Genomic DNA, 144179 nt, shown 5'->3' with positions numbered 1-144179 from the left:
CCCACAGTGTGGATCCACTCCCGCAGGCGCTGCTCCCAGTCGCTGGACCAGCTGCCGCTCCGCTCCAGGTTCTGGCAACGGGTACGCAGCTTGTCCAACGCCTTCACCGCCTCCGGGGGGTCAAAGGTCAGGCCCGCCTTCTGCACCGCTGTCTCAAACTTGGCTGGAGATGCTGTTGCTATATAACATCTGGAATAAATGGGTTCATTCATTTCGAGAGCTTCGATGTCATTGAAGACACATTTGAATCGTTTCCGATCAAATAGAACTAACAAAGACTTTTGTTGTCCTTATTGAACGATTCTCTGAAGGTGGTCTGACGTTTGTGTGAATCTTTCTTCATGGGTGATGATTAAGGTTTGATAAGATCAGGATATGAAACGCTTCCACTTCTATGGAGACAAATTCTATGGAGACAAATAAATGTGATTTAAAAAAATAAAATTCTAAACTAAAAGTTATGAAAGAAATTAAAAACACTATTAAAAATAAGAATAAGGATAGGAAAGTTTTTTTTCCCAATTTAAATGCAATTTTGAATTCTTTTGATAAAATCATTTATTTTTATTTTTCACTCAAATACATTTTTACGGTAGTATTTTTCAGTTGCAGGTTTAACGTTTTCAGATTAAGAGTCAGATTCTTTTTCACATTCAAATCATGTCTGTAAAAAGTTGCGTTTTTTCTTTTTCACTTCCAACACTTTTTTTTTTCAGTTTCAGAGTTGTGGCCGTGCTGCGGCGTGGGGGGGGTGGGTGGCTTCGACTGAGACGGGCTGGCATTGAGTGACAGCATCCTGACACCACAACACTGAAAAAATAAGATCTGAAAGTGAAAAAAGAATTTAAAAAGTATATTCAAGAGTGAAAAATTAAAAAAAAAATTATTTCAGCAAAAGAATACTAGAGTTGAATTATAAAATTATAATAAAGTTGAATGAACCTTTGATAAACGTATTTGTATTCCGAATACAGTGGTTTTAATCCTTTAAAATTCAAGATCAAACCTTGAACTTTCCATTTCAAATTTTATCTTTTCAATCACTTTTTATTTTTTTCAAATGAACAAACCTTTTGGCTGGATTTATCTCTATAGACTTCTATTGACCACCCTTCCAAATCAATCATCAAAACACACGGAGCAAATGGAAAAAATATGAAAAACTATAAGTTTAAAGACGTTAATGTGATGCAGTAAAATTTAAATGATAGATAAGTTACAATATCAGACCACCAGGTGAAAAAAGTCTGACAGTCGCAGGTTGAATGTAAAGACCAACCATAACTTTCACAATTAAAGTGGAAAAAAAAAAAAAGAAACTTTTACTGGCACGACTAACCAAATCACATTTCTTTCAACTTTAATGTGAAAATACAGGAAGTCCAGCCTTCAGCCAACATGCGCAACATGAGTGTGACTTTAGATTAAATTTCATCTTGTTTCAACTCCGGATTACTTTCTATTTAAAATACTTTTATCTTCTGATGAAGAATCTTTAATTCTTACAAATAAATATGATCCTTCGGGCGATAAAAATGGAGAAGAAAAAAAAAAAAAAAGGACCGATACCGATACCGATACCGATACCGATCAGAGGGTCAGCATATCCACCCCATCCCACCTGGAACCAGCTGCAGAACCAAGGAGCTGAAAGCATTTGCAGGTTTGATTGAAGCGTGCGACTGACCTGGGGAGCCGGGCGAGGTGCGCACAGTGGTAGTGATGCCAAACGGCCACAGCTGTGTGAGGACACAGCACATACTGGTTGTCCTCCCAGCACCTCCCCATCGTCTCCAGGATCCCGTCGTCCGTCACCGAGCCGCTCGACATGACCTGCGAGAGCTGCGGGTCAAACGCAGAAGCTTTTAAAGTCCCGGCGGCGTCTCGCGGAGGGGGATTTCCATCGCGCCGCGCGGCTCTACCAGTTTATGGTGTTTCCCAGAGAGCGCGTGTCTCTGTGAATGCTGGAAGTCCTCCATCATTGCTTTCACTGACGCTCCGTCTCTGTTCAGCAGCAGCCAGAACACCCGCTCCATGTTGTACGGGTCCTGAAGGCAAAGAAACCTGGAATATTTAACCAATTCAACCTGCTGCGTCAGTAAAAAAAAACGCAACATGCTCTTCTAGGAGCTGCTGATCACAGCTTCACATCGGCTCAGACGGGATTCGTTGGATTTCTGCTGTGAAAGTCTTTCTTGGTTTTTACACAAGCTTTTATTTCATAATCCACAAATTCAGTCGTGAAAATGTGTTTTAGCCAAAACTATTTAGAGTTTTACCTTCATTTACTTCTCCAAAACCTGTCGTGTCATCTTGTTCAGGCAGGTTTCGTGTTAAACTGTGTGAGACACATGTTATGGACACGGTGCAGTGCGCCGAGTACGTTTAAGTACGACTTAAGAAAATCTCTGCGTTTCACATGAGAAGTAATTATAGCTGGAAGAGCAGCACGCGATGATTTCAGCTAATCGATCCAAGAGACTGACAATGGTCTGCTGCGAGGTTGGCCACCTCTGGTCTATTCCATATTTTCTGGACTATAAGTTACACTTTTGGCCGGTCATGTGACTTATACAGTATCATGAAGAAACTTCTACATCAAAATCTACTGGTAAACACCATATGTGGCCACAAGGTGTCACTGTGTGACAAAAGAATGCTGATAGAGTACTACAGCAAAAACGTCCATTACTTCAGTGTTTGACTGACTCCAGAAAGAAAAACCTCCACGGCAGTATTTAATGTGAGACATGTCGGTAAACTGCTCTGAAGTCGGATCAGAGACCGTGACAGTAACATTCCTGCTCAACATCTCAGATGAGGACTGAGCGTCAGACCGCCAGGCGTGTACCTGGATGTCGATGGCAGGCGCCAAAGTTTGTGTGACACAAGCTGCCATGGAAAAGTCCCCGGTGGTCACCGTCCGGTGGACGATGTCATTAGAATTCACCATGGCAACCAGTTTCAGGGGCAATCCCATCAGCTTCACGACGGTGCCCGCTGAGAAAGAACCAAGACAAACAGGACAGAACAGTCTTTACAGGACGACCCTCCAGCTAACAGGACGGCACGAACAACACAAGATACCAGTCGACTTCCTGCACACGTCCTGAGCTGCAGTCTCGCTGCTCGCTCAGATTTAAGGTGGAATTTTTCGTTAGAGACAAAAGTTTTCTTCCCAGGCAGAGTGCACAGCGGTCGCTAAGGTTTTTTTACTGAGTCGAACTCAAAGTAATGTCGGTATTTTCACACACTGAACGCTGCCGGTCCTGCTCTCTGCTGCTCTCTGCTGCTCTCTGCTGCTCTCTGCTGCTCTCTGCTGCTCTCTGCTGCTCTGTGTGTCGTCTCCTGTTGTTTACACCGACGTCGTGCTGCTCAAAAGACAGGCTCACAAAACAAAATCATGGTTTAGTGACACAGTACCTCAACCTGCTGGCGGTAAAATAACGGTAATCTAATGACTGTAATCCCTTACTTTATTGGTTACTTGAAAAAGTAATCAGACTACATGCAATGCGACGTTGCCCCTCAGTGCACATGAGGGTAGACATTTCAAGCAGTAGTGAAAGCGAGCAACAGCTCGGGAGTGAGGCAAGCTGCCGTGTAACAAACGACTTCTCTGGTGGTTCCTGAACCTTCTCTCCTCTGTGACGCTGCTCACTGCGATCCTCAACCGAGAAAAGTGTCCTCAATCCGTCCCCAAAGAGAAACTTTCGCCTTCCTGTTTTACGCCTGGTTATTTACTCCGTAATCAACCCACCTGCGATGTTTCCTGCCCCGCCTGTAGGAACCACCACCTCCAGCTCAGGAAGCTCCACGTCCGCCCCGGCAGCCGGGTCCATGCCACTGAGCTCCAGGTAGGCATAGATGAAGTGGGCCAGCTGCACCATGACCCGCGACCAGTTGACTGAGTTGAGACTCATGAGACCATAAGACTTGACCAGGTCTTGGTCGGCGAACAGGCGGCGCAGAGGCTGGTCGATGTCGTCGGAGCTGCCGTCCGCTGCAGAAAAAGAAATTCCCCTTTCAAATCTTACAGGGTCGCTGAGTTTGGTTTGAGAAGGACGCGCTTCTGAAGAGAACCTGCAAACACGTGGACGTTATCCTCCAGGCAGGAGATCATGTGCTTCTCCTGCACCGCGGTGACGCGTCCTCGGGGGTAAACCACCACCACGTCCAGCCCGGGGAGACCTTTGGCGCTCTGTATGGCCGAACCGCCGGTGTCACCTGACGTACCTGAAGAGCAGAACATTCAACAGAAACAATAATGGTGAAATTACCACAATAGAGACTTGACATTTTCTTATTTCAACCGTATTCTTGTTGCATCTTCATGCTTCCTACTCTGTTTTAAATCTCATGCTTCATTCTGAATGCTGCCACTATGGCACACTAATAGAGAAGTAATAACGAGGAAAAAAAATCTCTTATTTCAAAAGGCAGTCCAGGAAACTCTGTCAAAAAAGGACCCATTTACTCCAACACAGAGCTTTTCTCAAAGCACCTGACAAAACTCACGTTGTCATAATTTAGCACATTTTAAAATGTGAAAATGTAATTAAGCATGACAACGTATTGTTGTCATGCTTTACCTGACACTAAACTTGACTTTACTTTATACTAAATCATGACTGTAATGTGTTATTTATTAACACATCAAAATAATGTTTTTCAGATGAAGCTGGACACCAGTCCGTCAAACTCCCGAAGCTCTGGGACGACACCACCTATTTCCCCCTCCTGCCCCCCTCTGGCAAAAGGCTCCAGTCCACCAGGACCAGGACCAGGACCAGGACCAGGACCAGGACCAGGACCTAACGCCACCAGAACAGCTTATTCCCAGTCAGACTGATGAACAGTGGCTCAGTTGACTCCCCTCCACCCACTAACACATATTATTATTACTCACAATACTTTTTGAGTGCACATACTCAATGTTGGTTGTTTGGTGTTTTGCACCACGACACCAAAAGAAATTGCTCGTGCAGTGGAAATGTACATTTTCTAGAGTACCTGGAAATAAAACCTTTCTGATTCTGATCATCTGGAAAGATGACGCCCTCACATGTGTTATCTATCTGTCTGTCTGTCTGTCTGTCTATCTGTCTGTCTATCTATCTATCTATCTATCTATCTATCTATCTATCTATCTAGCTATAATCTATATATCGATTGATCTATCTATCTATCTATCTATCTATCTGTCTGTCTGTCTGTCTGTCTGTCTGTCTGTCTGTCTGTCTGTCTGTCTGTCTGTCTGTCTATCTATCTATCTATCTATCTATCTATCTATCTATCTATATATCGATTGATCCATCCATCCATCCATCCATCCATCCATCTATCTCTACACTGTATTAGACAGGCTGTTTATTCCTTTTTGTCCCTGGCTGCCGTCTCCTGTGCTTCGGGTCACGTCTCCGGCCTCACCCCACAGACCCCCCGACTGGGTCCCTGGTTTGAAACCACGCGCTGCACGTCGTTGGCGTTCTCACCTACGATCACGGTGGCCCGGCCGCTCTCTTTCTGCAGGAAGTAGTTGAGGAAGCGCACGGTGCAGGTCATGGCCAGGTCTTTAAACGCCAACGTGTCTCCATGGAAGAGCTCCAGCACCGACAGGCCGTCCTTCAGCCGGGCGACCCGGACCACCTCCGGCACAGAGAACCCAGACAGGGCTTCGCTCACAAGGGCTGAAAAAACACACACAGACACAGGCAGTACGTCGTTTATGTGCTCGTCTAACGTATGTACTCATGGTAATTCTGTTCATTGTGGTCCGAGCGTCAGGCAGTGCCCTGACCCTATTACAATGCAAGGAACTATTATCATTATCTTCAGCTACTATTTTAGTTTTTAATCATACAGAAATGTAGATTTATATTAATTACTGTACCGATTTAAAGTCACTGTGTGTCCTGTACATACTGTCTGGATGAATTTACAATAAAGCTGGATTTGACTTGATAAAGAGGGGTTTAGTCTATGAAATGGGAGACGTCTGACACAATCATCTTTTTACCTCAAGAAGATCTCTGAGCCATTGATTGACAGTTAAACATCATTTTCTTCAGCTCTCAGCCAAATCCTGTGGACAGTATTACTCTGAATTGTAGAATTTAGTATGTGCAGAGAGATCCTGCCCACGCGTTTCCAAAAATGAGTAAATCCTATCATGTTGCAGGCGATTAAAGAACAAACTTCAGCTCTTCTTGACTTTTATATGGGAGAAGGTGCTTATAATGATGAGGAGCTTGTGTTGCATATGAACCTTTAAAGACTTTAAACCATGTTGTGCCTCTAAAGCAGGGATGTCACACATCAGGCCCGTGGATCAGAACTGGAGGCTCCAAACAGATTGTAATAATTTCAAAGAAAACAGATTTTTTTTAAAAACACGTTTTTGTTAATATTTCCCTCCAAAAGGTTTCATTTAAATTGGTTTCATGTAGAGATTGTAGTAATTCTGGTTAGTAATTGTTCAGATTTGGAATAATATAAAACATTTTGATCATGTATACTCTGTACCACAACAATAGAAAATGCTCAAAGTTTAAATTTAAAGGGTTAAGGTGTCACTATTTTATCATGTCTGTCCACTCAAGGTGACATTGTGCTGCATGTGGCCTCTAAACTAAATAAAACGTGTTTGACTCCCCTGATCTAGAACATTTCTCATGCTGGTTCCAGGGTTCTCACTCTGACAGCTCTTTCTTTATAGTTTGTCACTGTCACTGTTTTTGAGCATGCTTTAATTTAATTCAGTTCTAAAAATGAAAGGTATGTCTCATTTAGACTTTAGTTTGGGAAATTATTGGGGGGGGGGAAAAACTCCTGCAGGGCAAAGAAATCCCCTGAAACCTGGATTATAGTGGATTTTTAAATACATAAATGAGAAAATATGCAGAAATGAATGTTAGTAAAGGAGACGAAATGGTTAGATGATGATGAAGGAGTGTGGACTGCACGTTTTTTTCCCCCACAGTTAATCTGGCTCGACTTTACAAAGAACCCAAGAGAATCGAGTCAAAACTTTAATGCTGTGGAGGGATGTTTTATTCTTGAAATGGGAACAGGAAGTTGTTTTAACGTAACTTCCTCCTTTTGCAGCTTGAGTGTGGAGAACTGTTGCTGCCTTGGCGCCTTCGTTGTAACTGGTAGTGATGGTGTTGGTGGTTGTGGCACCGCTCACCCTCCAGGTCCGCTCTGGGGATCAGCGCAGTGGGGATGAAGAGCGAGGCCACCTCCACCACCAGTCTGGGGTAGGGCAGCCCCTTCCAGCCCCTCAGGGTGTCGGGGCTCAGCAGCGGCAGCGTCTCCGGCATGAACATCCCGCCGTCTGGAGCGTAGCCCGAAAACAGGACGTCCCTGAAGCTCCAGCCACCGACCCCACCGCGAGTACTGCAGTACTGCATCCTGCTACCCTGCCAACAGGCACACAATATGCTCACAACACACAATACACACAACATACAATACACACACAATACTTACAATACACACACAACACACAATACACTAACAACACGCAATAAACACACAACACACACAACATACAATACACACACAATACACACAATACACACACAACACACAATACACTAACAACACGCAATAAACACACAACACACACAACATACAATACACACACACAATACTCACAATACACACACAATACACACAACACACTAACAACACGCAATACACACACAACACACAATATACACACACAACACACAATACACACACAACACACAATACACCCACAACACACAATACATAAACAACACGCAATACACCCACAACACACAACACACAATACACTAACAACACGCAATACACACACAACACACAATACACACACAACATACAATACGCACACAATACTCACAATACACACAACACACAATACACTCACAACACACAATACACACACAACCCACAATCACAACACACAATACACATACAATACACAATATGCTCACAATACACACACAACAGACAATAGACACACAATACGCTCACAATGCACAATACACTCACAACACACATTACACACACAACACACAATACGCTCACAATGCACAATACACACAACACACAATATGCTCACAACACACAATACACTCACAACACACAATACACTCACAACACACAATAAACACACAATACACTCACAACTCACAATACACACACAATACACACACAACACACAATACGCTCACAACACACAATACACACACAACACACAATACGCTCACAATGCACAATACACACAACACACAATACACACACAACACACAATACGCTCACAACACACATTACACACACAACACACAATACGCTCACAATGCACAATACACACAACACACAATACACACACAACACACAATACGCTCACAACACACAATACACTCACAACACACAATAAACACACAATACACTCACAACTCACAATACACACACAATACACACACAACACACAATACGCTCACAACACACAATACACACACACAACACACAATACACTCACAACACACAATACACACACAACACACAATACACACACAACACACAATACGCTCACAACACACAATACACTCACAACACACAACACACAATACACACACAACACACAATACACTCACAACACACAATACACACACAACACACAATATGCTCACAACACACAATACACTCACAACACACAATACACACACAACACACAATATGCTCACAACACACAATACGCTCACAACACACAATACGCTCACAACACACAATACACTCACAACACACTCACAACACACAATAAACTCACAACACACAATACACACATTTCATTTAACCTCGGAGTCTGCAGGTTTCTCCCTGTAAAAAAATATTTTTTTTCCTTTCCTCTGTCTCTTTTATTTGATGAACAGAACAGAACAGAACAGAACAGAATAGAATAGAATAGAATAGAATAGAATAGAATAGAATAGAATAGAACAGAACAGAACAGAACAGAATAGAATAGAATAGAACAGAACAGAACAACAGAATATAATAGAATAGAATGCCTGATAAAACCACGTCAGCTGAGGCTCTGAGGAGGTTTTAACAGTTTAAATGAAGGAAGGCCTGTATCCTAAAGTTGAAAATGTTCTGTGTTCCTCGTCCAAACAGCCACGAGCTTTCAGTCTGAAGTTTACTTCAAGTTTTACGACGTCTCTTTGTTTCAAATGTCTCTGCGAACTCCGTTTGTTTCAGTCCCAGTAGTAACTTATGGATGTATTTATACATCAGAATAGCTCGGAGCTAACAGCGAGTGATGTTTGACGTCACCTCAATACAATACCGACCATTTGTACAAGAAAGGAACTTTATGTGGTAAAAGAAAATAGTTAAATGCATCTCTTTCATGTTGTAGCCTCTCACATGAAGATCTGAGGTTTCTGGCACATTTACTCAGTGTGGAAGAGCAAAGAAGTTAATCCAACAAGCAGGAAAAGGACCTAAATCACATCATAACTAATTAACTTAACAGTACAGAGCATGAACAATACTTACATATGAGCGTGAAGTGAAAAGGAGTTCGGAAGAACGTTTTCAAAAAGACACGTGTTCGCAGGCTGCAGGGAACTCAAGAGTCAGACCTTTGGAACCCAAGAAAGTAAAGAGAGTAAAGGAAGCTCTACTGCTGATGTTGGATAATCTGGACGTCACTCAGCTTACACTTAATATTTTATTTCTAAATCACCAGTGAGCTATATTGTCATTACATATTATTTTTCTACTGCAAAATCACCAGATTGATTATGATAATAATGGATGATAATGATAATGAGTGATGATGCTTATGATAATGATTGAAGATAATGATTAGGATTATGATAATGAGTGATGATTATAATGATTATGATAATGATGGAAGATAATGAGTGATGAAAGTGATTATGATAATGAGTGATGATTATGATAATGAGTGATGATAGTGATGGAAGATAATGATTATGATGAGTGATGATACGTATGATAATGAGTGATGATAGTGATCATGATTATGATGATTGATAATGCTGCATTAACCTTTTATAGAGAAAGTTACCATACTTATTAACTTGTGAATATTTGTTTTCTTGTTAACTAACGATGTTAAGTTCAATGGAGTATAATATAATAAGTAGTTGACAGCTGATGATGGTGTTTTTAAAAGGTATTTCCTAGAATAACTTGCAGCTGCTTTGCAGGAACAGTTTGTCTCGGTTTACAGATATTATCAGTCCATACAGAGGAGGTTTACCTTAAAGTCTCATCAACAGTTGTGTCAGGGCTGGAGTCTGAGCTGAACCTTTCCTCTGCGTCATATTATCTCCCCCTGCAGGTGTGGGTTTGACTCCTGTCGGCCTGAAGCACGAAGCCCTTAAAGCCGGCGGGGGGGTTAAACTCCAACCTGCTGCTTCTTCCTGCAGAGGAGCCTGAACAGAAAAGCCTGTTCGGCTCACTTGTCCTCACCAATCACTCTTTTTCACTCAACTCGTTAGGAAGCTAACTTTAGCAGCGGTGAGTGCACCCCCTCCTCCTGCTGCTGCCCGGACAGAACAGACCGTGACGCCGCAATGACCGGCGTAGACGTACCACACGGCCGCCATCTTGGATGGGTCCCCCGTGCACCCCTAGTGCATTTATTTCTACTTAGAACACACACACAGACACGGGCAGACACGCACACTATGAGTTGACCCCCCCCCCCCCCCCTCATAAATACTCAAAGATGAATACACATGTCAACAGGTTGTATTCGGTGTGTGTGTGTGTGTGTGAAATGAGTTGTTTATGGATTCACGTTTTTAAAATTTTTATAACATGTAAAAAAGTGTACATGTGAGTATGTGTGAAAAGAGTTGCAGAAACAAGGGGGATATTTTAATCTGAGCAGACTCACGATGCTCGCAGCTGTATGAGACATATATCAAATATAAATACGTCATCGGACTGAGGTTCACGTTGAGGGAAATGTTGAGAAAGGTCCACTGGTTGGCTCCCTTCAGCTTCATTCAAGTGTTTCAAAACAAAATACGGACATAGTTATTCACTCTAAATTGACTGGTGGATTCTGGCTCTACAGAGCGTGAGTAGACCCATCCAACATGGCGGCGCCGCTGGACTACTATTTAGGCGTCTATGTATATGCGTCTATGAGCTGACCGGAAGCGCTCCACCAACACGCAATCCCACTGGACGAAGAGCAAAAGTGGGCGGGGCTTGAGTCATGACTCGATCATTTGTACCGACTCTCGCTGAGGAGTCAACTCTAAAGACTCGGTTAACTAAAAGAGTCAACTCTTTCGGCTCTTCGCAATAATTAGTGTATTAACAAAGCTATTACAGATGCAATAACAAAAAATAAACACCTGATTTTCCAAAAATCAATAAAATGAATTTGTTATATAGCGGAATAATTAACGAGTGCTACATAAAATTTAATACTGCCTTAAATAATTGATGAATTTATTGAATACAGATCCTCTGAATGTGTTTGACGGGACATTTTACAGAGTATTTTCACTGCCAGCTGCACAGAAAATCATCAATCACAACACTTCATTTATTCAATCATTTAATGCACGTCTGTAAACAAGTAAAAACATATATACACAAGTCTTAACACTGAAGACTTTACAAAAATGAGCTTACAAAATTGAAATCATGCAAATATTTGACATAAGACCAAGAATAGTGAACAAACCCCCAAATGTGCATAAAGCGTACTTTCCTGGTATAAACATAAATTAACATTGGTTTTGTTACTCAGGTCAAGGGATTTAAGAATAAAAACAAATCACAATGAGATTTCTTTGACATTTCTGGAACAGTCATATGAAATTGGCAGGCAGGACTAACTTTTCTTTTGAGAGTTAAAGGAAAACCACCATTTACCATGATATATATATATATAATTTTAGAAGTGTTCCTCTTGCTGTTGTGGTTGGAGTTCAGAGACATGTGCATGGAAGGTTCAGCCAATGGCCAATAGTCCAATCAAAAGTACCTGAACAACACCTGGAGCGAAATTAAATGCATTATTAAGAAATAAAAGGAGTTTTGGTCAAAGTGAAAAAGTGTCCCGAGCAGGCCGTCCATACAGACATAGTCAATACACATACACTGACGAAACTGTCGTCAACAATCTTTCCTTGTTCTGCCTGCGGTGCTTTTTACTGCCATCAACATGTGTGTGAAGGCTGATATTTGAATTTCTAGGAAGGTTAACAGACCATTCAGCAACATGTCTTTTTAATGATATTGTAGGGAAATAATTTGTCACATACAAGAGACCTTTATGTTAATAAACATACAATTTGTTTGAATCTTGTGCTTCCTTGGTTTTCTTTCACGTCTTAAAATATAGTTACTCGCTGTTGGGATCCAGTCAATCTGCTCAACACTCGGTAGATGCTTTTAGTTTCACTTACAAGGTAAATTAATTCATGACTCAAATGTCCAAGGATATATTTCCGATTATTAATGTTGTTTTTCCAAACATAAGATAATTGAAGCATTAAAGTACATCAATTCAAAGGGAATGAAATGTATCATTCTTCCAGGAAAAGCCAGGGAATCCTATCGAATATGCTGATGCTTTTCAAAATCTCCAACTGACTGAACAAATAACCAAAACACAGCTACAAACAAATCAAATTCTCAAAATAGATCAGGATTTATTGGTGGCAACGTGCTTGTCAGCTTTAAAACACAAGCTTCTGTCCTTCTCAAAGAAACGTATCAATCTTATAGAAGTGGGATTCTGAGCTTTAATTTGGCCAAAATAAGGCAGGATGTGTTAGAAACTTCAACAACCAAGAGTTCAACATTTTCACCAGAGTCCCGTTTGAATTAATCCCATCTGTTATTGGAAGATCTTTGTTGACTGTGCTTAAGCATCATTTTACATTTCAGCACTTAAACCTTCTTTATTAGTGTTACAAGATACAGAGAACACCAACATACAGCTCATACATTACAAGGAGGTTCAAGGTGGCCCTCACTGCTACAAACTGCACAGGTGGTCTCCCAGAATCTATACACACTGTGGCTGTGTGCACCAGTCCAAACATTCTGGCAAAGAATCTGTGAAGACCCGTCATTAAGCCTGGGCCGAGGTATTCCTGTCTCACTTGCACTTTGCCTGTTAGGTGATGTCACAGATTAAAACAGAGAACAATGAATCCTGTATGCTCCTGGTCTCCCTAAGCGGGGCAAAAAAAAAAAAAGACTTGACCCTCATGAACTGGAAATCCAAAGTTAATCTAAATATAAACTTATAGAAAAACCTGCTCTGGGACCACGTCACTGTGCTTAGGTCCTGCCTGGCTGGGAAGCCTTGGGGTGGGCATATATGGGGGTCTGCCCAGGGCCAGATGGTAATGAGGGCTCCCTATCCAGGTCTACTTCCAGTGCCCTGTCGGAGGGGGCGTGGCCCTGAATCTCGACATCGGGCCACCCGGCGACAAGGTGGGGCAGTGTGTTTGTGTGTGTGTGTGGGGGGGGGGGGCACCTCTGTCCATCTCCCCCTCAACCTCCTGCTGGAGTGTAAAAGTACCCCCTTTTTTTTAACAGAGTACGTGTTGTCACATGAAAGGTTGTGTGTGTGTGTGTGTGTGTGTGTTGTGGCGGCTACGGCCTTGCCTTGGCCGGGATGAGTGCAGCTAAAGCGCAGGGAGAAATCCCCCCTCCCACCTGTGTGCAGTTGGATCGGTGGAGGGTGGGACCTTGAGGTGGCCTGTTGGGTGCCCGGCTGGTGGCCTGAGGTGACTTCCTCCCCAGGTGATGGGAAAGTGTGTGTTAGTGTGAGGATGTGTGCAGATGTGTGGGCATGTGTATGTGTGGGGGTGTTGGTGGTGGTGGAGGGTTTTGATGGGGTCATGGGGGAGCGGGTGGATGGGGGCAATGGTGCAGGTGGCAGGGATGCAGGGCGACTGAGCGATTACTGTCCTCCAACCTTCTGGGGGGGTGTGGCGGGATCCGCAATTCAGGTCTGGGTGGGGTCACAGCCTGCTCGGCCCAGGGACTCTGCTCTGTCTGGTCTTGGGAGTGGTAGCTTGGGGGGGGCCCGGGGGCCCTGAGTGCCTCCTCCTGGCTGGAGGGAGGGGGGTCTTCTCTGGTTCCTACCTCTGGAAGTCACTGGAGGACTTGCTGGGGCCTCCTCGGGTCTGGTGGGGTTCTGAGTGCCCAGGTTGTCACTGTAGACCTTATCACATCAAGTTCCAGCCACACCTAGTGAGCAAACCTCAGTCATGAGACGTACTGCTGAAATCACTTGCTTTCTGCCGCCATTCTTCAAAATGTCAAAAACATTTCCGTCTGTATAGGTCTTGTTCTTTTTCTTACTTGTGTATTTCTTTGATAGTTTATGTGAAAGCAAAAATAATTTAATAAAATAGTTACAAGATACAGAAGCGAGTACTTTAACTGTGTGTACCAAAACTCAGTGGTTCCATGTAACACTAGTGTTGTTAAATGTTCATCAGCAGAATTGGACTTGAAACGTTGCAGTGAAACAGACGCACTGTTAGATTATCTCCTCATTGTAACATTGCTTCTTGGCAAGAATTGTTGGTATGCCGGTTTTATTTTCCTTTTAAATGGTATAAGTGCATACTGCATACATCTGTGGGATGAGAAGAGCCGAGAATGGTTTGTACATGTGGAAATGAGTTAAATTATCTCCACCAAAGATTAAAAACCCGACATGGACTCAATCAACGCTTTTCCTCAACTACTGAGGCCAAGTTTGTGAAAGAAATGAATTTGACATCACTGAAAACATCTTGGAATAAACCTCAGTAAAAGCTTTGAACAGCAGAGAATATTTAGCATGTAAATCATGGCTGTAAATTCACATCCCACAATTGCATGTTGTTTACAGATCATTGAAAAAGAGGAAGAAAAACAGAACTTGCTACAGAATTTGTTGTCAAGAAGCATCATTACAACCAGGAATAACGTGCATTACATTACAGAAGGATGCCTACGGCCTCGCCTTTCAGTACCCCCATTGCTTAAAGCAGTGGTTCCCAACCTGCGGTCTGGTACCAGAAACCAAACTGCACCTGCCACAAGGTGGTCAATAGATGAAGGAACGATTCGGACAATTTCTAGAACGTATGACTAGAACCCGCTCCGCTGGTGAGAGTGGGCATGTCCTCGGGGCTTGGCTTCACTGTGATGTTTTGGCAAGCAGAGATTTTAATGTATTGTTGTTGTGGGGATTGTTTGTTGTTGTTTATTTTGGGGGGTGGGACACAGCCTTTATTTAGACAATATGGACGGCGCAACGCATTCATAGGGAAAAAAAAGGTTGGGAACCACCAATATAAAGTAATTTGATTACACTCACATGTAAACTCTAAACTTTAAAAGTAAAAAGAATGCCCTTCATTCAAGAGTCGCTTTCTTTGCAACAGGACCGAGACAAATGAAAGCATTCAGAAGTATTGTTGACTGTTGCCCATGACTTCATAATTCAGACTGAGAAGATCCCAAAAATATTGTTGTCCTGCGTCACATGGTTGAACAGATAAGGCATACATGTTACAGAGTAAAAAATGAAAAAGTTAAAAACGAAATCCGGTCACAGGGTGAACAAACATGCACTGCTGCTCGACAGCTCACTCCAACTCTGTACAGGCTGCAGTGGGGTTTCTGCTCAAGTCTTGGCTGTGCCGTTTTCCTGGAGCAGTATGAGCGACAGCGGTGGCTCTGTCCCTCTGAGATGGTGAGTGCAGACGCTGCACCGAAGCGTCTCCAGAGGGAGCGATGGCTGGTGCCGGCTGGCCACGCTCTTCACTGATCAAGTCCACCGACAACACACGTCTGACATGACAAGGCTTGCAAAGTTTAAACTCCCACCTACCACGTGTGGGTGGAGAGGCAGGAGGCCCGCAGGGAGCAGGTTAGGAGTTATCCTGCAGCTCTTTGGCCTTGGTGAGGATGGTGTGGACGTCTGAGATGGGGTAATCCTGAAGAGACAAAAATACTCCAGGATAAAAAAAAAAAAAAGCGAGTTCACAAAATCCAGCATTTATGTTCCAGATGAACAGGACAGAAAGCCTACCTGCAGGGATCTCATGTTAACTGTGAAGTCTCCAACCAGCAAGTTATCACGAATAAGTCTGTGAACAGACGGAGAGATTATGAGTCACAGGCTCAGTAGGACGTGTTTACATGATCACTTATTTACCAAAATGATGGAATTCTCTCCAAATGAGATCAGATTGTCCCGATTACATGAACACTGAATAGAATGATCAGCTTGCTGTACAGAATAGGTTATTGTACTGCAACACATGAGTGAAGTGGCAGTGCAAATGGCCACCAATCAGAATGAGGATCAGCATAAACCACCTCTTTCTCTCTGAATGGACCTTATCAGATCAGAATGTTTTAATAGATGCGTTTACATGAAGCGTTTTTACTCCTGTCAGACTTTGCTTCACATGATCTGTGTCCATGTAAACACATCGGGAGCTGGAGGGGAAAATGGGAGCGTGACTGTTCAGGCTCACATGAGCATGGCGCAGCAGACCAGGATGAGGAAGTGGAATCGGTCCTGGTCGGAGAACAGGGTGTCCCAGATGCGGATGACATCCGGGAGCAGGAATTCTTGAGATAGCAACAGGGTGAGCCAGCGGAATGTGAAATACTGAGGCTTGATGTTCTGCTCTTCCTGTGTCGATGGAGCAGACGAAAAGGGTCAGTTATTGTCCTGGCGCTCTTTCAGCGTCAACAAAGATGAGCTTTGAGGTGACTCGCAGGTTGCCGCGGAGTCGGGCGTTAGTGTCTAATGTGACGAGAAGAGTAGAGCGAGCTCACCAGTTTGAGATAGAGCTCCATGTCCTTTTGTTTGAGCATGGAGTAAACGCTCTCCATCTTGTAGGTGATGCCGCACTGCGAGTCGTCCAGGCTCTTGATGAAGTTATCCCTGTTCTCCGACATCAGGTTGGTAAAACAGAAGAAGGTATCGGCTTCTGCGTGCTCTGTGCAAGCAGAGTCAATAGGGAAAAAAGAACATGTAGTCCATGTGTCCTTCTCACATACAAACAATGTCTCAGACAAGACTGGAGCTCCAAGCTATGACCCACAAACTTCCTGAAACTGACTTTATTTAACCAAACAGCACTAAGCTTTAACCATACACCGACTCTATTTGAAGACGAGTAACACTGACCATTCCATTGGCTGTTAGGGTCTGTGGCAAAAGTGTAGTAGATTGGCCCGACGATCTCATTCATGCCTTGGACGTAGGCGATCCCCGGGTTGAGTTTGGCGTAGATGAAGAGGATCCTCTCCACCACCTCCCAGTGAGCTTCACTGCCATTTGGGAGCACTTCATATTCATTGGAGGGATAAAGGTTCAAAGACTTTCCAGGAGAGCTGACCTGGTGGAACACGACACATTTGTTATTGTCAGAGCGTCTGAGGTGTGTCGCACTCCAAGGGGGCCTCATTTATAAAACATTGGTAGGATTCCTACTAAAAATGTTTGTGCGGTCAAAAGCTGAAAATGGCGTGCCCCCAAAAAGTTTTGGGATTGGTTAAACCATGCACACACTTTCCTTTTATAGATCTCAGTCCCCCTGGAAGGTTGACAGTTCATATCCCTCCTCAACACAACCACATTCTACCATAAATGGCCAAATCAAAGTTCCTCGTCAATATTTCTGCATCTCAATCAGCCTGCTGATCGCCGGCATTTGACGCTAAATCCTGACAGGAAGGACGAAGAAAACAAAATTTTAACGGAGCGAGAAATAGTCATGGAGGAGGTGGAGGTCAGTAGATGATATTATTTGGTGTCACAGTAGTGGAATCACTAACAAAAGTGATCAGCAGCACGTCGTCACCGCTGTAAATAGTGTGAGAGCCACAGAGAGATCAGTGACTGTAGAGGTGGAGAAGAAGAGTCTGATCTGAAGGTGGAGGTCAGAGGAGAGTGACATCATGGACAATAAAACAGCCTCCATGGTTGTGACGGTCAGCGTGTAGCAGAGCGAACAGGTACTTGTAAGAAGGACCTGTTCTGTGTGTCAGCAACCCCTGAACCTATGTGAAAGAACAAATTCTTTGAGACTACTTTACTGCATTCCTCCAGAATAATTCAGCGTTTCAAATCATCAGAAATATGTTGCTGCTGGCAAACAGCAAGTCCAAGGCTGGAAACGTGATTTTAAACACACCGACAGAGACTCATGGACAAGATTCTAATTCTGTATTATCAGGATATCTAAAAACTAGAAACTTATTTCAGCATTTGTGCATATTGAGAAGCTCTGAAGCAAACAAACGAGTGAGCATTCTGAGGACGATTCATCCGGGATAATAAAAAGGAGGAGGATCACCATTTTGTAAAGGAAAAAGCACACACAGGTCATGACTCACGTTGGTGACTCCACTGCGGTTACGGTTTACGGTTTGTGCTTTCAGGGTCGTTTGTTCCACTCGTCGACGCAGCGTCTCGTAATCATTCTGAGGGTCCAGGATCAACTGGCAGGGGTATTCTGTGGGTCGCTGGAAGAACGCCATGTCTGGATAGAGCCGCCTGCAAACACACAATGCTGTTATTTTCTTCTCCGTGAGCAACTCAAATACCTTTAAATTACAAAACAAGGTTTGTTTTGTCCCCTCACACAATGACAGGTTGTTATCATGAACATGCACGGACCACCAGGCTCATGCACGGAACATCATGGGGAATGTTTTCCAAGAACTGATATGGGCTCATTAAAAGTAAGTCGAAGAGTTGGAAACTTCATTTCTTTATAACAGAATTTAATTCAATCATTTTTATAAAGTAATGATGAATAAATGTACATATGCAATTGTACTGTATAGTTCACTCACTAGGAATGTTTCTCAATACCCGACAAAGTTTAAAGATAACGGTGGACCCTAAGGCCACGTTCAGAGCAGCACTGTTGGTCCGGACCAGAGTTCATTTAAGGGAAAGTCTGCTTCGTTTGGTAAGGTGTGAACGCTCCCCGGAATCTGATCTGGATCAAAGAAGTGAACTCCGGTTCACAGTGTGAACGTGATTCAGGAAACATTATTTATCGCCATGGGGCAATTTAAAAGCAGCACACTAAGCCGCCGTCCACATGAGAACAACCGATCATCCATACGAGGCTGCGTTTGAGGAGCCTGAAAACGTTTATTTATTTTTAACATGGGTCCCAGAGAGGGGAAATTCTAAAACGCCAAGACTCAAAGATGATTCACATCTGCGGAAAACGATGATGTCATCGCCACCCTCTCCCCCCACAGCGGTCCGCGATGTCACCTAATAACCAAACAGACTACATACTCCAGATGGCGCTGCAGAAACTACTGATACTATCAAGAGGAGGAGCAGGAGCATAGGCCTATATAACTCAGAGTTATAGAGGTCGATAAGCAGGAGTCAGCTTCTATATTTCTATGTCATCTGTCGTCTTTTGCATTTTTGGTGAGTCATAGCACCCCTGAAGGCCTGGCATATGTACTACATGTCCTTAGCCATCGTGTTGAGCTGTGTTCATAGTGGCATGTGGACCAAATTTTTTGGGGGGAACAAAAAGATTAGTTTTGGTTTGTGTGGACGAGGCCTGAGTAGTTCATGTGAAGGCAAGCATATAAACTTAAGAACACCATAAAGCATAGAAAAAAAACATAAGAAACATCATAAATATCATAGTCAGGCAATGTCTGGAATTATCAGCAGACTGTCCAGCGGATAGAGCGAGAGTATGTGACGTATAGAGCATTGCATTCTGGGTAGTAAACAAACAAAGGGAACAGCGCGATTCCGAAGAAGCAGATGCAATCAAACCGAGTCCTCAAACGATCCTGATGCCTCACATCAGACTCAGAATCCAGAGACTCTACATATGACAGAATACATTACTGTATTTATCCAGACGTTTGATTATGCCAAGGAGAAAAAAAGAAAAAAGAATGGAGTTGCATCTCTCAGAAAATAAATAAAACTGGTATTTAGAAGAACAATTCCTAAAGCTTAAATGTGTCAACATCATATAAATAAGTATCCGTTTGCTTACTGCAAGTCATATTGTTTTACTAAAATCATGCAGCCCTGTTCTAAGATAGTGTTTTTTTTTTCTAAAGTCTTACCTCACATCCTTGTCAATCTGCAGAAGAATCTCATTATCTTTGAAATACGTGTTCCACCTGCTGTCTGGGTTTGGATTCAGGGGCTGAAAAGAAAAGAATAAACAACAAATGCATATTCAATTCACTCTTCCTGATGTGTTTTTGCACCAGATAAACTTTGAGACTGAACATGTCATCTTTGGAGACAGGGATAGTAACAGTCAAACCCACATTGAAATGAATGGTAAACAAATTGAACAAGTGCGTGTGAATACATTTCTAGGAATTACTTTTGACGAAAAGCTCAGTTGGAAGCTGCATGTAAATATCCTGAGGTCAATATTAGCTGAAAATATTGGCATAATGTGTAGAATCAGATCAGTACTAACCATATATCACTTGGCTTATTACAGGTACATCTCAAAAAATTTGAATATCATGAAAATGTTCAATATATTTTGTCACTCATTTCAGAAAGTCAAACCCATATATGATATAGGCTCATGACTCAAGAGTGAAACATTTCAAGCCTTTATTTCTTGAAATGTTGGTGATTATGACTTACAGATAATGAAAACACCAAAATTCAGTGTCACTCAGTGTATTTGGTTGATCGAATAATTAACTATTACTACTGTTTTCAGGGACTTAAGGCGGCCTCCAAAACACAAGAAGAGTTTACTGTTGTCACTTTAAAATGTTGTTGTGTAAACTTGGCTAAAGCTGTGGAGGGATTGTAGTTTCCCATCAAAAAGTCCCAACAAAGGATTCAGAGAGAAACACGAGACATAAGTACAGCTGTGGAAGGTTCTTGAATAGATGTTGAGCAAAACAAAGTCAGGATTCATACACCTGTTCACCTATGACCTTTTCATAACTTTTCAACAAATATCTGTGACCAAACTTCACTGAAATCAGTATTCAAACATAAGGTGCTCCTCAATAAGGAAATATTTGCTGTATCAAAATATAAATAACTGCAGTGCATTTCCATCTGCTCATTTTTGACCAAAATAATAAAACAACTGATATTCAAAAATTTTCAGCAGAATAATTAATCACAAAAATAATACTGGGATCATGCACCTTTTCACCTTATTTGTTGTTGACAATTCTCCGTAACTAGGAAGTGCGAATATGCATCACTTCATGTGAAAAAAACTTAAACACTCCCACAGCTGTAAACCTGAGTAACAAAACTCACAGTAAATTTGATTATTGATGTGCGCTGCGGCGTTTTTCCTCTTTACGTGGCCAACAAGCGCAGCCTCGTCCATGTTGGAAGTGTCGAATGTTTGACAGAACAACTGGCACTGAGCATCATGTCTTTGAAACAATAACTGGTATTTTAAAAGCCGCCTCCCTGGCACAGACACAGCACAGCACAGCACAGCACAGCACAGCACAGCACAGCACAGCACAGCTGCTCCCAGCGTTGGTGTAGCGAGGCTCCCGGTGTCGTGGAAAATACGGTCCGAGCCCAACTTGGGTCCGATTTCAACGACTGCACATGAGCCAGATTCGCTGCGGTGCGGTTGGGAAACGTATCACATGTCAAATAATAAACCTCGGCTTGAACTTTGAAGCACTATAAAGTGAATGCGCAAAATTAAACTTTTGCACTGCAACCGAAATAAACCAAATTCATGTAAGAAAAAATGCAATACAAAGTAACTGTTTTTATCATGATTATTCCTAGTATGTTTACTGCATCTAAGTTTTATGTTGGCTGCAGCGCATGCAGAGAAGTTAAAACGCCATGACACCAGAGGCGGAAATCACTGAATGTGCTTCTTGTACACCAGTGAAATATCACAATCGGTAATTAATAATGTTTGAAAATAATAATTAGGATTATATCTACCCTAGGTAGCTATCATGCCATCTGCATTTCCATAACTTTTCCAAAACTATAAACAAAAAATACAAATTAATAACCTTTCCAGGGCCTGGAAATTACATTTCCATAACATTTCAAGGTTTCCCATGACCGTGTGAACCCTGCGAAGTGAAAGGCTGATTCCTGACTGATCCCTGTGGACTTCAGGTTGGGTTTGGAGCTCGCTGCTGCACTCACGTGGTCCTCCATTGTTACGTCCTCTCTGGAAAGCCCCAGGTTGGCTTTGGCAATCCCAGGCTGGATGATCATTTCTTTGAGGAACTGCGAGTACACCTCCCTGTGACAAATGACGAAGGAAAGTATTCAACCTTATAAATGGACAGTAAACAAAACTGTAACTGACTTCATCTCCTAAGACTCGAGGATCTGCTGCTTTTTCTTGACAGTAATGAACACTTGATATTTTCAACGTACTTCCTCTAATATCTTACATTTTTCATCAAAACTATCAGTGTCAGTGTTTGGTTTGCTTTTGGCAACATTTTTTTCTCTCTTATTTAGTTTTAGCGGAGCACCGGGGTGTACTTACCTCTGCTTTTTGAGGAATGACTCCCATAACGTCTGATCAAGGGGTAAATAATTAAGAAGGATCTGTTGAAAAAAAAAAAAACTATAAACAAACTAACAATTTAGAAACACAATATGTTTGGTTGTCTTCTTTAGTCACATTTAATTTGTGATCCTATTAAAGCGCACGCACGCACGCACGCACGCACACGCACACGCACACGCGCGCACACACACACACACACACACACACACACACACACACACACACACACACACACACACACACACACACACACACACACACACACACACACACACACACACACACACACACACACACACACACACACACACACACACACACACACACACACACACACACACACACACACACACACACACACACACACACACACACACACACACACAGACATGTGAGTGGCATCACCCTTCACTTATGTAACTCTCCACACTGCTTTATGTGGACTCGTCCGACAGTCCCTCCTTTATTACCTTGGTTAACAGTGTTATCCACCAGAGCAGATGTGGCAGTGACTGTGCAGTAGAGTTGGTTCGTATGCACAGTTTGACACTGTTAAACCTTCCCCACATGTTCCCATATACAGTATTACCCCAACTAATTAAAAATCCCTTTGGGTCCACACCGCTTCCTCATTCAAACACACGTCTCTTGGAATAATGACACAAGTCATGACGTTAATAGGTGAAACGTTTCACCACATAACACAATAAATATTATATTGTTATTTATTTATGAAATGTCCAACGTGAAAAATAGTCTCCGTTTTCTTCCTTTGGAGCTGAAATGTATTTGTAAACGTTTATTCTGAACGAGTCGTCAGTCCTGAAGCGTCTCCGAGCGCAGCAGCAAGATGGTCCGCCGTTCGGCTTTCAGGACAATAAGTTGTCTGGAGGCATTTAGATTCAAGTTTCCACTCAGGTGTAATGGTGTGATCGGTCAGCGGCATAAATGGTGTCACATTAACTGACAACCACATGTCAGTAGTGAGAGAATAACTGTCTTTAATCTCTTTTCAAACTTTAATATATAACTCTGGCTGTTTCTGAAATTTTTTTTCCATCCAGGCAGGTCGTACTGGACATCAAGCGTTTCTTTTGAGACCAGCTGGCATGGTGTGCGGCAGGCCGTCTTTCTCGCTTCGGAGCCCTCACGTGACGGCGTCGCATCCAATAACTTTATCAATTGCCATCTCCCCAAACAAGTTAAGTGAAACATAATATCGTACTATTAATCCCCATTTCCACTGCACAAAATACGGTGGTATGGTTCGGGGTTTTCGTGCGTCCCCACTTCAAAAGTTGTGGATGGTACAGAAAGAACTCTACTAAAGGGTTAAGATTTTTCGTCACCCTTCCGTTAGGATACCCGACACTACAGAACGGGTCCAATAAGCCGTCTGCTGATTGGTCAATGATTTATGTCACTCTTAACACGCCAGCAATATCTAAATGTCTCACTGGCTGTATGAATCTTCCGTTGTTGCTCACATACTTTGCTGTGCACTGGTTGTTTTGTTAACCTGTTTTTTTTTCTTTTTGCTGCCGCCGTAACGTCCGTGTTGGTCCCGAAAGAGCGGATGCGACAGGTGCAGGCACTGCGGCTGTAACCGGACCGGCCAGGCCAGGACTGGAGCTTGGAGGCGGCCCGCCACCAGCTAAGACTACCGTTGCGTAATAACGATATCAGCGGCGCTCACAATCCCACATACATTCTAACCGTACCCTCTGCGGTGGAAATGCGCAACAGATTTGGGTCTGGGTCAGCTTTGCCATACCGTACTGTTCAGTCCTGTCACACTTTGTTCAGTGGAAATGGGGCTTTAATTTCAAATTGTGATTGTATCAAAAGGACAACCCAACAACACAAGTGCAGGACCAACACATTATTTAAGCATTAAAGCTTACATGCACAGCATTATTTTTTTATGATGTAATGAAACTGATCCTGTTGAATGGCATTAGCATCAACCAGAAAACCACCCGTTCAGATCAGATGACAATTTGCACTATTGATCAATAAAAAAGAAAAATTGTGTAAGACAAGGATTTGGTTGTTTTAGGAGTGTGTGATCAGGGACAAAGTATTGCAAGTGAGCTCTTCATGTACCAATCATCTCTTAGCTGTTCTTAGCTGCGCATCAGCCTCGTACTTGAGCAGCACTTAAAGATGCACTTTGGGATTAAAGGCTTCAAATGCGTTTTAATACATACAATATATTCCAGAGAAATGTCTACAATAATTGTGCTTGATTGGGACTGTTTTCTAATGGATTTCTTCATTTTCTTTAATAGTGTTCAACCAGTTTTTCCGTTCAGCGAAAGTAGTCTCGCGGTTCATGACTAGTAAGATCCAGTCTACACAAAGAGGAAGCTCCCAACTCTTGCCGAGAGTTTTACCAAAACTCAGGAGCCGATAATGCCATCAGTATTTCCTCTGAGTTTATCACATACCTCAAACAAGATCTTAGGGTCCGTCTCTAAAGATAGGCAGTGGTAACGTCATTATGTAGTTATTCTTCACACGAGGACAGGTTGTGTCAGCGTTTGAGAACAAATTTTACTCTCTGTCACATTGACACTATTAGCTGAAGAGAGACTGTCTTCAGTCTTTTGAAGTGTTGTTAACAGATTGTTGCTTCAAAGCATTTAAAATGACATTCATCCTGCAACTGCTTGAGAAAATTATAGTTTATTAATTTTTGTAAATTGACACCAGTGGGCCAGTCTTTGGAGTGTGAACAACATGCGTCACAAAAGCGTCCCGGGACAGTGGGCTCACAAGAAAATGTGTCATATATAATACATAAACATCAGCAGTGCACGCCGTGTTTTCCTTGAGGAGAATGTGCCAGTCTGAGCTGTACTGTCTTTCCAACATGAACTTGGATCTGGAAGTCTGTGTCTGGAGGTCTGCAGAGACACTGAGCCTTATAACGGTCTGGGCAGAGGATCCGTCCAAAGCAAGCTGGATGACCCATAACTGTACGCCGTGCCATTTAGTGGAAGTGACGTAGAGGTACCAACACGATCCCAACTCAAGTGGTTAGCTCGAAACGCACAATACAAACAAGTGTAAACCCTCAGTTTGATGTCTGACTGTGTTTTGATGAAAGAGAGGAGCCTTGAAGCAGATATTTCCTAACAGAGGAAGGATGACTTACTTTCCAGCAAAGTGCACGTATGCCTCCTTCAAAGGGTATTCCTGAAATGAGTGAAGAAGAAGAAGCATGGTCAAAGAAATTATATCAAAAAAGCAGTACAACGCAGCAGCACTGCAAACTAAAAAAGAAGAACCTGTGAAAGAGAGATTTACCGTTGAAGCACAGGTCTCTCAGCGTCTTCAGGTTAATGGTTTCCTCACTTAAGGCCACTTTGAACTCCTGTATTCTAAAGAAAAGAAGGAAGTCTTACAACTAAAATCATTTGTCATCATTGCATTTCTATTAACACCAACCTTCAAGATAACAAATGCTATCTGAAATCATGTAATGCTTCACTTTTTTCAGACTTTTGGTGCGTTTCAGTTGCCCAATTAATAATTTGTTTTACTTGTGACGTGTATTTTTTTGGGGGGGGCCCTTTCCACCTGTGCCACGGTGTTGCCTGTGTGTATAAACCTTCAGTGAATGAAATGTACTCTCAAGTTTGTGTTTCACACAGAAACCACAGAAAATACTTTATATTGAGGAATCCTCAATCCTTGCAGATTTGAAATCAACTCAAAAGTTACAGTCCAAGGTTTTCCAATGAAGGATTATTCCGAGTTTTGAACGTGTGTGCAAAGCACCATTACACTGAATTGGACACACAAAACATGCACTTTCAGCACAAAGAGACAAGAACTGCACGACACACACACTTCTTTTAAATCAGGACTTGAAACATTCCTATATGCACAGGCTTTTGAATAAAAAAAAAGACCCTACTTACTTAGTAAACTAATCTTAATAAATCTCTTACCTTTTTATTATACTTTTCTTCATTATTTGTTTTAATGTAGGTCTTTCATTTCTTCTAAAGCTTTGATGTATTTCTTTATTCTATATTTCTTTAATTTCTTTGTAAAGCACTGTGAATTGCCTAGTGTTTGAATGATGCTCTATAAAAGAATTTGCCTCGCCTTGCAAAAGGGGTGTGACACTGAGGTGCCTCTGCAGACCTTCATCATACTGTGGTGGCATCAGCTGAAGTTTATGGCCGTGGATCGTTTTTTTTTTGTTTTTTTTTACTTTGGAGCTTTCCATATTTCCTCTAATAGCCTGTTTCCACCAAGAAGAACCAGGTGCAAGTTTGGTGCCGGTTCTAGTGCTTAGTTGGTGCCAAGAACCGGTTGCTTTTCCATCGACAAGGAGCCAAGTGAGAGCCGCGTCACTGCACCGCTGTAAAACGTCAGCACGCCATTGCATCTATTATATATAACCCTAAAAGCCTTCTAAGAATCTACATTACATATGAAGCCATTGTGGCTCACTGATAAAATCCTGCCTCCTACCCAGGCGACCCAGAACAAGACCTGGTCATGTCAACAAACATTTCAAAAAAATGTATAGTTCATTTTGAAGACACAATTTCAGTTATTCTTTTCATCTGCTCACGTACATAGCCGTTCACGCAACAATAACCTATAGTCCCGTTTTTAACTTCAGAATTTTGTTTGAAGAGCTGGCAGAACTTCCGCTGGTAAACTGCTGCAGCCATCTCATGCTGTATTTCCTGGAACACAGGCTTGGTTCGAGAGGCTAACTCCAACATCTGATGGACCTCGGTTGCAGAACAGAGCGAGGAAGTTCTAGGTCTCAGCCTCAGTCCACTGCAGCTTTAATTATGTGTCCACTGCGTTTTAAAAAAAAAAAAAATTAATCAAGGCTGTTGTGAGAAAGATGGGATTTCCTTCGGTCTTGATAACTCCGCTGACGCATCAGTGCTTCGCTCTGGACCAGTACAGACTTATGCAGTGGAAACAAAAAGAACTGGTGGTGCCTTGCAAAAGTATTCACCCCCCTTGGCTTTTTTCCTGTTTTGTTGTCTCACAACCTGGAATTAAAATAGATTGTTTGAGGATTTGCATAATTTAATTTACAACTTTGCTTCTCAATGTAAAAAAAACAACAACACAGCTTCAAACAACAATTCGGACAAAATAACAGAAAATGTCAATATGCATAACTATTCACCCTCCTAACGTCAGTACTTCGCAGAGCCACCTTTTGTAACAATCACAGCTGCACGTGTTTTTTGATAAGTCTCTATGAGCTGCCACATCTTGCCTCTGGGATTTTAGCCCATTCCTCAAGAGAAACCTGCTCCAGCTCATTCAATTTTGATGGTTCGTGCTTGTGAGCAGCAATCTCTCACTCTGACCACAGATTCTCAATTGGATTGAGGTCTGGGCTGTGACTACACATTTATATGTTTCCCCTTAAACCAGTAACGTGTTGATTCAGCAGTATGCTTGCAGTCGTTGTCTTGCTGGAACGTGAGCCTCCGTCTTGGTCTCAAACCACTCACAGACTGGTGCAGGTTTTGCTCAAGAAAATCCCTGTATTTAGAACCACCCATGCTTCCCTCAACTTGGACCAGTTTCCCAGTCCCTGCTGCTGAAAAACCACCACCGCCACCGGTGTAGGACCAGTGCGGGTCCTATGACTGCAGGTCCTTACACTGCTGTCTCCGGGCCTGCAGACACATAGCATTGCCTCAATCAGGCTTCAGGCTGGGAACCACTGTGTCAAGGAGAAGTGGATCCATAATCTGATTAGAAGATACAGCTCTGTCCCAACATGCTCCCGGGACTCAGTGGAGGTATGAGAGAGGTTGAAGATGAGGAGGATGGTGATGCTGGTAATGGTGGCGAAGCATTTGTCTGTGTTAGGGAATGACTCAGGCCCTGTTTACATGACAACATTTCACGTGACAACACTTTATCCGCTAAAAAAAAAAGGAGTGCGTTTACACTGCAGCAGCGGACACAGAAAACAACGATGTAGTTAGTATGCCGGGCCACAGGAAGGCGCTGTTGCTTGATTTTGTAATGATTTTGTACACAGACGTGTGTGCAGAGAAGAATATACCATAAAGGTGAAGAAAATGGAGAGAACCTGACATCCGTATGGACTGATGACGCATCGGATGCTATCAGGGGTGAGTCTCAACTACAAAACTACTGATATGAACGATAAAACTAGAATACGGACCGTGAGTCATACCACTACGGCGCCGCCATCTCGCCGCCGCCATCGCGCTGGAAGATGGAGGAATTAAAACTGTAATCTTTTAATCACAGGGGGACACAGACAGACTGAACATCTCAACTGGATTATCACCAAACCAGCATCACTTTGATATTTTATCCCCGGACGGAACTATTTTCTGTGAACCCTGTTTGTCAGAAGGAGTCCTCGCGACAGCATAACTGTTCCATGATATTAAACCAATGGTTAAAACCATCTCTAATGTATATGGAGATCTGTTATTCTTTTTATCAATAGCTGGACTCGACAAATCTAGGCTTAGATGGGAGAAAGATTTAGGCCCAGTGATTGACTCAGGACTGTGAAAGGAACCTTTGCAGCAATGCTGCTACATGTACTCTTCATTCAAGTTGCAGGTTAATTCAGTTAAAATTGTTGCATCAGACTTTTTCCACCCCCTCCAAGCTGCATGGGTTTAATACAACACTTCTCCCCATGAGCTTCAGGTGTGGCCTTGCTGAGGGCCCTTTTGTCCAACGTCAACTGGTTATGCAGCAAACTGCAAAGTGTTTGGCAGATCTGCGACGCTTTATATCTAATACATGGGGTTGCTTTTCTATTGGTTCCCGAGGTGTGTCGTTTTGGGAAACCTCACACAAAGGCACTCAATCAAGCTGACAGAAATCTTACGAGTGAAAAAGTGTATTGCACTGAAATGGAAGTCAGACCTTGCAATACCAGTTGGATTGCTGTTCTCAGAAGTGAGCAGTCGCATACCTTTAGAAAAGATAACAAGCTAACATTGAAGTAAGATACAATTATTCTATAAATGATGGCAACCTTTTATCAATTACACAGAGAATCCCCCATCTCTTAGGATTTAACTGATGATCTGATTGGCCTCTTCATTTTTATCGCGCGAGTGTGACCATTATATTGAAGCTCCTCTGGCTAAAGTCAAAATATCTCTCCTTTTTTTGTGTTTGTTTGTTTGTTTATTATTGTAGGTGTAGTGTGTTAACTTGTTTTTATTTTCTGCTTACGGCTCATTTTTGTAATGTTATTGTGTGATTGTTGCATTTGTATTATATTTGACCCGTTACACATTAGTTAAGCCCCGAATATTTGACAAATAAAAACAACGGAAAACTCCTAAAAACAGTGTATAAGTTGAATCTATGTAACCTCATCTGTCTGAGCTGTGCTTGTTAAATTCTTTCCTCCATCCATCCATCTTCCATCCTGTTATCCAGTTCAAGGTCGAGGGGGTGCTGGAGGCGACCCCAGCCTACAGTGGGCGAGGGCAAACAACCACACACCCTCACGTTCACGTCTTGGGGCAATTCACCAATTGACCTCACATGCATGTGTCTGGACTGTGGGAGGAAACCAGAGAGCACGGAGGAAACCCACGCACACGCCGGGAGAACATGCAAACTCCACACAGAGAAAGCCCCACGTCACACTTGAACCCACACAGGAGAGCACTAACCACTGCACCACTTTTATCTGTTAGTGATATAGATTAATTGTGTATAATCATTAGGGCTGCACAGCAGATCACACGTTTATGGCAACAGGAACAATGACAATATACATATTGCAAGACATAAGCAATCAGGTTCCGCAAATTCAAAACGACTGAATCTGAAGTGTGAAACGTGTGAGGATCGGTAGTTCATTCTCAAAACACTGTGCAACTATCTAAATCAATAGTTTGAGGGCTTTAAGAAGCATAAAATTCAAGAAAAATAAATAACCGAATAGAATAAAGTCACAGCACTAGATATAATTCTGAATTCAGTTGTGTATGAAAGGAATCCCGTGTACCGTGTTAAAGAAATGTTGTGTTATGAGTGGAAAACTGTGGAAGGGAGCAGGCAGTTGGGCTGAGCTGTTTACATGCCGACTGTATTTGCATAGCCGCTGCGAGCAGACGAAAGGCGTTTGCATGGTATTTAAAACAGTTTTCCAAGCGATGACTGTTAACAGCTGGGCGACTGGGGGTTGACGCAGCCTCGAAGGGGGAATAAGTCCTGAGCTGTGTGGTTTGTTTGCTCCGTGCTGACAGCGGCACATCCTGCAGCTGGAAGCTAAGCTAAGCTAAGCTACCAGGGGGAAGTGCGGGTCAGCTGACGTGCTAACGGGTAGCTCGCGCGGCTAATTACAAGAGGACAACTTATAATACGAGCCATTATTCAATAAATGTCACACTAAATGGGGACGTTTTCGGGCGTGGAGGAGAAAATCATCCTCCGTGCCGTCAGTGTTTCGGAGCCTGAAGTGAGCTTGTGTTTGGTTAGCTGGGTGCTGCTAGCTGCATGTTGACTATTTTGCAGATCCGATGCTAACAGCAACACAGAATAGATAAAAATAGATAAAAAAAAATAGAAAACTGAAACATTTCGTGTTTAGATGCTTCTCACCTGTTTCTGTACGCAGTAGACATGTCTGGGCGGCCGGTGGGTTTTCCTCCAACTCTCCTTCCAGAAAGGAATAAATGAGAGAGAGAGGGGGGGGGGGGGAGAGAGAGAGAGAGAGAGACAGAGAGAGAGAGAGAGAGAGAGAGAGAGAGAGAGAGAGAGAGAGAGAGAGAGAGAGAGATAATCTGCAAGGATCTACAGGCTGCCCGCCTCCCCACTTCAACCGAGTCTCACCACATCCACCAGGGGGCAGTACTGCCTCAAATCCAAGTCCTGCCCCAGCCACATGGGGATGTCGTGCCAAAGTAATCTCTCCTGCTGAAGGAAGAGTGGAGCTACACTCCCATGTTGGATATCAGCTGAACTTATTAATATCACAGATTGTGGAATGTTACAATCACAAGGTTGATTGTCAAAGTTGGCTGCCACCTTTTTCTGATTTTCCTTCCTGCAGGTGTAAAGCGTGACATTTCTGGCTAAATAAATACTTTTGCTATACTGTAAGTTACCCCTTTCCAAAGTTAGTAGTATTCTTATCGCTGCCTGGTAATGGTCCAATCCTTCTCCTTTTTCTAATAAAGTGTAATATTACTCTTCGATCAGCCTGCTCACCAAACGCAGGCTGAATACTTAGATACTAGAGAATTACACGCTGTAGGAGAAGCAGAAGCCCCAGCAGCAGCAGCACTACTGAGGACTCTGGGGTTGAAAGATTTAACCGTTCATCAAGAACTGGAATGTGGAGATATTTTACAGCTCACAACACGAGACGTTTCCTCGAGGTCTTGCAAGATTTAGTGAAAATCTACAAGTAGTTATCACAGTATAAAAATGTCTCCTATGGATGTGACTTCTGAATATACCACACGACCGGTATGGTACACACACACCATGTGTGTGTGTGCGTGTGTGTGTGTGTGTGTGTGTGTGTGTGTGTGTCAAGTCAAGTCAGCTTTATTTATACAGCACTTTAAAACAGTTGTGGCTGAGGCCAAAGTGCTTTCCAATAAAAGAGTAAAATAAAAAAGTACAGTAAAGAGTAAAGAGTAAAAACAGTGAAATACAATAAACAAACAATAGATTGGCAACAATAAAACCAGGGACAGAGTCTCAAACATGGTTAAAAGCCAAGGAGTGTGAAAGAGATGGAAGGAAGTTAATTATGTTATTTACTTTGGGACAAGGGGTGAGAATAAATAAGTTTTACTTCTTCTCACTCCTTTTCGAATACTCATCTGACGATGTTTTTCTTGATTTATTTTATATTATTATTACTGTTATTCATTTATTTATTTGTTTGAGAGGAAAACTTTGTTGTTAATTTTCTTTTTTTTTCCTTATTTGTTTTCGTACCTTATTCGAAATAAACATTTCAATCAATCAGTCAATAAATCGTCCTTATTAATTCTATTACCTGGATTATGAAAATTCATAATTGATATTTAATTCCTCTCTGTCCATATTTTTGTATTTATTAACTCATATTCCTGACTTACTTTCTCCATTTTAGAATTAATCCCCTTCTTTACAAACGTGGCTCCCGCTCCTCCCATTCTATTGTCCCGATCATTTCTTAGTCCAACATAATCATCTATTTTAAAGTCCCACTGTGGTTTGAACCAAGTTTCCTGGATACATAGAACATGTGGCTTTTCTGATATTTCTGATACAAATTTTTTGAATTCTTGTCCATTCACTAGAAAAGTTGGAGCATTCCATTGTGGTATGCTTAAGGTCAAGGTCACGGTAACCCTGTCTTCACAATGATCTTAATGTTCTCAGTCTTGCCTTTTGTTTGAGCTGTCCAGTTTCTCACTTCTACCACAAATAGGATGAAGTCATTCTTGCTCACTGTTGACATCTCATCCTTCCTTCTAGTTCATCCTTTACACGGTCCGTTATTCTTTTCAATGTTTACATTAGTTGCTGGATCTGGTCTGATCGTCCCCACCGTCTTCACTGCTTCTGCGTACGATATTCCCTGTGCTACTTTTGATTCTCTGCACTTCCTCAGCTCTCTTCCTGCCTCACAGCCTCGATAAGCCGGCGGATGCTCCCCTCCACAGTTGCAACACTTTAGTTTTGCTCCTTCTTCACACATCCTGTATTCATGTAGACCTGCACACCGTCCACATCTCTGCCTACCTTTGCATACTGTCGCTATGTGCCCCTATGTCTGGCATTTAAAACACCTCAGTGGTGGTGGAATATACGGTCTCACTCCATGGCTCATGAACCCGATGTGTATTCTGTCTGGCAGCACCTGTTCTTTAAATCTCATCATTATTGATAAACTGTGGAGTTTTTCACCATTTCTGTTCCTCTTCAGTCTGTTTACATCCAGAATCTTTGCACCTCCTATGTTTTGTTTAATCTCATCATTTGTCACTCCTGTAGGAATACTGGACCCGTGATGACTCCTAAAGCTGCTCTGTTATCTTCAGGAGGAGAACAAGTCACTCCTTTCCCTTCCATCTTATTTATTGGTAATGCTTTGCCTTGCTGCGCTCCGTCTTTACAAAAGATCAGCAGTGATCCATTTCTTAACACTTTTACATCTTTAACTTCTCCGATTGTATTTTTTATTACTTTTGTCAGTTTGATTGGATTCCAATCTCAGACTGACGCTTCTTGCTGATTTAGCTTTATAATTACTTTGTATTCATCTTTTTGCTTTGTTCTGTCTTCTTCCATTTCACTATTTGAATTCCAGTAATTATCCTCACTTCTTCTGTCTTTGGTCGCCTCTTCTTTTCTACGTTTTGTCCGAATTAATCTCTTTCCACCTACCGTCCTCCAATCCTTCCCCTCACATTCAAACATCCTTCCCCCTTCCTCCATCTCACTTCCTCGTTCGTCACGTCCCTCTGCCATCTCTCGAACCAACCCGTGGCGTCCGGCCTCAGAGCGCCGATTATAAAACTGTACAAACGTCAGGTAAGCCAGTAATGAGCTGCTTATTACCCCAAACAACAACAACAACAACATAATACATTGTCAATCTGAAATAAAGCATGGGTGTAGCATCATTCCAATTCTGGGGTCACATTCAGCCCCACATTGAATTGAAATGTGCCAGACCACTAAAAACAAAGCATAATAACATATATAGAAACATCCATCCATTCATCCTCTATGCTGCTTTTTTCTGTGGAGGCGCACAGGGCGATCTATGAATGAGGGCAGAGTACACCCAGGTCTCCAGTCCGGTAGTTTAGGGTTACCAACTAACCTCACAGGGACGTTTTGGGACAGTGGGAAGAAATCTCAAATTGACTGTATAATGAATAAAATAGCACATTATTCACACATCTTTAAATATGGTTGAATTAAACCTGATTGAAACCAGCAGTAGTTTGACAAGTAAACACACTGTTACATCAATTCCAGATCTTCAAAAAAATCTCACTGGAGCAGAAGTGTGAAGGATCTTCAAGGTTACTGAGTTCATGCAACAGAGAAACATTTAAAAAAGCAGCTGCATTGTCAGAAACAAACATGTTTACATATTGAGATTTAGAATAGTGTCACACCAACTCTTCATTGGTGGAATGTCATGCATTTCCAGGAAATTACGGAAAACAAGGGACCACGTTTTCATGCAAGCTTCTATTTTGATGAGAGAGAGTGATATAACAAGTCAAGAGAAGAAAAACGACTTGAGTGTGCGAAGCAGGAACTAAGTGAACTTCCAAAAAAGATGAAAATACCAACAGCAGTAGGTCAGTGTACGTTTCTGACAGCAAGTGCTCCTCCTTCCCAGACTTATGGAGCATTTCTCTCACATATATGCACAACTGATGAGGGCAATATCAGTATTTGATTTAGTAATTTTGATTAAAAAAATTTAAAAATCTACATTTAGGAATGCCAAAACGTTCCCACCCATCCTTTAGCAGTGATTTGCTCACACAGGAGGCAGACTTCATATAGATTCAGTCACATGGAACCCTCCTGTACCCCACAATTTGAAACAGATCAAGTTTATAATTCAGTCCTTGCAGCTCTGCTTAAAAGTGAGACACAAGCTTGGAGTTATAACAAAACTCTCCCATCCACATGCTGCTTTCATAATGAGCCACTTGAAGAAACAATCACCGACTGTTTGCTCAGCCAGCGAGAGGTCCTCGCCGTGCTGACTATTATTCTACTCTCTACATGGGCCGTCTCCATGGAGGTGTCAAATGATCACCTATTCTGTTTTCCCTTGAGTGGAGGTAGTGGTCACACCATCAATGAGCCACTGTGGAGGTGTAGGCCGCTGTCAAGCAACCAAGAAGGGAAGCTGTCAGTCATTAAAAAGCTTTAGACCCCTCAATGATGCTTTGTCTTCTGTTAAAGCCTATTCAGTACAAATGATCAGTCCATGTAATTGCAGGCTATTTCAAAAGAGATTACATGTAAGCATGTCACTGATGAGGTGATTTTACTGTGTATGCTGAGTTTGTTGACACCAAACGAGCTCCGGGTCGGCCTTGGAGCCTTTGTGTTCAACATGTTTTCCCTGTGTGTAAGAGTTTCCTCTCATTCTGCAAACATGCAGGTTGGATCCAATAACATTTGGATTCAATAATTGATTACTTTCAAGTGCCTGGAGATGTGAATGGGAGTGTGTGCCACTCTTCAATAGTCGGCATGTATTCGTCACTTAAATGCTGGTACCGTTGAAACATGTGGAGTGAGCGCAGAGGAAAAATATAAAATTCAACAATCTCACAAGCATGACGATGCTGAGAGTTACCAAACATCACTGGAAACATAGCTGTGGCGTGTCACTGAGTTCAGAAGACTATGAAGTCTGTACATATTGTCATTGGTCCAGGCAGGAGGCGTCTCCAAGCTCATTTAATCAGGTTAACTGGACATGGTCATTGGTTCTGGAAGATGTTTTCCCTCTTATTCAGGTGGCTTCATCACCTCATACTGTTCTCTTGTCTAGACTGTTTCTCATTTGTCATTCAACAAGTCTCTTTGGACGCACACAAAATGTTTCTGAAATGCATGTGCGCTCTTGCTGTTTTCTTTTGAAACCGTAGAAATGATGTAATTCATAACATGCGATGCTCAGAAAGGCGCCTCTTGGTTGGAAAATGATGTGTTTTTGTTGTGTGAATAGGAAAACAAAGTAAAACTGTTCTACAATGTGTAGAGGGTCATAAACTTTGTAATTTTCACCTGCATTGAATTGGAACAAAACATTTGTTTGAATTGATTTGCAGTTAAACTTTTATTGTTTTTAAACAAGTATGAACACATCTCATTAGTATCTAATCACAGGTTGGAATAAGTTCAAATTGTAGAGTGACTGGAATGTCAAACTATCAATTACATCCTTGATGAAGTTCTTTGTTAAGCTTTGAGCTTCCCAGTTCTTTAAATTCTAACTTTCAATGAAACTTATTGATCTTAAATTGGTGCCACAACTAGATAAAACATGTTTTATTTTATTGTGTGTTGGACCTTTGGCCTTTAAGCCTCCCAGAGATTATTCCTCTTCCTGGTCAGTTCAAATAGGACATGGATTTTCATGCTATGGTCAACATGCACACTCAATCCAACTATCTGGAGAAGTTTGGGGTAAAATGTCTTGCTCAAGGGCACTTCGACATATAAAGAGGGGGAGATGGGAGTGAACCTGCAACCTTGCAATTATAAGACAAACTGTTCTTCTACCTTCTCAGTCCTCCATAAATACTCACGGTACATACTATATGATCTGTACTTGGTCTGTTAAAAAGGAATCGTGGTATTTTGGGTGCTCTGAACAATTGTTATGGAAAATTATTATCTGCCACTGAAGAATTCAGCTTTTTCTCAGGATCCTGAAATGTTTCTTGTACCTGTGCTGTCCTTGTACAAACCTTATCTACAGTCTATTATCTATGCTCCCTTGTGTTTTCCATAAAATGCTCAGAGCAAACGCTGCACACTCTAAGGCAGACTCAGCTGTGACTGTGTTGTTGGTGTGTCTTGAGGCCTCAATAAAATACTCCTGACAGAAAGACTTTGTTTAAAGGCTTTATTCCAAAGCATCACGCTCATGGTGGCATTAGAGGACCTCGGTGAAGGCAGGTGCTGGAGCACGCACTCTGCCCCAGTTCTTGGTCCTCAACATTACCAGCTCCAGAAGGATCCGTTTCACGTCACTGAGGAGAAAAACAAAAAACAGACGTTCAATTTGTGACCAACCTGCTGGTTTTTATGACCACTTTCAGTGGATATATTAAATAGAATCCTCATTTCTATTTAAACTCTTTGAAATATGTTATGGTGTTTTTTGATGATAAACGATCATCTAAAGATGTTTTGATGTTCATGTCTCAAATTGACTTATTGTGAAGACAATATAAAAGATTAATGATGAGCTTCGGCATACAATCCACACAGATGACCATAGTGTCATACACACCTTCTGCAATCAGCCTCCACGAGGAGATCTTCCATGTTTTGGAAAAGCTCATCCATGTGCGGCTTTCTGGCCGCCGTCCAGGCATCTTCAAGAACTGCCCCTGTCAACTATAAGTTTCAAACACATTGTGTTTTACTGCATGAATTCCAGCCCAAACTTCAACAGTCATACAAACATTTTAAAGACACATTTGAATCAGTTTTCGCACCTGGAGCAGTTCTGCAGCACAGCTGACATTGGATCGCACCGGGTGGGATAATAGGCTGATCACAATGTTTTTAAAACCTTTCCAAAAGATGTTGGCTTTGGTTACCGGTCCTTTGGCACTCATAACCTTAAAATAACATCAAAACATGTGTTTATTATGGTGAAGAAAAAAAACAATCTTTTTGTGACTTTTTCCTCTAATATGTATAAATGTAATGGGAACGGCTATGTATTTAGAGTGGTGGAAAAAGTTTTTAGACACTCTTAAGATTTTACCCAATCTCAAATATTATCATGAAACATTTGTAGAAGCGTGTGTTTTGTATTTCAAGCAATGCTCTAATGCAGCCACACCTCTTGTAGAGGTGAAAGATGATGACAAAAATACTGAGAGCATTTCAAAAGAGAACCTCACAGACACGGGGCAACACAGGTGTATTATTACCTCCAGGTGCAGGTACAGTTGGGCAAAGAACTGCACAAAAGAGTGGAACGAATTCCGGGTGTCTGCGTCTCCTCGGACGGCCGCATCCCTTTTATCATACTCCAGACGGCATCTATATCAAAACAATAAAAAGATGGCGATCTAAATTTAAACATGTCACGCTGATGAGGGGTGTCATCAGTCAAAAGCTTTTCTCTGAATTCAAGATAAGCACAGATCAAATCATTAAATTGAACGTACCTTTTCAGGAGCAGCTGGCGGAATGAGCCGCTGGAGGGCCTGATGTCCAGGTGATGGGCCAGGTGATCGCACACCCTGGCTGCAGTGGTGGAGAATTTGGGGATTTCGATTGACTGCAATTACAAAAAAAAACTTTAATAAATAACTATGGCACCTCATATAGTTACGTGTTTCTGTCGGAGGTGATAGTGGTCAAAAATTGTTTTAAATGAGGAGTAAGTGTCTCCCAACCTGTGTGAAGAGCTGGTCCACCAGCTCCTCTAGCAGCTCCTCCGTGGTGACCCAGGTGTTGAGCGCGGTGGTTAAGCGCTTCACCTCGGACTCAAACGATCTTGGGGAGGCGTTCAGCTTCCCCAGGAAGTGGAGCAGAATGTTTGCGAGCATCGCCTTGCTGTGTTCCTCATCCACATGAGGCGATTTCTAACACACAAGAAGGACAAGATCATACAAATTAAAGATAAAAATAAATTGGCCTGCTGCACATCAACAAATAAACAAGGACAAAATGCTGGATTAAGCAGAAACAAGGAGCCCAGTGAGGTGTGGTCAGATAGAGAGGACAGCAATGGAGGAGACGACTGGAGGAAACAAGCAGAGGATGGAGGATCAATGTGAAAGTAAATGAAGGAAGAGGAATGGAAAGGCTCAGGACGATGCAGTGAAAGGTCAGAGAAAGGGAGAGTAAATAAATCAAGAAATTAATACAATATGGAACAAAGAGACAGAGAAAGAGAGGAAAGACACTGTTAATGTCCACAGAAGGACACAGGGAGGAAGAAGTCACAGCGCTCTTCTTCAAAATCAAGAAAACTTCTACTTTAGACTTCTTTTGTTTCATTTTTTTTTGTAAGGTTCGAATTAATGCAGCAGATTTTGGCTTCAATTTCTTTCACAAAATCAATGCACTTTACTTTATAGACACAATCCCAGTATTACTATTTCTGGACTAAAGTCTCAGGCCACATTTCCATACTTATTATCAGAAGCGCACCAAATTAATCTTATTTATTTTGTTAAGCCTAATCAGAGGATGAATTCAGGATACTGTAGAAGGAGTAGAGGTATGTAAAATGTACATATGCAACCTACTGTAAAAGACAGTGCTATAGTGGATGGCACTGTTCCAGCAGGAGTTCAGAAATACCCCATCATTTATTTTAGGTGGTATGAAATGTTAATTTAAGCATTAATAATACTGGTCTAAATTCTGCCTAGACCTAACGTACTTGTCATAAGTTGTATTTCCAGGTAATTATTCAAATTCTAAATGCCACTTACTCAGTGCTGAGCGGAAAACATCACTGAAAACATATCTGTGGCGTGTCACTGAGTTCAGAAGACTATGAAGTCTATACATATTGTCATTGGTCCAGGCAGGAGGCGTCTCCAAGCTCATTTAATCAGGTTAACTGGACATGGTCATTGGTTCTGGAAGATGTTTTCCCTCTTATTCAGGTGGCTTCATCAGTTCATACTGTTCTCTTGTCTAGACTGTTTGTCATTTGTCATTCAACAAGTCCCTTTGGACGCACACAAAAAGTTTCTGAAATGCATGTGAGCTGGGCAGAAGAAGAAGGCAGAAAAAGACGCAGTGAACCAAAGTTGACACTGACCCTGGAGCAGTTGGAGTCCTTGTCTGGCGTGGTGTTGCTGGCAGCAGCACAGACTCTGCCCCAGTCTTTGGCTCTTAACTTCACCACCTCAAGAAGGATCCGTTTCACGTCACTGAGGAGAAAAACAAAAAACAGACATTCAATTTGTGACCAACCTGCTGGTTTTTATGACCACTTTCAGTGGATATATTAAATAGAATCCTCATTTCTATTTAAACTCTTTGAAATATGTTATGGTGTTTTTTGATGATAAACGATCATCTAAAGATGTTTTTATGTTCATGTCTCAAATTGACTTATTGTGAAGACAATATAAAAGATTAATGATGAGCTTCGGCATACAATCCACACAGATGACCATAGTGTCATACACACCTGCTGCAATCGGCATCCAGGAGGATGTTCTCAATGCGCTGGACGAGCTGGTCCATGTGTGGTTTTCCGGCCGCCGTCCAGGCATCTTCAAGAACTGCTCCTGTCAACTATAAGTTTCAAACACATTGTGTTTTACTGCATGAATTCCAGCCAAAACTTCAACAGTCATACAAACATTTTAAAGACATATTTGAATCAGTTTTCGCACCTGGAGCAGTTCCGCAGCACAGCTGACATTAGATCTCTCTGGGTTTGATAAAAGGCTCTCCACGAGATCCTTAAGAGCGCCGAGCAGAATATTTGCTCGGGTCACAGTCCCTTTGGCGCTCTTAACCTTAAAATAACATCAATACATGTGTTTATTATATTGAAAAAACCCCAATCTTTTTGTGACTTTTTCCTCTAATATGAATAAATGTAATGGGAACGGCTATGTATTTACAGTGGTGGAAAAACGTTTTAGACACTCATAAGATTTTATACAATCTCAAATATTATCATGAAACATTTGTAGAAACATGTGTTTTGTATTTCAAGCAATGCTCTAATGCAGCCACACCTCTTGTAGAGGTGAAAGATGATGACAAAAATCCTGAGAGCATTTCAAAAGAGAACCTCACATACACGGGGCAACACAGGTGTATTATTACCTCCAGGTGCAGGTACAGTTTTCCAAGGAACTGCACAAAAGAGTGGAACGAATTCCGGGTGTCTGCGTCTCCTCGGACGGCCGCATCCCTGTGTTCATACTCCTTTTGGCACCTATATCAAAACAATAAAAAGATGGCGATCTAAGTTTAAACATATCATGCTGATGAGGGGTGTCATCAGTCAAAAGCTTTTCTCTGAATTCAAGATAAGCACAGATCAAATCATTAAATTGAACGTACCTTTTCAGGAGCAGCTGGCGGAATGAGCCGCTGGATGGCCTGATGTCCAGGTGATGGGACAGGTGATTACTCACCCTGGCTCCAGTGGTGGTGAACTTGGAATTGGCAATTGACTGCAATTACAAAAAAAACAACTTTAATAAACAACTATGGCACCTCATATAGTTACGTGTTTCTGTATAGTGGTCAAAAATTGTTTTAAACGAGGAGCAAGTGTCTCCCAACCTGTGTGTAGAGTTGCTCCACCAGCTCCTGCAACAGCTCCTCCGTGGTGACCCAGCAGTTGAGCACAGATGTCATGCACTCAACTGCTGAGTCAAAGGTGTCTGTTGAGGAGCTCAGCTCCCTCAGGGAGTGTTTGACCAGCCCAGCGAGTGTTGTCTTATCATAGTCTTCTTCGACATGATGAGACGATTCCTAACACACAAGAACAACAACATTCAAATTAAAAATAAAAATAAAAATACGGCATTAACAACAGAAATGACTTCTGTGCAAGTGTAAAAGAAAAAAATATATAAAAACAGTATATATATATAAATATTAGGGATGTCCCGATCACACATTTTGGCCCCCGATACCGATCTGATTTTTCAGAAATGAGTATCGCCCGATACTTTCCCGATCCGATACTTACATTGCTATTGCAAATATACTCAATAGTCTATTTTTGGAGCAACTAAGATGTCTGAAGCTAAACGCACTAATGGCAGAAGCTTCGTTTAGCTAGAACTTATTGTAAAACTCACTTATTGAATCAAAAGTCTTCTCAGAATGACTTAAGAACTTATTTAAACTATATTCAGTCATTACAAAAACAAAAAAACAATTACACTCTGCACTCTTGTATCTCTTATTTGTGTTAACTTAAACAACTTCACCTGGATTTTGTGGCAAAAAAAAAAAATTAACAATGAAACCCAGTAAATCAGTTTGACTAACATAGAAACTATAAAAAAAACAAAAAAAAAGTGCAAATACAATAACAAAAATAAATAAATAAATCTTAAACATAAATGCTCTTAGGCTCTAATGTAACTTCTTTGTGTATTACATTTCAGTTTCCCTTAAAGCAGTATGAGACGTTTGACCTGAATTGTCACAAAACATTTACATTTCAATGTGAATTATAAACACTTAATTTCGCTTCAAAGTGGTAAAACCTGTTTGAAAAAAGTTGTCTGATCATAGTTCTCTCAAAAACTTAATCAGAATATGATCTTTTTTCTCCCTGGCCTTCTCCCAAAAAACTCCCGTCCACACCTCACTATGAACACGGCTCAACACGAGGCTTCAGGTCATGTAGTACATATGCCTCGCCTTTAGGGGCGCTGTGACTCACCAAACAACATAAAACCAGAAGAAGAGAGACCACATAGAAATGTAGAAGTCGACTTCTAGACAGAACCACATAAACCACATATATAACTCTACTTTTATAGGTCTATGGCCCCGCTCCGCCTGCTTCTAGCTTCTGCAGCTCGTTTTTTTTTTTTGTTTGTTTTTTTTGATCGGCGGGGCTGATCGGCTGGATTTGCTGATCCCGATCACTCACAAATCACCAACATCCCTAATATATATTCTTACATTATTCAGACTCTCTCCTGAGGGGACAAGCTCTGGCTGCTCCTCGGCCGGCTGGTCCTCGGCCGTCGGCTGCTCCTCGGACGGCGGCTGCTGCTCGGCCGGCCGCTCGTACGGCGGCTGCACGGCCGGCTGCTCGGACGTCGGCTGCTCCGCGGACGTCGGCTGCTCGGCCAGCTGCTCCTCGGCCGACTGCTCGGACAGCGGCTGCACGGCCAGCTGCTCGGACGTCGGCTGCTCCGCGGACGTCGGCTGCACCTCGGACGGCGGCTGCTCCTCGGCCGACTGCTCGGACAGCGGCTGCACGGCCAGCTGCTCGGACGTCGGCTGCTCCGCGGACGTCGGCTGCACCTCGGACGGCGGCTGTTCCTCGGACGGCGGCTGTTCCTCGGACGGCCGCTCGGACGGCGGCTGCTCCTCGGACGGCGGCTGCTCCTCGGACGGCGGCTGCTGCTCGGCCAGCTGCTCGGACGGCGGCTGCACCTCGGACGGCGGCTGCACGACCGGCTGCTCGGACGGCGGCTGCCCCTCGGACGGCGGCTGCTGCTCGGCCGGCTGCACGGACGGCGGCTGCTCCTCGGATGGCGGCTGCTGCTCGGCTGGCTGCTCGGACGGCGGCTCCTCCTCGGACGGCGGCTGCACGACCGGCTGCTCGGACGGCGGCCGCTCCTCGGACGGCGGCTGCTGCTCTGCCGGCTGCTCCTCGGACGGCGGCTGCTGCTCTGCCGGCTGCTCATCGGACGGCGGCTGCACGGCCGGCTGCTCGGCCTGCTGCTCCTCGGCCGGCTGCTCGGACGGCGGCGGCACGGCCGGCTCGGACTGTGGCTCAGCCTGTTGCTCTGGCTGCTGCTCAGCCTGATGCACATCAACAAATAAACAAGGACAAAATGCTGGATTAAGCAGAAACAAGAGGCCCAGTGAGCACGTGTAAAAGAAAAGAAAATATATAAAAACAGTACGTATATATATATATATATATATATATATATATATATTATACATATATTCTTACATCATTCAGACTCTTTCCAGAGGGGACAAACTCTGGAGCTGTCGCAGAGAGAGTCGACTTGCCCAGAACATCCAGATGATTGGACACTCCAGGCGACTCGGCCTGCTGCTCCAGGTGTTGCTCGGCCTGCCGTCGATGGCACAAAGAGACAGAGAAAGAGAGGAAAGACACTGTTAATGTCCACAGAAGGATACAGCGCTAGGTGGTATGAAATGTTCATTTAAGCATCAATAATACTGGTCTAAATTCTGCCTAGACCTAACGTACTTGTCATAAGTTGTATTTCCAGGTAATTATTCAAATTCTAAACGCCACTTACCCAGTGCTGAGCTGGTTGTTGGTTAGAGTCTTGATGCTGTGGTGCCCAGTAGTGGGTGCCCCAGTCCGGAGTAGGGTGGGGTGCCCAGTAGTGGGTGCCCCAGGCCGGAGTAGGGTGGGGTGCCCAGTAGTGGGTGCCCCAGTCCGGAGTAGGGTGGGGTGCCCAGTAGTAGTGTGGGACACATACTTGAGGACCCCAATACTCATTCCCCCAGTGGTGAAGCTGCTGGACAAAGTCCTGCGAGTTCAAGCCTGACTGTGGGTAGTAGAAAGACATGGTTGTTTTACTTGGGTTCAATGCACGAAACAAGAACGAAGAAAAACACCAGGAGTGACTAATGTGAGAAACGGCTGAGGACATACAATTTTCCATCAAAGACAAAACTTCTCTTTGTGATGTCATCAGCCTTTCAACTAAGGATTTCAGCCTTTGGTATGTCATATAAAATTGGGCACCTTTGTGATGTCATATGCAAATTACACCACGCCCCCAATTCAATTCAATTCAACTTTATTTATATAGCACCAAATACAACACAGTCATTTCTAGGTGCTTTTAACAGAAAAAAGAGAAAAACCCAACAAATCCACATAAGCAAGCACATTTATTTGTGACTGTGGAAAGGGAAAACTCCCGCGAACAGGAAAAAACCTTTGCAGAAACTAGACCCAGCAAGAACATCATATTATTGTCGCCTCCTTTTCAGGCTCTTTACAGACATTTTACACAGAATTGTTTGAATGCTGAAATAAATCGCACAATTACTTTCCAGTTTTCTGTGTGTGTCTTTGGCTCACTTCTCCTCACAGTTTTAAACAGCGAGCCGTCCAGCCGTCATTTGGACGGTCGTTTTCCGGAAAAGACGACTGAAAATATAGTGGACGGGTTGCTCAAAGCCGTCTGAAACATGTGTATAATGTCCATCACTACTATCGCCAAATTATAGCGAATTATCAGCTCGAATAGACAACTTGCGAATGAGTTCCGGTTTGTGTTACGCGCAGTAACGAGCAACCTGATTGGTCGACCGCATGCATTTACTTGAATGAGCAGTGGCGCCGACAGCTGGTGACCCCAGTCTGAGAGTTAAAGTGCCGTCATGTTAATGAGACAGTGGCTGCTTATGGGGGTCTTGCATAATCTCCCTTCAGAAAGGGAAAAAAAAAAGTGCCAGCTTCTCTCAAAAGCATCTTCATGTATGTGCATTAACACACCAAGAGTAACTGTTAGACATACCCCAAAACCACAAACTCAACCAATTTATCATTCAGCCTGACAGTCGACACAAGAGAGCATGTCCTTATTTGTTTCCATTAATAGCAATTTACTGCATTCCTCACTTCTGTGGTTGCAGGCAAAATATCTGCCTGGTTCAAACAGAGCAAGGTGAAAGACAGTGGAGGTTTATGGAGAAGAGGCTAAAACAGAGCTGCAGCACCATCTACCTGCTGGAAAAGGCTTTTCTCAGTTCAGCATATCAGTGGTAAGAAACTAGACCTTCACAGAAAATCTCACAACAGTGTCAGAGAGAGGCCAAGCATTGCACATGATTTGGAACTTAAAGAATGTATCCTGACTTCTATTAAAAACTAAATCAAGAAATGTCTAAACTGTGGCCCCAAGTTCATCTTAAAACGGCCCGACTGAAGTTTTAAAAATATGAAATATATGAAAACTTGCTGTTGACTCAACTATAGCACTGAATTTTAACAAGTTTCAGCAAGGTCGCTCTGACGTCATCAATCTTTAAAAAAGGGGAGTTATTCGAGGTTACAGAGGTTACAAAGTAAAGTGAAGAACTACTTGAGTACAAACTTGATGAATAATAGAGTTTCAGATCACATTGTTGACACTGGTGACTTTTGTCAGAAGCTGCTCTGATGGCTGAGTGAAGTTCTCAACAAAACAAGGCTGATCAAAGGAAGCAAGTTCAAAAAATGATTCACCTCGATTCAGTTATTCTGTCCATTCTATAGTTTTCTGTATGTGGCCATCAGTCAGGAAACTTTGGACCAAAAGGTCAAAAGGTCTCATGTCGGTTTTGATACTTACATTAATGGTGTTGAGAAAACACTGGATTATTCCATAATGCGTCATCTCCTTCAGGGTTGCTTGAGGCTGGGAGTTCATCTCAGCTGATTTAAGGTGACACAGCCTGAACATCCATCACACTCTCATTCATCCTTCCAGGTCATTTGGAGTCACCATAAATCTGAAATGAATGTCACTGGACTGTGGAGGAAACCCACATTAGCACAAAGAGAACATGCAAACTCTGCACAGAAAGTGGATTATCCTGCTGTGAAGTGACTTCCACATCACCGTGCTGCACCGACGTGCAAAGCCAGATCCAGAAAAGTTCAGAAATGACCTGCATACCGATGTAGTTTCTCTTCAGCAGCTCCTTTAACTGCAGTCGTCACAGAAGGTCATTACAACCTGCACTTTGCCCGTTTTAATTCATTTTTAAAGACAGTATTGTGGAAAATTGACTTTCTTTTTAAGTGCATTTTTAGCATTTCAGCAGTCTCAACTAAAAATATATATAACCAAGTAAAACAACTGTTACAGCTTTAACAACTACTTCACTACTCCAGATTATCAAGCTTTTAACTGCCTCCAATGAAAAATGTTAAAAGGATGTATTCAAATCTAATTTCTCAAAGTATATAGAATGACTCAATGGTAATTGGAGTTTAAACAAATTTAGATAAAATGCTGAAGATTTCTGTGGGAAACAAAAACAACCTCTGGCTATAAAATTAATTGTGGTCATAAGGAGTTATGATTTGTAACAAAAATGTATGTTTATCAAAATTACTTTCTTTGGGAAAAAGAGGATTAAAAGCACCCAAAAATATTACTTGATCACAATCATGTATTTGTAATCATTTCCACACAACACAAACCTTGACTCACTTGAACAATCAGCCCAGAAAACCCATTTCACTCACAAGCAGAACCTCCAAACAAAGAACAATCCGCATCAGAGCCACAGTCACCACATGTAGAAATCATCACATCAGAGACACAAATAATGAGGCAGAAGAATCAATAACAAATGTATTTAATGATGAATGAGGGGAGCGGAGAACCACTACAGTTTGGCTCAGTAGAAGTACTCCAACCCAAACTCCAGAGAAGAAAAAAAGAAAAGGCTAAACACCACAGAGGATTAGGTCTCCTACTTTCCAAACAAGGTCAATGTTTATATCTACAGTCTACCTGTACTAATGGAAAACCTTTTCAAACTACATTTACAAGGAAACAAAACATTTCTCAAAGTACTGCGAGCACTTGGTGATCAATACTATCAACAGGTCAATACATCAGGTGCCAGATGGAGATGAGTAATAATCTTAATGACATAAGTTCTGCCTGTTTTCTTCTTGTTGTTCTGTATTTTTTTACAGAAGTTCACTTTTTTCCAGGGAAAAGAAAGATCACCTGCATTTTTGCAAAACATTCTTGAGAATAAATAATAAAATGTCAAGTTGCATGACTGCTTTAAGAAAAGTAAAAACACAAAAGAGTTTGATGCAAATGTTATCAATGTGCATAGGATCACGTTTCATTGGAGAAAAATGCAAGAAAACTATTCTGTATTTCCTTTTTGTATTTATAAGTGCAAATTAACGATGAAGCTCAAAAAGCTGGAACCATAATCCTGGTTCCATTTGGTAAACAGAGTCAGAGTCCATGGACTAACACTGGGCTTAATGCGCTTCAGGGAATCCTCAGAGTCTTTCTTCTTGATGTTACACATCTGTGAAGATACAAAGAGAGAGAACAAGACTCTTATGTAATAGAAATGAGCAAAAAGGAGAAAAGCAGTGTGCTGAAAAAAACAACAAGAAAACATGACCCATTTTCTATAATGTAGATAAAAACAATATTACATTGTTATATCATTCACTGCCTTTTCTCTTTTATAGGTTTTGATTTATATTGATAAACCCGATTCCAGAAAAAGATCGTCGCGTCCGACTGGGGGCTCGCGCACTACTGTCATCCATGCGCGCTCGTCTGTCTGTGTGAATGACCACAGACATAATAAAGAGTATATAGTGTCTATGTATCGTGGCGGGCTGTATGGGAAACACCACTTTACATAAAAAAAAAAAAAAAAGCACCAAATGCCAACAGCAGCGCCAATCTAATCTAGAGAAAGTTAAAAAGTAAAAATAAAACTAGCACTCACCCATCACTTGTAGATGATGATAGAAAACTGAAACATTTCGTGTTTCGATGCTTCTCACCTGTTTCTGTATGCAGTAGACATGTCTGGGGGACCGGTGGGTTTACCTCCAACTCTCCTTCCAGAAAGAAATAAATGAGAGAGAGAGAGAGAGAGAGAGAGAGAGAGAGAGAGAGAGAGAGAGAGAGAGAGAGAGAGAGAGAGAGAGAGAGAGAGAGAGAGAATCTGCAAGGATCTACAGGCTGCCCGCCTCCATACTCAAACCGAGTCTCACCACCAGTTCTCACACATAGGATAGAGAGAAAAACACAACTAAAAGGTGTACGTGGAAAATAAGTCAGGATTAACAGCACTACAGGTTGGTTAACAGAGCAGATATTATAGCAAAAAAGCATTTGTTACGATACATAGTTCTGAGAATTTAACTGAAAGAGCAAGGATGAGTTAACAAGAAATGATGAAATACGAATATGAATAATATAATATATAATATAATATGAATAAAAGACAAAAGACAAGATTCAGACCAAGAAATGGACGTACCATCCAGCTTATATGAATTTAGGAGAGCAATCGGGAGTGCAAAACAGACAACACCTGGAAATGATAGTGTGTTATAGTATGTTAGCCCAAATCAGTGATGGAGCATTAGGGGTGGTGTTAAAACTATTCAATAAAATATGGGATATGGGGGAAATTCCAGATCAGTGCAAGGAAGCAATAGCAATACCAACAGCAAAGCCGGGGAAGGATCCATCAAATCCAGCAAACTATAGACCCATAGCATTGACATCGCAGTTGGGGAAAACTATTGAGAAAATGGTGATGGAAAGATTGAACTATTTCTTAGAAAGGAAGAATCTAATATCTGAATGTCAAAGTGGTTTTCGGAACAATGGATAACATCCTGAGCTTGGAATCGGAGATTAGGAAAGCACAAGTTAATAAAGAAATGGTGATTGCAATTCTTTTTGACATAGAGAAAGCATATCATATGTTATGGAAAGAGGGTCTCCTAATCAAACTGGATCAATTAGGTATAAAAGGAAAAATGTATAATTGGATAATGAGCTTTTCATTTGAAAGAAGAATAAATATCAGGGTTGGTCTGGACTATTCAAACTATATCACAGACAATGGAGCACCCCAGGGGAGTGTGTAGTGCTACATTATTCAATATCATGATAAATGATATGTTTAATTATATTGATTCAAGTGTAGGAAAATCATTATTTGCAGATGATGGAGCTTTATGGGTAAGAGGGCGTAATATTAAATATTTACAGAAAAAGTTACAGGGGGCAATTGAGAAAGTGGAGCAGTAAGCAGAGAGCTGGGGGGTCAGATTTTCTGTGAGTAAGACTCAAACAATGTGTTTTTATGGAAGGCATAAGGACATAACATTGAAACTGTATGGTCAAGAAGATGAACAGGTTAGAAGAGTAAGATTTCTGGGCATGTGGCTCGATGAAAAACTAACATGGAAACATCCTATTGATAAAATGACAGAAAAATGTAAAACAGTGACTAATCTATTGAGATGCCTTTCAGGAAGAGACTGGGGAGCATCGAGAGCATCACTCTTTAATATCTATCAGATTGTGTGTTTACTGTAGGACATAATGTGCTGCTGCATTGGCAGTATTGGCATAGGCAACTATACTTTTTTTGGAGGCCGGGGGGCATTTTGTTACTGCTGGCCCTGACTGAAACACCACCACACGCTACTGGATATATTGAATATACACTGTATATCTATATGTCTAAATATATGCCCATATGACTCCTTATACGTATGTGTCTTGGTGTCTGATACACGATGAACCTAGTCTACTTGTGTATGAATACCTAACTACCTCCATATATCTATGTCCGCAGCTCATAGAGTTGACTGTTGAGTTGTGTGTTGCTAAGAAACGTCAGCGGATGATCAGTGTGGTCCAATCGCTGTCCGAGAAAGAGGACACGTGTTTCAAACCAGCCAATCAGAGTTTAGCCAGTGTCTCCGCTTCCTGGACTTTACGGGAGTTTTTCTAAGACTACAACAGATTTTATTCAGCTCTTAAACTACAAGCATCGCTTTTCCAATGAGGCTTTCAACTCCATCTTGAAGACTTTATCCGAGCATTTCTTATGGTAAGATGCATAATGTGGTAATTTATGTCAGAGAGGCTAAAAACCCGCTGTTATCGCTTGTTCTTAAACCTAATGTCAGACGACCGTGTGTGTGTGTGTGTGTGTGTGTGTGTGTGTGTGTGTGTGTGTGTGTGTGTGTGTGTGTGTGTGTGTGTGTGTGTGTGTGTGTGTGTGTGTGTGTGTGTGTGTGTGTTATTTGATGGTGAATGAATGAAACTGTCCACCACATTTAAAAACTTCAGAGAATCTGATGACTTTTGTAGCTGAATCTTTTTTTCTTCCCACTGATTTCCTTGTATTATTATTATTATTATTATTATTATTATTATTATTATTATTATTATTATTATTATTATTATTATTATTATCTCTTAGAACAAGCCAAGTTTATTGGCAACAAGTCAGATACACGACTGCATATAAAAAGGAGCTTTTAAGAGCCTTACAGAGGTAATTATATCATGAGCTTCCCAGTCTACTTGAAACTCTACTGAAAATGTGAAATGTCGACGTCGAGAAGTGTCTGTGCTTTCAGTCATTGCTTTATTTAGAAACCAGCATTATTCTGTACTTAAAACCGGTCTGTGAACACACTGCACTGTGTCATGTAAATTAAAGATGCAGAAAAGAAGCCAGGTGTAGGAACAATCTAGAAACGCCACCATCTTCTCTGATCTGATCTTCTGTTCTAAGTTGGGATTTTAAATATTTGTTTTAGTCGGCTATTTCAAACCTGAGAAAGCTGCCTCCTCCACATTAAATCCTGTCAAAACCTGTATGCGTCCCGTTTTATTAAAATCACATTTCTCGAGTTTAGGTTGTAGAACAATTTAAGAATACATGAACTGTTTAGACCAAATGTTTTGTGTGTTATGAAAATAATCCCATTTCTACATCCTATTGCATTGATGAATCTCACTCGTTTTTTTTCCTGTAATCTAGTGGTTCACGTCTCTGTTCCTCTATGAACGGCTGCAGACGTCCTCTCTGATCTCTGATAGTGAAGCCAATCACCGCTTGACTTGAACACACCCACTCTCACCGACATACAAAAGGAGAGCGCTTGGTAGTTTTCAAGGTTTATTCTTCAGTCCACCAAAGTGGCCTGATCTGGTTTTGTTTTGATCTGTACTCTTAAGCACTTCAGAGCAGGTGAAGCTTCATGGATCAATCCCAACACATTCACACTCATTTTAATCCCCTTTTTTCACAAACCTGTTGCTCATTCTGAACCTCAGTGGTTCATTTTCATCACCTCGCCTGACAGATCGGCTGATTATAAATTGATAAACCGTTGTAGTTGCTGGTGATGGGATATGGTGTTTCTAGGCTGCAGTAATGAGTAAACGTGTCCAATTTACAGGAAAGGATAATGAAAAGCGGCAGGTATTAGTCATATTTGGTGTGATGCTTTTTTTCCCATACACACTCACACACATCATGAACAGTTCTACCAGAAACCTTTTTTCTTGCCGATGTTTCACAGAGGAGAACAATGAGAACCCGGTCCAGTTCCCCTCCGATCCACCTCCATGTTGACGAGGCCACACCAGTCCACGTCCACGTGAAGACTTTTAAGAGGCAGAGTCCTGTCAGGACCCCTCAGGTCAGTCAGCGTCTCATTATCCACTGCTTCAGCGGATGTTTTTATCATGTTTTATCATCATGAGACGCTGAGAAGTGAAGCTGCATTCTGGTTGGTCAGTTTCTAGTAACATAATCTGTTACCAGCTTTAAAATGCAACTTAAAACCCTTTAATTTGGATTGGAATTCAATATTTGTTCATCTACTTTCCATATTGTGTTTTTATTAAATTAAATTTAAACTTGACTATAATTGTGATCCTTCTCTCGTGATATTTATCTGCATAACTGTTATTGTACACTATTTTCATTTCAGTTATTTCACTACAATTACAATTGAAATTTCCTCTTTTTTTATTATTGAACTAATCATCAATGTTTTTCACTCCTTTTAAAATTGCAAATCACTAAAATGAAATAATAGAATTTCAGAAGTTGTGAAATCTGCACCACTTACCAGTGGTTTTAGCTTTTCTGTTCCCAGCAGCAGAGTTCACCGGCAGTTTAAATGACTTTGTGGGTCTTTTGAAGGGGCAAACGAAGGCGAACACGGTGAACATTCGCCCGACAGCTCAGGTCAGAACTCGGGTTCCGTGGATCCCTCCAGGAAAAGCCCCCGTACAAGATGCTTCCTTCAAGTGGGAGGTCTGAAAAGTGACTCCAGAGCATCTCCCACTCCCAGATAATAACCTGAAGTTACTGAAAGTGTGTTTTGCACTCAGGGGCCCACGCACTGTCTTGAGATCACTCCTCCACGAACAGAACCCGAACTCTCCCAACCTGCGCTGCGACTGGCTGATCTCACTTCAGTGGAAGAGGAGGAGGAGGAGGGTCTGCATGGACGAATCAGCCAATACCAGAGGAAGATCGACTGCTTACTGACTGAAGTCAGCTCTCTGAAAAATGAGGTGAGACACCAGCAGGAGGGTACAGAGCGATGGGAAATGATGGTACTTTGTGTTCTGGACTATAAGTAATATCTGGGTATTCGTCAAGACGTTCATCATGAAGAGGAAAAAACATGTATGAGAAAAAGAATTTCATGTCCAGGCATACGGAGACATGTACAGAATGTAGAGAAACTCTTGTGTAAGTTCTCCCAGCAGTGTAAACCTAAAGCATCGTAAATACGAAAGTACTGCAGTTCAAACTGATCGGAGCCTCAGCAAACTAACTGATCAAAAGATTATACAGCTGGACGGTCAACCATGCAGGCCAAAACAGAGACAGTTCTGGCTCCTTGTAAATGTAAAATAACAAAGAATACGTCAGCTTTTTCAGTAACACTCACTTATTTAATCCTCAGTGGCGAGAGAGAACTTGATGATGATCACACAGTTTTGGGAAGAAAAGCAGAAATATCACAACACTGATGTTTGAGCTGAGAGAGAAAAAAAACATGTGGAGATCCCAAGAAATCTCAAATTTAAGACAACTTTTACAGTATTGAAGGCAACAAAACTTAATGCAACAATACAAACTGTAAATCGACATTTCAGTCTCTTTGCACCAGGAAGCATCTTTAAGAAAAAATGAACAAGGCAGTGGAGCTGGTGTCAAATTCTAACATGCTCAGACCTCGAGGTCAACCAGGAGGCTTAATGAGACTGTGTGTGTGTGTGTGTGTGTGTGTGTGTGTGTGTGTGTGTGTGTGTGTGTGTGTGTGTGTGTGTGTGTGTGTGTGTGTGTGTGTGTGTGTGTGTGTGCGTGTGGCAGCTGCTTGAGCGTCACTCTGAGCGGCTGAGCGGCTCCCAGCATGCACTGGTCCAGCAGGAGGAGGAGCTTGCCCAGGTGAGCAGAGAGCTGGAGGAGATGGAGCAGGAGAACGTCCGCCTACGTCAGTCCATGGAGAAGATGCTGGAGGAGGGCGAGGGCAGTAGGTAAACACTGGACTTCACACTGAGTTTAAAGCAGTTTCTTATAGAACAAGGAGTGTGGAGAGCAAAATTCTTCAAGTTAATCTCAAATCTCACCTAAAAAAAACGTTAGAATTTTTCCCTATGTGATTTAAAGTACGTTAGTATTCATTTTATATAATGATTCCAGCATTTTATTAGTAATCTATTAATGTTATTTTGCCTCTGAATTATAAAGAAAATATAAAAGGTGTAAAATGTCACTTAAAAACATCATGAAATGGTTTGAAAATCAATTTCAAATATTTGTAAAATGTTTCCCAAATTCCCGTAACATATCAGGGAACGTTTTAATTGTAAACAACCGTGTGAAAGCATCATGGTGAGTGAGGAGATGAGATTCCATCGTTTTGGGAGAAGAATGTCATCTTAATTCTTGCAGGATTGAAGTTGCTCATCAGTCCTCAGCTTCCTTTCCTGGGTTCTTTTATTCAATGCAGCATGAAATGTTTTGACTGTAAAGAGATGCTGCTATGATCGAAGCTGTCTTTTATTAAAGCTGAAGTAAGAATCCCCAAGGGAAAAAAAAAAGAAATGAATAGCTTTCAGGAATTAAAAGATGATCATGACCTCAGGAACCAGGACCTTTTGATATAGATTTACTACACCACAAATATTCTGACAGAAGAAGACAAAAGACACCCCAATCATAAACCTATTTGTACGAGCTTACGGCCGTGACATCCCCAAACCTCTGTCACTCTCGATGGAATCCAAAACTAACTCAACTGTATATGTCAAAACGAAATGGGAACGAGTGCTGAGCGAAGAAATCTCGGAAAACGTGTAGAATGATATCTGGAAAACAAATAAAAATTACAGTGAAAAATCTGACCAGATACTTTATTACACCCCGAATTAAAAGCAAACAAACAAAAGCTCAACAACTTTGTTGGAGATTATGTGGACAAATGAAACCAAATCATATACATACTGTATATTCTGGTCCTTTCTGGGAGAGCATGCACTCTGCTCTCTGTGAAGGGTTTGAGTCTGAGATCCCTCAAATCTGCCTGTGATGTTATATCTGGGACATTTGAATGGAATCAGTCAGACAGAGGACCGATACCTGTCCAGTGTCTGTGTGTGTGTGTGTGTGTGTGTGTGTGTGTGTGTGTGTGTGTGTGTGTGTGTGTGTGTGTGTGTGTGTGTGTGTGTAGCAGCAGCCAGGAAAGAACATCACAAACAGCCGGCTCACAATAGAGGCCCCAAATCACAACAAGTGGGTGTCAATAATAGAGGACATTCATACTATGGAGAAGCTTTCCATACAAGTTGAGAATATAAGAATCCATCTTTACTAGAAACTGGGACATTTACATGCAGAAAACCATAAACAAAAGAGAAGCAATTATGACCTACGATTTTAAGAGGACTGATCTACTCCACGTCCCCAAACGTTTTGCTGAATGAATGTCTTTTGTTCTTTGTTCTTTGTTCTTTGTTCTTTGTCTTTTGTCTTTTGTCTTTTGTGTTTTTGTTTTTGTTTTGTTTTGTTTGTGGTTTTTTTTGTTTCTGTTCTGTTTTTATTTATCAAGTCTCATGATTTTGGACCTAACGCACAGTTGAACGACAAAATAAAATAAAAAGTGAGAAAAAAAAAGAAACAGAACAGGGAAAGCCTTATTGCAATAAATCACATGAGATCCATGTTAAAAAGGTGAGTGTGTGAAAACATGGATATGTTTTTAATACTATTCATCCTGAATTAGACATAGTAATGTTTTTTTTCTTAAGAAATCTCCCAATAGATTGATTAAACCTGAACTTTTACAACATTAGCAGTTTTTTTGCTTTTAAGTAAAGGAACCATTTTGAATCGTTTAATTAGAGGTTAATGTGCCGTTTTCTTTTACTGCTTGGGCCCCATTGAATTCAAACTGAACTAAAGTAAAGAACTTTAAACTTAAATATCACATGATACTGATACATCAGCTGTCTCAAAGTTTATTCCTCTCTGTAAAATGCCGCAAATTTCTAACAATGAATGAAAACTGGAGCTACTCGTTTAATGTTAAGCAGTAAGTATTTGGTCATTTCTTCCTTAAAATGCTTTTACTTTAACAATATTCATGTCCAGCTTTGTCCCCTGTTGTCCCACACTCAGTATCATCTGATCACATCCTGGACTGTAAATGGGGATTTGTTTTTACAGCGAGAATTAGTTTTTTGGATAATTTGCAGACCTCTGCCTCCCTGAAACCTTCAGCTCACTGTTTGCTCCTCCAGGCAGCAGGGCAAAGACTCTCTGCTCAGGAAGCTGATGGAGGCCGAGGTGGACGGAGCAGCAGCAGCTCAACAAGTTTCAACCCTGCGAGAGTCCGTGTCCAAATTGCGCGCTGCAGAGAGCAGAGTGAGTCTGCAGCATCCGACCTGCCAGAGAGAGAGAGAGAGAGAGAGAGAGAGAGAGAGAGAGAGAGAGAGAGAGAGAGAGAGAGAGAGAGAGAGAGAGAGAGAGAGAGAGAGAGAGAGAGAGAGAGAGATGTCTGTGCTTTCAGTGTTCACTCTGTGTGTGTGTGTGTGTGTGTGTGTGTGTGTGTGTGTGTCTCAGCTGAGTGGGACCGAGTCCTCGCTCCTCGCCCGTCAAGAGGAGCTGCTGCGGCAGAAACTGGAGACCTTTGAGGCCACGAACCGAGCTCTGCGGCGCCTCATCAGAGAGCAGCACGACTCCCAGGTACTCCCTCTGATCGGCTTCTATCCGTGCACGCTGCAGGGGCGCGCACGGATCTGCATGGATGGAGGCGGCGACTCGGCCTGTCAAGCTGGTGTGGGTTCGGATCCCCTATTAGTGTATCTTTGAACGAGAAACTGAACTCCACTCAGGACACACATTTTTAAATAATTTGAGATTTGAAATACCACTTTCTATAATTCTTTATTATTCAAATCAAGGACAATAAATGACTTCAAACTTCTGAGCAGTTTAACAGCCCAGTTCAAACAAACACTTTATAAGTCACTTTAGAATCAGTCCGATGGACCTGATGGCCTGTCGGAGGTTCCAGTCTGGCCTGCGGTGATAACATCACACAGAGTAAGAATTAGAATGTATATGTAAATAAACTTCCCGTACACGTCAGGTTGGACAGGTATTGAACCACCAACCTTGGGATCGTGTAAAATATGATATAAGGTTTTTTTTATCTAGAACCAAACACGGTTTATAATGCAGCAAACTGTTTTTAATTGTTTTGGGGTTTTATCCTCATTACCACATCTAGTTTTTGACGGTCCCGCTGTTTACTTGACCAGATGGTTTATGAAAAGCTTTCCAGCAGAATGAACACAGGAAGAGTTTGTGAGACTTTCTCATGTGTTGGTGGTTTGAAGCAGCTGGAGACAATCCGACTGTCGGAGCAGAAGGACTCGTTACTACAGAGACTTGCAGACATGGAGGCTGAGAACGCTGTGAGTTTCACGCAGACCTACACCCCTTAAAATCTTTACTTCTCTCTCTCTCTCTCTCTCTCAGGTATGCACATCTAAATAAAACTGTTTCTTTTCTGTTGTAGCACATTGTGGTGAAACTCCAGGAGAAAGACAGAGAAGTGAAACAGCTGTCTAAGCTTTTAGATGCACAGAAGGTATGGAGGTGGAAAAGGGTTTGAGGTTTTCATTCATTTCACACAGCAAGAATCACTGTCAATCTGCTGTGAAACACACTCTGGCAAAACATGCAACACTTACACACATTTAGACATGGTCTGACCTACATGATGTATTTTCTGGAATGGACATTTGAGTATTTGGGCAAATACGGCTCCAATCGCATTATACTTAGTACCTATAAACAATATAGGAAATGTAGTGGGAGGAAGTATAGACTTATTAAATATCACCTCTCCATCAGTGACTGAGAAATAACTGCTTCACTTCCATGTTATACAAATAGAGAATAGATTTTTAGTACATTATAAAGCAAAATGTGAAAGACGTCTATACCTCAAAACAAAGTGCAGTAGCAACATTCAGTTGCAAGTAATTTAATAATAATAATAATAATGCATTGGTTTTATATAGCACTTTTCAGGATACTCAAAGATACTTTACATTGCATTATTCATTCCCTCCATACTGGATGGTGGTAAACTACGTATGTAGCCACAGCTGCCCTGGGGCAGACTGACGGAGGTGAGGCTGTTAATCTGCGCCATCGGCCCCTCCGACCACCACCAACCACTCACTCTCACACTGCATACACCCAGGCAGTTCAGGGTTCAGTGTCTTGCCCAAGGACACTTACCAAGTCACTATGAATAAATTAAAAATTGTTTTTATAAAAACAATTTTTATTAAAACAATAAAGAAAGTCTTTGAGAAAGTGGACAAATTGACCAAGATCATGTAGTATTTTAAATCTTATAGTTGAAAAAAATATCTAAATCAAACAAATATCTCACTGTATGTTCAATCCTGTAAACTAGATGTTATTAGTGTCCTGCAGGAAATGTGTTATCTTCTGAAGATTTAAGTAAAGTTGCACATCAAGTGTTTGAAGGTGAAAACTACAGATGTGCAAATGTTTTATTTTCTTCAATGTGAATCAGTGTCACGTCCTGTATGTCTGCAGGGTAAAAGTTGCTCTAGTTATCCTTGATCTAAAAGTAGGAAGCATGACGGAAACTCTTCTGTGTTTTGTGAATGTAGGACACGGCCAGGAGCTCCGCTAACATATCCAAGAGTCTGGAGTCGACGAGAGCTCACCTACAAGGACAGCTGCGCAGCAAAGCGGCCGAGAACAGCCGACTGAGCGTGCAGATAAAGGTCGGTCTGAGCTCTGAGGACACACGCTGAGGGGGTCACGGGTGAATTCAGGTGTCGGGATCAGAAGTAGCCACGTTTCTCTGCAAGAAAACCACACAGGTCTCCCTGTGCATGTGTGGGTTTTTCAGCTTAAACACACAATCCGGAGACACGTGGTTTGTAGGTGTTTTGTGTTTTCTGTGTGCACGTTCCATTCAAGGCTGCACCTTATTAGGTAAACACAATTTTGAAGACTGTTGCCATAAATACTCTTAAATAGACTATGTTAATGCTTTAACTGTTGTTCTTCCAACTGATAGTGTTCTTTCTTTTTTTTTTATAACTAATTTACTCATTTAGAACCATTTTACGTCCAGGATTGCGATGGTAGTACAGAGAGCAGAGAACAAATCTGTATCATCACATGTGGACTCCACCTCCCACCAGGAGTTTCAGAAGCAGGGCAGTTGATTGATGACAGTCTAAACCTATAGCAGCATAACTAAGAAAGTGGTCTGTGGTGAGGTCTTTTTTAATGTTGATTCGCAGCAGGTGATCTTTCAAGGAACTTTTTATAAAGTTCAAGGTGGCGACTATCATGAGTGAATAAAAGGATATTTGTTAGATTCAAATATTTGTAACCTCACCTTTCACTGCAGAGTTTTATTCTGGAGTTTAGGAGATTGTCCCTCCATAAGTTCATCCACTTTTTTATTATCTTCAGCTGCATATTATTTCCAATAATTTCTCCGTATAAGGGAGACCCAAATAGTCCTTTATGCAGTAGGTTTATTTTTTAGCAGGCCTGTGCATGCCAGTGTAGTATTTCTCCCTTATTAACATTGATTTTACTCTTCGTAACACTTCAGTGTAACGGCTAAAAACAGCAATAATCCTTACATCCTTGAATTCACCTTCTTTCAACAACTTGTGGTGGCTCATCGATGCGTAAATAAACTTGTCACTGCTTGTTTGGAGCCAGAAATATAAAATCACAATGAACTTTGTCTGATTTAATTTATTTTCTATATGAAATGTAGAAAATAAATCTATATTTATTATATTTTCAGTTCAGTTTTGGTGTAAATTTAGAAACCTTTAGAAACTTCTTTTTTAGTGAATTATGATTCTTGGTTAGAGGAGTTATAGAACAGATATTGATATAAATTTTCTGTATGTCCAGGGTTTAGAGGACCTATTTTCTCTCTCGCTTTCTAATAGACAACAACACATCTAAAAAGGATTCAAATGCAGTAAAACAAATTAATATGTATTAAAAAAAAAAGACTTATTAGACGATGACGTAGTTCTGATCCTGCCGTGTCCAAAAGGATGTGGGTGATAGTAAATGCTTTGTTTCAGAACCTGGAGCGAGCAGCCCACCTGCAGAAGGCCAAGATAGAGCATCTGAGCGATGAGCTGAGCGGCGTGAAGCAGCAGGCCAGCGCAGACCGAGACGCTCTGAAACGAGCCACGCGAGCCCAGAAACAGCGCGCTGAGCGCAGCGAGGACGCCGCAGGCCAGCTGAGCATCCAACTGCTGGAAATGGTACGCCAAGCGTCAGTACAAGTCACGCAGACACCAGGGACTTTTCAGTGTCCGTGACGGAAATGTGACGTGTCCCCCAACAGGAGAAGCAGTTGTCCGAGGCGCTGTCAGCAGCTGAGACCTGGCAGAGTCGCTTCAAGCAGGAAATCAAAGACAAGAGCAAACTGGAGGCCGAACTGACGCTGGTCAGCAGGTAACCGCAGCTCCAGCAGAGTTTACCTTCACTTTCACTGTCATCACCATGTAAAATAGACATTTCAAACATGCTGAGCCGCCTACAAATATAGTGCATTTATCATTAGTTAACCTTCGAGTTTGAATCAAGTCTGTATACAATAAAATGTGTTTAGGGGGAAAGGGAGGTAATGTATGAACGGCTTGTCTTGTATTAGCAAATTATTGCATATCACATTTCTTGTTTTGCATTCAAATGCTACAAATAAGTCAGATCTTGTTCTGTCCAGTTCTTTGTGGATACAATAGAAAATCTTCAATTGGGTTTTATTTTTATATCAATTTGTAAACCACGATCATTTACACTAATAACAGGAAAAAAAACAATTAGTCTTTGTCTACTTTGTTCGGTAATAAACATCCCAGAGGTGACAACTAAAATATCACATTGAATAATTCACAAATAGAATCTTCTACATGTTTAACCTTGGGACAAAACCAAAAGAGATGTATTATGGTGCAAGACTTCCCACATCCATGCCAACACAGGTCTAAAACATCAGAATGAATTTTATTTGGTTTATGCGGTGTAATATGAAATCTATGTAAAATTTCAAACGGGATCATTTTATACCTTACACATTTTGACAGATAATTTGATCTTTTGAGTATAACACCCTATTGATCTGTTGTGAATCTTCGGCCCATGTGTCTTTCCCTTTGATCAAGTATTAATTTATTACAATCAAAAATATTCACCTCACTATTAAGGTGTTAGTATAAACTTCTTTGTTTAAGGTTCAAACATCTTATTTGCACATTCTGTACACTAAAGTTCAAGAATAAAGTCATCACTCACAATGTAACCAGATAAAGTCATCGCAATGACTTGATCTGGTTACAGGTGAGTTGTCAGTTTGGTTCCTCGGTTTAGGTCACAGGTGTCTCAGTGTAACGCTGCTGGTGTCTCAGTTACCGCCTGAAGATCATCTCCTGTTTCAACTCACAGTTTGTATGTTGCACATTTTATGGCGTGTGTGACCCTCGGTTACACGTCCTCCTCGCCCCCATGAACACATGGAGACAGCACAGACGATTCACACACCTAGAAATGTAAAGTCAAACTTTCCTCTAGCAGATAAAACCACACACAGATCAGTTCTGAATGTTTCTAACAACCCATCACAAATCTGAGGCGGGTTAGGTAATGCTAACATAGTGACGAGAGAAATCCAGCTCAGCATACTTTGTGTATATTGTAGATGAGTCATGGCTTATTGCTGTTTAAAGCTATAGTATGTGTGACTACAATAATCACACTTTATGCACTGGGTGGCAGCAGTTAGTCACATCCATCTTCATGTACCACTTAAAAAAAAAAATTAATTAATTGATTTTAATTAATCACACAACTTTGTGAATCTGTAATTAACACACAGAATCACCGACCAATGCACAGAAATTATGTTTATTCTGAATGTTTTGAGTTGAGTTGAGCCTCCTGTATCTGTCACAGCACACCACCATATGATTATGTGATCGTTTCATTTAACTTTGTAAGTGTGCATCCAACCTTATTGTTTTCAGAGAACCATCTGAGAACTTCTTAAAGTAGATTTATCCATTTCATCACTTTTTTTTGTTTTTTACTTCATGACGTCAAGAGTTTAACTGCAGCCACTGTGAGACCTGACATAAAATAAACCATTACACTTTTTTAAACATGTCAAATTGAAAAAAAATTAACACAGGAAGTTAAAACAATAATTTTACCTGCACTGATGCAGCTTGATCAGTGGAGCTTGAGATGATGGGGCCGATAGTGTGTGAAGGCAGAGGTCAGCCTGCAGAGGTCAGCCGTCCATCACAGGGAGTCTGGGTGAGAATTTACTGCCTTTGTGTTCTGGGACTGGACAGAAGCCTTTAGGGCCACTCACGGAAGAAAAAAAATTATTTGGAGGTAAAAGAAACAAAAAAACATCATGCACTTTGAGAACAAAGTTGAAATTCACTGTCGAGATTTTTTTTAATTTTGATACAAACTGGAAATGTCCCTCTCCTCTGGTCTATTCCTCATCATTTGCCCATGGATGCCAAAATAATCACATTATTGTGACTATTTAGTGTTGCTCACTGCTCCTGAACATCGGTTTTGACACAGGATTTCCTTGTTTATTAATCCTGTGGCAGTAGAGCACACCACCGCCGGGTTCCCCCACTGAGTCACGGAGTCAGAAGTTCCCAAAACCAAAATTATTTTTATTTAAATTACTCAAAATGAACACAAAATGTCACACAGACCCACTGACTCTTCAGTCTCAGTTGTCTGTGTCTCCCGCCTGTCACACCGAGTGTCAGGGCGGCTCGTCCTTTATGGACAGAGAGGTGAGGCGGCACACCTGATTCACATCAGGGCTTCATCACCTCTCTGCCACAAATACATTTTAAAAAGCCCCAAAGCCCCACGGGATCAGTGCTTGTGTCCCTCATACTCTGTAAGAAGTCAGTGTGGAGCTACTGAGAGCTGCACGCTGTGCTGGCTCTTCAAAGTATAACTCTGTTTTAATGAGCTAAAATCTGTTGTGAAGTATAATTTCACCAGTCAATTAAACTGCCTGAAAATGCTTTTTGTAGAAGCAGTCACATGCGCTGGATATTTAGACTTTCTTTCAAAGTGCATTGTGAAAAGAAAAAAAAACCCTCTACATTGTATTTTGACTTTTTTTTTAATCTGTGGGGGAAAAAAAGTCTCGACATGGAGTTTAGATGTTTTTCTTGAAGTGCATGATTCCTTTTTTTTTCTGGAGCCCTTCCATAGGGGTGGAGCACTAGTGTCACATTGGTACAAAGTGGTATCACAGCAGTAGTCAGACCGTAGCTTCTTAATGTTGATTCATTCTCTGCAATGCACTTACGATTATTCTCAGGCAGTGTTTATACTTGCTGTATTTTTTAACCTTTTCAAACTGTTTATTTCACTATTTCACAGTGTGGTGCTGGTCATTTTTGAGAATTCACTCGTCGTAAAATATAAAAGAAGGATGTGAAATAGGCTGTATGACTGATAAATATAGAATTTACAAGCAGTGAAGTGTATCATCTTGTTTTGTTTGTTTGTTTTGCACTTTTTGTGTACAGCAACGTACAGCAGGGGTTTTTCATCAAAATAAGATTCTGTGTTCAACATGAAAATGAGAACAGCCAATTTTCAAATCAGTTTTTCTTGACTTCACACCAGAAGAGCCGAGGTTTATGAGAATTCTGGTGTATCTTTTGTCACTTTATTAAATGATCTGTAAGTTGATGATAAAAAGGTCACATTTGGGGTATTTGAGCTGTTGTCAGAATCAGAATGGATCAATTTTTAACCAAATAGTATGTAGAGGTTGAATGATTCAAACATCTGTCCGAATCAACTGGTATAACTAAGTTATTGTCAGTGCACAAACAAGCTGCAGTTGTAGGATTAAAAAACATGGTATCATTTCTACTGTGTCCCTGCTTTAGCCGGGTGTCTGAGCTGACGGAGCGGCGACACTGTGCAGACGATCAGAGCAGAGCAGACAGGGAAGCGCTGTTGGATCACCTGCATGGACTCACCACAGAGAACACAGCAGCCAAACTGGAGAACCAGACACTGAAGGTACACACACACACACACACACACACACACACACACACACACACACACACACACACACACACACACACACACACACACACACACACACACACACACACACACGTATCTGACTTGACCAACGTCCTTCTTGTCTCCATGTTTCACTCTTAATGGAGTTACACTGACTGTCATCACATTAATTGAATGATAATCCTTCCAGACTGCGTCGTCTGCAGTGGAGGAGAAGCTGGCCTTGTCTCAGTCGGAGCTGCAGCAGGTCAAAGCTTCCATCAAACAGTACGAGAGCCTGCTGGACAGCTACAAGGTGCAGGTATGTGTCGCGACTGTGAAATGCTCTCGTTTAGATTTCACAAGAGGACTGTGATGGTACACAAATGCAACACAGATTTCATCTCCTGAGGAGAAGATAAAATGAACTGAGCTTTTTATTCTCACTGGCTGCTGATGCGAGGATCAACCTGAGGAGGGGCATCAGTGACAGCAACTGTAGAGGAATGTGGCGGTGGGGCTCTCATGAACTACAAAGAAAACACCACATCTACAACCTCCAGCAACAACATTCATGAATGTTCTTCAATATTGACACTGGGCCAAAGCGCCACCTGCTGTAAACAGTGAGTCTGGTCTACAGATCTGTACATGCTCTGAGCACCACGGGTACGTAAGACCCTATTGCAATTGCTCTGATTATTTGGGTCAAAGCACTGAAAGTTTAGATTATTATTATTCCTACCGGCAAAACCAATGCATTTTAGAGGTCCTAAATGTCCATGAGTGGCAAAAGGGCTCAACAGCTCCACCTGCAAAATTTTGAAAATTAAGCATTTACATTTCACTTACATCTACAAGATTTGGTACACTTATGTAACACACCACAACGCACCAAAAAATCTCTTACACACATCCCGAAAACTCAACAAGAAGTTGACCAAATTGACAAAATGCCAGATTAATTTAATCAATATCTCAAAAATGTATAGGAAAAGGAAGGCACGTTTAACATGTCCTGTGAAGACTGGAATGAAGTATTTAACTTCCCTTGAACCTGTACAAAATCAAATATCTGGAGAGAGTTTGGTTAGAAATGTTTGGTGTGTTTCTTCTTTATGCCACAGCAGAAAACACTTTTATCATCATGTCATGGAGACCCTGACTGTTATGTAGAACATATTGAATCGCTACCCCTACCCCCTACCCTTTCCCCGGGCCGGGGTCTGTTTCCCTACCCCGATCTGTCCGTCTGTCTTGTCCTTTCCTCTCCTCTCTCCCCTCACCCCAACCGGCCAGCAGAAAGCCGAGTCTGGTTCTGCAAAGGTTTCTTCCTGTTAGAGGGAGTTTTTCCTTTCCACAGTCGGTTATGTTTGTTGGGTTTCTCTCTGTTAAAAGCACCTAGAAAATTGAATTGAATTGAATTGAATTGATTCTGTCCTATATAGGAGAATGTAATAAAAAGAAGTATCCTATTGCTTCCTATGATATATGTTCATTACCTTCAATAATCGCTCCAAGGTGGAAGTGTGTAGCAGAGGTCTCCAACCTCGGTCCTCGACAGCCCCTGTCCTGCATGTTTTAGCTACACCTGACTGCAATGAGGGGCAGTTTATTGGGCTTTTTCCCCAACCTTGGTGATGACATCATCATTAGATTCAGGTATGCTGAAGCAGGGAGAGAACTAAAACATGCAGGACAGGGGCCCTCGAGGGCCAAGGTTGAAGACCTCTGGTGTGTAGTGTCTTTGTGTGTTTAGAGCGAAACGTGCAGTTTCAATCGTCCGTCATAAAGCAGTGAGATTTCTGGTGCCACTTTACAAATGGTACCAATTCATGCATAAAGCTTCTTTCATTGAAGCTATGTTCACACACAGAACAGAGAGCCAGACGTTCATTGGCCAACTGGGATTTTTATCCAGTGAAATCTGTTGGAAAGTGTCAAAAAAATCAACTATCGCAATCACACATTTGTGTTGTGTATTGCTCACAAAATGTTTTCAATAGTATAAACATCTCTGTAGAAGGTTATTATATCTTATTTGCACATTTCATGCACGACTGCGCCACCTCACAATAATATGTAAAAATGTGATTTAACACACTGTGATTGACCCGGATTCTGTTTCTGTCATTACTTTACTGTTATTATGGGAGAAATGTGAAAGTTACAGAATAAGACCCCGTAAGGCAGGGGTGCCCAACCCCAGTCCTGGAGGGCCCCTGTCCTGCATGTTTTAGTTCTCTCTCCGTTTCAACATACCTGAATCTAATGATGACGTCATCACCACAATGGGGAAAAAAGGCCAATAACGAGCCCCTCATTGCAATCAGGTGTGTTGCAACTGGGAGAGAGCTAAAACATGCAGGACAGGGGCCCTCCAGGACCGAGGTTAGAGATCTCTGCTGTAAGGGCTTCACATACTGTAGTAGGTTAGCTTTAGGCTCTGTGTGTTTGTTTGTACCGTATTTTCACGACCAAAAGGCGCACCGTACTAAAAGGCGCAGTCTCAGTTATGTGTGCCATTACTGCATTTAACACACACATATGGCGCACCTGCTCATAGGGCGCGGGTTCCATGCCCACACTTCCCCCTTTAACGTTCTCACGGTGTCCGCATTACAACAACACACGCACACAAGCATACAAGTGTGCGTATTTAAAAATAGAGCGGGAGCAAAACTGAGTTTGGTTGTGCTTTATTTAAGTATTGATTACAAAGTACTAACATTTTTTTTACCTGTAATCGTCATCAATCAAACCCATCGAACTCCTCATCCTCTGTTTCTGAATTGAACAGCTGCGCTAAATCTCCATCAAACATACCAGGTTCCTGTTCTTCACTGTCAGAGTCACTTTCCGTGCCGTGCGGCTCCTTGGAAATGATGCCGGCTTTTGCGAAAGCTCGAACAACAGTGCCAGCAGACACGCTAGCCCAAGCATCTACAATCCATTTGCAAATTGTGGCGTAACTCGCCCGGCGCTGCCTTCCACTCTTAGTGAAACTGTGGTCTCCATCGGTCATCCATCGCTCCCACGCCGCTCGCAGCCTTACTTTGAACGGCCGGTTCACACCGATGTCCAGCGGAAATGTTCAATTTTCATTTCTTCTGCTAGCGTTACTGCTTTTAGTCGAATGGTGACCGTCGAAACGCTTCTCCCACTCGTTCTTTGTGCGATGATCCACTGCTCGAGTATTTCCTCCAACTCGGGCCACCTCGCCTTATGTCCGCGGAAACTCAGCTGCGTCTTCTTCACCTGTCGGAGCTCGTTTTCCAGCTTCCTCCACTTGCGAACCATCGATTCATTAATCTTAAATTCTCTCGCGGCTGCTCGATTTCCATGTTCCTCCGCGTAGCTGATGGCCTTCAGTTTAAACTGTGCTTCATAAGCGTGTCTCTTCTCCATTTTCAGGGTTGTTAAAACAACGATGTTCTGCATAACGCACATACCCGTTCATTTATATACAATCCACGCCCACACTTCCCCCTTTAACGTTCTCATGGTGTTCACTACTACGTCCGCTTTACAACAACAACACACACATAGGGCGCACTGCACCATAGGGCGCGCCGCACATTTTGAAGAAAATCTAAGACTTTTATGTGCGCCTTATAGTCGTGAAAATACGGTATACATTTTCCTTTTTGAGTGCTGATGTAAAGGTTTCCATGTATAAAAGCACAACCTTAACAAAGATGATCATTTCTGTGGATGCATCAGATAATGTTAAACCAGAAAAAGGGCCTGACCCCAGTTCTCCCCTTTTTTCCCGCCTCTGTCCAGGTGCAGAAGACCCGAGCCGAGGCAGACGAGTACTGTGCTCGGCTGGCTAAGGCGGAGCGGCAGGCTGAGGCGGTGCGCGGGGAGTTCCTGGCCCGGCTGGCCGAGCTGGAACCGCTCCCCGAAGCCCTGCGACGCTCCCAGCTGCAGCTGCAGGAGGTGCAGGACAGGGAGCACAGCCAGGAGAGACGCAGCATTGAGCTCGGGGCAACACTCGCTGACCTTCGAATGAAGGTCACATGCTGCACCTTAATTTCCAGTCACAATCACAGGATAGTGTCAGATCCATCCGGTGTCACAGACAATAGGAAATGAGCATCAACAGATGAGTTCTGCAGGCAGAAATCTCCTAGCATGTTTCACACAGAGTGAAGTCATTAAAGATTATTAAGGGGAAGGTTTTAGCAATACCACAGTAATCTTGTGCATTAGCACATGTTTCCAGTCATCTGATGAGTAGTTGGTCCTGTGCTACCAGGTGGAGACTCAGGGCAGCCAAATGGAGCTCGTGAGACAGAAAAACAAAGTTCTCCTGGAGGAGAACCGACAGCTGCAACTGAGAGTGGAGAGTCTGGAAAGGTCAGTCACATCTTCTGCTTTTCTGTATCATCTGACAATATGAAATTACACAGCACATCTTTGATCAGGTGAACAGCTTTTGAAAGCACAGATCCATAAAGTAGTTTGCATTGCTTCACTTTCTCATCACCGACTGAATCATGTTTCAGTTCAGCCAAAAAAAGGAAAACATTGTGAATCAGAGACTAGAAACGGTTCATTCGAGATGTATATACAGTCAAAGCAACTTCAAAAACATCTCAGGTGCTCAATCAGACAGTGGATTGATTGATCAGTTCAAATGGTCATTTGATCGCTTTGTGAGGTCAGTTGGTCATTCTGTCATTCCATTAATAGATCTGCCAGGTCAGTTTCTTTGGTCACCGTTCAGTTGGTTGCTCAGTGAGATCAGTTTCTTTGGTTGGTTTGTCAGGTCTGGTCCATTAGTCAGTCAGTTCATCCGGTCGTTTGGTTAGTTGCTCAGTCAGTTTGCTCAGGTCATTCGGTTGGTCATTCAGTTGGGCAGGTTATTCGGTCGGTCGCTTCATTAGGGAAATTGGTTGTTTAGTTAGTCCCTCATTCAGTTCATTCAGTTATTTCTTTTATTTATAAAATCTTAGAGAGGGTTGTCTACTCACCGCTAAAGCTCGACCTGGACAAACACAAGGGTCTAGAGCAGGGGTGCCCAAGTTCGGTCCTGGAGGGCTGGTGTCCTGCATGTTTTAGTTCTCTCCCTGTTTCAGCTTATCTGAATCTAATGATGCTGTCATCACCAAGGTTGTGAAAAAGCCCAATAATGAGCCCCTCATTGAAATCAGGTGTGTTGCAACTGGGAGAGAGCTAAAACATGCAGGACTCCGGCCCTCCAGGACCGAGCTTGGGCACCCCTGGTCTAGAGGTTTGTCAGTCTGGTCTTAAAACTCTGTACAGCACCGAGTCAGGGTTTTTAATAACATCCTCCTGGCCAATGGTTCTGGTGGCTATGTGGTTCTTGTTCTGCATGATTTAGGTCCTACCTGGCAGACAGAACAGTGTGTGTAAGCATTGATGGCTCTGAATCCTCATTGGTTCCTGTATCATTTGCTGTTCCACGGGGCTCAAATTTAGGGCCTCTGCTTTGTTCACTGTACATATTTCCACTGGATTCCATTCTGAAAAAGCCTGCTATCTTGTTTAATTTCTCTGCAGATGATAGCCAGGTTTATGTTTGTTTTGCCCCAGTGGCTCCTGATCAACTGGGCTCAGGTCTTGTATGGCATTATGACCGCAGGCTGAGGTCTGCATGAGGCTGCACTGCGCCCCGCTATGAGACGCATCATTAATATTTTCTACACACAGAACTTCTTTATAATGAAGCCAGACTTTTGGTTCATCAGCAACTAAAAAACAACATTTGAGCAGGTTTAGTAGGTGAAATCTGTGCTCAAAGCCACGTGGGGGAGACAGCGGCATCCGGTGTTCGGAATTTTTATGGCTAATTGATAAAAAGCTGCTGGACTAGTCAAAAAGTGGAACAGAATTATTGAGCAGGAGAGTCTCCTCTATCATTTCATAGTATTTTTAAGCCAATACAATATTCGTCCTCAGAGGAGATAGCTTTAAACTGGGGCGAGGAGGCGGGATTCTGTGTTCAAAACTTTGATGGCTAATAAAACAAAACCGCTGGACGACTGAAAATGATATTCGGGATTATTGAGGAGGAGAGTCTCCTCTGTCATTTAATAGGTTTTTGAAGTCGATAGATATTCGCGCTCAGAGTAGCTAGCGTTTGCAAATCTTATTTTAAAAGGCAAATTGCGGACTTCCTGTCAGATTTAGGTCTGGGGTTCCAGCATGTGATTTGTACGGCTCGAGGAGACGAACAATTGAGTTTTGGTTTGATCTCACTACGACATTCCTATGGGCCGTGGTTGCCTTTTAAGTGTTTTTGGTAGCTGTTGTAGTGTTTGTAGGTGGCGCTAGAGAGCACATTTTGGCACTCTGGGGGTTAATTAAAAAATGTCCTTAATTCTATCGCCAGTCTTTATGAGCGTGCCAAATTTGGTGAGTTTATGTGCAAAAAAAGAATAATAATTAGAAACATTACAAAAACAATAGTGACCTGACTTTGGAGGCCTGGGCCTTTCTGCTCGGCCCCGAATTAAGAAACAAATGAACACACACAGACGCACACACACATGTAGACATGCCTTGTGGTATGGAGACATGGCAGGGCGGTGAGGAAAGGGCCACATTTGGGGGCTGTCGACACTCCGAGTGGCACAGCCTCTAACCACAGGGGGCACTGCCCCACAGATCCCCCCAGCCCGGGCAGTCCGGCGAATTCCCCAACATCCAACAACCAGGTTGGTTTAAAGGGCTGTCTTTGTGCTGTGGTTCTTCCTAAAACCAGACTGATGTGTCTCTAAAATGTTATTTGTAATTAGAAAATAATTGAATTCAGTAAAAACCTTTTTTTCAAACATTTTGCTTAAAAATGGTAAGTTGGATACAGGACGGTAGTTATTAAGAACCTTGGGGTCTAAACTGCTCTCCTTCACAACGAGCCTCACCACGGCCGTTTTAAAGGCGGTGCGGAAAACACCCGTCTGAAGAGAGCAGTTGACCATGTTTAAAAGCTGTTAGTCAAAGAACCCATAAAATGACTTAAAATGTGATGTAGGAATTGGATCTAAAGGGCAGGTCGTTGGGTTAACTTGGGAGAATACTCAACCAAGTGTTCTTGCATCAACCAGGGCAAAACCGTCCAGTGATTCCTCAGGTGAAGACACCAGTCCAGGTGTGTTAAAAGGTCAACTTTGTTAAGGTAAAAGACAGGATCTGATGTCATTTATTTTGCTTGGGTCCGGTAACGTCATTAAACCATGACTCATTCGATGTCCCAAGCTCTTTTGTCAATTTTCATTTAATGATCACAAACATTGATCACTTAATGTCACTTATGGATGAGTAATGAAGCCTGGCGAATGAGGCCTTGTTGTTAGTGTCCAAACAGGGAAATTGAAGTCCTGTATGTAGACTCAGACCTGCAGCTGACATAGCACACACAGAGATTCTGACATTTGTTCCCTTTATCGTTGAAATGCACTCTGTTTGGCTGTTTTGTTGATTTTAATGGAAGACATTTTTTAGATTCCTTCTGACAAGTGAGTAAAGGGTTTCACACACTTTTTCACACGCATACTCTGGACGACATGAAAACATATGAGCCTGATGATGATCACAGCTCCTCTCCGGTGTCATCCCTCAGAAAGCTGGAAGAAGCCGGCAGTCAGAACACTGAGCTGCTGGCTGTCATCACCAAACGAGAGGAGACAATCCACAACAATCAGCTCCGCCTTGAAGAGAAAACACGGGAAAGTTCTCTGCTCAACAGGAAGCTGGAGGAAGCTCTGAACGATGCTCGCCAACAGGTTTGAAGTTCATCATCAATCAGTGTTTATGATTCCCTCAACTCCCAACACGCTTAATCTCTGTTTATGTCGCTGGACTTTGGCACACTATGAGCATATGAAAGCAGACTTGCAATTGGAGGCGTCACCTTTGACCCCAGCAGCTCCCCCGGGTGCCGCGTTGTGGCACCTGCTGCTCCTAGCATGTGTAGTCAAGGTTAACTATGAATACAGTGCGTTAAAGGGAGAGAGAGTATTCTTAAATAAAGGTCATTGATGAGATATTTGGTGGATTTTCCTGTACAAAGGTTGGTGAGAATAAAAGCTTCTGCTGCTGACTGAAGTTTCTGGTATGCTTTCTGAAAGAAGTGAAGAAAAATGAAGTTCTCTAAGAGTTACAATAAAGTTTTCTGAAGAACAACAGATAGTGCCAGCTTTTTATGGGAGCTGGGTGGACTCACAATGATCACATTCTATAGAGCCGCAGTCTTCAACCCGTCGATCGACAGGTCGATCTTTGGCCAGTTAAAAGTCGATCTTTACACCAATCATCTCTCCAATTAGCATTGACAGAAGTGAAGCATTTATCAAAATAAAACTCAATGCAGACTAATGGAAACTTAAATGAGTATTGTCAAAATAAAACTCTTTACTCTGTCTTTGTGGCCAGAACCAAATGATTCACGGACTGGTACCGGTCTGCAGCACAGTTTTATGAAATGTATTGTTATATGACAAACTTATTTTCATCTAGTTAAACATTTAAAAAGAATAACATACTGTTGTTGAACATGCTGTACATGTGGTATTGAAAACAACATCACAAAGAGTTTTGATTTACAACACACTGTGTTGCCATACATAATTTTTATTATCCAGACAATTTTAGTTCCCCAGACACCGGAGAAATGAGGTCTGTCTGGATAATCCAGGCAGGACTGTATGTCAAATGGTTACTAGTTGTTTTAACACAGCATGTACTTGTTTATTCTAATTATTATTGTTTTGCACTACTTAATTCTTACTTGAATATTATTTTGTTATTTCGAGAGATTTTAGGAACAATACTATATTACAAATGTTGAAATGTTAGAAGAATCTTTATTTTGTGCACATTGCTATAATAATCAAATAATGGGAACATAATTGATTGTAAAAAAAATAATCGTTTTATCGGATTAATCGTTTGAATGAATCATGTTGCCCATCCCCCCATGGATGGTAGATCGTCACTTTTGATCTGACATGGAAAGTGATCTTGGCTTGAAAAGGGTTGGTGACCACTGGTTTAGTACCTGTGAATGCAGCAGCTTGACACAAGAGGGAACAGAGAGACAGTTCTGTGTTTATCAGCAGGTGATACTCTGACTGACTACGACTGTCAGCAGTGGCATCTCATATTAGTCCTAGTGTTAGACATACCGTGCACAATATGTGTCCATCACAGTGGAATTTACTTTCGAAATGTTACCAAAGGCCTGTACTATGAAGCAGGATTAACACACCCGGATACCACTCTGCTATCTGGATTGCAAAGCATGACATTCACAATCCTTGATAAGCATTACTACAAAGCAGGTTATCATCTTGATAATTCAACCCAGGGTTTTCCCATCGGGATCAATGTGCATTTACATAAATGGGGCAGAATTTGCACCGTCTGACCAATCACAGACTCTGCAGAGGAGCTTTGGTAATGGAGGAGCAGGCAAAATATGAAGACTTGAAAAGCCAAAAGAAAACACTGTTCCCGCAGCAAAAGCCAGGAAGGAGTGCTGGCGGTAAATGTTAATGAATAACTTCATGAGATTATAAGATATCAATTCATCTGATAACATAAATGGACAGGCACGCAACTGTGATCAGTTTCACTTTTTTACCGCACAAACATTTCAGGAGTTGTTTTGAAGCTCCGCCCCCGTGCGATCTGATTGGTCAGGAGGCGGAGCTTTTATACTCCCTGATCTCTTATCCAGAACATATCCTGCTCCGGAGCAGGTTAGCCGTTCATCATAAGTTACTGTGGTGATTTTCCCTGGTAAGAAGTGAACCAGGGTCATAGTAGGGAAAACCAAGGCTTGATCCTTGAAGGTACCTGGATAAGACAAAATCCCGCTTCGTAGTACAGGGCTCTGGTGCTGGTTTTTCCAGGTGCTTGTCAATTCAATCTGTAGATTTCATGTTGGAGACCTGATTCCGGCTGCCTCGGTGGTTCTGTGGTGCTTATGTTGCAACACTTCTCGTTCTTATAGGTAAAGATCGGTCTGTGTGACGATAACTAGGGATGTACCGATACCACTTCTTTCCAAAGTAGTGTATGAGTACTTGCATTTGAGTACTCACCGATACCGAGTACTTAGGCCAATACACACATTTATTTATTTGCACAACATTCCTACATTGTGATGTACTGACATTCACAATTAGTTATTTAATGGCACTGCTACATATACTGTAAGAAAACATTTCAGTAAAACTTTGTCATAAGCTCAGTGGAACAAACAACACACAGGCAGTATTTTTGCTGCGAAAGCCAGTTTAAGTAGCGGCAGCTCCTTTTCAGTGCACTGTTGTTGGCAGCGAGCCTCAAACTGTCGGTCAATTTTCGAACAAGACGGCCAAAAAAATAGCGCACAGCTTGCTCAAAGCCGTTTAAAGATTCTAAACCACTTTGAGCAAGCTGTGCGCTCCTCACTGGCCGCTCGCGCCTTGTGAAGTGCTGTAAACTGCACGCTACCGTAAGGTGGTATCAGTGTCGTGGTGTCTGTGGCAATTTTATGAGTACGAATATTCATGCCTGGTATCGGACCAAAACCCGATCCCGGTATCGGTATCAGTGCATCCCTAACTATAACTGAATGTTTGGACTAACAATCGTCTGCTGCGTGATCAGAGACCATCCTGCTGGTATGAAAATAGAAGGAGAGCATTAAAGTAGTCCAAAAGTTCAGCGTGGTGTTGTTTCTATGTCCAGATGTCCGACAACAGAGAGCGTGCTGCCACCAAAGAACGCTCCACCCAAGCTAAGATACTGGACCTGGAAACTCAGCTGAGCCGGACCACCTCAGAGGTCAACCAGCTGAGGCGCAGCAAAGAGGAGGTGAGGGCTGCGGATGGGGGAGTCACACACTTACACACACTTACACACACTTCCTGTGTGCAAACTGTAGATGGGAACGTGTGTATGGTCTCCTGCTCAGGTGACGCGGCGGTACCAGAGCCGGCTGCAGGACGTGAAGGACCGCCTGGAGCAGACGGACAGCACCAATCGCAGCCTGCAGAACTACGTCCAGTTCCTCAAAGCTTCCTATGCCACCGTCTTTGGAGACGTGGCCCTCAGCAGTTCCCTGCGGGCCCCCTCACCCATCTGAGCAAACACCTCCACACTTTTACAAGTAAACATCCTCTATGCGCGCAGCTTTTGGCTTGCTGATGGATTTGTTCCAGAGACATTAAAAAATTACACTTTTGAACCATCTGATGGTGACATGGAAACTGAAACACTTAATTTTTATTCATATCATGGTTATTGATCAATTATATTAAGTTCATGGACCTCAGGTGTCACTTTATTTTTTTTTAAATCCAGGAAATCCTCTTACAATGGAAATCAGTTCAAAGTCTCTGGTTTTGATGAAATTTGAACGAGTATTTCTACTCTGTGTGTGTGTGTGTGTGTGTGTGTGTGTGTGTGTGTGTGTGTGTGTGTGTGTGTGTGTGTGTGTGTGTGTGTGTGTGTGTGTGTGTGTGTGTGTGTGTGTGTGTGTGTGTGTGTGTGTGTGTGTGTGGGTGCCAACAGGCAACATCAGGGAAATATAATTGAATTGTGGGACGACCACCATTTTTATCACGTTAATTTTTCCCCATAGTGTAAGCTTCAATTTTTCCCGTTTGTCCAGATTAATTTAAATTTTTTGGGAGGACAGGTTCCATATTTGTCAGCATTATTTCATCCAAATTTAGATTTAGTTGGATACACAAACAATTCTTACCTGAAGGTATTTATTTGAAACTGAATGCAGTGACCTAACTGGAGTGTGTTTGATAAAAGCATAGCCTCTGATTTGTGCTCATTTATTTCATAACCTGACAATTTAGAATAAGAGTCAATACAGTCAAGTAATACCGATAAAGAGCCGGCAGGATCTGCTATCACTGCTAAAATATCATCAGCATACATAAGCATCTTGTTCTCCCTCCCCCCCCTATATGCACACCTTTCATTCATACATCAGCGCTAATTGCTGAGGCCAGTAGCTCAAGCATGATTGTACACAGCAGTGGGGAAAGAGCACAGCCCTGTCTAGAGAGACAGAAAAGAATTGATAGCATCCCATTCGTGAGAACAGCTGCTTTTATAATAGAGTAATTTAATCCAGTTACAGAAGCCAGGGTCCCAATCTGAATTTTGTAAGCCTCTAACCTAACGAACCTCCACTCCACCCGGTCGATAGCCTTCTCTGCATCAAGCGAGAAGGCCGCAACCTCTGTAGGGTTACAGCGATTCACATATGTGAGATGCATACATTTGCTCATGTTATCAGCTGAGGACCTGTTTTTAATGAAGCCCACTTGGTCACCATTTATGATGCCGGGTGATACTTTCTCTAAACGTGTCACTTTGTGCCGTAAACCTTTTGGTTCACTGACCGTGGCGTGGGCTCCTGACCAGCTGGGTTGGGGCGGTCCACTGTGGCTGGGGCCCCCTTAGTTGCAGGCTGTGGCTCCTCTCGATGTTGTCGGCCCACTAGGATGGTGTTTTCTCTCCTAACTCATCAGTGCCCGGCCATTCTTACATCAGTTTTTTATATTTTGATAGGGGCAGTTGGGGTTGGTGGTGTGTGTGTCTGTGTGTGTCTGTGTGTGTCTGTGTGTGTCTGTGTGTGCATCCGTGCTTTCGCTCGTGCGGTCGCGTGTTTGTGGTCATGTGCACGTGTATGTGTGTGTCTTTATATTTCTTTTTATAATATGTGAAGCACTTTGTGCTACAACTTTTTATGAAAAGTGCTATGTAAATAAAGTTTGATTTGATTTGATTGGTCAAGATCTTATTATTCACCGCAAGCAAGCTTACAGGTCTGACATTTGATGGATCTGATGTGTCTCTATCTTTTTTAGGAACAAGGGAAATTAAGGCATCATTAAATGTTGAGTGCCCATTTGAAATGCTTCTAAATTCCAAAATATCTACATTTCTTGTAAAGTTCAACTGAGAAGCCATCCAGACCTGGTGACTTACTGGTTTTAATGGATTGATTAGTAGCTCTAATCTCTTCCTCTGTTCTCGGAGCATCCAGTTTTTGCTCACTAGAAACAGTTGGCCGGTTAAGACCTGAGAGAAATGTTTTCACTTCCTCTACATCAGGTCTACAGGTGGATGTATAGAGATCTTTGTAAAATGTTTCAAAAACCTCATTAATTAAAAAGAACCCAATTTAGAAATATGAAGCTGATCTTAGAGTACAATAACAAAAAAACTAATACAATTTAGGTTTAAAATGCAAATTGGTATTTTGCTCTATATGAATCAAATATAGAGATTGATTGCAAGAAACTGTTCTGTTTATCGCTCTTTCTCAGCAGCTTATCCACCTTTTTGCAACCACCGTTAATCTGAGTGGTCTCGCACACCACAGTTTCTGTAGTGGTGAGGCTCATGTGTGCATTACTCACAGGGTAAAGATCCTGTGCGCTGTGGATCTTCTTTAAGAACAGACGACCTGCTGTTTGCCGAAGCCACGAGGAGATCAGCTGATCCAGGCACTGCCGGATTCTGCTGTTTTCTGTGGTTGAACACTAAGTAGCTGATAACGGCATATACATTGACTGGCGAACAGTTGATGCATTCTGCATCATCTGTGTACTGTTTAAGCCTACAGGGATAACCTCAGAGTGTCTCAGCGTTGCAGAATGAAAGCCGGCAGCTTCCCACAGCCCTGCGCTCATTAGATTAGTGTCAACTAATGTGTTTGAGGAGCAAACAGCCAGATCTGCTCTCTCTTGTAGGTGCTGTGTGTCTTTCAGGGTGTAGTCCTGTTCTGCAAAGAAAGAGACAGGAATCCTGAAAGGCTTCATCATTTAATATTTTATGATGCAGTCTAAAATGCAGGCCACAAGCTTTTAACTGCCAGTTCTAATATATAAAGATCACACGGTGAGACTGATCTGAAGTACATGAAGCCTTTAGGGTTTAGGTATACCATCAACATCCTTTCATATAGGCTCTTCCTGCTATGTCGGTCAGTTAAGTTTATAACGCAGCAATGATTATTATTTTATGTGAAGACTTCCTTCCTCAATAGAAGGAAATGCCCTGGAAGAGAAGGCTGAACCTCTGATATCAACTCCAATAAGCAGCAGCAGTCAATGAGGATTCTTATATAGTTCTATGTGTCTACTTATACTTGTCTCTGTTCCTATGGGCGTTTCTCACTTATGTTACTTGTCATGTGCCCCTGAGCATCAATTACAGCTTGACAATGACGTCTCCTGCTGTTCATCTGTGGACTTATTGTCTGCTGAGGAGTCCCACACTTCTTGACAGGCGGTCCTCAGGTCATTGAGGTTCTGGGTTCAGAGTTGCGAGCGTGTACACGGTAACTTAGCTGATCCCAGAGGTTTTCTATGGGATTCAGGTCTGGAGAAAGTGCAGGGCTCTCCTTTTGAGGTACTACAGTCTCCTCTTCCTCGATGATGTCATCTCGATGAGCTGGAGCAATGTCATACACGAAGGTGAAATGAGGCCTGTGTAGTTCATGCAGGGACAAATGACTGGATGAATGATGTTGTTCAGGTAGTAAGGGAGTGTCACTGTACCATTCACAAAGTGTAGGACAGTTCTGTATTTACCAGAGACACCTGCCCACTGTAACACCGCCATCGCCAAAGGCTCCTCTGGGGACAACAGTGCATGCATATCGCTCTCCTTGAGGTCTCCAACAGATTGTTAAGTCATCATTTTGCTCAACATGAATGGACTTTCATCAGAGAACAGCACTGAGCCCCCCCCATCCAGTGTAAATGCTCCCGGGTCCATCTAGACGACGTCTGTACCTGGTGGTGTGGTCAGGTCCTCTTTCACGCAGACCACGCTGATGTAAACCATTTCCAATTGTCTGATGTCACACTTGATGCCTTTCACCTTCTTTATAAGCGCCTGGAGTTGAGTGACATCCACCATCTTGTTCCACAGGGCTCTGTGTACAATGAAGCGGTCATCAGTCTTGGATGCGGACAAAGGACGCCCAAGGCAAAGCAGGGAGTTTCTTGGGGTCCCAGGCCATTAGGGGGCCTCCAAGGGTTGGTGAACTTTCACTTTTCGATAAGTTTTTTTTTTTGTTTCAAATCATTTGTAAATGGGTTTAATGCTTGACATGGGGACTCCTTGGGAATTTTAGCCTAGGACTCAATCACACTCTGGAATTGCCAAGGCTGTCATCACTGCCAAAGGGCGTGTAACCAAATATTAAAAGAGGTGCTGCACATTTGTTTTGTTTGTTTGTTGTTATTCTGTTTCTTCTTTGAAATTCCAATATATACGTTGAAAAAAGCATTTTCTTTCTTAAATTAGTTTGGACCTCCAAATAAAAGCTCCTGATGGTATCAATTTGGTACATTTCCATCTATATCTGAAGATATTTTGAAGGTTTGTGCAAAAAACGAAGGGAAGCCAATCATGGTGACTCAGGTTAACGGGTTGGAGCTTCAGCACTCTCCGGCAGTGCTCGGCTCTCTCTGGCAGTGCTCGGCTCTCTCCGGCAGTCCTCGGCTCTTTCCGTGCAGCTGCAGAGAATGACGTCACAGTAGGTTAAAAAAACAGTCGTCCCTCGGAGCTGCCCCTCATCCTTCGTCGTCGATTCCACTGGACTAACACCACTTCGTAAGCTTGTTGGAAAAACATCGAGGTACGAGCATTTTATTTTTCCAACCACAAGTTTGTGTGACTACCGATGCGATGCATCAGGTAGACGGAGATTTTCAGTTTATAACATTTGGTATCCGTTCTGTGCCTTCTGTCCTGTGCGCGGATGGACCCATTACCCTGGTGGCCAGAATCAACTAACTGCAAGGTTTCCAATTGTTTGAATGACATTTGCAATACAACCGGTAAAATAATGCAAACATCCACAGATAAAGTGTTTAAGTTCGCAGGAGAAGGCGGCCTGGGAGAGAGATATTATCTCCATGTTAGCATTAGCCAGGAGCCACCCTAAGCAGATGACGTTAGCTTTAGCTCGCATTGGTCCGGACAAACTTCATTAAAGATTGTTTTTTCACAATCGCACACATTTGGGTCACGATAGCTTGCGATCATCGCGGGTTGCTGCCGTACGTCGTGATATTTAGTTTGCAGCGATGATTGTTGATGTGGTGTTTGGAGGTACAGTCAGCTAGCCGGCCTGTTACTTTTCCAGCTGAATGAGAAGAACAAACAAATTCATTCACCGATGCAGAGCTGCACTTATTAATCCTCTGACTTGGTGATCTGGGTGGAAAAAAACGAAACGCAGGTCGATTGAAGCATTTGCTGGGCTCCATTTGCTGGTCGGTGACCGTGAGGGAGCCGCCCAGCCCCGGACGAGGAGCCTCTGGCCCCAGTGTGTCCCCAGTGTGTCTCCAGCTGTCACACCTTCCTACATGTCCCATATCTCCCACCAGGGCTTGGCCACTGCTAATCATTTACACATGCACTCCGCTGGACACGCAGTCATTTCCTCCACATACTGTCTATTTGGAGTCACAGTTGTCAAAGGGTAGGGCAAGGGTTACTCATCAGCCTGCGATTTAGTACAGACACAGTAACAGGGACAAAGGACAGTCAACACGGGGACAAAGGACAGTTAACACAGAGATAATATGCAGTTTGTAGTGACTGTCCGCTCAGCTGGTTCTGTCATGGTGCTGCGAAGTTCCTCACATACCAGCAGCCTCTCCTCAGCAGTTCTTTAGTTGGCAACACGTTAGAGATCAGGCATAACAAGAATGAATGAAATAACATAACTCTGAAGAATCACCACAGGAACTATGTAGTTTAAACTTAAGGCCCAAAATTAACATCTGAATATTTTTTTCTCAAAATGGTGATATATGATATAAACACAATTTTATTTTTTCCTCTATAAGGTTTTACCACAAAGTCACTAACAGACTGCAACACAGACACTTTTATTAACAATCCACTGCACAAAATAAACCTGTGAATGCTCTAAAATAGTTAGAAAGAAACTGTGGCATGCATTAAAAAAACTAACAAAAAACGACTTTGTAGGGTTTAAACCCAGTCTGTCCAACTCATTTTAGTTCAGGGAGAAGCAAGATGGCGTCTAACCAGTGAACAGCATAATAATAAACAAATGTAAATGTTTTTTTTTGTGCAAATAAATAGAATACATACAAGAAAATATAGTATCTTTAAAAAAAAAGTGCAATTTCAACATTATGTCAATTTTAAATGATGTTTCTGTGTGCAACATACAGTGAAATGCTGCTTTCAAAACTCTTGCAACTGGAAATACAACAATTAAAATTATGTTGCCTTTATTGTCAATGTACATGGAATACAAAGAAATTCTGTTGGTCAGCTCTGACAGTAGCAGCATGACAGTCATAAAAGCATAGAAATGACTTGACTGTCTGCCTTTCCCCCACGGATTAATAGAGTATTAATAAAGTATTTCTATTTGCACAGTCATCTCACAGGCCGAACTGGACCTTCTCGCTATTATTAATTTATATATATAATTAAAGCATGCTTAATCGTCACCCATGTGTGTTCACTTGTCTCCCTGATTATTCAAAATGTTTTTCTGAGGCAGATCTGAGCAAAATGACAGAAAACATTAAGAACACGCTCTTTCCCATCAGAGGTGCTCGGCTCCGGAGATGCTGGAATTAATCCCACTCAAAGTTTTGGTTGAAACATGTTTTTTGCTCAACGTCGGATGTTGTGAAACCATCAGTTCCTCCTCTTGAACGTTTACGTTGTCTTTGTCCGTTACTATGTTGTGTCTGTCTGCAAACTGGCAGCAGGGAGCGGCACGGCCCTACCTATCTTCAAATGTCATTTAAGAGCAACATGGAACATTGAGAATTGACAATTATAGTGATAAGACTTTTTCCCATGGCGCCCAGCCCCAGTTACCAGTATAATCTAGGTAGTGATGAGCTGACAGGGTGCTGCTGTGGGCCTGATGCATCACAGGGAAAGTGGGACACCACCACTTCAGACAGCCCAGATATGTGCATTTGCAATCATGTCATGTTACAGTCAATAGTTGATGTATATCTGTGTATCACAGCATCCTAAAAGATTATTCTTACAATCGCAGCCTGCAGAACTACGTCCAGTTCCAGCCTACAACTACGCAAGTGTGATTCGGGGGCGCAGGGATATTTCCCATCATTCAGTTCCAGATTGGATGCACTTCACTTAGAGGCTCAAGCTTGTGTTTGTAATGCAAACCCATCAGAACATTAAGTGCTGCATTACTGTGGCTGTAGTGATGTTCGAGGGTGGGGCCATTCATTCATGCATGTTCAGCTCTTTTGTCAATAACACCCCTCTTCGCTTTGCTGTATCGTATCCGTTTAGATTTGCCATTTCTGATTTGTTCACTGACGATGTGTCGGTAAGAGTAGTCGAGTAGCAGCAATGAGCTGGCGACACATTACTGCGAGCAAATTAGCATTAGCATCGAATCCATACTGTGGATGTAAATTTGTATAAACATGCATACCGCTAAAAAACACAATCAAGGCACATGTTTCTCATACCTTTCACAGTATTTATGACCAGGTAGCATTGTTAACGAGAGCGGGCACTCGATAGAGCTCAGACAACCTCTTTTTTTTTTCTTTTTTCTTTTTTTTAAAGCACCTCAGTTCCACATTTCCAGCTCTTCTAGGTCTCAAACAATCAGTTAACACCATGGTTGTCTTTTTTTTTGTGTGTGTGACCATCACCAGCCCTCCCTGAAGGTACAAGATCGCACTGTATTGAGTCACTACCTTCTGTGGGCTGGGGAGGGCAGTGTCATATCACAGTGGGGGGTGTGATTTTAAATTGAGGTAGCGAGAGCCCGTGTGCTTTACCACTTTCAAGCAGCAGAACCCCCAAGGCCGGCTCCTCCCCCCCAAAGCCCATTGTTACTTAAGTGTATTTAAAAACTGTAGGCGGTGCAAGACCAGATGAGGAGCCCACCGACCTCTAATAGCCATATTTCTGAGCAAATGGATCAGCGTCTTGACCCAAATGGAAAATGGAAGCGCTGCTTTCAGGGTTTTCTAAGTTAACTCAGCCAGAAGACCTCAAGTGTCACACTCATTTCAGTTCAGGGGACACAAAGTGTGATCTGAATGCTGCCAAGCCAGGAAAACATACCAAAAGAACCAGTTTATTAAACAAATCAAAAATCTGAAAAAAGGTCAATCTGAAATTCTCGTCATCAAAAATGTCATTTGGCCAGCAGGAAACTAGCTCGGGTTTACTACTGCATTATTACAGACGTTCCTGCACTTTCCCATCCAGTTTGACCTTCTCTGGTGGGCCGTGTGTTTAACACCCTTACTATAGAAAGGCTGTAGCCTGTTCACTTACAGTTATTCGGATTGGATCCTTTTTGAATGAGAGCCCAGATTTTCCCATTCACATGAACGCTGAGTAATCAGATTGATTTTGCACCCGTCTGTGGATCAATCCCATAGTAATCCATCTTTACCCAAAGTTTTGAAAATTATTACTAAGCTCAACTAAAGAAAGTTTCTTCTTGTTCAGAAACGGATCAGGAAAAGTCCATCCTAATTTTGAGAGCAGCATTATTGTCAATCGATAGATGTTATTCTCGGAACATGACATGCACAGTAAGCATCATTTGACCATGTGGAGACCCGATCAGAACCAGTGGACTCATGAACCAAACCTTTTGTTTGAAAAGAAACGTCTTTATAAATCAATCACATCAGAATATTTGATATTAACGCAACTGATCTTTGCTGTCTGAACATCTTTCCAGTTATTTGGACACACTTTATTAAATGCACGTTGATCCTCTATTGAATGGACCATTCAATCATTGCTTTCTATTTGTCCCCTCATTCTGTCTACTCATTGATTATTAATCACCGTCATGTCCACGTTTACTAAACCCAAACTCAAGGTAACCACCCTGCTGCGTGCTTGTGTTGCCTTTTTAAAAGAGAAGATTCCAGAGGAATGGTGACGTTGCTTTGCTGAGTAAAGGGCTTTGAGGGAGGGAGGGAGGGAGGGAGGGAGGGAGCCACAGAGCAGAGAGAGACGCAATGCTGGGCTACGTCTTGGCTGGCTGCTTCATACAGCCCAGTCACTGCAGGTACACTGCGTCTGTCTGTGCTGCGGACTGGATCTTTACTTCCTCTCAGACTGTGCGGGAGTGGACTTTGGTCCACCCTTCCACAGATGTAGCCGTCTGATCCAGCCAGAAACAAGAGGGGCAGAGGATCCTGAATCCAAACCTCAGATGTGTGTATGCCTTTACTTTGCCAGGTTCTCATCCTTTCTGATTGGAATGTGTCACTAGGATTGGTTAAGGGCAGCAGAATGTTTGTTTTGAATTTCTGTTGGCCTCGGTTCATCCTCTCATAGCCCCAGTACGAGACGTCATCCTATTTTTCCTGCATGTCTTTTAATGCCGTTGAATTTGTTTGCATGAAAGTGCGAGCTGACCTCAGAAACTCTTAGTCATTCTGACAAATGAGTATTGTTTGTTAGTTAACTACAGCAATGGTGCACCAAGCTTGTCCCAGACAAACAAACTATATGTTGTTGTTTTTTTTAATATTGATTAATTTGCAAAAAAACATTATAAGGTAACTTCATTTGGTTCATGCTCTGTTGTGGACATTCCTTGTTAGTTTCTACGTCACGTACAGTCTCGTCATGATGGGATTTCGTTTTGAAATAGTGAACGGACTCGATTAAAAAAAAAAAAAATCATATTATAAGCTTTGGAATTTATAAAGCTCAGTATTGTGGATGATTAAATGTAGTGTAAATAGAGCAGTCGTAAGAACCTTGGCGTTAGCTGGTGGCGACATGTTGGCATTGAGCTGGTACAAAGACTTGAATTTCTTGGTGATCCATGAGTTCTTTGTTCATATTTTGCACACAGTCGTGCTCTTAACCACAGGTTTTAAACTGAAACTTCCCTCTATTATATCCTCCTTTTATCTGTTAGCTGCGATGTTACGTGAGCTATGTTAGCGTAGATTCTTTCCACACTGACGCTCCGCCGCCTCTGTGTCGTTGCTGGAAAGAGGAGCAGAAATTGTCTTCAAACTGCAAATGGTTCCTGGGGGCTGTAACCATGTGGGAACAAAACAACAGCCTCGTTGCTAACTCCATCACATCCTCCAGCTCGGCTCTGTCCCTCCAATCGGCTCTCGCCACACCCCAGCTCCCTCACACACTCCCCCTCCAGGCCCTCTGGACCCAATACCAAATCAATGGAAACAACATTCCCTTTCACTTAATGAGAGGTTCTAACTCTGAACACACTGAAAACAGTGTTTTCCGGATGTAATATTTAACATTAACGTGTTAAAGTTGCAGCCCTGCTCTATTCTCCATCCTATCCATCGCCACAGGGAAACACTATGTTCTGTTATTTCCTACAAATTCCTTTCAGCTTTCACCTTGTGAGCATGCTTTTGGTGTGACGTATTTATAATGCGTAGTTTACCATAGTAACTGAATGACCTCACTCTCTGGTGTTTGTTGAGGGACAGTGCATTCAAACTGCAAAAAAAAAACTGCAGTGTTTAGTCGCATCGGATCGCAGCTAAAGTGAGCTCATTTGTCTTTAGCACATAGGGTTTGGCCTCGGTTCTTAAATCTGGGACTACACCCTCTTTAAAGCTTTTGAGTTTGTGTGAGTACTCAGTATTCCTACGAATATGCCTCTCTTGAATCAGCCCAAACTATTAAATCTTTGAGGGCTCTTTTGGATGGGGGTAGAATTTTAACCCTGCATCTGCAGGAAATGATGCTTTGACTGCTGTCGGAGCATCCATTTTCAGAATTCCTCCAACATGCAGGCAATTTTTTGAAATGGACTGACTTGATAAGTGCTACCGTGCATCCACCCACACACTCATGTTTTATCAGCGCTGCTCTCTCAGCAACAAGAGGCAGTATGGATGCTTCTAAAAATATATTCTGCTGGAAGTCTGATTGGAGGAGATAATGATAAATGCATACATACATACATACATACATACATACATACATACATACATACATACATATATAAATGAACAAAGATACAAATTAGTAAACCAAGTGTTTTGCAGTTAACAATCCCGGGACTCTTTGACTCTTTTTACTACAGATGTGATGTTTGAATCTGGTGTCATGGAGGGTTTCATTTGTCTGCTGGAAAAAGTCATGTTGAAGTATCAGGAGACATTGACAGATGTGTCCTCTCCTTATCTGCACAGGGTTGAAACTAGTGTGCCAGTGGCAGATATGATCTTTCAGTTAGTTTTTCATGAAAAATTGTGTCTATTAATCCTTCTTTTACAAATTAGTGTCAAGCTGATGGGTGGAATGTGGAACGTGGAAATGATCCAATGTCTGTTTACATTTTACAAACATACCACAGTCAGTAGTTAGACGTGCTTTGCAGTTTTGTCCCTGTAAGAGTGGAAAACTGGACTTTGGAAGGATGCAGACTTTGACAGTCACATCCGTTCAAAGCTCCCCACCTGGCATTAAATATTAAATGTGGCAGGAAGAGAAGGTGCTGGTTTTGCATGACTGCAAGCCTCCAACTGAAGAGAAGTTAACAGTTCAACTGCTGATAGCTGCGTTTGTGGGCGTTAGCAGTGAGAGCAGAATCCTCCCCCTCAGAGGAGACGAAGGACGGCTGTTATCTCCTGATACAGGATGGAAGTTCAGGGTATCAGCAGGCTCAGCGAGCGTCTGCTGCCTGCTTTGACGCCAACGCTGTCACGTGCTTTTTAATAATCCCCCGTGATCATAATCAGACATCATACTGAACCAAAAATCCATCGTCCCTGTTCTTCGCAGCATATAAGGTAACCAGGCCTCTTTAAATGCTGCTTATTTGAAGTTGTTAGGATGTCACATGGTTCTTTTTTTTTTTTTTTTTTTTTGCTGCGTCATTGCATTTTTGTGACTGATAACCTTGAATGGCACCGAGTTACTTTCATGCCGGTGAGGAGGTGGTGTCAGTGTTACTACCATAGAAGATCATAACCAGTGTGTAGCTAATCATCTGCTAACATAAAGATTTTCACACCTTCATTTAGTTTGTTTTGCTTTCACAATGCACTTTGGAGAGCGGGCCAAACCGCCTGGACAACGTCACGCAATTACAACAGGTGCTGGTTTGTGGGCGCTGTCACATGAAACGAACACTGACCAGAGAGGAAGAAAAGCATGACCAAGAAGAAACCAGGCTTATCGATTGGTCCAGGCCAAACTTAGAAATTACCCCCCTTGTGGCTAGTGGCTAAAGGTCAGAGCGTACTTGCCGCATTGCATGTCCGCAGACTGCTCAAACTCGTGTGTGGAGCACAGATGCGAACACAATTGTATTCATACTACATTTTCAGGTCCCTGTTGGTGCGCATTCTATAACGTAAAGTAACAATCCTGAAAATATTTCCACTTCTGATGGCCGGTGCACTCCTCCTTTTCTAAAGTTGTTTATATTTCCCTCCTGGAGTTCCGAGCCGTCCGGCTCTTTATGTTCTTTTAAATTGTGGTTGTAATCGCACAAGTGCACAGTAGCAATAGTAACCGCAAAATATAGTCTTCAGACCATATATCTAGGCTTGTCACGATAACAAATTTTGCTGGACGATAAATTGTCCAAGAAAATTATTGCGATAAACGATAACATTGCCATTTTGATACCATTTTTACACTAATATATTAATAATGGTATAATAATGCAAGTATACCCCTTTTAAAGATAAACTTTTATTTCTTAAGAATATTTAAAATTGGAATTGTATTATGAAAAAAGACATTGTAAATAGCCAAAATAAATAAAACAACCTCTCTCTCTCTCTCCCCCCTCATCTCTCCCTCTCGTCCTCACGGGGCTCTCATGCTGCACTCAGGTGTGCCAGGTGCCCCGCCTCCCCACACAAGAGTGATCGACAGGCAGTGTTGGGGAAGTTCAGTTTCTACATGAACTAGTTCAAAGTTCAGTTCACAAATTTTAATATGAACTAGTTCAGTTCATAGTTCTAAATTTAAAGTTCCAAAAATGAACTAGTTCATCATTCTTTTTTTTTTTCATTATGTTGCTGCGAGCTTTGGAGTTACGTGATGCACCTGAACGCATCACCCACGTATCAGCAGCATGGAGCTTGTCTGCCGCACGGCTCGAAGCATGTAAAAAAACAACAAAAAAGTATCGGCTTGTCGTCCGGAAAGTACGGTAACCATACGAAGATGAAGTATTAATGGTGGAGACGGAGTCTGAGGTGGTGCTGCTGTCTTCTATTTGTTTTTGTCGTGATGCTTCACATTTTGATGATGTATGCGGCGATGCGACTCTGGTGGCTGCTGTTGCCAGATTGGCTGTTTTCCCCCTACATGTTAAGGCCCGTTTACACGCTCACAGTGGCGTCTTTGGTAAATGAAAAATTATCGAGCCTGGCAAACTTATTGAGCTCATTTTTAATTATTGTGCAATAAATTGATTTATTGATTATCACGACAGGCCTACATAGATCAATGAGCACCTTTCTTACTAGTTCTCCTCACTGCTCTATGTCTGCAGATGAGACATTTTCCCATTTATTTCTTCTGCATCTGCTGTTAGCTTTGTTTGTTCACTCCCCACAATGCATTGCAATCTACGTCACAGCCTCTTGCTCTGTCTGCTGAAAGGTCCACTGATAGTTCTTGCCACGTTCACACTGTGAACAGGACCTCAGTTCACTTGCAAGTGAACCAACACCTACATTTTCAAGAGGACCAGAGTTCACCTCTTTGGTCTGGAACAGAGTCTGGGGAGCGTTCAGACCTGACCAAAGGAAGCAGACTTTTTTGAAGAAGCACTTTAGAGCTGTTGAAAAGCATTCTCAATAGACAGTTGTTTTGTCACTAGTGTTACCTTTACTTGAGTCCTCGACTGTCAGAAAGCATTACATCTGGGTGCTGACGCTGGAGATGCATGCTCGAATTGCTCGTGTTTCTTTTTATGAATGGGACATGTTTCAGGCAACACTTGGGGACAGTGAAATTTCTGTTAAATGCTTTCACCGCAGTCTGCCTCACGTGAACATAGTGCGCATGTTTCAGTGTGCTCATCCTCCCACACTGTGTGCGCACCGCAACAGCTGTAGTGACTCTGATGTAGAAGTCGGCGTGTGCGTGCGTGCATGTTTGGATAATGAGTCCAGTGAAATCCCTGACATGATTTCATCCCCTGACATGATTTCATCTCAATGTGAATGAGGGCAAGTTAGGAAGAGGAGGGGGGACAATATGCCGAAAGCCACTTTTTTTTTTTTTTTTTTTTTTTGGATTGATGCTAGTAATCAGCTTACTACACACACACACACACACACACACACTCTCTCTCTGTCCGACTGTGTTGTGTGTCTCGGAGCACAGTCTTCTGGCTGTGGCTGAATGCGGCTGCCCTGCTGACTCCACTAATCCACCCCCATTCAGAGCCGGCGAGCAGCAGAATACTGTCTCCATCCATCCTCTGCTTTTTGTTCAACTGTCTGCAGCATCAACACAAATCCACAGTCATTCACAACGAGGCCACATGGCCTGCAGGTCAGCCTCTGTGTTGGGGCCGCCTTGGTTCGGTTTCAGTGGATCAATACGTGGTTTCCTCTGGCTTTTTGTGCGTTTTATGGGTGTGGTCAGTCATAGAAACAATGAATACGATCACATTGCTGCCACAATAACTCACAGTTTAATACAATCTAATAGAGAGATGTCAAAGTCATTTTAGTCCCGATGCATATTCATCTTTTACTTAAAAAAATGCTGCTACTACACATACGCACCACGGCCATGGTAAATAGTGACGTATTGGTGCGGGTAGATAGACGATATAACCGTATTGTTGAAATGTGCTCAAAACATGCAAAAAGTGCTTATACAGATTCAAATCATTTAGCCAAGTTTACTTGGGGGGGGGGGGGGGGGGACAAAAAATTTAAAGACAATGTAATTTCTGTTGGCAGAAACATTCAAATACAAATGTGTATTTAAGATGGAACCTTATGACCTGAAGAGGTAACTACACTTTTCAAATTGTAGATAAGAACCAAGAATACTTTTCTTTACATCTTTTGCAGACAGGTTGACTATCATCAATTAGATTCTCCTCAGTATCCTGAAAAAATCCCAAATACGTTCAGATTTCAGATTTTGTCCTTTTCGTGGAGGAAAAATCTCCGGAGCGTTGCAGGCGCGCAGTCCTTCTGCCATGTTTTCAAGTTCTGAACATTGTAATCTGTGCATGTGCGCCTGCATCTGAGATGGCGCTGCTGCCTCTCCAAGGAAATGAGCAGTACCGCGATTTTTCAAAGTGTGGTAACCAAACAGGGATTTAATGATAATTAAAAGTTGAAACACTCATTGTGAGGAATTTCACCTCCGTTTATCATTGTAATGGTGATCGCTAGATCCCTAGTGGCCCCACATACTAACTACATGCTAACTATGTTTTCAGATTCCTGCCACTTCTGTGGAAACGGACGTCGTTTTCAAAATGTTGACATGTAAACAAAAAACCACTAAAATGAAAATGCAAAACTGATGCGTTTTCACTTGAAAAGTAAACAAGATCTTAGTGCAGGTTAGTGATGTCAGTCGGGGCTGTTTCAGTAATGTTTCTGCACATTGCTGCAATGCACTGCAGTGTTATTATTATTATTATTATTATTATTATTAGAAGATAAAGATTCCAAACCTATGGGAGAGTTTTAGGGCCACTGAAGAAAAAAAAAATCGGAGGCTAAAAAAGAAATAATCTTCATGTGCTTCAGAAAAAGTCGAAAATCAAAGTCGAGATTTTTTTTTTTCACAGCGGAATAAAAAGTCCGTCCATCCACATGCCAGCGCGTGTGACTGCTTCCTCAAAATTTATATCAGGCGGTTTAATGAAGTGGTGAAAAGATGCTTCAGGATAGAATGTAGCTCATAAACATTATGCAGTTATCATCAGTATCAGGACTAGAAGAGACAGAGCAGCCTGCTGCCTTGCTCCGTCGTGGAAGTTCGTCGAATACGAAGGACAAAAACACGGATCCCGGGCTGCTTATTTAAATGTTCTTATTAATCAAGGAAATCCTGTGTAAAATCACATGTCCATAAGCAGTAAGCAACCCGATATAGTCACAATTAAGTGATTTAATGTGAATTCACATCTAAGAGCAAATGATGAGGGATGGATAGACGTCTCTCCGTGGGGAAAAAATAATCTCGACTTTCATGTTCGACTTTTTCTGAAATGCATGAAGGTTTTTTTGTTTTTTTAGCCTCCGGAATTTTTTTTTTCTTTAGTGGCCCTAAAACTCCTCCGTACAAACCAGCAGTTGAACAGATGAAGTTGTCTTTGAAATGTTTACACCCCCAAGGTCGCCTCGATTGGACCCTTTTAGGCCAGATTTGGTCTGCAGGTCTCTTGTTTGACACCTCGAGTAGCTCTTTTCTTTCATTATTTAGTGATATTGGATGTTGAGCAGACTGCGCTGCCTGTCTGTGCCTCCATTGCTCACCCAGACCTTTGATGGAAGACTGTAAAAGAGTTTGCAGCCCCCCGGCTGTTGGAGCCACAGAGACCCCGAGTATTCAGAGAGGCTGACTGTACTGATCTCATTGTGTAGTGAAGCTCGGTTACTGTTCGCATGTTTGTGGAATTTCCGCCCCACCCCCATGTGGCATTTTGGCTATTTCAGCCCCTGGCCCCTTAGAGCTGCTCAGCTTGGGACAGGATGGGTGGGGGCGTCGAGGGGGGATGGTAGGACCGCGATGTTCCACAAATATATTTATGTCCTGTTGACACAATCAAGCCAAGTTTCTGTCAGAAAATGAGGAGTTAGGAGTTCAGTATACACTGATCCTCATTTCATTTCTATAATTTCAGTATATATCGATCATCCACTGCATGTCAGAGGGCGGATCAGGCCTGTTCCTGGGGTGACCAGAATAGTCTTGGGGTGGAGGAAGACACATGCATGAAAAATGGCAACGCCTTTTTATTTTTGAGATGAAATACACGGAGAATAAAACCATTATTAAAATATGCATTTTTAGAAGAAGATCCACAATAACATTTAGAATAGATGTTCTAGCCTGTTCTCTCACAGCGGGGGCTGTCTCACTGTGGACACAGCAGAGCTTCTCTGTAGGCATGTTTTACTCTTATCTGAGAATGTGTTGGATACATAGATAACATGGTTGTTTATAAAGCATATGTCTGATAAGGATGACGTCCTCCTTTACCAAGCTTGAACTACAATTCACCCCCTCAACTCTCACTCTGCACATCCTTTGTCTAACATCAGGCTTTGTGTGAATTGTGGACTTCCGAATGGTTTGAGATAATTGAATATTTCTCGGGCAAGAAATGCTTTTGAGCAATCTGCGGACGTGCAATGCGACAAGTGTGTTTGGGCCTTTAGCCACGAGCCGGGATTTTTACTTTTGGTCTGGACCAATCAATCAATTTCTTCTTGGTCAAGCTTTTCTTCCTCTCTGGTCAATGTTCATTTCAGGCGACAGCAATCACAAACCAGCAGCTGTTGTAATTGCGTGACCCTATTTGGTACGGTTGTAAAGGTACAGGATTTTTGGGCCACAGTTTCGGTTTGTTGTGTGTTTTGTGCATAAAGAGAACATGTTTTTTTGAAAGTGGAAATATAAATCTGTTGAAAAATGTTCTCGACAGACAGTTGTTCAGTGTTACCTTTTCCTGAGTCCTCGGCTGTCAGAAAGCATTACATCTGGATGCTTACGCTGGAGATGCATGCTCATATTGCTCGTTCATTTTATGAATGGGACATGTTCCAGCCCTGGCGAAGCTTTTAAGACAGAACACTACCAGATGTTATTTAGTTCGGCTAAACTATCACTAAAACTATAATGAAAAGTCGATACCATCCTGGGAGCTCGAGAAGCCGCTGCTCTGGTGTCCGCTGGTCGAGAATGCTATATTTGTACCGTAATTTCCGGACTATAAGCTGCAAATTTTTTCACGCGCTTTGAACCCTGAGGCTTATACAATGACGTGGTTAATTTATGGATTTTTACGGGTTAACGGGCTTCATGCCACCAGAGTCTACCTCTGCATGTAGATACATGTTTTGAGCCTCTGCTTCTCCAAAACCGGCCCTAAAAGTGATAGTTCTGCTCTTCGTGACCTCATCTTGTGCTGCTTTCCGTGGTCCAGAACTCCAGCAGCTGACGCGTTCAGGTGCATCACGTAAAGCTGCCCTGCTGGAATCCGTGGCTGAGAAATCTTCCTCCTCAGAATCACAATCAGCAAATAACTGATAAAATACTTTATCAACCTAGATAAAACCCAGTGATTGTGTATTTCTCTCTCTCTCTCTCTCTCTCTCAATATGAAAGACAGATTTGTGGGAATTTGTGAAAATATGAGCAAGAGAGTACGAGCAATCCCCATATTTGCTCAGTGAAATTCCTGCCGTTACAACGTGGACGCCTGTGGCTTATAGTCAAGTGCAGCCTATATGTGCACTTTTTTTCTTTTTAAGTTTTGCAGGTGCAGCTTATATCCAGGTGCGCTCAATAGTCTGGAAAATGCGGTATATGTTCTGTTAAAAAATTTGAAAAACACGTCACCTTTCTCGGCTCCAATTGTGGGCGGAGCTTCAATGAGGATTGGACATTAACTTCCTTTTGTGCAGCACGCTGACTCCACTACAGATGCACTGATCCACGTTTTTTCACTTATGATCCGATCCCGATACGCGAAATTGGATATCTGCCGATACCGATACTATTCCAATACCAGAGCTCTGTTTGCTTTAATATTAATATTATTATCATTATTGTTGATTTTATATGAGGCTGTAATAAACTCCTCTCTACAGGCAAGTATGAAATGTACGAATGTATGGATGTATTCTCTCAAAAGGCAACTTGAGATTAGTATAAGGTCAGAAAATGAAGCAGTACAAACTATTTTTGTTCAATTTCGACAATGAGGGGGTCTGCGTGACGTCATCATCTCATAATAAACTCAACAACGCAATGTTTCCAGCTCTAACGCAGCACAAATGATTGGGACTATTTTCATGGAGTTTTACGTGGGGTAGGACGCAGCTTCACGGAGGTGTGAATGGCCTGCTACAGTGTGGAGGAGCTGCTTTTCATTGTTTTGATGCCGCTGTCAGTGCCGTTCTCCTCGGCGAGCTGGCGTTTTAAAACGATGACGTCTGGCTGCAGAGCGACCGCCTCGCTGTACAACTGCTTTGCGGTGTTTTGAGTGTAAAATGTGTCCAAACAGCGACATGTTGTCATGAAAAGTTGGAAAGCACCGTGCTACTACGCCAGCCTGCTCGCTGGCTGCAAACTGTGGAATGGATTTCCTGACTCATTACTCCTCGTCTCATTGAGACCCGCCTCCCTTCAGGAAATCCAGTCCACATTTTGCAGCCAGCGAGCAGAGCAGCAGCAGGGAAACACTGTGGAGTCGTTTCAGCAACAGTGAAGCAGACGAGGCTTCATGGATCGGAAATCTCTGCAGGTTGGATCGAAAATTTTCCGATCCATGAGTTACGTTGGTATTGGAACCCGATAACGATACTGGATCAGATCGGTCCCATCCCTAGACTCAACCTGGACACAGCAGCTTTTTAATATCTGTTCCGAGTATGGGTTAAAATTTGATGTTAAATATAATGCCAAAAAGAGCACAGTTCTGATATATAGAACTCGGGAGGATAACGATCGACACTTCCCTCATTTTTACCTGTCAGAACGGGAACTCACTGTCAGTAGCAAATCAAAATAGCTGGGACATCTCATCACTGATAAAATGTGTGATGATGATGATCTGTATAGACAATGCCGTACGCTGTATGTTTCTACTTTTCAGGCTCTCATGAGGAATCTGATGTATAAATTTTTTCGCAGGCTAGAGGACTCTCAGAGCACCATTATAATGCTGTTGACTAATCCCAGTCATAGTACTGTAAAATACCAGTCATTCTTGTGGAGGCATTGGTATGGGTGTCTTTTATAAATAGGGTGATATTTTACATGTCGGTGATTGTTCTATTTCTGATATTTTATACTGTTTTATTCAGTTTTATTTATTTGTTTTATGTATTGGTGAATGTTTTTTATGGACTCCTATGTCTGCAATAAAGACGATGACGATGATGACACACGCACACAGCGCCCTATAAAGCATTTACGCAAAATTAATTGCAAAACCAAAAAACCCAACGTCCATAAAGGCCTAAAAAATCACGCAGGGTGAACCGAATGTTTAATATTTGACCAAGAACCGTTGCATTCTTGCTATTTAGTTCTTCTGAATTACAAACATCTGGAATTTATAAAAATTGCTACTGGTACAAACATAATTAATAAGTTAACCTGATAAACTTTTTTTAATTTCCTCTCAAAAATCAAGCTGGGAAAAGGCATCCCCCTGACCTCGGCATTGTTTCCTGTTGCTGTGTCCCTGCTGAGATTCTCTGGACCCCCTCCAGGAGAAGCCGCCTCTCACACTGATGTGTCTCGTTTGTCCAGCAGAAAATGGACGCCACAGGGGTCAAAGTGCTGGAGACCGCCGAGGACATCCAGGAGCGCCGGCAGCAGGTGCTGGACCGCTACCGACGCTTCAAGGACCTGTCTATCATGCGGCGAACGAAGCTGGAGGACTCTTACCGCTTCCAGTTCTTCCGCCGTGACGCTGACGAGTTGGAGAAGTGGATCCAGGAAAAGCTGCAGATCGCCTCTGATGAGAGCTACAAGGACCCCTCCAACCTGCAGGTCTGTGCCTCTGCAGGATCAAACTGTCTGCGGTGTTGGAGAGTCTGTGTCGGAGCTTCGGCTCATATTGTGTCTGCGGTCCTCAGGGTAAGCTGCAGAAACACCAAGCCTTCGAAGCCGAAGTTCAGGCCAACTCCGGAGCCATCATCAAGCTGGATGACACTGGGAACCTCATGATCACGGAGGGCCACTTTTCCTCTGAGACCATTCGAGTAAGCCACACACCGACCCTACAGAATACTTTACAACACATTAATCAAACTGTAGACACACACACACATAAACTCCACCTGCTTCCATGGCCCGAATTCCTGTTTGGTTTTAAACGCTCCCATCTGATTCAGTCCTACACGCCTTACCGGACACAACAGCGACCTATAGTTTCAAGTGTCAATATGGCAGAGTACATCCAAGTAGGTGTTGATCTGCAGTGTGACTCTTGAGTGCAGTGAAATTCTACAGACAAAGTTTTCGCTGAGCTTTCCTCTGCTATTCTGTTCAGTCTTCTCTTCAGAGACCCACATGTTTCTCCTCACTCCTTCATCACTCATTCTTCTGATTCATTTTATAACAATCTGTTGCATTTCAGACTCGTCTGGAGGAGCTGCATCGGTTATGGGACCTGCTGCTGCAGAGGACCAAGGAGAAGGGCATGCGTCTGCTGCAGGCTCAGAAGCTGGTCCAGTACCTTCGAGAGTGTGAGGATGCATTGGACTGGATCAGTGACAAGGTCAGACTCTCATCTGAAACATGGTGCATGAACAGGAGCCACAATGAGTGAGAAAACACAATACAGCTACACAACGTATTGGCAAATGAAGTAGAGCACAAAAATCATTGAAGAAATAACCAAAAGCGGCAAAGTCGTAATGTTTTGCTGCTGAAGTGATGCAAGTGCAAACTGCAGAAAGAGTTGGAGCAAAGCCAGAGAGCAGGGATATTTGGGAGAACAATGGCATTAGCATCATCGACTTGAATGCTTAAATTTACCGCAGTTGACAATACTTGTAACTCCTAAACACCAATATAGTTGCATATAAGTTGAGCACCTTAATTCGACTGTCCTCCTTTATAGCACATTTTAAATGAAACTTGAGGCTCAACAGTGTCCCTGGGGCTAATGATAGTGGTTAATTTGAGCAAGGGATGAAAACTAGGCTAATTTATTCAGGTGGCAGAGTTCTCTGGTAAATGCTTCTCCTGCGCTTCACTTTAAGCTCTTAAAGAGAAGCTCAATGTGAAATTAACTGAAGCTGAATGTGAAAATCCCCAAAGCAAAAGGCTGTGAGATTCTTCAGTTGCTAGTAAAAGGAATAAATTAGTATTCATAAACCTTGAAACGGTACCTTCTCTATTCATTTTACCAAAGTAGAAGTTATGTTTTGTGTTTCTGTTCTCCTGCAGGAGGCCATGGCCACCTCCGAGGAGCTGGGCCAGGACCTGGAGCACGTGGAGCTCCTGCAAAAGAAGTTTGAAGAGTTCCAGACGGACCTGGCGGCTCACGAGGAGCGTGTGAACGAAGTGAACCAGCTGGCAGCCAAATTGATCCAGGAAGCCCACCCCGAGGCCGAGCTGATAGTCCGCAAGCAGGATGAAGTCAACACAGCGTGGCAACGTCTGAAGGGCCTGGCCCAGGCCAGGCAGGGCAAACTGTTCGGGGCAGCTGAGGTGCAGCGTTTCAACAGGTAAGCGGCACGGACAACACCTCTGCAGCCCTCACTCAGTGCGGACACATCTGAACAAACTGTGTTTGATTCCTGTCTCAGAGATGTGGATGAGACCATCAGCTGGATCAAGGAGAAAGAGCAACTCATGGCCTCAGATGACTTTGGTCGCGACTTGGCCAGTGTGCAAGCTTTGCTGCGTAAACATGAGGGTCTGGAGCGAGACCTGGCTGCTTTGAAGGACAAGGCAGGATTCATATTCCTCCACACACCTGCAGAGTAACTGCAAAAGTACACAAACCTTCTAATGCGTCATTGTCGTTGGTTTTCTCTCCTTCAGGTCACCACACTCGGTGGAGATGCAGAACGCCTGCAGCAGACTCACCCACTGAATGCCTCTCAGATCCACCTGAAGAACGACGAGCTGGTCACCAACTGGGAGCAGATTCACACTCTGGCCACTGAGCGTCACGCCCGCCTCAACGACTCCTACCAGTGAGACACACACCTATCCAAATACTTTATACAACTCTATGGAGAGACACACATCTGGACAATTTAAATGAACCAATTAACCCTGTGTTTTATAAAGTGTGGGATGAACAATGTTGTATATAAAGATTTTCCAGATATTTTAACCCAAAAGCCTAATTCTAGCTTATAAACAGTTTTTATTGCCTTCAGATTCAAAGAACCCCATGATAATACCTTATAATAATTAAAAATCATGCAATGTGGATTAATGCTCTATTTGAATTTCTCATCCTCCCACACATCTCTGAATTACATAAATCTTACATGCACAGGAATAAGATGTAAACTGAAAGGCCCTCGAGCTGTGAGTCACGCATGTGTTATCATGCCGTTTGTTTATCCTGTTCTGCGTGAAGGATTTCAGAACTCGCAGTGACATTTCTCTCGGCTCATTATTTGTTGATAATCCTCCTTTAAGCCAGTTACCCTTCAATTGGTTTGTTAAACCGGTTTCGACCATGGAGATGTTCTGAGCATTTTGTGCCATCATTGATAATAAAAAAAGCATTGTTTTCTTTTCACACATTTACATTTTTGTTTAAAGATCATCTATAAATCTCTCTCGAGTCTTACCATTGCTGACTCCGCCTCTCTTGCGATTGTCTCGCCCAGGCTGCAGCGTTTCACTGCTGACTTCAGGGATCTGACCAGCTGGGTGACAGAGATGAAGGCTCTGATCAACGCTGACGAACTGGCCAATGACGTGGCTGGAGCCGAGGCTCTGCTGGATCGCCACCAGGAGCATAAGGTGACATGTTTTTTTTTTAATTCTGCAGGTGTCTTTCATGCGCTGCCAACATGCATTATCATATTTATGTAGTGTTTGAAAATCTCACTATTTTTTAACGTCTTTCTTGTGATATCCAGGGAGAGATCGATGCTCACGAGGACAGTTTTAGAACTACTGATGAAGCTGGTCAAGCTCTGCTGAACACAGGACACTACGCCTCAGAGGAGGTGAAGGAAAAGGTACGAATCTGAAGGCGTTCGGATTATATTTTCACTCCTCTGTGTCGTGTTGCAGCACCACATTTACACCATGTCTGTACTGGTGCTTCTATGTGCAGCTGGGCTTCCTCACCGAGGAGAAGGAGTCTCTGCTGGAGCTGTGGGAAGTCCGCAGGCAGCAGTACGAGCAGTGCATGGACCTGCAGCTCTTCTACAGAGACACAGAGCAGGTGGACAACTGGATGAGCAAGCAGGAGGTGAGCAGACAAAATGAAGGAGTGTGCATGATATGTAGAGCTGTGCCAGTTTCCTAACATTGCAGCTTGATTCTGTAGGCTTTCCTCCTGAATGAAGACCTGGGTGACTCTCTGGACAGTGTCGAGGCTCTGCTGAAAAAACATGAAGATTTCGAGAAGTCTCTTAGTGCCCAAGAAGAAAAAATCACTGTAAGTTTCCAGTACTTGACTCACTTAATTAATTTTCATCCCGTATTTTATCTGAGCAAGATCATTATCTCAACAACATGAAGTTTGTACAGCCAGATTTCACGCCTGAATTTATTTAAATATCCAGGCTCTTGATGAATTTGCCACCAAGCTGATTCAGAACAACCACTACGCCAAAGAGGACGTGGCTACCCGCAGAGATGCTGTATGTACTTCTGTCAACTTCTCCATCCTCCCTCACATCACATCTGTAAACGTCTTACACCAGCGCTCCAAAGGAGTTAATAAAGCAGCATGTTTACTCTTCAATCTCATCTTATTTAGCTGCTCAGTCGACGTAACGCTCTGCATGAGCGTGCTCAGTCTCGTCGTGCCGCCTTGGAGGACTCCTTCCACCTCCAGCAGTTCTTCAGGGACTCTGATGAGCTCAAGAGCTGGATCAATGAGAAGATGAAGACCGCCACTGATGAAGCTTACAAGGTAGTCAGTCCAAAAGTTGTTGTGAAAGCTTCCTTCCTTCCGGTGTGTGTTTCTTAAGCATCTGTGTCTGTTTCCTTTACTACAGGATCCCTCCAACCTGCAGGGGAAGGTGCAGAAGCACCAGGCCTTTGAAGCTGAGCTGTCTGCCAACCAGAGCCGCATTGACGCCCTGCAGAAGTCCGGCCAGGAGCTGCTGGATGGAAAACACTATGCCTCAGCCGAGGTGGCTGGTCGCATGGAGGAGGTCAGCTCCCAGTGGAAGAAATTGCTGGAGGCCACCGAGCTAAAAGGTGAAACATGCAGGATCTTTAATCTAAAGGCCGCATGGTCTGCCTTAATGACGTGATGTCCAAAAAGTACTGTGAGGGAGTTTGGCCTCTGTAGATGAGTGCACAATAAAATTTTCTTCTGAGGATGCATGATATTGGATATGTATGGAAGCCCTAAAAGGACATGATGAAATACATTTTATTTTCTCCAGTTGTGTGATAACGAGTTAATTGTAGGGGTTTTCTTGAGGTCTTGGCTTACTTTTCACAGAGAATAAATTATCCCGTTAGCTCAATAAAACAAATGTCATTAAGGAATGTGTAACAAAATTATACATACAGCAGCTTTTGATAGTGTACACCAAACCACACCAAACATGGAATGCAAAATGGAGACACAGCAGCATTTTCTACGGCGAGCAGCCTGGAGGAGCTCGCCTCGAACGGATGAGGTGACGTGGGTCACAAAGGGGGGCGAGATGAGGAGAAAAATAACTCAAAATCTCAAGAAAATCACTGAAATTGAATTGTTATCGTTGGAAAACGGAGGTGGGCTTCAGTAGATATGTGCCAATATTTTTTAAACTAAATTTTGCCGCCTATGCTTCTGATGCATTATTTAATGCTGTCAACAGTAAATCCAAATTAAATTATGATGCTTTTGTCACCCTGCTGTGGTTTTGTAGCAGCTCCCAGACCAAAATAAGAAAACTAATGCACCTTACATATAAACCACATTTATTTTTTGTAACATTTTCAACGACAAAACTGTAAACTCCTTTTTTATAATATATTCTGAGAGCGTTTTGACAATAACTTTGTACAACAAAGTAACATGGAATACTTTGTAAAGTAAGGTTACACAAAGCGCCATGAAATGCGCCCCGAAATGAATTACTTTCAGTCTGAACAGCTTTTATTCTGAAGCTGCTTTGTCATGGTTTCCTTGAAGGCATCAAGCTGCGTGAAGCCAACCAGCAGCAGCAGTTCAACAGGAACGTGGAGGACATTGAGCTGTGGCTGTATGAGGTTGAAGGCCACTTGGCTTCAGACGACTACGGCAAAGACCTGACCAGTGTCCAGAACCTGCAGAAGAAACACGCCCTACTGGAGGCTGACGTGGCGGCCCACCAGGTAACAAACGCTCGGCCCACTTAGTCACACTGGCTACTTCCTGTGCACAGGATCACTAATGTATGAATGTGTTCCTCAGGATCGCATCGATGGAATAACCATCCAGGCTCAGCAGTTCCAGGATGCCGGACACTTTGATGCCGACAACATCCGTAAGAAGCAGGAGGCTCTGGTGGTCCGGTACGAAGCCCTGCGTGAGCCCATGACCGCACGCAAGCAGAAACTGTCCGACTCTCTCAGGCTGCAGCAGCTCTTCAGAGACGTCGAGGATGAAGAGACTTGGATTCGTGAGAAAGAGCCAATCGCAGCCTCTACCAACAGAGGTAGAATATAGCTTCATTAGCCTCTAAATAAACTGTGTTGTACGTAAGTCATAGTAAGACCTCAACATTTCTGTGGATGTTTTCTTCAGGTAAAGACCTGATTGGTGTCCAGAACCTGCTGAAGAAGCACCAGGCTCTGCAGGCTGAGATCACAGGTCACGAGCCTCGCATCAAGGCCGTCACCCAGAAAGGAGAGGCCATGGTGGAAGAAGGTATTCATTTCAAATCACAGCTTGTCATCTTAATCGCAGTGACATATTAGGTCATATCGATGTGATCACGATGTATGTGTGTGTCAGGTCACTTTGCTGGTGAGGAGGTGAAAGCTAAGCTGGCTGAACTCCATGGACGCTGGGACACGCTGAAGGCCAAAGCTTCTCAGAGGAGACAGGACCTGGAGGACTCCCTGCAGGCTCAGCAGTACTTTGCTGATGCCAACGAGGCTGAGTCCTGGATGAGGGAGAAGGAGCCCATTGTTGGAAGCATTGACTACGGCAAAGACGAGGACTCTGCTGAGGTACACACACACACACACACACACACACACACTGTTTGATGGCCTGAAATTGGATCAATGTTCTATTTTCTGCTTGTTTTTGGGTTTTTTTAATCTGGGAACTGTTGATACTTCAGTACTTCTCACTTGTAACGGCTGGCACAACATACAACTCCCTAAAGTACAAATACAGATGTGATGTTTGTCCTCAACAGGCCCTGCTGAAGAAGCACGAGGCCCTGATGTCTGATCTGAGTGCTTACGGCAGCAGCATCCAGGCCCTGAAAGAGCAGGCTCAGTCCTGCAGGGTAAGATTGTGACACCACACAAATCTGTGCACATCAGCTTTTTCAGCTCAGTGAAAGAACCCAGTGAAACATTGAGTTGTTTTCTTTGGTACCTTCACAGCAACAAGTGGCACCGACTGATGATGAGACTGGGAAGGAGCTGGTTTTGGCTCTGTACGATTATCAGGAGAAGAGCCCTCGAGAAGTGACAATGAAGAAGGGAGACATCCTCACTCTGCTCAACAGCACCAACAAGGTAGACATCAGATCCCCGTACAACACACAGCAACCTCACTGCAGCAGCAAGCGAACAGGTTCATTAGATGTTCTGTTGGAGATACATGGAGGAGTGAAGGCTGATAGAGTCAGCTTTTAATCATTAGATATCTTTTTATGTTTTTAATAATCATCAAGCCTTCCACTTTCTTTCAGTAACCTTCAGAAAATTTTACTTTTCCCTGGAACCATATGAAAAATATTTCTTTAATGATTTTACATAATGATACAATTGAACCAGAGTTTAAAAATAGAGCAGTGTTTGTGGGGGCAAAAGTTGGGATAATCCATCATATACATTATATTCAGTGTATCAAATACAACTTGATGCACATTTAAAGCTTTTGATGCACATTCCATATTTCTTGAATTTTAAAACATTTTTGTCAGTTTGATGTCATGTTGTTGGATTAAATGCTGTTCATTTTAAGTTCAGGCTCCGAGTGGGCCTCTGAAATTACAAAAGACAAAAGCAATTAATACAGGCATCAGAATTTGATCAAAAGTCCCATTGGGATCGCTTTTTTAAAGCGCCAGACTAGAAGCAACAACTCAATTATGATTTAAAAAAAAAAAACCCTAACATGCAAGCAGTTTAAGATCAAGACTCAACCCGGTGCCTCACCTTGGGGCATTTAACTAAACCTCAGATTGACAACCAGAAATATAAAAGTTGTTGCTGTGTTTGTTGCAGGACTGGTGGAAGGTGGAGGTGAACGATCGTCAGGGCTTCGTTCCTGCTGCCTACGTGAAGAAGCTGGATCCCACCCAGTCGTCCTCAAGGGAAAACCTTCTGGATGAACATGGCAGCATTGCGCTGCGACAGGACCAGATCGATAATCAGTAAGAAACCCTCAGCCTGCTTCTGAACCTAATTCACTGAATGCTGTCTCTTTTTCTACTGAATGTAACTTTGACTCTTTACTTATTTCCTGTTTTCTGCTGAGGTGTAACACTAATGACCTTGCCCCCGGCCTCTTTTCTCTCTTCTTCTGCCCTCCACTAACACCCTAACCCCACCTCGTGGTGCTTTGGCCTTGCCCCTGAGCAGGCTCGTCACCAAGGAGGCCTGCAGCGTGTCTGTGCGCATGAAGCAGGTGGAAGAGCTGTGAGTAGGAGCCCCCAAACCTGACACTTGTTCTTGTGATTGTGATCCCATCACAATTTGACATCTCTCCCCAACCCCCACCACCACCGAATCCCCGTGTTGTGTTGACACTGTGACCCTCATCTTCTATTCAGCACCGGAATAGAAGCTCCTCTCATCCCCTCATCCCAGTCTTTCTCGTGCATGTCAGATTATCGCTCATGAAATCAGACTCCCTGTACACGTTGGGTTATAAAATGTTCCTTTCACTTGGTTGTCCATAGAGCTTCTCAGAGAAAGGAATTTCAATATTCAGTCACAGTGTTTAGAAGTGAGTATTTTCAGCTCCACCTGCCTCTGCAGTCATCACTGTACATCAGGTAGACTGTCCCTAACTTCAGTCAGTGGAATCAGAGCTGTTTTGAAGAGAAGCAAGCTTATTATTACTCTGTACTCCAGAAGCACCTCCCACAAGACATCTCGGAAGACTCAAGTCGTAAGCCTTCTCAAAGTCCACAAATTACATGTCGACTGGATTGGCAAACTCCCATGCCCCCTCGATAATCTGCGAGAGGGTGAAGAGCTGGTCATTTGTTCTGAGGCCAGGATGGAATCGGCACAGTTCCTCCTGTATCTGAGGTTCAACTATCGGTTGGAGTCTCCTTTCCAGAACCCTGCGTAGACTTTCCCAGGCAGGCTGAGAAGTGCGATACCCTGATCTTTGGCACACACTCTCTGGTCCCCCTCTCTTTGAAAATGGGGACCTCTGCCAGTCCAATGGTACTCTACCGTCTACTCTGCAATACTGTAGAGGCGTGTCAAGCAGGACAGACACACAATGCCCAAGGCCTTCAGCAGCTCCGGGCGGATCTCGTCCACTCCTGGGGTCTCGCAACCATATTCCTGGTGACCTCCACCAGCGAAATGGATGAGGTCACCCCCGAAGCCTGCAACAAAGCAAGTCTGTATTATATAGGAGTGAAAGGACTTCATTTCAACTGGGTGATTCATGAACTTCACATTCCAACCGATGAAGTTACCTGGACAGCTGCAACATCTGACGTTATTCATATTGGCCATAGTGTGTATTCCATATTGTAGTGTGTGAGGCCATGTTCATCACACATGAAACCCAAGGAGAATAAAGCACAGTAACAGAAAAGTGCAATGAAATAGTTTCAATATGTCCGATGGTCCAGTTCACTCCCACACCTACATGGACAAGGCGATTTCAACATCCTCCTGAACAAAAATCCACACATATTGCGCTTTCATTGGGGAGCTATAAAGCTCGATGTTTCGCCCGGCCGAGCCTTCCAAGAGCAATATGAACCATAACATCCAACCTGACAAACATGAAATAATGTATAAAGATTTCTGGTTTTGTAAATCAAGATATTCCCTATCTGTGAGTCAGACTCATCATTAAATAGTAGCATTAATCCACCAACAGAAACATGAGGGGAAAAACACACGACGTAACAAGACATAATTAAAAAAAGTAGTTTGATTAAAAAAAAAAAAAGAGGAGACAGGAAATTTACGTTTAAAATAAAATGTGTTTCCGAAACAAGACTCACTCTGTGTCACAATGCAAACAAGGTGGATATCCCCAAAAGCCAGAACAGGTGCTCAGAAACACCTTAAATCTCAGGGGCACAGTCCAGCCTCCGTACCTGGAAGAATGTTTTCCTTCACATACGCCTTAGCCGTGTTCGGAACTTTAACTCCATGGCCTCCCTTTTACATGTGACTCTAGTCCAAGCTGGAAACAGTCTTCCACGCCGGAGTCCCTGTCAGTTGTGAAGAAGCTTTCTCACCTCTGTGGATGCCGCCCGAGCCTTGGCCACTGCCGCAGTGTAATCGAGGTGGATGGTGATCGATTCCCCTTTTGAAATGGCGTGCGAACTTGGATCAGGATCTCAGCTCGGTCTTGGTAGTAGTGAAGTTTGGCGACAGTGGCGCATGGTTTCCCCTCCGATCTCCTCGGCCTCAGGGTCTGGTGTGAGCGGTCGACTTGTGGCTCTCCAGCTGCAGCACCTTCGTTAGCAGCTTGGATACTGATGATGTGGTGCTGATTCAGGTGTTTCAGGGATTCCTCTGATTCTTATGTGAGACTCTCATTCTTCCTTCCATGTCCCTCAGCATGTCCTTATCTTGATGATTTTCCCTTTCTGTCTTCATCTCACTTCATCTCCTCCGACCATGTTGGTAGAACCTCCTTTCAACCTCTCTGCTGCCAACCTTCATTTGGTTGATCGAGGAGTTCAGCGCAGCGGTGTTATTCATTATCTCCATTTTCACTGCTTTCAACAACAAGGGCATTTTTTTCTGCTCGGACTTTAACAGCGCTGAAGCGTCTGCTTTAAGAGTGAGAATAATTTTTGACTTTAAACTCACCATGTCCATGTCTTGGATATCTGCTTGGGGTGGGGTCCCCTCACCTGGACTCTTGGAGATACTCTGGTCCGGGGAGTTGTTGGGCCTCATGCTGGCCTGTCCAGTATACTGATATTTTCGCGCAAATTCTGTTCCCACTGAAGTAGTCTTTTTTTTTTTTTACACACACACACACACACACACACACACACACACACACACACACACACACACACACACACACACACACACACACACACACACACACACACACACACACACACACACACACACACACACACACACACACACACACACACACACACACACACACACACACACACACACGCAGCATGACCGTGTCCAGTGTCCCTCCTCTCCTGTGTCCCTGGTCATCTGGTGTGACTCCTCTTCTGCTCTCCTGTGTCCTGAAGGTACGGCACTCTGCTGGAGCTGGGAGAGAAGCGTAAAGACATGCTGGAGAAGAGCTGCAAGAAGTTCATGTTGTTCCGTGAAGCCAACGAGCTGCAGCAGTGGATCAATGAGAAGGAGAGCGCCCTCACTAATGAAGAGATGGGCTCTGACCTGGAGCAGGTTGAGGTCCTGCAGAAGAAGTTTGACGACTTCCAGAAGGTAAATTATTCTCCAGATGATTTTCACCATCAGATGATTTTCATAGGTCCCCCTTGTAAACGAGATGTTGCATGTCAAGGGGCTTTCCGTACAATAAATGCAAACCAGCTTTTCTATACTTTTAAATGGTTTGTGCAGCTTTCGCTCTTTTTTATACGAACAATGTATCTCAAATTTATCGTCTTATCAACATGCAAGTTGTATACATATCACAAAAGACTGAACGGACAAATTGCTTTCATGCACTGTTCATTTTACATTCAATGAAGTTAGAAGTTGCGTTTACCAAGCAAGTGCAACAGTAGACGAATACTAAAAATGGCTTCAGTCATTGTGTCTTCTGGAAAAATGAACCTACTTGTTGGAATAATCCTAGTTTGGTTCAGAATTTGTGTAAAGACCAGTTTATTTGTGTGTCTGCCTGTGTGAGTGTTGCATTTGTATCAGTGATCTTACTGCTGGTTCAGATTGTTGGAACATGCAGGATGTGACGGTGTGTTCGGCTGACATTCACAGGATTTGAAGGCGAATGAGTCTCGTCTCCGGGACATCAACAAAGTGGCGTCCGAGCTGGAGTCTGAAGGCCTCATGGCCGAGGAGGCTCCCATGGTCCAGATGCAGGTGAGCTCTAAATCCCATGTGCAGGTCTACGAGTCTTCATAGCTTTCGTCAGTTAACCAAGACAATATTTTTCTCTTTGTAGCAACAAGAGGTGCTGGGTTCTGCTCCTGGAAAGGTTTGAATCCTTTCTAGCTCTTTTATTGAACATTTTCCTGGTCGCTGAGGTAAAACATACTCTCATGTGCTTCTCATTTGTCCAACAGGATGAAGCTGATGCCAAGACTGCGTCTCCTTGGAAGGTGAGCTGCATTTTTAAAATGTCTCCAGAAAAATACGGTCTGTGTCAATTCTCTGCAGTTGATGGATTTTCCTCTGTAAACAGCCTGTCAGTCTTGGTCTGAATATTCTAACTGCTAATATGCTCTGATATGCTCGGTCGGATGTTTTCATGGTGAGACTCTTGAATCTTCCTCCTCTGAACTTTGAAGAATTTCAGGTTCATAGCTGAAGATGTTTCTGTTGTTCACCTGTTGGATTCATTATAATTCAGCGTGTGGCTTCTTTTCATGGTGGGAGTGTGTGACTGCTGTAAAGTCTTGGCAGAAGTCCAATATGAACTCTTGAGAGTTTTCATAACCTTCTTGACTGGTGTGGTGTTTTCTTTTCTGTTTTTGTCATGTTTGGTTTACCTTTGACTTTAGAATATACGCTTGGCTGTTCAAACAACGGCTAACTTTAATACCATCAAGGTAAGATTAACCAGTAGCCCCCCCCCCCCCCCCCCCCCCCCCCCCCCCCCCCACCTCCTTCTGAATGTTTCCTCCCGCCCTGCACTATGATGAGAAAACTAACCTGTTCATCACTGTCATGCTGTCACCTGGTCCAGTTGTAGCATTGTCCTCTCTCGTAGCACATATTTTTTGTATATGAATGTGTATATGTCCTGTTAATGTTGTGTTACTGTACTGTGAAGTATTTGCCCTCTTAGAGATTTCTTCTTTTCGCTTATTTTCTTGTTATGCTTGCATTTTTCAGATCAATACATTTTGATATCAAAGATAACCTGAGTAAAAACAAAATGCATATATTAAGGTAAAAAAAATAATAATAACTTAACATAACATAACAAACGTTACATTATGTGGAGAAGTATTTGTCCCGTTATAACCTGGTAAACTTATATTCTTCTCTTTTTTTCAAGAAGTGCTCAATAAGCCAGACTGTTTACACCTTCCCCTTGTTATACAACACTAAGTATAAGTTCTGAGGGATATTGCACAAAACCAGGATAAGGGATTAAGCCTGGAAATACTGGTCTTCCTGGATAAACTTAGCCTCAAGTCGGTTGCACGAAGGCAAGCCAAGTTTATCCTGGATAAGTAACCATGGTGACTTATTCTCTGCAGCCAGCCTGCTCCAGACCAGGATAACATCCAGGATAAGGTTAATCCTGTGGTGGATCTGCCGCAGTGAGAAATAAGTGTGTTTTACACAATTTCCACACGTTACATCATCCAGATATAATGACTGTAGTCATTTCATTTGCCGGTTGACTTTTAGTAGTATTTATTTGCACAGTTTATATATAAAGACCAAAAGCACATATAAAAAGACAATATTTGATCAATAAAAGTACAAAGCCGGACAGTTTATTTGGAATGCCTTCCTTATTAATACAACACTGAAAGGTTCAAAAAGATACAAAATATCTGACCTCACTCAAATAGGTACAATACAATACAGATATTTAAAAGAAATCCGGCATGATGATGAAGGGGGAGAAAAAAAGGAAAAATAATTACATATCACCACTTAAACATTTGGACTACAAAGGAACTGACAGAAGATAATGTTGTTTTAACTGTATCTTAAAAATGGGCAAATCCAGCTCCGTCAGTTTCTGCAGATCTACGTACAGTATTCTGATGGTTTGTGAATTATGTAGAAGAAATGCCAATTAGCACAACAGGATTTGTTCAGCACATAGATTTACTTCAGCATATACTCACAATGTTACCAGCTTCCTATGAGGCTGTGCAGTCTCTCGGTCCTGCAACACATTTTTTACTTTCAATTTATATATTATTTGGACTAAATAAGCATTATATCTTCACACATTTCACATGATACCTCAAGCCTGCTGGAGTTCACAGACTGTCTCCTCATCTGCAGAGGTCCACTCCACAGCTGCAGATGTGCCTCCCCCTGCATATACATCCATGAATCAAGAGAACTCGTGTTGACATTTGAAAGGACATAGCAAGCCTGTAATTGCAGTAAAATGTACAATACTAGCTGGATCGTCTTCTGGTGGCTCCAGAAGAACAACTCTGTCCCCAGACACTGCAAACAAATTCAAAGTCATACAGTAGAATATTGTGACACGTGTTTAAATCGGTAGTGGAAGTGCAATATAGGCAGTCACAAGAACAGAGTCCGTCACTGTACCTTCCTGGATCCCCTCCATCACTGTACCTCCCTGGACTCCCTCCGTCACTGTACCCTCCTGGATCCCCTCCATCACTGTACCCTCCTGGATCCCCTCCATCACTGTACCTCCCTGGACTCCCTCCATCACTGTACCTCCCTGGACTCCCTCCATCACTGTACCTTCCTGGATCCCTCCGTCACTGTACCTCCCTGGACTCCCTCCTTCACTGTACCTCCCTGGACTCCCTCCTTCACTGTACCTCCCTGGACTCCCTCCGTCACTGTACCTTCCTGGATCCCCTCCATCACTGTACCTCCCTGGACCCCCTCCTTCACTGTACCTCCCTGGACCCCCTCCATCACTTTACCTCCCTGGATTCCCTCCGTCACTGTACCTTCCTGGACTCCCTCCATCACTGTACCTCCCTGGACGCCTCCGTCACTGTACCTCCCTGGACGGCCTCCATCACTGTACCTCCCTGGACTCCCTCCATCACTGTACCTTCCTGGCCTCCTTCCGTCACTGTACCTCCCTGGATCCCCTCCGTCACTGTACCTCCTTAGATGCCCTCCGTCACTGTACCTCCCTGGACTCCCTCCTTCACTGTACCTTCCTGGACTCCCTCCGTCACTGTACCTCCCTGGATCCCCTCCATGACTGTACCTCCCTGGCCTCCTTCCGTCACTGTACCTCCCTGGATCCCCTCCGTCACTGTACCTCCCTGGACTCCCTCCATCACTGTACCTCCCTGGACTCCCTCCATCACTGTACCTCCCTGGCCTCCTTCCGTCACTGTACCTCCCTGGATCCCTCCGTCACTGTACCTCCCTAGATGCCCTCCGTCACTGTACCTCCCTGGATTCCCTCCGTCACTGTACCTTCCTGGACTCCCTCCATCACTGTACCTCCCTGGACGCCTCCGTCACTGTACCTCCCTGGACGGCCTCCATCACTGTACCTCCCTGGACTCCCTCCATCACTGTACCTTCCTGGCCTCCTTCCGTCACTGTACCTCCCTGGATCCCCTCCGTCACTGTACCTCCTTAGATGCCCTCCGTCACTGTACCTCCCTGGACTCCCTCCTTCACTGTACCTTCCTGGACTCCCTCCGTCACTGTACCTCCCTGGATCCCCTCCATCACTGTACCTCCCTGGCCTCCTTCCGTCACTGTACCTCCCTGGATCCCCTCCGTCACTGTACCTCCCTGGACTCCCTCCATCACTGTACCTCCCTGGACTCCCTCCATCACTGTACCTCCCTGGCCTCCTTCCGTCACTGTACCTCCCTGGATCCCTCCGTCACTGTACCTCCCTAGATGCCCTCCGTCACTGTACCTCCCTGGACTCCCTCCGTCACTGTACCTCCCTGGACTCCCTCCGTCACTGTACCTCCCTGGACTCCCTCCGTCACTGTACCTCCCTGGATCCCCTCCATCACTGTACCTCCCTGGACTCCCTCCGTCACGGTACCATCTCAGCTCCAGCTCCTCTGCAGTGTGTTTTTTTCTTAACTCCTAAAATCGTAAAGAAATTCATTGTCAGCAGACAACAAACCTCAACAATCTCCAATTGCTATTTAGGATACAATAAATTATCTTAGCAGACCCCAGAATATTTTTGTATTTGGTTTTCAGCTGTTGCGAGGTCCTTTTCTGGCCAGACAAGTTTGTTCTTTATGAAGAATGATGGATGAAACAGAACACAACACGGGATAAGTGGATTCAATAGATGACACTGAGTAGATCATTTATTTGAACTTATTTATATTTTACTTAACCTGAGTAACATGGGCCACATTAAAGCAAAAACACCTACTGATTAGTGGACTTGAAAAGTCACCAGCTCCACATCCTTTAACTGTAATTATGACAGTTCCTGTGGAGTACATTTTATCAATCATGTTGAGCTATTTACACATTAAGCTGGTCCGCTATTTTTCCCTCTCCTTTTTAGGGGCACTTGTGTTTCCTTTTTGTCGTATACTGGCTTTTATTTCTTCATATTGTTGAAGAAGCACCTCTTCCTCCGCAGGAGTAAATGAATGATAATCATTTCATCTCACAGAATCCGATTTAGTTGGTTAGTTAATTTAGCTTGAATGTAATCATCTTATTTTTAAAAACGCATTTTGTATCTCACTCAGGCTATCTTTGCTTGATATTGAAATGAGTTTGAAAGATGGGAGTGACTATAAAACTGTTTCCACAGCACTACATGTAGAGTGAATAACTGGCAGCACACTACATGAGTTCTGTCTTCGGCATGTTGGCTCCATGCTGACTTTGTGCTGTTTTCTTTGTTTGCATACTGTGTTGTTTTGTACTGAGCATCCTGCCTGCGTTATCTGCCGTCCATCAACCTGTCTGTCAGATCCACTCATAAATAGTCTATTTCCCATGGTTATGTTTCGCACAGTGTTTGATTAAGCTTCTTCTCACTGTAATTGAGTGATCACACCACACACCTCTTTAATTGATCCCGCTCTGTAGTGCACGTGTGAAATTCCAGCTCTCACCCCAGACAAAGATTCAACAGATGAACCGTGCTCGCTCTGCGGGCCGTCTGCTTTTTAAACATTTGAACAATGGAGTCTTTCCTGCAGGAGCTGAACAATCGCTGGCGGTCCCTGCAGCAGCTGGCTGAAGACAGGAGCAACATGCTGGGCAGTGCCCACGAAGTGCAGCGCTTCCACAGGTACCAGCTCAAAAGTGGAGAAAATGAACCTCTACAATACATAACACATCATCCGCCACACTTTTACTTTGTTTTGAACTGTGACCATCATTTCCTGTCTCTTCCTGATCGTCTCTGTCAAAATAGACTGCTAAAAGCAACAAAATTCTCTTTTTCTTACCGTCAAACTAAGTCAGGAGTGGTTGAACCTCTGCATGTAAAATCAGATTAATCTCAGAAGAATTGCAATGATCAAAATCCAATTCACACCAAACAAAGAACAACATATCAAACAATAAAAGTCAAGCTTGGATTATGAGCTACTCCAAACAGTAGCTCACAAAGAAGAGAGCTGAGGTGAGGGAGAAAGAAACGTGTCAGTCGAGTGCATTGTGAGCGCTGAAGGTATGTCAAGTGAAAATAAAGAGGGAAAGCTGCATAAAACAAGTTGAACTTAACTAAGAGCCAAGCTTTTATCCCTGATGACCACATACATACGTATCAAACAACAGGGCCTCTCACTCGAAGTGAACACAGTGAAATAGTTTCATAGTTGATCGATTATATTTTCAGAATTTGTTGTGGGCTGATCGAAATTGAACCACAGGCTGCAGCTGGGACACCTGTGGTCAAAACCTTCAGCAGCTTAACTTAGAAAACAGCTGTAAAAATGTCAAACCATGAGCTCATTAAATATGGAAAACGTTAGGAATGAAATACTAATCCATCATTGTCACGTTCAGGTGTTTAATTGCTGCTTTGTTGATGGAATTTGTGGGATTGGTCTTCAGGGATGCTGATGAAACAAAGGAGTGGATCGAGGAGAAGAACCAGGCGCTCAACACAGACAACTATGGTCATGACCTGGCCAGCGTTCAGGCTCTGCAGCGCAAACACGAAGGTTTTGAGCGAGATCTGGCAGCTCTGGGGGATAAGGTCAGTCTTGTCGATGTATCAGATTGATGAATATCCAGATCGTTATCCAACTCCTTAGATTTTAACATTTTCCCTTCTCTGCACCCAGGTGAACTCTCTTGGGGAGACGGCGGAGCGCCTAATCCAGTCCCACCCCGAGGCTGTGGACGACATCCAGGAGAAATGCACGGAGCTGAACACAGCCTGGAGCAGTCTGGTGGGACGTGCCGACCAGCGCAAAGACAAGCTGGGAAATTCCCACGACCTGCAGCGCTTCCTGTCAGACTTCAGGTGAGTTCTTTTGTTAGTTTTGGAGCAGAATGAGTGGATTTTAGAGGTGCAGTGATGTGTACGTTTGGTAATGACCCTCTGTAATACTTCCTGTAATACTTCCACGCAGAGATCTCATGTCCTGGATTAATGGTATCAGAGGACTTGTTTCATCAGAAGAGCTGGCCAAAGACGTGACAGGAGCTGAGGCACTTTTAGAAAGACACCAGGTAACCCTTGACGCCTCTCTTTCTGTTCACACGTGCAGAACCACCAAGATGTCATTCTCACTCCCAGAGGGCCGAATTGTGACAGAGTACTTCCGTATCTGTTATATTTAAGAGCTAAACTCTCTCGATGCAGTGAGAGCGATTCAACACAGCACTTTGTGTTAAAACTAGTTCTGCAGGACTGAGCGCAGCACAAAGTTAGTCTACTGCCATCAGACTGATTATTGCTCATATTTAATTGGACTCTTTTCATTTTTGCACTTCCTTGCACACATTGCATTTCCAGTAGCTTTTTTAGTTGTTACCTGTCTATCTTTTTATCTAGCTCTATATACTGTCGCTATCTATAGTGTATATTTCTTACTTTCATTTACATATAAAGCTCATGTGTGGTTGAATTAACTTCCCTCAGCTGTGTCTTTTATAGAATGTCTAATAGGGCCTTCCTTACATCTCCTGTCCCCGTAGGAGCACCGCACAGAGATCGATGCTCGTGCCGGGACCTTCCAGGCTTTTGAGCAATTCGGGCAGCAGCTGCTTGCTCGGGGTCACTATGCCAGTCCTGAGATCCAGCAGAAGCTCGAAGCTCTGGACCGCGAGCGTGCAGACCTGGAGAAGGCCTGGGTGCAGCGGCGCATGATGCTGGATCAGTGCCTGGAGCTGCAGGTAGCTGCTATTCCTGTCTAATGGTGAGCAGGAATGAAGTGGGGCAGTTAGTGACCGCTGTGTTTGCCCCCCCTGCAGCTCTTTAACAGGGACTGTGAGCAGGCTGAGAACTGGATGGGAGCTCGGGAAGCTTTCCTCGCCAGCGACGACAAAGGCGACTCCCTGGACAGCGTGGAGGCCCTCATCAAGAAACACGAAGACTTTGACAAGGCCATCAACGTGCAGGTCGGTGCCATGTTTCACTGGGAGCTTTAGTCACGAGGGAATCAGACATGAAGGAAACATACTGGAAAAGATCAAGCAAAAGACACAAAATAGGTAGAAAAAATGCAAAACAGAACACCTGAGCCATGACAGTCATAGCTTGTACTCTCACCTTACTGGATTGATAATCTGTGTTCTAAAATCTGCCTGTTTGTCTGCATGAATACATGACAGAACTACAAATCCCCCTATGAGTCAGGACACCAAGGCCCTGGTTACCAAACAGCGTTTTCATGTGATAATGGAAACTTCTGTTGTGTTTAGTGAGCCACTGAAAACGCAACTTTTTTCAAAATGGCCTTCAAAGTGGAACTTTCCAAGACTTTGCTGTGTGATCATAAAAATTTCGAAAACAAAAACGATCCATTTTGTGTTTAAAATGTGTGTAAACACAGGCCTCGGTCTTCATCTGAAGCCATTTCATAGATGTGTTGACAAGATTGTTCAACATTTTATGTCAAATAGAAATCTTCCCCTAGTCAGAGACCATTTAGTGTGACACACACCCTCGGACACATGCACATAAATTACCATTGATATAGCCCTTCACCCTCGCACTGAGAACATTCTCAGTTTAAGTCTAAGCTTGTGGATCTCTGTGAAGTTGGTGTGCGTGTATGTTCTTTTTTTCCCAACCACCATCAAAGGTCATTTATTTGAAGCTAAGTGGTCTGAGTGTGTCAATGTGTCCCTCTCTAATTGTCCTGTGATGAACTTGTCATCACTTCATTTGATTTATTGGACGATGTAGACAGTTCTAAGCACACATATAAATTTGTTGTATTCCTGAACAGTTTAAAAGTGAACATGTTTCTATTTTTATAAAAGGTATTGCTCATTTGACTTCAGGATTCCACCTTTTTGTGTTGATTCATCATTTATTAGCTGTAACTACAAAGCATTTTTTCAACGAGAACCTGAATTTGAACTGATTTTGTCAGTGTTGCAAATGTAAATCATGTGAAAATAGTAGCGGCTTATAGTCTGGAAATTATGGTAGGCTGATGAACAGATAAGAAAAGATGGCAAGACCTAAATAGAAGAAACCACATCACAGTTCTTTGTGAGAAAGAGCCTCACAGACCAATGACAGTAGCGATCTGTGTTAAAGGCTGAGCTGATCTGCATGTTCCATATATAATGGCAATCAAACACACGGATCACATGTGTTTCAAAACTCCTCCCAGTCGTTTGCACTTGCAGGTGAAATGCCCGACATTGCATATCCATAAAGACAAACCACTGAATGGGTAGAGTGTGTTATTTTCTCCATCAATCCGTTGCTGTGCACGATATCAACTTTGTACAAGTTCTTACCTTTAACTCAGGAGGCGGCAAGAACATCCACAGCTAAAACCCGGATGACAAGACTTTTGACATATAAAGTAGCATAAACAAGACATTAACATAACTAGATATAACTAAACCAGACAACGGGCTGAAGCCTCAGAGGATGACAACATGACATGACAAAGTACAACTTAGACACAATGAGTGTTTCATCAGGAATTTAGGAAAGTTTAAACAGGTTCTGCTCCACAGGAGGAGAAGATCGCTGCTCTGCAGTCCTTCGCTGAGCAGTTGATCGGAGCTGATCATTACGCCAAACCTGAGATCCTGAACCGCCGCCAGGAAGTCCTCGGCAGGTAGGAAATGTCTCCAAAGTGTGGTTACCTTATCCTGTAGTTGAACCCTTCAACCCTATCCACCCACAAATAAAATAACCATGTCTTGTGTGATTTGAATGATGATTAAGATTTAAAATGGTCTACTATAGTGTGTTGAGGGATGGAGCTGAGTGACTTATAAAACAAGGTTTTCAAGTGAAAATACAAACTTTCTTGCTTTTTCAAATAAAAAATAAACTGATAAAATAACATGAAAATAAACATGATGTAATCATGTAAACTTCATGTAAACCACAGGCTCTAGTCTGTCTTGTTAGTGGACTTTAAAAGCTTCATTGCTCACTGCACCATCTAGTGCAACACACTGGTACTGCAAGACAGGCCAAGCTGGGGCTACGGGTTTACTCAAATTGGTATTTCAATATCACAAGAGTTTTATTCATAAAAGTTGTATCTTTTGAATGCAGGTTTTTCAGGAAAAAAAATCTCTAGAGGTATTGTTCTCAGTTTTTTTTTTAGTGTTCGTTCATTTTCTAGCTAAATTGGTGGCGTGTGTGTGTGTGAAAGGTGGCGGCGGCTGAAGGCCCAGATGATCGAGAAGCGTTCCAAACTGGGAGAATCTCAGACGCTGCAGCAGTTCAGCAGAGACGTGGACGAGATCGAGGCCTGGATCAGCGAGAAGCTGCAGACTGCTACTGATGAGTCCTACAAAGATCCCACCAACATCCAGGTACAAGCAGTGTCTGTGCTTTGGAACCGGCCTTTAACAGAGGAATGAACAGAAACCTCATTTAATACAAGTTGTTATTGAAATGCATGTGTTTGATATGGATCCCGTTTCTGATTGCTAATGTGTCGTTGTCTTGTCTTATGGACGATGCCCTTTAACTGTAATGAATCCCTCCCTGTGTCCTGTGTGAAGTGAGACTGAATCTTTCTCCCACTCTCATTCTTTTTTTTTTTTATAGCTGTCCAAGCTGCTGGTAAGTTTGCGTAGTGTGTCAGCTCACTAACACCCGAGCGATCTCTTCTCCATGTGTCCTCGTCTGTGCCGTGTGTGTTTAGATCCGACGTAGAAACCAGCCCATCTTGAGTTTGTCCCTCACCAGCACTGTTCAGTTCCACCTTTTTTTTCACCTGGGCTTTAATTTAGCTCCAGCTTGTGTCTTAATTCTCAGTTCATCTCCATGTGAAGGCCCCGGGTTGTTTTACTCCTGGGACGTTCCTGGGTTGTTTGGTGTCGCCTCCATTTTTGTGTTTTGTTTTGGTCAGTTTTCAGAGGAGAGTTTATTTTTATTTTTTTTAAGCTGCTTCGGATGTTTGCATCCAGAGTGTGACTGAGCGTAGCCGGTCGTTTCACCCGTAGAGCGGCTATGAAATTCGCGGCAGCCTCAGAAGATACAAACAGGAAGCAGCTTTGCAGAGCCTCCTCCTCTGTGTGTTCTCTCATGCGTCTCAGACATCGCTCGTCTCCACGTGTTTTGTCCTGTGTGCGTGTTGATGTTGGCAAGTCACTGTCTCGTTGAAGTCTTTTTCTTTATATTCTCTACATAATTGTATCAGTTACCACATAATAATAAAAAAAACACAAGGTTCATGTCCGCTGCAGGAGAAAATAGATGATTGTTGACATAAGTGTAAGTATGAATTCATAACCGAACAATGAGCACAAAATGACACGTCTCAGTCGACAAAAACTAAAAGTAACACCATAAACTGTTTCTAACTGTGTGTGTGTGTGTGTGCTCGCTCCTGTCAGAGTAAGCATCAGAAGCATCAGGCCTTCGAGGCCGAGCTGCACGCCAACGCAGATCGGATCCGCGGCGTCATCGACACGGGGAACTCTCTGATCCAGAGGGGAGCGTGTGCAGGCAGCGAGGACGCAGTCAAGGTACGATTCCGTCTTATCAGGCCTGAAATCATGAAGACAAACAAAAAGTTTACATCTGTGTGAGAAGCAGAGTAGAGAGGAAGGCATCAAAATGGACGGCTGTGGATCGGTTGGTTGAACCGTTTCTCATTTCGAAGGTTGCAGGTTCAGTTCCCTGTCTGGCCACATGCCAATGGATGGACTGAGCTTCTTGCATGGCGGCTGCCCAAGCAGTGGAAAAGTGTAATATTGGTGAAATCCATTTACAATCAAAGCTTTTTCACTTCAAGTGTGGTTAAAGTCTGGTGAGGTCGACCTGAATATACTGTTCGTCTGTGAAATTCAACTTCTCATAAAACAATGTCAGGGTCATTTATGAGTTATAGTTTTACTTATTTCCACTAAAAAAAATTCAAAGTGGAGGAAGCTTACTCCAGGTTTGATTGACATTTTCAGTATACAATAACACCAGTGTGTGTTAGAAACATTATTTTGTGACTAATACAGTCACTTGATTTCTAATCTCCACGTTTACTAAAAAGCTGTTTAACCTTCACTTACTGTTTGGATCAAATGGACCCATTGTGGTATTTCTTTTTTTTTTTTAAATACTTTATTTATTGTTTTTCATTTGCACAGAACAAGTAAGCAAATAGAAAGAGTTCTTAATGACTTTCAAAACAAAGTAACCCAACTTCCGTACAGCCGTCCAATATTTAAAATATTTACACTTGTGATCTCCTGCTGCGAACGCTGTCCCAAGTTACTTTCGATCAATGAATGAAGTTTTATTTTGGTTGTTTACATTCAACAATTGCATATTCTCTTCAAGAACATAATTCTCACAACCAAAAAGGGTCTAATTTATCAATAGTGTTTGAAATCAACTGATGTATTCATGAGTTTGTGTGATAACAGATGTTTTTCACTGTTTGTACGACCTAAAACTGAGCGGCATTGCTGTAAACAAAGTGTATGACAACAAAGTGTGTACAAAAACACAGATGTCACCTAAACAAGGCCCAGTTATTCTTAAAAAGTGTGTATTATGCATCTGAAGTTACAACTTGTTTGAAACCTGTGACCTTTGCAGGCGCGGCTCAGTGCTCTGGATGAACAGTGGCAGTTCCTCGTCAATAAATCCGCAGAGAAGAGCCAGAAACTCAAAGAGGCCAACAAGCAGCAGAACTTCAACACTGGAATCAAAGACTTTGACTTCTGGCTGTCAGAGGTTTGTGTCTCTGTGTCTCTGTGTGTCTGTGTCTGTGTCTGTGTCTGTGTCTGTGTCTGTGTCTGTGTCTGTGTCTGTGTCTGTGTCTGTGTCTGTGTCTGTGCAGGAGCTGTAAACACTGTGTGCTCCCTGTCCTCAGGTGGAAGCTCTTCTTGCTTCAGAGGACTACGGTAAAGATCTGGCCTCGGTCAACAACCTGCTGAAGAAACACCAGCTGCTGGAGGCTGATATTTCTGCACACGAGGTACGCAGCTCATTGCATCGAGGTCTGTGCATGTGGGTCAGCAGCCTGCAGGGACGCCCTCCTCTGAGAGCGGCGGTCTATTTCAGAACCACGTCCATTACCCATAACCCATTACTGAATCCGCAGCTGCCAGAACCCCTGGCAGAGCCACAGTCCTTCATTTCAACCGCTTTGATGTATAATCAGATGTCTAATTTAACACTAACCGTGTAATAAGTTTAACACACATAAAACAATCTAAATAAGAAAAGAAAGTGAAGCAGCATTTAAAAAATCTAAAAGAGTTAACTTTCAAAAGGACCTGAACAAGGGCTGACTTGAACTTATGAGAAAACTGCAGTAAAAACTATATTTTCCAGGCCTGATTTACACGTCAGAGGGTCCAAGGGAATCCACAGGATGTATTGTACATAACTGATGTCCAATAAGAGGAAGTGTTGTTCCAAGTTTGTCCACTGTGGGGCGCAGTGGGAGTCCGGTGGAAACCACAGGACCACGAGCATTTGTCCCCTAAACATTTTCTGTTTATTCGACCTCACAGCACTGAAACTAAAACAGTCGATTGCAGCAAGATGTTAACAGAAGCTATTTAATTCATGTGAAATTAAGAGTTTCATTTCACTCTTGCCACATATTGTGCACGGTTTGTTCGATTTGAGTGATGTTGGAATATGGAAAATATTTTTTGAAAACTATAATTTGGAGCGATTGAATCAAAGAGCTTTGAAAAACCAGTGTTACTGTTAGTCTGCCGGAGAGTTCTGTAAGTTGGATCAAAAACAGTTGAACAAAGAAATTCACTGTTAATGTATATTTTAAAGCTTAAGCCGAAAAATATAATCTCATTCATCTTATTGATTACCAGGATGACTTTCATTACATTAATTTAATATTATGAAGTTTTGAAATTCTGACCCAATCATTCTTTGTTTTTTTTAGAAAGAAATGAACTATTTTCATCATTTAGAATAGTACTATTGAATCATAATTCTTATGAAAATCATCATTGAAGATAAACTGTTGTGTAAGACTTACATAAAAAAAATGTAAGAATTATTCCAGGTCTTCTAAATCCCTGTAAAATGGTTAGAAATGACTTAAAACCCTTCAGCACCAGGAGGCCTGGAGCCACCAAGACCCCAGAACTTTCAGCTGAAATCATTTAGTCTTGAAATGACTGTGCTTTATTTGGCACAAAGTGAATATAATTGAATTGAAATAAATTGAACACTGCAGTGACCAAACCCAGAAACAGTTTTGTCAGATTTCACTATTTAAAAACTCGGTTCAGCTTGTGCATAGGCAATTTTTTCATAAATAAAAACTGTGATGAGTGTAAACATTTTGCAGGTATACTCGTACATCAAACCACTCATAAAACTACTTTATGCTTGAAAACACTGAAAGTTATGGTCTCGTTTTACCAGTAGAGGTCAAAGGGCGTCGGTGACCCCTGAACTGAAGTTTGATCCCGTCTCTGAGTCCTAGTTTATTTACGAAGCTCATTTAAGAAAGGAAGGAGGTGCTGATTGTTGTTGGTCGGAGGGCTGCACGAGTTATTGTGAGATCAAATAAAATATGATAAAACCTGCTAAAGTTCGAGACAATAAATCAAGATCACATTTGCTGCATTACGAAATGTAAAAACCAGTAATTCACTTTGAATTGATCTGGGTGCTGTTGTTTTGTTGGGGAGGAAAATGCTTGATTGGTGGAAGTGTGTCCGGATGAAAGTGGACATTTTGTCTTTACAGCTGATGTGTTAGAAGCAGAAATGTACGGATCAGACTGAGAGGAAAGACAAGCTGAGTCAGCATTTCACAATAGCAGCTGCAGAAGCGTTTTCTGTTTCTGGGAGGAGGAGGAGGAGGACTAATCCCGTATGAGAGAGACGGTCCTAATGTTGTGGCTGAGCGTGTCTCCGGGCTCTCTGCAGGACCGCCTGAAGGACCTGAACGGGCAGGCCGACAGCCTGATGGCCAGCAACGCCGTCGACACATCGCAGGTGAAAGACAAGCGCGACGCCGTGAACGGACGCTTTGCCAAGATCAAAAACATGGCGGCTGGCCGGCGCGCCAAACTCAACGAGTCCCACCGCCTGCACCAGTTCTTCAGGGACCTGGATGATGAAGAATCTTGGATCAAGTAAGAAAACCCGTCTGTCCCAATTAGGAACCTTTTACCCGTGTGTTTCGTAGCGCTCATTGGGGCCCGAGCACCGGCGGTGCAGGAGGACCCTTTTGGATTTCCTCAGATTACTCGCCAAGTTACTTCGCCAAAATAAATCGCGTTTTTGAAGGATGTAACATACATAACTGTTTGTTTGCCAGTGTGCAAGTGTGTTTGCAAGTGTGCAAAGTTTCACAATTTGATAATCTGGGGGAGTTACACATGTGACTTGCGAAATGGCTCAACGGCGCCACCTGCAAAATTGTATAAAGGGATCCGCAGAATCCCGTGTCACCGAGAGCTTCTCTGAAAGGCGTCAGATATAAGTGAAGTCCATGTAAAATGGGTGTTTGATGCTTCACCTGCACAGGGAGAAGAAGTTACTTGTAAGTTCGGAGGACTACGGACGTGATTTGACAGGAGTTCAGAATCTGAGGAAGAAGCACAAGAGGCTGGAGGCGGAGCTGGGAGCCCACGAACCGGCCATTCAGGTAAGCACGCGCACGTCACAGGTCTAAAACTAAACCATACTGTGAACGTCTTTTAAAATGTAGAACCTGGTTGTGAAGAACGTCTGAGGCTTCTAAACCACAACAAAGCAGCTTCAATCAGAAATATTGTGGCGCAGACTGAAACCTGCGTTAAAATCTCTGCTTGTTATGATCGAAGGAGAAACGTCCCACTTCAACAATCTTTACTCTGGATCCGGTGTAAACCGTGTCCACCACAGTTTCTTTAAAACTATAATCACAGTATCTCAAATATAACATCCGTCAGACATCAACATTTTCAGTGCACATATTGGAAAAGATGGACATTAATTGCAATAAATTCTCTGTTTTCGTGCACTGTGCTTTCAGGCTCTGCAGATCCACAGCATTTTCCAATTTGCTGCACTAGATTATGTCAAAAACAGATTTCACTCCTTTATATCAAACCTGGTGACAATACACCGAATATTAGATACACAATAATCAAAGAAAAATACTAAAATGTGAGATTAATGGTTAAAATTGTTAAATATATTAAGTGAAAATAAAATAACTAATGACATCCATTGTGTTTGATTCTTTGTGTCTTTTGAGTTTAGAATGATCATTGTTGTCCACTACTTTGTTCCAGGTTTGTTTTGGGGGGTTTTCTGATCTGAGCTGAAGTTCAGTTAAAGATTCAGAAAGTGACAGAAATAAAAATGTGCACAAAAATATTTATGAAAAAATAAATGAATAAATACTGAAGTTGCAAACATTGTGAAAGTCATTCTCAGAGCTTTATTCCAGTTATACACAACCTCTAAGGAACTTCAGATCCGTCTCTTAATCCAAGTTTTGAGAGAAAAACAGAGACAGAGAGAGAGAGAGAGAGAGAGAGAGAGAGAGAATATCGTTAGTTTTTCCACATGTGCACGTCGGTGTTTGGGTTCGCAGTTGCTGGATGTGTGTGTTCTGTGTTCCCAGTCGGTGCTGGACACGGGAAAGAAGCTGTCTGATGATAACACCATCGGGCAAGAGGAGATCCAGCAGAGGCTCGCTCAGTTTGTGGACCACTGGAAGGAGCTGAAGGACTTATCTGGAGCGAGGTGGGTCGGCGATCCCGTTGACAACGTCGCTGATCCGCAGCAGCAAACACCCAACGCTGATAAAAATGAGTCTGCTGTAGATGTTGTTTTGTCGAATCAGACACACACACACACACACACACACACACACACACACACACACACACACACACACACACACACACACACAGAGTGTGTGACGGTGTGTGTTGCACCCTCAGGGGACAGAGGCTGGAGGAGTCGCTGGAGTACCAGCAGTTTGTGGCGAACGTGGAGGAAGAAGAAGCGTGGATTAATGAGAAGTTGAACCTGGTGGGCAGCGAGGACTACGGAGACACCCTGGCTGCTGTGCAGGTGCCGTCTTTCCCCGCACCTTCATGCCTGTGCCGTCGTCCCAGTTTCATTGCTGGGAATTCCCAGTTTGACTGCCGTCTTTGTTCCAGGGGCTGCTGAAGAAGCACGAGGCGTTTGAGACGGACTTCACGGTGCACAGAGACCGAGTGAGCGACGTGTGCAGTAACGGCGACGAGCTGATCAAGAAGGTACCGATTGTTCCCAGCAGGACACACCGAGACGGTCTGCGTCCTCAGCACTGCTAAAGTCTCAGCGTGTGTCTTCACAACAGAACAACCATCATGTGGACAACATCAACGCTAAGATGTCGGCTCTGCGAGGCAAAGTGTCGGAGCTCGAGAGGGCGGCCGCCCAGAGGAAGTCCAAGCTGGATGAAAACTCTGCTTTCCTGCAGTTCAACTGGAAGGCCGACGTGGTGGAGTCCTGGATCGGTACAAACACAAACCTGTCTTCATTTGACTTGAGACCAGACTCATCACAATTCTCCGGGATACAAACGAGTTCATTGATTAATAACAACAAAAACACGCAGCAACAAAATAATTGAGATGAGATGAACTCCCAACATGCAGACAGTGAGAAGGAAGAGAGACAAAGTGGACGTGTCCCATCAGCATCTCGTATACAGACACTGAGGAGACATGAAGAGCATCAGAGAACTGGAGCTGACAGGTTTACATCCTGCTGCTCTGTGTGTGTGAAAAGGTATTTGGTTAAATTACCAAATGCCTTTTCACAGCACTCTCTAGTGGCCTGGCATGCAAACTGCTGCATTTTCCCATAATGTCATATTATCAAGGTTCTGTCAGTCCACACTTTCAAAGACTAAGCAACTTCAATAAATGTAACTTCCATATTATAATGATTGCAATCACTGACATCTGCATTACTGATAAAAGTAGTAGAAGCACAGATTTTATTATTATTTTCACACTGACTGGGCAGAATAGTGATGCGAAGTTGTGTTTTCGTTGAATTGTTCAGGAGAAAAAGAGAACAGCCTGAAGACTGACGACTACGGCAGAGACTTGTCCTCCGTGCAGACCCTGCTCACCAAACAGGTACTGTTCCCTCTGCACACTTCATCCCCTCACTTCTCCTTAGCAGAATGGCCGACGCGTTTCTTCTGTTTGTTGCATTATGTCCATTTGCACTGTGAGAAGAGCGTCTCTCCAGTTTCATTGTACATCGAGTAATGATAATATCCATCCATACATCTACTTTCCTGCTTATCCGGTTCAGGGTCGCGGGCCGCTGGAGCCGATCCCAGCCTACTGTGGGCGGGGGCAGGGTACACCCTGGACAGGTCGCCAGTCTCTCACCGGGGTAATGATGATAATAGCTGTTATATTGTTTTTCTGTCTGCAGGAGACATTCGACGCCGGGCTGCAGGCCTTCCAGCAGGAAGGCATCACCAACATCACGGCCCTGAAGGACCAGCTGCTGGCAGCCAAACATGTTCAGTCCAAAGCAATCGAAGCTCGCCACGCCGCTCTGATGAAGCGCTGGAACCAGCTGCTCTCCAACTCTGCTGCCCGCAAGAAGAAGCTGCTGGAGGCGCAGGAGCACTTCAGGAAGGTCCGAGAAAACGACCTCCTCTCACTTCACCCCTCGGAGACCTTTCCTCCTGTTTCACGTCCGCTCCGCTCTGCTCTCAGGTCGAGGACTTGTTCCTCACATTCGCCAAGAAGGCGTCGGCTTTCAACAGCTGGTTCGAGAACGCTGAGGAGGACCTGACGGACCCGGTGAGGTGCAACTCTCTGGAGGAGATTAAAGCGCTGCGCGAAGCCCACGAGGCCTTCCGCTCCTCGCTGAGCTCGGCTCAGGCCGACTTCAACCAGCTGGCGGAGCTGGACCAGCAGATCAAGAGCTACCAGGTGGTGTCCAACCCCTACACCTGGTTCACCATGGAGGCCCTGGAGGAGACCTGGAGGAACCTGCAGAAGATCATCAAGGTGAGTTCACTCCTCCAGCCTGCACAAGCTTCACTCTGTCCTCCAACCATCAGGCTCAGAGTGTGTGTGTGCATGTGTGTGTGTGTGTGTGTGTGTGTGTGTGTGTGTGTGTGTGTGTGTGTGTAGGAGCGAGAGCTGGAGCTGCAGAAGGAGCAGAGGAGGCAGGAGGAGAACGACAAGCTGCGGCAGGAGTTTGCGCAGCACGCCAACGCATTCCACCAGTGGCTGCAGGAGACCAGGTGGAGTTTGTTTGTGGAGCTTGGACTCAGAATTCACCTCAGATTGAAGTTTTATGAAAGAACCCCACTTTTAAAGACGGGTGTGCCGTGTTTCCTGCTGGCGGCACTGGTGAACGTCGTTGCTACGCGACATGCGTGGTAACGCCGTTCACGCCCACTGGAATCGATAAGGGAATCATTTACTAAAATTGGCAAACGATTTTCAACAAGAACCGTTTAGCGATTCCCTTCCCTGCTCTCAGGAGCACCAGGAGAGCTTCACCTGCTGTTCTCATGTTGAAGTGTTTGAGTTATAGTTCAGTTATAACATGTCTCTCTCCCCCCCCCCCATGGCTGCTTCCTCGCTGGTCTTTGGGATCATTGTGCAAACCAGGACGTACCTTCTGGACGGGTGAATATCACTTTCTCTTTTTTTACCTGTTTGATATTGTGTGTGTGTGCGAACATGATGTTGCTCTTCTTTTCCTCTGTGACGTTGATGTTTTGTATTTTCTGGAACTTTTCCTCAGTGTAACCTGTGCTCCTCCTCCTCCTCCTCCTCCTCTCTCTGCATAGCATAGCCTATCGCCGGGTTATCTGTGTGTATCAGTACCAGGTTGCTGATGATCTTTCTGGAAGGTCAACCTCTCTCCAGCCTTGCTCTGGTTTCTTTCTCTTGTTGCTCACGTGGACTAACGACTCTGGATTCTGAGCTCTACTGCCTCAGGATGGAACTGCAACTTACTGCTTCCACTGTGTGTGTGGGCGTGTGTGTCCTCATGTCCCAGGGGGGATCATGACTTCCTTCTTGCAAAGTCTGAAAGAGAAACTTCACCTATGATCAAATAAATTGCAGTTCTTTCAGTCTGCTGGTGAAGCAGCTTCAGATTGAACCTTTGAATTGATAAAGAAATCAGAGAAATTCAAGCCTAAAACCATGAAGTTCACCAACAATTCAACTCTTTTGAAATAAGGTCGATGTAAATTCAGGAGGCGAAGCTGTTTTCTTCCACCAGCGCTGCAGTTTGATGGTCCTGCCCACCCCTGAGGGACGTGCACACACACTTTGAATGAGTTCAGCACAGTAGTGAGTGGAGCTTCCTGCATGTGTGCAGCGAGTTTCCACTCCTGTCCACCTCCACTAATGTCCCTCTGCAGCTTTCAGCCTGTAGCAGCTCCGTTACCACTCACTCCTTAACTCTGCACTGCCAGAGGCTTTCTGTCACAATAACAGTGTGTGTGTGTGTGTGTGTGAGGTGATCATCAGCTCGGATGTGTGTAACGGGGTGTTTCTGTGGGTGTCAGGTCGTGTATGGTGGAGGAGTCCGGGACCCTGGAGTCACAGCTGGAAGCCACCAAGGTAACCACACCTCAGGACTCACTTCCAGGGTGAAGGGATGAAAAATCTGCACATACTACACACACTGCACACTGAACAAACTGCACACAGTGAACACACGACACACTACACACCGTGAACACACTACACACAGTGCACACACTACACACTGAACACACTACACACTGAACACACTACACACACAGTGAACACACACACACACACTACACACACTGCCGACAGGGCTGCTGGTTGAGTTGAGGTTCCAAACAGAACAGAGATAAACTTCCTCCAGGTGGATTCGTCTCTCTTTGAGAACATGGGAAGTTTTCACCTCTATCTCTCTCTCTCTCTCTCTCTCTCATATATCTCGCTGGGTTTTATCTCCCTGCTGACACAGTTTTGTTCAGAAGCCTCTGAAACCTTTCATATCTGAATTAAAGCTAAACGTTTTGCCTGCATGCTGGTGACATCACACACAGAACAAAAAAACTGAGAGTCTAATCACAATCTCACGATCCCCTCATTGATTGAAATCAATTGTTCCTTGAACTGTGTGTAGCGGAAGCACCAGGAGATCCGGGCGATGCGCAGCCAGCTGAAGAAGATCGAGGACCTGGGCGCGGCCATGGAGGAGGCGCTGATCCTGGACAACAAGTACACGGAGCACAGCACGGTGGGCCTGGCGCAGCAGTGGGACCAGCTGGACCAGCTGGGCATGAGGATGCAGCACAACCTGGAGCAGCAGATCCAGGCCAGGTACTGAACCGCCGTCGCACGCCGGCCTTCTCCAACCCGAGTCCAAATCAAATCCTGCTGTGAGGTCAGAGGCCAGGCAGCAGCCAACAAGACCAGATCAAAACCCTCTGCAGCCACAAAGGCAGTTTAACTTTTAATACGAAGAGAAAACTGGAGAAATAGTTCAGCTTTACTTTCAAAAACCATATTTTATGGTTTTTTTAACAAAGATCCACAATTACACTTTGAACGTGAAACATTTTATTCCATTTTGAGAGATTTTAATCATTTTATTCTACTCCTTTTGTGTTGGTTTTGATTATTATGGGGTGTTTTACTTATATGAGCTGTGTTTAGTTCTTATTAGTAGAACTTGTTTTGATAGAAACAGTTTAACGTTTTTTAACTTCTTTAAGTTTTGAGACTCATGTTTAAATATTTTTTAACCATCAAACATCCTATTCTCTTTACAATTGTTCCACCTTTTCAATAGTTTTTTTTAACTAATTTATTGTAGTTTCAAGCGTTTCAAAGGTTTTAGCTCCTTAATGGTCAAATGCTTTTTTTTATTCATTTTTATTCATTTTAATTGTTTTCCTTTATCATAACCGTCAGGCATCACAGCCTTTACATTTGAAACATTTTTAGGAGTTTTTAGCAAAATTACTTGTTCTTCTTTTAAACAGTTCAACACTTTTCTTTACAATTATTTAAAAAAAAAAAAAAGTTTTTAGCTGTTTTCATTGTAGTTTTTCAAACTTTGACGATAATTTTCTGGGATTGACAGCCGTAATTTTCACATATTGCCTATTTCAAACCTTTTTTTAATGATTCTACCTGTTTGTTGGTTTGAACATCTTTTTTGGCACAAAATAAGACTTTTTGACACACAAGACAAACGGGTGTATTTTCTTATAATTTTCTGGCGTCTCGTGCAGTAATAGAAAGGACTTCAAGGTATTTTCTTTCATTTATAGCCGTTGAAAAGACGACGGCTGTTCTTTCTTCTGGGTCTGGGCCTCGAGCGGCTCTCACTTCATGTTGTTTCTCGTCCTCGCTGCAGAAACACCACCGGGGTAACGGAGGAGGCGCTGAAGGAGTTCAGCATGATGTTCAAGTGAGTGTTGGGGGGTCAGCCGCGAGCGAAGCTCCAGTTAGCGTCCGCCTCGTCTTCACCTGCACGCGCTGCTGTTCACAGGCACTTCGACAAGGAGAAGTCCGGTCGGCTCAACCACCAGGAGTTCAAGTCCTGTCTGCGCTCGCTGGGCTACGACCTGCCCATGGTGGAGGAGGGGGAGCCTGACCCCGAGTTCGAGGCTATACTGGACACCGTGGACCCCAACAGGTTTGTCTCATGCCAGGGTCCTGGTCCGGGGTCCTGGACCACCAGGATCCGCCTGGACCGTCGGGCTACGGTTCAGTTTACAAAAAACATAGTGTATTTTATACACTATGTTTTTTTAATGTTTGGCTTGATATAAATTCTGATGGTCGTTGCAGAGAACTCTGAGATTGACGACATATCAGGTCGTGACGTAAACAATTCTGCTGTGGAGGAAAACATTCCACTTGACTACTTTACATCAACCTGATGATGATTACTCACCAGGAGACGATTCCGATAAGGAAAACAAACCACCCGGTACATCAGAGATCAGTGACTCAAGGGATGATCGTGGACTACAACATTCACAAGTGCACAAACGTCAGTGTGTCAACGATGATGATGAGCCAGCGCCCGTCTCTAAAAACAATAAAATATTTGTGTGTTTGCTCTCAAGCGGGTGAAAAATTAAGAAGGGATTTGAACATGGAAAGTGTATTACAAATACAATGTGTTACGTTCGGAATCTCACAACTAGGCGAGGATAAGCTCGGAGCAGCAGAGCCCAGGGAAGAACCTAGAAAAGCTGGACGTGGAGAATCAGCGAGTCTGCTCCATTTCACCCCAAACTTAGTCCAGCGTCAGGATGAAGATGATGAATTGAAAGATGAGCAAACAGATTAGCAGATTACCGCTGGATTATGTGAAACAGTATTTTAGCTCACAGCTCATGAGACTCAGATTGGACACACGCCATGTTGCTGGCTGTGATAGATCTGGTGATGGCTCTCTCAACACTTCAGTTGATGAGACGATGCACTTTGGTAGACCAGCACTCTCTTCATGTAGAGAGTGCGCCTCAGCGCCGGTTCAATTCCTCCGTCGTGACGGCAAACAAACTAAAACACTGAAGATATTTCATGGAAAATCCTCACTTAACTATCCGTGGGAAGCACAAGACGTCACGCTGTTGATCTTAGAGCGCAAACCAAAGTCCATTCAAACTGAAAGTGAAACTTCACACCGGCTCGTGGTCACGCAGGACTTTTATCTTTCAATGTTAAAAAATAGCAAATCTGACATGTGACCACAGGAAACGACACAGTTCTATAAATAAAGTCGAGAGAAAAACAAACAAACTACAAAGTGAATCGTCGAGGTTTGACATGTTTTGAGCAGATCTGGACTGAAACCCTGAAACGTGTGTTTGTGTGTGTGTAGGGACGGTAACGTGTCGCTGCAGGAGTACATGGCGTTCATGATCAGCCGTGAGACGGAGAACGTGAAGTCCAGCGAGGAGATCGAGAGCGCCTTCCGAGCTCTGAGCACCGAGAACAAACCCTACGTGACTAAAGAGGAGCTGTACCAGGTGAGGCTTGCTGCGTGTGCGTGCGTGCAGGCATGTGTGTGTGTTTGTGCGTGCGTGTTTTCACATCTCCTCCGTCCTTCCAGAACCTGACCAAGGAGCAGGCCGACTACTGCCTGTCGCACATGAAGCCGTACCTGGACAGTAAAGGCCGCGAGCTGCCGTCGGCCTTCGACTTTGTGGAGTTCACGCGCTCGCTCTTCGTCAACTGATCCCTCGCCCGCCAGTCACCAGTCGGGAAGCGTTCCCCCCCCCCCACAAACACACACGGCTGAAACTGCATGATGATTGTGGCACTAAAGGAAAATTCACTAACAACGACTGTCTGTTCTATTTATCGGCTCGGCCCGTAACTGTGTGCTTCATGATAGCCTAGTGGATCTGTCTGCTTTTAAACGTCAGTGTTTTTAGCTGTTTTAGCTCGTGCTTTCAATTAATCCGACAAGAATAGTGAACATGTTGTAATAACACCTTAACAACTGCAGTGTGCTTTAATAAACGCGACTGATTAGAACTGGAGATACCGACTGTGAGTTTTGTTTGATTTCTTCCCACACTGGTTTAGAATGAGTTTGGAGCGGGGGAAGGGACGATAGAAGTGATCAAAAAGGTGTCAACAATAATCCAGTGTCAAAATCACTAGAGGAACATTAATTTAGTGTTTTCATTAAACAAACTAACATTTGTTCAGAGGTTCAGCTTGTTCTAAAGTTATTAATGTGTCCATAGATGTGAGAAAACATTTTGACGACAGGCGGCACGTTTATCCTGTCAATTGTTTAATTTGTTTACACTGAATAAAATACGAGCTGTCAAGTCTTTAGTCTTAACCTTCAAGTCTCATGAAAGTCCCATGTCATTTCTTTCTTGGTCAAGTCACCTGATTTTCGTGTTCCGTCCATCCATCCATTTTCTTCCGCTTATCCGGGGCAGCAGTCTCAGCAAGGATGCCCAGACTTCCCTCGCACCAGAAACTTCCCAGGCCAGCCGAGAGACATAGTCTCTCCAGCGTGTCCTAGGTGTGCCCCGAGGCCTCCTACCGGAGGGACATGCCCGGAACACCTCCCGAGGGAGGCGTCCGGGGGGCATCCGAAACAGAGGCCCGAGCCACCTCAGCTGGCTCCTCTGGATGTGGAGGAGCAGCGGCTCTACTCCGAGCTCCTCCCTGGTGACTGAGCTCCTCACCCTATCTCTAAGGGTGCGCCCAGCCACTCTACGGAGGAAACTCATTTCAGCCGCTTGTATCCGGGATCTCGTTCTTTCGGTCACGACCCAAAGCTCATGACCATAGGTGAGGGTAGGAACGAAGATCGACCGGTAAATCGAGAGCCTCGCCTTTTGGCTTAGCTCCTTCTTCACCACGACGGACCGATACAGCGACCGCATAACTGCAGACGCTGCACCGATCCGCCTGTCGATCGCACACTCCATCTTCCCCCCACTCGTGAACAAGACCTCGAGATACTTTGCTTCTCCACTTGGGACAAGGGCTCTCCACCGTCCTGAAGGGGGCAAGCCACCTTTTTCCGGTCGAGAACCATGGCCTCGGATTTAGAGGTGCTGATCCTCATCCCAGTTGCTTCACACTCGGCTGCGAACCGCGCCAGTGCACGCTGAAGGTCCAGGTTTGATGAAGCCACCAGGACCACATCGTCTGCAAAAAGCAGAGACGAGATCCTGTGGTCCCCAAACCGGACCCCCTCCGGTCCCTGGCTGTGCCTAGAAATTCTGTCCATAAAAGTTATGAACAGAACCGGTGACAAAGGACAGCCCTGCCGGAGCCCAACGTGAACTGGGAACAGGTCCGACTTACAGCCAGCAATGCGAACCAAACTCCTGCTCCGGGCGTACAAGGACCGGACAGCCCTTAGCAAAGGGTCCCAGACTCCATACTCCCGGAGCACCCCCCACAGGACGTCCCGAGAGACACGGTCAAACGCCTTCTCCAGGTCCACAAAACACATGTGGACTGATTGGGCGAACTCCCATGAGCTCTTGAGCACCCGGTGGAGAGTATAGAGCTGGTCCAGTGTTCCACGACCTGGACGAAAACCGCATTGTTCCTCTTGGATCCGAGGTTCGACTAACGGACGGATCCTCCTCTCCAGTACCCTGGAATAAACTTTCCCAGGGAGGCTTTCGTGTTTACATTTTTCATTCATGCAAAGCCATAACAATTATTCTATAGCCTACATGACAACACACACACACACACACACAGTTGTCCTACCAGCCTTTATCTCACTTGTGCGAGCAGCATAACACAAAGTGTCCCAGTGATACTCTGGTTTAGCTTTTGCTTGCTCATCATTTTTAGTTATGCTTTCTCCTGTCTGGTGCACATGGCTAATTTGCATACTGCAGGACTGACTCATGCAGACTTGTAGTTCATCTGCAGATACTTCTGGACAAAAAGAAAAGGTTATTACCTCCTGCTCTGATTGAGAGTTCAGTAAACAAAGCGTGGAGCTCACTGTGTCCATGCTCCAGGTTGGATTCACAATGCAGCAGTCCTGCGTGCTTCATTACCGCCGGTGAGTTTGATTCAGCTCATGTATATTATTGAATTCAGAGCAGCAGCGACAAGAGATTTAGGTAACATTCAATGTAGGTTATATTTTTAACAACATTAATAAATTAACTCCGACATGAAGCTTAGAAAATATGCGAGTCGTCCTGTTACTCCTCCCGTTGTGCATCCCTCCTTCCTCTCTTCTGATTGGCTGTGGAACAAAATCCCGTCTTCTGATTGGCTGTAGCGTGCAGTTTTTAACTTTCAAGTCCAAGCCGAGTCTCAGGTCTTTCATTGTTTTTCATCACAACAACTTGAGTTTACTCTAGTCCAGGTCACATGACTCAAGTCCCCATCTCTGTTGACCTGCTCTCTGGTCACTCTGCCACCTGCTGGTTGACCTGCTCTCTGGTCACTCTGCCACCTGCTGGTTGACCTGCTCTCTGGTCACTCTGCCACCTGCTGGTTGACCTGCTCTCTGGTCACTCTGCCACCTGCTGGTTGACCTGCTCTCCCGTCACTCTGCCACCTGCTGGTTGATCTGCTCTCTGGTCACTCTGCCACCTGCTGGTTGACCTGCTCTCTGGTCACTCTGCCACCTGCTGGTTGACCTGCTCTCTGGTCACTCTGCCACCTGCTGGTTGATCTGCTCCAGCACGCTGCTCTCTCGGCCGCTCTGCTCCGTCAGCTCGGCGCTCAGCTGCCAGACGCTCACCGTGCCGTCGGTTTTCCCCACGGCCAGCAGCTCGGGCCGCCGGCGGTTGAAGGACAAGCACGTGGCCGCCTGAGCGGAGCCGCTCTGCTCCAGCGTGGCTGCTGGTCTCAGAGACCTGCGACCCAGATCGAACAGGTGCACCTCACCTGGGGAAGAAGCCCAGAGGAGTCAGGACTCTGTTCTTCTGAGATCTAAACATGACCATCAGTGTTCATTGTGAATCCGACACCATGAATTTCCTCCAGGGATCAATAAAGTACTTCTGAGCTCCAGTGTGCAATATTTACTCTATATTTTATGTGTCACTGATCACAGAAGAAGATAATTCAACCTGCAGTGAACAGGAGGTAAATGATGCAAGAATGTTTATCTAAAAACAATGTACATATCAGTTACTCAAAATGTGAGTTGTACACGTGTCATCAGAAGAATGACGTTTGGTATCGGCTCTCTATTGGGCAGTGGAGGAAAGTCGTCATTAAGAGTAAAACTTGGATTAAAACAATATAACACATAATCCATTGTAATGTTCATGTTCTTGTGTTTGTGATCAATAAAGAGGAGCTGCAGCGTCGTACAGTAACACTAAAACACAAATAATGTTCATATGAGGACGAAGCACATCTCCTCTGAACAGGTCATCATAGTGGATGTTCAGGTCGGAGAAACCTGGATAGATCAACACGTCCTTAGCTGGAACACACAGTTGAACATGAGAGAACCTGTTGTACGGTGAATGGCTGCGACGCCGCACCTTGTCCGGTGGCCGCGGCGAACACCAGGGGTCTGCTCGGGGACCACTGCACCTGGAACACGTAGGACTCGGAGACCCGGAGGGAGAGCAGCGGGTGGGCCTGCAGCAGAGAGTGCAGGTGGGCCATCCCGTCGGTGCCAGCGCTCACAAACAGGTTCCTGTAGGCCGGGGTCAAAGGTCAGAGGTCGTCCGAGGACCACTGCTGCACGTCAGAGTCGAGATGCTTCACCTGTGGAACGGGGAGCAGTGGATGGAGTGGACCGGCCCGCTCTGGGGCTTGAATGAGAAGACGGCCGGACCTCTGACCGGCACGCTGGAGTCCTGCGGGGCCGTGACGGCCGGGGTCTGTGAGGCGAAGGAGCAGCGGAGCAGGAGACCCCCCTCGGAGCCCACCAGGAAGGTGTCCGGGTCCCATGGAGACAACGCCAGGGAGGTGACGCCCACGGTGCTGCTGCCACGAGCCTAAAGGAGACACAGGACCTCCTCAGGACAGGAAACACTCGTCCAGCAGTGACAGTTCTCTGGATCAGACCAGAAGCTGCAGCTCCACCTGAGAACGACACACTGAACACTACACATGGTAAAGACACTCTCTGACAACTTCTCTGAAATGTTCCAAGACTGACACATCTAGATTTATGACTCTGACACATTCTAGAACTGTTGTAAAATTGAAACATTCTCGATCTCTGACGCGTCTAAAACACGTAGACATTCTACAACTGTGATTCACAGCCTTTTTCTTGAAGGACCCAAAGTTTACCATTGTAAACCTTGCTGACAATCTCACTTTTATATTGCCTATAATATTCATATCATGTGTACTTTGCAGGCTTTTATAATGATCCACAAGGGAGCAGCACCTGTAATTTCATTAAATGACACACTAAATAACAAATAAAGCTTCTATTCTATTCTCTTCTATCCACAGGAGAGGACGGCACCTGATGTTTTGTGAGCAAACTCTGGGGCCTGAAACTGTGCAGACGTCCTCTGGTCCTCTGCAGACCACCAGGACCCCTCAGGACTGAGTAATGTCTGTTGATCAGCTCTGTGACAGAGTTTCACCCTCCTGCTCTCACCTTGAAGCTGCTGCTGCTGCTGCTGCTGTGGGGAACCTGTTGTTGCAGTAAAGGGTAGGCGGCGTGCAGGACCAGCGAACCGCGGTCCGAGTCCAGTGTCCACAGCAGCACCCGTCCTCCTGAGTCAGCACTCAGCACCCCGAACTCTCCTTTCTTCTGCAGGCACAACCAGGCCACCTGCACATACAGAGGGGGTCTGCACTCATCCTACCACCACACTCCGGAAGCTGATCACTACAGGAGGTACCGAGGTCCTGCAGGGGGTCCAGAACTAACTGGACTCACCTGGTACACCGGTTCCCTGTGGCCTTCTGCAGACAAGCCGGTCGTGGCCAGCACCGGGTCCTGAGTCCGACTGGTGTCCCACACCAGCACCTCCCCACTGTACAGACCCCCTGCAGTCACACACACACACACACACACACACACACACACACACACACACACACACACACACACACACACACACACACACACACACACACACACACACACACACAATTTTACACTCTTTCAAAAATCTTATTTTAGTGCTGAAAATCCCGACGTTTCCCTGAAATCCAGACACCGTCTCACGCCACACCCAGAGGACGGTCAAGGTTCCAGAAAAGCATTTAGGTGTGATGTGTTCAGTGAACGGTGGCAGATGTTTTTCAGTCTCAATGAAAGAAATCATTGCACTGTAGTTTGTTTTCAGAGCTCAGGAAACACACTGCAAACTGCCTCACAACTCATAAGAACGTGTGTGTGTGTGTGTGTGTGTGTGTGTGTGTGTGTGTGTGTGTGTGTGTGTGTGTGTGTGTGTGTGTGTGTGTGTGTGTGTGTGTGTGTGTGTGTGTACCTGCGATCCAGGCCGGCTGGGTGGGGTGGCAGCACAGAGCTGTGACCGTCGTGGGAACGTTGATGACCAGGTCGGCCTGTTCGGAGCGGAGGCCTCGCAGATCCACGTTCCAGGTACACACACACGCCCTCTCGGTGCTCCAGTCCCCGTCATCAATCCTGCGCGCACACACACACATACACACACGCACACACACACTTTGTGTCTTTGAACAGTGGTTTCCTCATGTAGAACCAGCTCCCAGTTTCAGATAAGGAGGCTGACCGCGGTCTCACACTTTCTACTTTTGATAAAGCTTCCAGTGCTGCTTCATCACATCCTGCTGCAGGTTTAGACTGCTGGGAGATCGGTCAATCATATTCACGCTAAGAAAAGCCAAATTGACGTGAGTGAGTGAGAAGGTGACATACCGACCATAGGCACAAGCGATGACTGAACCTGTGCAGCTCCAGGACACGCTGGTCACGTGCAGCCCGTTCTCCTGGGCGCTGCGGTGGCGCAGGCAGTGGACACATGAAATCTGGAAACAGCAGCACACAGAGTCAGATCTAAATTTTGATCCTGCGATCACACGTCCACACTCACACAGATCCAGCTTCGAACCCTCACACAGATCTGAGAGAAAACTAGATTTATCTGGATTTTATGGACGTAAAGTTGGTGTCAAATTGTAAAATATAACTTAAACGTTTTGTTTTGGATGGTGGTGTCGTTACTCTGGTCACCAAAGTCTGGTCAATCTACTTTTCACAGTATACATGCTTCCTGTAAGAAATATTATCAGAAAACACTCCATCAACTTCCATTGTTATGCAGATGATACACAAATCTATTTATCTATGAAATCAGACGATAATAACCAACTTTCTAAACTAGAAGCTTGTTATAAAGACATAAAGTTTGGATGAGCCGTAAGTTCACGTTTCTGAACTCGAATAAAACTTAAATTATTTTTTTTTGGCCCAAAACATCTGAGAGAGAATTTATCTAAAGATGTAGTAACACTAGATGGTATTACTTTGTCCTCCAGTACCACTGTGAGGAACCTGGGAGTTCTTTTTGACCAGGATTTATCCTTCAACTCCACATTAAACAAATCTGCAGCACTGTCTTTTTTCACCAACGTAATATTTCCAACATTAGAAACATGCTGACTCAGAGTGATGCTGAAAAACTAATCCATCATTAGTTACTTCCAGAGTAACTATTGTAACTCCCTATAATCAGGGTGAAACAATAACTGATTAAAAAGTCTTCAGTAGATTCAAAATGCTGCAGCCAGAGTCCTGACAGGAACCAGCATCAGAGATCACATCACTCCAACACTAACCTCACTTCATTGGCTCCCTGTTCAATCTAGAATAGAATTTAAAATCCTTCTTCTAACTTATAAAGCTCTTAAAAACCAGACTCCATCATATCTTAAAGAACTGCTAGTCCCATATCTCCCCAGAAGAACACTTGGTTCTCAGAGTGCTGCTGACTGGAGGTTCCTAGGTTTTCTAAAGGTAGAATGGAGGCGGAGCTTTCAGCTTTCAGGTTCCTCTGATGTGAAACCAGATCCCAGTTTCAGTTAGGGAGGCTGAAACAGTCTTGACTTTTAAGGCCAGACTCAAGACTTTTCTATTTACTAAAGCTTACAGCGAGGGCTGCTCCAAAACACTGCATCCCTCCCCCCGCCTCTCTCTCTACCTCCCCCCTACCCGAACCAGTTTGTACCCCCCCCCCCCCAAAAAAAAAGATCTATCTCTCTGTCTATCCTATCCTTTCTTCTCCTCGATCCCCTCACCTCAACAGGTCAGCAGAAAGCCTCCACCTCTTCCTCTTAGAGGGAGTTTTTTCTTTTCACAGTCGCAAATAAATCTGCTGCTCCTGTGGATTTGTTGGGTTTTTCTCGTTTAAAAGCACCAAGAAATGACTGTGTTGTGTTTGGTGCTGTATAAATAAAGTTGAATTGAATTGAATCTGATCCACATTCAAAAATCCATGTTAATGAGGAATATATACTGTACACACTGAGAGTTCCTTCTGGTAGTTTTGGAATTTTATAAATATTATTATTAATCAATAACAAAGGTCCACATGACTAAAAAAGACACTTTTGATTCATTTTCATTAAATAAAATGCATGTTTACCCTTTAAAGTGAAGATTGGGTATTTAGTTTTTATATTCATTAGAAACTGTAGCTTTTATTACATTAATGAATCTAACAACTTCAAGCTTGTTTCTACATTTTAACAGTTTTAAGCAGTTTAAACCATTTTAGCCATTTGAACCTGTTTTAGGTCATTTTTAGCAGTTTCAGCAATTCTAACGATTTAAATCTATTTTACTTTACCTTTCACCAGAAACACATATTTGTAAATACAACAGAGTGAATATTCACAATACTTACAGAAATGTTTATTCCTCTTCTGCCAGGCTGAAATTTGTATTTTCTAAATGTGGAAAAGTTCAATGTCGCACTTGGAAGACCTAATTTAGAGTCGTAATATTCTATGGTAAAGTTTTATATTACATTTTTCCAGCCCTAAATTACTTTGAGTTTCTGAAAGATATTTTATTGAATTATTGGCTTTTCAACAATACTTTGGACTTTATTTCTTATTAGAGACTAGTTGTTTTGTTTGTGTTTGAGAGGTACAGGAGGGCAAAAAAACTAACAGTTGAGCCGTAAACAAGATGACGTTTTGTCCGGATTGGATTGTATTACAAACTGATTTAAAACTAAATGAAAAGAAAAGTGCTTTAATAATAATGAACTTAAATAACTCTCAAAGTCAAACATGAATTCAAACTGAATCCAACTTGTATGAAGGTGTGAGGGAGTCCAACATGTGACCCGCGGGCCAAAGCCAGCCCAGCCAGAGTCCAATCCGGCCCGCAGGTTTGTCAAGTGTAAACACGACGAAAAGGACATATTGACTGGAACTTTCTACTTAAATTAGCTGCTAATCTTTCAGATTTTCTGCTGAGCTCAAATAGGCAGCAGTGAAACTGTAATGTGAAGCTTCACTCACATTAAAGCCACACTGTGAGACAGAACGTGTAAAAATATGCATAAAAGCTGCAAAAGACTGCAAATACAGGACTTGGTTTTTTCAGATATTTGTACTAAGTTACTCCCCTCCTCCGTCACTGTGTTTGTTAAATGGCTGCAGAACTTTGATTTGTCTGTTTCAAAGGTTTGGGCTGTGCAGCAGTAATAAGTCATCCATCTTTCTTCTCTCCTTCCTACCTGCTGACTGTGCTCTTCCCAGCTGGGCTGGAACCTGTCGAAGGCGTGGCTCCGGGCATTTTTCACCAGCTCTCTGATGACCATGTCCTCCACCCGCTGCAGGAAGTCCTGGAGGCCGGGGGCCTCTGGCGGGTGGAGGAGGAGCTGCTGGGTGGAGTCGTCCTGAGGTTCAGTCTGAGAAAACCCGTCTGAGGTGAACACAGTCTGGACCTCTGCCTCCGTACAGTGCAGCACTGTGGTCTGACAGCCCCTCTGAAAGATCACCACAGGGACCAGGGTCAGACAGGGTGGAGCAAGGGGGGGGTCACACATGAGGTCCGCAGACCCCAGGACTCCACAGAGGGGTAAAAGAGATTATAGGAGCAGACTTTTGTTTAAAGAAAAATTGTATTGAGCCTGAAATGTTTGATAATTACTGTCATGTATGTGTGTGTGTGTGTGTGTGTGTGTGTGTGTGTGTGTGTGTGTGTGTGTGAGAACTTTACTGCTCTCTGATCCTCACGTCTTTTCTTATTGTGTTGAATTCTGTATAAATAGAACCAAGCTAGATGAGTTACACACATTGTAAATAAATGTTATTAAAATGATTAACCAACCTACATTTTGTTTTTTAAACACAATCTCTTACAAATGTCAGGAAAACACTCAAGAAAAACTCAGTCATGACCTTAGTCATAGATCTGAGACATTTTAGAAGGTATGGAATCCTCTGCACTCCTTCCTTCCAGAAACTACAACTCACCATCAATCACGATCATATGCTACTGGCTCCTGTCGTCTTTATTTTTATTTTTATTTGGTTGTTTCCTGTATAGGTATGTGTACTGCTAGGTGAATTTGGGGTGGGGCTTGTGTTGCTGTTTTTTTATTTTCTTTTCCCCACTGTCTGTTCTGAACCTGAAAAAAATATTCCAGGAAAATAAATGTCATGTCCAGCATGATTCAGTAAAACCTTACAAAAATGGTTCAACGCAAGAGAGGTCGTTCATGAACCGAAAAGTGGTTTTAATACGGCAATCCTCAGAATTTTACTTTATAAACTGCAGTTCATTCAATTGTGATTAGAAAGTGAATATTTTATTAGTATGAGAAAGGTGAACTGAGATTTTTTGCTTAATCCTGTCACTTTTCCAGCAAATAATCAATGAAATATTGAAAGTCAATATAAACTAAGTTTACTGAGTGGATCGTGGATGTGACGAGCAGCAGGGTAAAGCCAAAAGAAGTAAACAAAGTGTTGTGGGAGGATTGAACCTACCGACTCCTGAACAGCCTGCTCGGACTTCCTCCACACGGACTGCAGACTGACTGAATCCACGGATTCATCCGTAAACATACTGACTGAAGCCATGTTACCTGAAAACAAAGGTAAATTAAACCCGCCGAGCAGTGGAAAAAACGTCTGAACGCTGCTTAATGTCTGCGCTCAGACCAGGACGGAGCCATTTTGTACACGGAGAGTTACCATGGCTACAACGGCACGTGACCGGAAGTAAAATGTTCACTTCCGTCCTGTTTTTTGTTTTTTTACTTGAACAAGAACGTTTACAAACTCTAGTGGTGGCTATGCATGCAATCATCCGTCATATCAGTCACAAAAAGAACCAAAATTAAATTTTTTAAGAGTCCACCAACTGGATAAAAGTTATAGATGGAATAATGTGTTTATAATGTTTGTTTTATATATATATATGGGTGTGTGTGTGTGTGTGTGTGTGTGTGTGTGTGTGTGTGTGTGTGTGTGTGTGTGTGTGTGTGTGTGTGTGTGTGTGTGTGTGTGTGTACCAGGTAAGTCCAGTTGGTTCTGGACCCCCTGCAGGACCTCGGTACCTCCTGTAGTGATCAGCTTCCGGAGTGTGGTGGTAGGATGAGTGCAGACCCCCTCTGTATGTGCAGGTGGTCTGGTTGTGCCTGCAGAAGAAAGGAGAGTTCGGGGTGCTGAGTGCTGACTCAGGAGGACGGGTGCTGCTGTGGACACTGGACTCGGACCGCGGTTCGCTGGTCCTGCACGCCGCCTACCCCTTACTGCAACAACAGGTTCCCCACAGCAGCAGCAGCAGCAGCTTCAAGGTGAGAGCAGGAGGGTGAAACTCTGTCACAGAGCTGATCAACAGACATTACTCAGTCCTGAGGGGTCCTGGTGGTCTGCAGAGGACCAGAGGACGTCTGCACAGTTTCAGGCCCCAGAGTTTGCTCACAAAACATCAGGTGCCGTCCTCTCCTGTGGATAGAAGAGAATAGAATACAATAGAATAGAATAGAGGAGCTTTATTTGTTATTTAGTGTGTCATTTAATGAAATTACAGGTGCTGCTCCCTTGTGGATCATTATAAAAGCCTGCAAAGTACACATGATATAAATATTATATTATTATAACGTAATATAAAAGTGTTCATGAATATAAATGTATTAATAGAAACTGTAAAAGTGTAAAACGGTGAACCATTGAACATAGACACTTTATAAAACGCTCATGAGCAGGATTGTAGGAGATTAAAACACTAATGTCAGCTGTTATCAAAAGGATACAAACTTTAAATCTAGATATGCTGGCCTTCATCGACCTGTAGCCTTTACTAGAGCACATCAGGTGAACAGGTGAATAGCTGGGGGGGTTTGATAACGGGAATCAGTTTTTGGCAGGGAACCGGCCCGCGCAATGGCGCACCGTCCAGCGACATGATGCGACCTGACGCAACAAGCGTACTCGGTACATGCACTGGAGCTGCTCCGAGCTGGCCGACAGACATCCGTGGCCGCCTCCGAGCTCCGATCCTGGTTCGGTTACGGCCGTAGCGCCTGCACCCACGGATCAAAGCCCCGGTCTCCATCCCTGCATTACATCTGCTCTTTCGGTACCAACGTGAAAGTTGCAGCCACAAAAAAAACAAAAAAACAACCAGTGCAAAGCTGAATATGTTAACAACAGAGGATTCATACAGCCAGAGGCGGATTTGCTCTGGGCAAAGTGGGCATCTGCCCAGGGCGCACACTGTGCACCGGCTCAGATAAGGTCTTGTGACTCCGCCCCCTGTCTGCGCAGCGAGCTGTCAGCTCCTGCAGTTAAAACCAGACCAACAACGCAGCTCAGTCACAAACTTTCTCTTTTATTACTGAAACAGTTCAGAGAAATGTATTTCTGAACACAAATAAGCTGTGCAGTTGAAAAGTTAAAATACCGCCTCATAGCTGACAGCTTTGAGTGATGCGTTCAGGTGCATCACGTAAGCCCGCCCTCCGACATGTTAACGAGCTGCGGGGCTCATACAGCAGTGACGTTACATGCTAAGCATGATTCAAATATGACTGATACAATCATTAGCGAGCTGGAACGTGCATGCACAGCACAGTAAACGCTGATATAATGTCAAACATCACAAGGTTCGAATTGAAATCCAAGGAAAAGAGGCTACCAGGTGAATAAATAACCAATCAAACTGAGAATAGGCTGCACAGAAAGTTTACTGTGTTCGTTTCAAAACATCTGCATAACATTCATAGTTAGTATATGAGTTTTAGATTAGTTAAAGTTGTTCAAGGTAGATTATTGCTTTGGTTACTTCACATGATCTGCGTTTAGTCATTTTGAGTTTCCCTGAACGCTCCGATGAGCAGGTCCCTTTAAATGTTGTTGCTGCAAGGAATTGTGGGGCGGAGTGATCTGGTCTCCTTTGGTAAAGGATGCATCAGTGTTTCCTCGGCTAAAGGAGGTTACAAAGGAAGCATTGAGGCCAAATACCATATTCACTGCTGCAAATGGAGGGGGAATACACCTTCTTTCCCTTGTTTTATGAACAAATTTAAAATGTATTTGAACTCCCTAATAACTTTGAAAGACTGGAAAACTGCACGGATCACCAGCCATGAAATTTCTACACTGTTGTTATTTTAATGTTTTTGCTCCTTGGCTGAAGAATTGTTTTTGTATTTAATTTCAATATAGATAGATAGATAGATAGATAGAGAGATAGAGAGATAGATAGATAGATAGATAGATAGATAGATAGATAGATAGATAGATAGATAGATAGATAGATAGATAGATAGATAGATAGATAGATAGATAGATAGATAGATAGATGTATACTATATATATGCATATATATACATGTATA

The 144179-nt window shown here is 43.3% G+C and overlaps 5 protein-coding genes across 12 annotated transcripts in view; 2 read left to right on the top strand and 3 right to left on the bottom strand.

Moving 5' to 3' along the window:
• Nucleotides 1-10584, bottom strand: part of thnsl2 (threonine synthase-like 2) — a 10902-nt gene extending 318 nt beyond the window's left edge. The window contains exons 1-10 of one of the 2 annotated variants that reach the window (XM_080476540.1): nucleotides 10283-10584; nucleotides 9550-9635; nucleotides 7190-7421; nucleotides 5496-5690; nucleotides 4084-4236; nucleotides 3761-4003; nucleotides 2852-3000; nucleotides 1923-2048; nucleotides 1688-1842; nucleotides 1-189 (exon numbers count right to left, since the gene is read on the bottom strand). The exon at nucleotides 1-189 is cut by the window's left edge and continues 318 nt beyond it. In XM_080476540.1, the coding sequence (XP_080332666.1) occupies nucleotides 1-189; nucleotides 1688-1842; nucleotides 1923-2048; nucleotides 2852-3000; nucleotides 3761-4003; nucleotides 4084-4236; nucleotides 5496-5690; nucleotides 7190-7412 (1433 nt within the window). In that variant the 5' untranslated portion in view covers nucleotides 7413-7421; nucleotides 9550-9635; nucleotides 10283-10584. The remainder of the gene's footprint in view (nucleotides 190-1687; nucleotides 1843-1922; nucleotides 2049-2851; nucleotides 3001-3760; nucleotides 4004-4083; nucleotides 4237-5495; nucleotides 5691-7189; nucleotides 7422-9549; nucleotides 9636-10282) is intronic. The other variant, XM_080476541.1, reaches the window with a different exon arrangement.
• A 3569-nt stretch (nucleotides 10585-14153) lies between these two features.
• Nucleotides 14154-31277, bottom strand: tbc1d13 (TBC1 domain family, member 13). 2 transcript variants are annotated; one of them, XM_080477152.1, is made up of 13 exons: nucleotides 31197-31277; nucleotides 25893-25966; nucleotides 25741-25781; nucleotides 22557-22618; nucleotides 22205-22304; nucleotides 20149-20231; nucleotides 18421-18580; nucleotides 17210-17420; nucleotides 16855-17018; nucleotides 16548-16708; nucleotides 16097-16154; nucleotides 15896-16001; nucleotides 14154-14256 (listed from the first exon to the last, which is right to left on the bottom strand). In XM_080477152.1, the coding sequence occupies exons 1-12, from the start codon at nucleotides 31217-31219 to the stop codon at nucleotides 15936-15938; spliced, it is 1203 nt and encodes a 400-aa protein (XP_080333278.1). In that variant the 5' UTR covers nucleotides 31220-31277; the 3' UTR covers nucleotides 14154-14256; nucleotides 15896-15935. The 2 variants fall into 2 exon arrangements, with proteins under 2 accessions (XP_080333278.1, XP_080333277.1); XM_080477151.1 differs by lacking the exon at nucleotides 14154-14256 and having other exon boundaries at nucleotides 14578-16001.
• A 19222-nt stretch (nucleotides 31278-50499) lies between these two features.
• On the top strand, nucleotides 50500-75321 carry odf2a (outer dense fiber of sperm tails 2a; the record flags this gene model as incomplete). Its single annotated transcript, XM_080477743.1, has 19 exons — nucleotides 50500-50621; nucleotides 52108-52227; nucleotides 52737-52850; nucleotides 52928-53113; nucleotides 53922-54085; nucleotides 56351-56474; nucleotides 56673-56795; nucleotides 57452-57529; nucleotides 57634-57705; nucleotides 58769-58885; nucleotides 60227-60412; nucleotides 60496-60605; nucleotides 64094-64229; nucleotides 64429-64539; nucleotides 68004-68234; nucleotides 68479-68579; nucleotides 71809-71971; nucleotides 74925-75050; nucleotides 75151-75321. Exons 1-19 carry the CDS (start codon nucleotides 50619-50621, stop codon nucleotides 75319-75321), a joined length of 2436 nt encoding a protein of 811 aa, XP_080333869.1. The 5' UTR covers nucleotides 50500-50618.
• A 4428-nt stretch (nucleotides 75322-79749) lies between these two features.
• sptan1 (spectrin alpha, non-erythrocytic 1) lies at nucleotides 79750-131762 on the top strand. Of its 5 annotated transcripts, XM_080477731.1 has the most exons (56): nucleotides 79750-79854; nucleotides 95721-95960; nucleotides 96047-96172; nucleotides 96550-96690; nucleotides 97365-97645; nucleotides 97727-97871; nucleotides 97965-98119; nucleotides 98771-98906; nucleotides 99026-99127; nucleotides 99226-99363; nucleotides 99442-99552; nucleotides 99680-99757; nucleotides 99877-100032; nucleotides 100118-100322; nucleotides 101254-101435; nucleotides 101515-101758; nucleotides 101848-101970; nucleotides 102058-102275; nucleotides 102470-102562; nucleotides 102663-102797; nucleotides 103512-103660; nucleotides 103869-103925; nucleotides 106718-106916; nucleotides 107433-107537; nucleotides 107620-107652; nucleotides 107741-107776; nucleotides 108179-108226; nucleotides 112511-112602; nucleotides 113373-113517; nucleotides 113606-113787; nucleotides 113897-113996; nucleotides 114465-114662; nucleotides 114741-114887; nucleotides 116469-116572; nucleotides 117122-117284; nucleotides 117523-117537; nucleotides 118314-118445; nucleotides 119518-119655; nucleotides 119795-119899; nucleotides 121836-122044; nucleotides 122439-122559; nucleotides 123526-123647; nucleotides 123848-123980; nucleotides 124070-124168; nucleotides 124252-124411; nucleotides 124965-125041; nucleotides 125349-125558; nucleotides 125639-125935; nucleotides 126062-126174; nucleotides 126548-126565; nucleotides 127459-127513; nucleotides 128055-128251; nucleotides 129294-129347; nucleotides 129429-129575; nucleotides 130776-130923; nucleotides 131007-131762. In XM_080477731.1, the coding sequence occupies exons 2-56, from the start codon at nucleotides 95724-95726 to the stop codon at nucleotides 131130-131132; spliced, it is 7440 nt and encodes a 2479-aa protein (XP_080333857.1). In that variant the 5' UTR covers nucleotides 79750-79854; nucleotides 95721-95723; the 3' UTR covers nucleotides 131133-131762. The 5 variants fall into 5 exon arrangements, with proteins under 5 accessions (XP_080333857.1, XP_080333859.1, XP_080333858.1 ...); XM_080477733.1 differs by lacking the exons at nucleotides 103869-103925; nucleotides 117523-117537; XM_080477732.1 differs by lacking the exons at nucleotides 103869-103925; nucleotides 117523-117537 and having other exon boundaries at nucleotides 117122-117299.
• dync2i2 (dynein 2 intermediate chain 2) lies at nucleotides 131688-141536 on the bottom strand (the record flags this gene model as incomplete). 2 transcript variants are annotated; one of them, XM_080477736.1, is made up of 10 exons in its annotated part: nucleotides 141323-141536; nucleotides 140065-140316; nucleotides 137235-137344; nucleotides 136825-136982; nucleotides 136269-136378; nucleotides 135984-136160; nucleotides 135131-135363; nucleotides 134902-135059; nucleotides 134067-134293; nucleotides 131688-133894 (listed from the first exon to the last, which is right to left on the bottom strand). In XM_080477736.1, exons 1-10 carry the CDS (start codon nucleotides 141413-141415, stop codon nucleotides 133880-133882), a joined length of 1533 nt encoding a protein of 510 aa, XP_080333862.1. In that variant the 5' UTR covers nucleotides 141416-141536. The 2 variants fall into 2 exon arrangements, with proteins under 2 accessions (XP_080333862.1, XP_080333863.1); XM_080477737.1 differs by lacking the exon at nucleotides 131688-133894 and having other exon boundaries at nucleotides 134055-134293.
• Nucleotides 141537-144179: the final 2643 nt, after the last annotated feature.

Source organism: Lipophrys pholis, assembly GCF_963383615.2.
Source record: "Lipophrys pholis genome assembly, chromosome: 12".
NCBI classification, from domain to species: domain Eukaryota; kingdom Metazoa; phylum Chordata; class Actinopteri; order Blenniiformes; family Blenniidae; genus Lipophrys; species Lipophrys pholis.
The sequence above is the reverse complement of the archived record's forward strand: the minus strand, read 5'-3'. Positions and strand labels throughout refer to the sequence as shown.

Bases quoted from the DNA above. Each gene is read 5' to 3' on its own strand.
- tbc1d13 (XM_080477152.1), bottom strand. From the start codon at position 31,219: ATGTCTACTGCGTACAGAAACAG. The intron at 25,967-31,196 runs GTGAGAAGCATC...TCTTTTCTTTAG, and splicing joins TCTACTGCGTACAGAAACAG to AATACAGGAGTTCAAAGTGG. The intron at 16,002-16,096 runs GTAGGCTTTCTG...TTGTCTCTTCAG, and splicing joins TTAACATGAGATCCCTGCAG to GATTACCCCATCTCAGACGT.
- sptan1 (XM_080477731.1), top strand. From the start codon at position 95,724: ATGGACGCCACAGGGGTCAAAGTGCTGGAGACCGCCGAGGACATCCAG. The intron at 102,798-103,511 runs GTAGACATCAGA...TGTTTGTTGCAG, and splicing joins TGCTCAACAGCACCAACAAG to GACTGGTGGAAGGTGGAGGT. The intron at 103,661-103,868 runs GTAAGAAACCCT...GCCCCTGAGCAG, and splicing joins CAGGACCAGATCGATAATCA to GCTCGTCACCAAGGAGGCCT.